Raw genomic sequence first — 144179 nt, forward strand, 5'->3', positions numbered from 1 at the left:
TGTAAGCAGTCATTTAGAAAACACTATTTACGACTACGCCTTGTGAACAATTAATTAATACAATAACAATTAATTATACAATTCACAATATCATTGCTGACTACGATAGAAACGTTGATCAACAACAAAACCTTGGTACCACAGTTCCTGTTCCAGAGATTCAGCTAATTCGACAGCTCTCAGAAGAGGACATTTCCTTGTTTCCCATTCCAGGTGCCTCTATAGATGATGCAATAGGCATTTACTTGGAAACCGTAAGAATACTATCAAGGATAATTTAGAATTGACAAACAAACATTTTGGAGAGACAAATGAATTTATATTTAAATATTACATTTCATTTATAAACAAATAACATATTGTAAATTCATGAAAACACACTGTTGTCATTGTTGTTATTAATATATTTTACATATTGAATTGTTTTTTTTTTAAGTATTAGAGAAGTCGGAATCCTGTACAAGTGCTGCTAATAGCAGCAGCAAGTGCAGTTTGAAAGTCAGTGTAGTGTGTGTATTGTGCGTAGTGTCTCGAAACAGGTAGCGGATGTTATAAATCGTCCTTCTGATAGCTCAACATTAAGTTCAGTGGTGATGGTTTCCCACCCCACCCAAAACTTCAGGATTTGTATGAGTGAATCGGAAGATGCTAACAGATTAAGAAAATAATGAAATAGGGTAAATACATTTGTATAATTTGTCATTTTGCATATATAAGATAAAGTTGGCAGAGTGATCTATACCTGTTTCAATGAATGTCCGCAGGAAACCAGTAATACGACAAATGGTTTCAATGTCGAAATCGTCATCTTCGCTATTGCTGTCCTCTGACGGCCAATTTATTTTGTCAAGGAGCATCTAGCAGGTTTAAAAGATGAGTGATGCATTTGATTTTAGTAAACAAATTCAAGACGGCAAAAACGTACAAATGTGAGATGGACACAAAGTAACTTACCTGTGGTGTGACCAACCACACAGGGCCCACTATGAAGGAAGCTGTGCCCAATCATCCTCCCCACCACTCTAAATGATTCATGTAGACTGTGAATCATTTAGTCTACATGAATCATTTAGTCATTTAGTCATGAATCATTTAGCTCTACTGTGAGCTCCACAAATGCTCTGGAAAATGTAGCTTCCGTAAAAGCTACTGCACTACATGGTCAAAAAACAGCAACGCTATTGAAAAGCTATCTCCTTCAGAAAATAGCTATGCTACCACCAAGCTACAATGTAGTTAAGCTACTAATAGCTTTGCTACAAGTAGTGAAGCTACTGCCCATCACTGTAAATAAACACGTTTCCATCTTAAATAAATACATTGTCATGTATTTATCAATATATTTCAAAATATGAGTAAATTCAATAGCCTACTGGCCACTTTCTTATATTTGCTGCATATAACTAAATATATTAAGCAGACTTATGCATGATATCCAAATATAGCCATACCATTGTAGCCTACTATTTATTAAATATATTGTAGCCATCTATTCAAATATAAGCTGGATGTAGCTACATTATGTATTTCTTTCCCTTTGATTTTTCTGTATGGGCAGCAGTGCATTTTCTTCAGCTAACTTACCAGGAGGACAGCTGAAGACCGGACACTTTGCCTTAATTGGAAAAATAAATAAATAAATACAATTCTAAATGAACATTTCTAAAGACAGTTAATATTTTACATAGAATATCACAAAATATTAACAACTTGTTTTTTCAACATCTCCTTCAGTGAAAGTGCACACAGTGAATGTTTCAATGGCAGGAACAAAAACAATCTGTGAATGTCCTATTACAGGCAGAAAGGTACAAAAAAGATGTGCAATAGCAAGTGCACATGAACTATACACAGTACTAAAAGGGAAGTGTGTTCATTTGTGTATGAGAAGTGTATGATTGTGTATTTTTTTCTTTTTGTGAGAGAAGAGGCATTGACATAGAATGGAAGCATTAGTAAAAAAGATGCGTAATCTAGCAAGTGCAAATATGAACTATAAACAGTACTAAAATGGAAGTGGTGCCATAAGATCTCAGTAATTAATCAGACACCACCATTGCGTGTGCATTTGTGTATGAGAAGTTTTTTAGGTTTTGTTTTTTGAAAGATAGAGAAGACATTGACATAGAATGGAAGTGTTAAACCCTATTTGATATACCCTTTATTTATTGATCTATTTTAATCGTTATATGTTATACTATTTTATTTGACTCTATATTCAATTTATTACTATTGCTACCTATTTGATTTATATACTTATGGCGTTAAATCACTTTTTCTTATACAATAAAAATACAATTCTTAACATATAACTATAATATCAGTTTATCAGAAGTGCCGGCACTTAGGTAACTTTTCAATAAATAATTCCCTTGAGATCTCTGAACTTAAAATAACAAAATAAACATAAACCCCAAAATAAAAGAGAGTGCACTCAAAATAAATAATTAAATAAAAAATAGTGGTGGATGTAATTCCTTAATGTCACAGTCCGTGGGTGTGGGTGTATTTGCCCAGATCCTACCACAGTCACTGGGTGGAAAGTGGATGAAGGTGGGGGTTCAATTTCTGGGAATATTGCAAGGAAGAATGGCGATGAGGATGGTCCAGGGAAGGGTATCACAGCAGGAAATTCGAGGTATCCAAGGCGTAGACACAAATGGTCCAGGGAAGGGTATCACAGCAGGAAATTCGAGGTATCCAAGGCGTAGGTCAAGGAGTGGTTGAAGGGGTAATCAAAAAACCAGTCTGTACAAAATTTTACAGAATACTAATTAATGCAATGGATCTCCTTCTTAATCATTTCTATAATAAAACTATCATAGGTATATCATAACCATAGTACTGAGGTCAACCAAGTTCATAAAATGCTAAAGTTCAGAATATTATTTCCATGAATCCATTTACGTTACCAGTTTGTTTGGTTGCTATGGGTTCACATGGTAACCGCAGAGCGGTTAGCTTGAAGGCTATCTAAGACAGCTAACCAGCTCTTTGGCTTCCCAGAATAACAAACACAGGATACCTTTTTTTTGTTTTAAATCCTAAATTGTTTGTAACGTCATACATTATAAAATCGATCTCATTAAGAGGTTGTCCTGACTGGTTTTTAAAAAGTATATCACTCACGAAAAATACATTAGGGCGTATTTAGGGTCATTAGTCTCCAGTGTAGGTGGCTTAGCTTAGGTTAGCACAACATAGAAAAAATACGATTACAAGATAAACATTAAAAAAATTACTAGCTCACCAGGATTCAAGTGATTAATATGTTTCGATCTGTTACGATGGTCCAATAACGTTGTCTTTGTTAAGTGACTTGGCAACCTACATAATAAATAATTATTTGGGGTTAGCGACTCACCAGGATTGAAGCTTTTCGGTCAAAAGAAATGTGTTTGATTTCTGTTTGGTCAATATTATTCTTGTTTTGATTAATATTCTTCTTCTTTCTTTCTGTATCGTTAGTTATCCGTTCCGACGTCTGTCTCTAATTTGTAGTAGCAGTTGTTTATTATTATTTGATTGTTTGAACCTGTCTCGTGCGCCCTCTAGGGGTCACCAAAGAATTATTGGTACATCACAATGGGCATGTTGCCTATCCATGTGGGTTACACATGCATTACTTGAAAAGAACTAGCTCCAGTTATGTATGAACAGTGAAGGTAACGATCTCTTGTGAAAAACGTGAACTTGAAGAAGTGAAAATTGAACAATATAAACTATGAATAATGAACAACTTGAAGCTAAAGTGTGAACATGCTTAACAAAATATGGGAACTAAATGTGCATTACGAATATAATCAGTGTGAGCCCTGCTTGTTTCCCTGCAACAAGAAGCTTCCATCGGGGGGTGATGGAAGACAGAGACACCCTCAGTGTGTTTGAAATGTCCAGTCGATTGCGCAATTTGGTCTTAGTTGCAGTCATTGCCGAAAACCCGGCCTCGCATAGATACGTGGTGGGACACGTTTTCAGCGCTTTTACGGCTATCTCGGGATATTCTGCTTTGGTTTTGATCCAAAAACCCGCAAGAGAGGTTTCCTTATACACACTCTTAAGACCATCGTCATTTGCAATTTCGATCAACTGCTCTTCCTCCTGCGCTGACAAGTTAGGACTATTCGGGATATTGACAAATGGGTTGCGGACCCACTCATTGGTTTGCCGTGGATCTTTGGATGGGAAGTAACGCTCAAACTCATTTGAAAGCGCAACAAGGTGATCGCGCACCAGCTGCGAGAGAAAGGGCCCTGCCTCAGTCTCTCCCAAAACCCCCACTACTGTTTGGAACATATCAAATACACCCCGGTCCACTCGTGGTCCCCACAAATCAAGCTTGCTTTAAATGCAGCGACTTTATCTGCCAGTTTAAAGACAGTCGTCATTCTCCCCTGGAGTGACAGGTTGAGGTCATTAAGCAACCTGAATATGTCACACAGGGAAGCGAGTTTTGACACCCAGTCCTCATCACTAAAATGTGCAGCTAACGGTGACTTTTTTTCTGTAAGAAATCTCTGCAGCGGCTCTCGCAACTCAAACACTCTGGCCAGTGACCTGCTAAAGATGCTTGTTTTTTGTTGCTCATTCTAGCAGTTTAGCTAACTTCGTGTGACACTACCGTTCGCCAAGAACTGATCAAGTGAAGTGAGCTGACCTGAGGCTGCGCAGCGCTGAAGGCAATATGTAAAAGTGTTGAAGGCGGGACAGACAGACGTAAGAAAATAGACCTTGCAAAATGCAAACATGTATGCAATCAAACAACTGCATATAGACCTATGCCATGTAAAAACGTGACATTATTGCGAATTAAATTTAGTTTAGTTCGCATGCATTTTTTTTAAACTCATGTCGTAGGCTACGGCCCGGTTAGGAATGTCCTGCGGCCCGGTGGTTGGGGACCGCTGGCCTAGGCTATATAAGTGCCCTCCGCTGGCTGGTGTTCACATCATCGCAGTTTAACCGTAAACAGCAATCAGAGGTGTCTAATTTTATTCCATAAATATATTGTTTTTATAGACGTAAGTTGCACGCCCTCTGAAAGAGCTTCCATTTACTGCACCATGTAGGCTACTGTAGTGCGGTTTGTCTGTCAACATAAAAAACTCCGGTACCTACAATTTTAAGCACAACTTGGTGGAAAAGTGTAGCACAGGTTAAAGAAAACCTATTCATGTTTGGACTCAAAAGGAACTTCAAAGTATTTCCCATATAGTAGCCTTTTAGCTCACAACGACAGTGAAAGTGGAACTTGGAAAGTGGAAGTCTCTCCACTGAGTGTTACATTAGATGCACGTAAAAAGTATCAACTGGTAGGTTAGTAACGAAGGTAGCCTAATTTTGCTAAATGTGATGACGGCACACAAACTTGGGCAAAAACGTTTAGTATACACTTGTGGTGATAGCCTACAGTTAATGTGAATCGCTGACTATAACCAATGTAGAAGATTTGCACCAAATAGGCCTAAAGGCTGTGGTTGCACAAATCGTAATTTCTGTCAACTATGACAATCTCCATGCATGTTCAGTAGCCTATATTTTTTATTTAGTCAAGCAGTGACATGTGGTTTAATCAGCAAGTTACTTTAAAATCGTAATATATTATTTATAACTTATTACTGTCATTTCAAAGTAATTCATTACATTATAATATTACTGTCTCTGAATTGTAAGGCATTACACTACTATTGTATTACTTTTAAGTTACTTTTACCAAAATAGGTGCAGTGATGGCTCATTATGCAATACAAGGAACAATCATAGCCAGAATTTTGTTTAAAGAAGACAAAAGGTCAAAGTCTGGTCAATTGTAACAGAAATGCTGTAACTTTAGGCTTAGGCCTACTCATTAAAATCAACAGAGAGCCCACTACCTGTATATTGTAACCTAAAACTTAGACATGTCAAGATAGGCTACACAGTGCAGCTACTGGCCATTTTGGTGCCCTAACTGGTGAAATACAGTATTAACCTAAGTATGTCATCATATGGCCAACTATAAAGATGTAATCTGCCTGTTCCCATGGATGGGTAGTATTTCTGAAACATGTAATATGTGTTAAATGCAAAATAGTATTTTGTCATTTGTATTTTATTGGGTTGAAGGAAATGGCTCTGTATTTTGTATCAAAATACTTTATTGGTGTGTATTTTTGTATTTTAAAAATACTGCAAAATACTAAATGTGAAAAACACAAAAAAAGTAGATACTACACACAGGTGTAATGAATGATTGGTAATTAGGCAACAATGGTTTATGTTTATCGCAATCAGCTAATGTGAGAACAGCTGAGCAAGATGACCTGTGCAAGTTCACATAAGGACACTGACAAAGGCAACCATGTCCCATTGTCTCCATGCCAATCTTTAACAGAAAAATGTCAGATATCTCAACCACAATGACATCAATAGATGGTAAGGTGTTGAGTGTGTTTGAATTCCCTTCCTTGTAGCATCCTTTTCTGCATTCCACAGTGGGGAGAAGTTCACCTTGTTTAATTAAATAACAATTATATTTCCTTATTAGCTGCATACTTGAGGTTGGAGATATTAAGGCACGTCAAGTCTCTCAACACCTTACCATCTATTGATGTCATTGTGGTTGAAATATCTGACATTTTTCTTTTAAAGATTGGCATGGAGACAATGGGACATGGTTGCCTTTGTCAGTGTCCTTATGTGAACTTGCACAGGTCAACTTGCTCATCTTTACTTGCGTACCACTTCACACCAGTGCTTCAGACCAGAGCTGATGCTTCAGCAATTAAGGTTTTGCACCTATGTCATAATGTCATGTGACCGTTTGTTTACAACTAGAGTGGTAGGCAAGGCACTACAGAGAGTGGTAGGCAAGCCTACAACAGTCGGGTTGCATAGGCTACACATAGTTACAAATAGCTTCAAAATTGAAATTTTAATATCAAATATTGACCGGGATGCCGACCACTTGTGTAGGCCCTAACAGTTGGTTTTACAATAAGAAGCAAAAAGGCGACAAACGACCGTTTAGCCAAACCTATCCTCGTGGTTGTGGAGGATGATCGTTAGCAGCTGTGAAGTCTTTTATTCTCAAGATAGCCTAATGGTGTAGCCTACTGTCTACGAAGACGTAGGCTAAAATACAACTATCTACAGTCATCCAAAAATGAATTGCCAGAGACAGGCTATGAAGGGAAAAAGTGCAGCATTTTAAACATGGCAAGATTATTTTTACCGGAACAGTTTGTTCTAATTTGTCTCGTGAAATTCGTGCTTGTGGACATCAATCACCTATCTCCTGCCCTTCTATTTCAAGTTATCATGTGTGTCATTTGATTATATAATCACAACAAATGCTAATAAATGAAAACAGAATAGGCTTTTGTGCTATAGGCTAACGTTACAGGTCACTTAGGCTAACTCCCATATGTCAAAATAAACTGATTTGATCCTAATAGTTTAGCGATCACACACAACAACTTAACACAGCAACCTCAAACACCACTGTTGAACCTAGGCTACTGCTTCAGTCATGTAAGAAATAAGCAGTTTATGAATTATCTTTACCCGTTTAATCAAGTCCACATGACCAAAATAACAACATATTTAAAGGCTGAGCTAGCATAACAGCCTAATATAGGCGATGCTGCAATGGATAACTAATAAAAAGTTTCACACAATTAATGAACTTTATCACTCACATTCTGAGTTTTTCTGGGTGGTTATATATCCATGCAGATCGTCTTGGAATAAACCATCGCTGTTATATGATATAATATGTTACAGGATTCATGACTAACGCCATTAATGTTATGATGCTGACTGGCGCTGGCTATAACAGTAGCTTCTAGGCTACCGTTTTAAAGTCTGCTGAGTCTACTGCCTACCAAAACCTGTCGCTGTTCAGTTGAAGTTAAATGATCAAATATTGTTTGATTTTGTGTCAGCTTTCAGAAGGAAGACATGTTCCTTTCTGGTCAAATTCACAGCTTCTAAGAAGGCTATCGTCTTCGTGTAAACCGAGTTTTGAACAGAGAAAAAAGTTAGGCTACCATTAGGCTACATGCAGGTTCTCCGATACAGATCAATGCACCAAATCAGGGCGATTTTAGCGAAACAACGTTCCTGTGACAGGCTATCAAATATTGAACAATGGGATAACGTTTCATCATCACCTTTATTGATGCCTGAAATGTTGACATTGCTGAAATACAGAGATGTAGCCTACTGAGAGGCAGCTGCAGACAACGATGTTCAATGGGTTCAACTTGTCCTTTGCCTACCAGCTGGATGTAAACAAAGCTATAGAACCTAGAATACCTCACATGAAAAACGTTAATAGACCCTTTCAAGAGAGTTCCATTATCAGCATCATAGTTGGCCCCACAAGACTTCCGTTTTAACATTCCATATGTTATCTTAATGCAGAGGAAGTAGATTGGGGCCCAAATAGAACGTTCAAGCATTGTTTTTGTTTACCTTGTTGAAAGGGTCCATAGCTGTCACTGAAAAGCTGTAAGTGTTGTTGAACACAGCTGTTCTCACATTAGCTGATTGCGATAAACATAAACCATTGTTGCTTAATTACCAATTATTCATTTCACCTGTCTGTAGTATCTACTTTTTTTGTGTTTTTCACATATAGTATTTTGCAGTATTTTTAAAATTACAAAATTACTATTTTGCATTTGAAACACATATTACATGTTTCAGAAATACTACCCATCCCTGGGAACAGGCAGATTACATCTTTATAGTTGGCCATATAATGACATACTTAGGTTAATACTGTATTTCACCAGTTAGGGCACAAAAATGGCCAGTAGCTGCCCTGTGTAGCCTATCTTGACATGTCTTTAAGTTCTGGGTTACAATATACAGGTAGTGGGCTCTCTGTTGATTTTAATGAGTAGTGTTTTAATAGTAGTGTAATGCCTTACAATTCAGAGACAGTAATATTATAATGTAATGAATTACTTTGAAATGACAGGTGGGGGGGTCGTCGGTCCAGTAGTGGGCCGGTCCAGGAGAAAATTGCCAGGGCCGAATTTTGTTCCCAGTCCGACCCTGGGCCCACCTGAAGTTGTCCTGGATCTACTGACTAAGCCTTCAGCACAATCATGTCCAGCCTTTGACCATTATGGAAATGTGTTGGTCTACATCGCTGACAAGGTTCTGGGAAAATTTACTGATCCTGAAGGTCCCTGTAAGGAGTGCACATGTCTTAGCACACATGTTCCTAATAGTAGATACACTTTCCTTAAAGACAAACAGTACACTGACCTCGTCTTAGGAGAGAAGGGCCTGAAAGTGCCCAGCACTGCACTGGTGGACTTACTCACAGCCCTGGAGTCTAACTTCCCGAAACACATCAGCAGTATTATTCAGTGTTGGCCTGGGAAAAAAATATTTACTAGCAGCATGGAGGTTGTCAGTGAGTGCAGGGAAGTAGTGTGTAGCAGGGAAGAGTGCAAGAAATCACTTGTGTACTTGGTGAAATTATTCAACAGGATAAGAATTCATCAAGTATTGCGCACCCAAAATCGGCGCATCTCTCAGCCTAATCAGAAACGTAACAGAGAATTCTTGAAGTTAACTCATCAGTAAATTGTTGGCTCCTCACACACTCTTAATGCCACAATGATTTTCTTCCACGTCCATTCTACTCCTTTTTTGTTACATTAACACTTCCATTCTATGTCAATGTTTTCTCTCTTACAAAAAACAAAACCTAAAAAACTTCTCATACACAAATGCACACGCAATAGATGGTGGTGTCTGATTAATTACTGAGATCTTATGGCACCACTTCCATTTTAATACTGTTAGTTGTGTGCACTTGCTAGATTACATATCTTTTTGACTAACACTTCCTTTCTATTTCAATGCCTCTTCTCTCACAAAAGAAAAAAATACAAACAACTTCTCATACACAAATGCACACACAATTAATGGTGGTGTCTGATTAATTATTGAGAACTGTTTATAGTTCATGTGTGTGTAGCCCTCCTTTGCACAAAAGGGCTGACAAATAGAGGAAGGGTATGTAAGGCTAAAGAATAATTATAAATACTCACTGGGACCAGCAAGATCAGAATTTCTAGGAACACCTTCAGAGCTAGGTGTACCAAACAATATTACCAGATAGGTGGTGGTGTTGTTGTCCTGAAAACACAACACTTCTGCTGCTCTTACATAACTTGCACCACTATGCCACTTTCTTTATTACTTAGGTCAAACAGTATTTTATAGTATTTTACAGTATTTGCACTAGTATTTTATTGACTGTCTATGCACAATTTCAACAAAATTTTGCTGCTCTTATTTTCATTATTATTATATGTGCCCTCTTATTTACTTATTTACTTACTTTTTGTTTACTTGAATGTTATGTTTGTCTGTGGACTTAAAATTGGTCAAATATGTCTTGTCTTCACCCGTGGGATAGTGAGAAAACGTAATTTCGATCTCTTTGTATGTCTGGAACATGTGAAGAAATTGACAATAAAGCTGACTTTGACTTTGACTTTGACTTTGAGATAGAACACTCAACACAGTAGTTTATCTTTGGAATGGCAGTAAACCACTTCCTTTTAAAATAAAAAGATGTATGTAATTAAACTATGAAAATAAATAATTAAAGCAAAAATAAAATAAGTATTACCCAGGGAACAAAATAATAAACAAAATGGTAAAAAGATATCTAAATTCCAAATTTACAGATTGAAGAGTCTAAATCTACAGTTCAAAGGTTCTAATTCTACAGTTCAAGGTTCAAAGGTGTCTTATTCTACAGTACAAGATTCAAAGGTTTCTTATTCTACAGTTCAAAGTTCAAAGGTTACTTATTCTACAGATCAATGTTCAAAGAGTCTTTTTTCTTTGCATGCAATTCACAGGTTCATGGGAGGCTCGCCATCAAACTCAATCAAATCCATGCAAAACATAAAAACCTGACCAATGCGGGTTCAAGCGTCGTATCTATATGGGCGAAGACAGGTCGCCGGGTTGCTCGGACAGAGGTCGAAGTACAAATAGATGCAATTAAAGTTTCTCGTGTTGTTTAAAGTAGTTATTTTCGTAAAGGTGTTAAGTTCATAGATGATCTTGGACTGTTCGATTCAGAGTTATTAAATGTTAAATAATGGCGGTCGAGGTAAATTTCATGGCTTTCACCACCTCGACTGTCTTCTGTAGGCTATCGTTCAAGGAAGTGGGCTCCGGTTCTAACGTCTCGCATAAGGCTAACAGCTCACGCGATAGACTTTTCAAAAGTAAATATTCAGAAATAAATTTCTAAAAAATTTTTAAAATATTAAAACTTATTCTAATATGGATGTTTGTGATTTATACAGTTGCAGATCAATTTTAGAAGTGTTTTTTTTTTTTTGCAGTCCTTCTACCTGCTCCGATGTCATGCCCATTCACTACTGTTTAACAGGCTGACTATGCAGGGCTACATGTGCATTTGCTAGATCCCAAAATCGGCACATCTTTCAGCCTAATCAGAAACTTAACAGAAAATTCTTGAAGTTAACTCATCAGTAAATTGTTGGCTCCTTACACATTCTTAATGCCACAATCATCCTCTTCCACGTCCATTCTAATCATTCTACTCATTTCTTGTTACATTAAATAGACTATAAATAGATTTTAAATAGAATATCAATAATACAGTCAAATGAAATAGTAAATATATATATCACAATAGTTTTTTATATTTCCACTGATACCTTAGAATAGAATAATATATGATTGCATAGAGTGAATTGAATGATATTTGAATGTTAAAATAAATATATTTTGTATTTAAAGAAGAATCTTTGAGAGTGGTGTGTTGTCTTGGGGTGAGTCATTGAACTGTGGTCTAGTAATAACCTAAACCAGTCTCCTTTTGAACCTACAGTTTAGAACTAGACTGTTCCCGCACAAGCACAGGCCTTCCCTCGTCGTGCGGGTTACACATGCACAACACATATGGAACATGGAACCACGGACCCCGCCGGCCCGTGAAAAAAAAATAGGAATCAAACCGGTCCATGGTACATAAAAGGTTGGGGACCCCTGGCCTAGGCTACCATGCATGGACTCGTAGGCTATATTTACCCACAAACCAAGCGGCTGCTTGGACAAATCCACTTGAGGGGTGGGGCAGGGGGGCGCGATCGTAACGCACACTGAACCGGTCATGAAGAGGCCAAAATGATTGACCTGTTACCCCCCAATCTAAATGGATGCAACTGCATTTATAGGCTAAGCCTAGGTCTACATGACGGGCCGCAAATAGGCTAAATAACTTAAAAAAAAAAAAAATCCCGGAGGTCACCGGCCCACATGTGGACCGGCCCACCGGGCATTTGCCCGGTTGTGCAGATTACCAGTCCGAGCCTGCTTACGTCTATAAAAACAATATATTTCTGGAATAAAATTAGACACCTCTGATTGCTGTTTACGGTTAAACTGCGATGATGTGAACACCAGCCAGCGGAGGGCACTTATATAGCCTAGGCTACCATGCATGGACACGTAGGCTATATTTACCCACAAACCAAGCGGCTGCTTGGGCAAATCCACTTGAGGGGTGGGGCAGGGGGGCGCGATCGTAACACACACTGAACCTGTCATGAAGAGGCCAAAATGATTGACCTGTCACCCCCCAATCCAAATGGATGCAACTGCATTTATAGGCTAAGCCTAGGTCTACATGACGGGCCGCAAATAGGCTTAATAACTTTAAAAAAAAAAAATCCCGGAGGTCACCGGCCCACATGTTGTACAGATTACCAGTCCGAGCCTGGGTGGGCCGATGTCACACTTCAGGACAGCATCACTGCTCTAGAAACTAAAACAACAAAATATAACATTACCAAATTCACTGACAAAAAAAAAGGTCAAAAATACAAGTTATGAATAGGTTATTATAACTGTCACAAAATCGTTCAAAGACAATACTGTCAATTATTATGTTGTGTGCTAGATTGAAAATCCTCAGTTCTGTCTTTTGGTCTAGACCTGATGTTCTTGGAGATAGCTGGTCCTGGCTGAGCAGTCTACCTCAGAGTTTCCAGCAGTAGACAGCTGGTCCCTGCTGACTACTCTCCCTGACTTCTCTGACTCACACAAGAGATTCTCTCTCTCCCTGACCTCAGTGCAGTCCATTGGATCTTCTTAATGAAGGATAGATGTTTTCAAAGTAAGGAAATCTGCAAGACTTGGCAATTACTATATATGGATAACATTGAATATCATACGTGATATTCAATGTTATCCATATATAGTAATTGCCAAGTCTTGCAGATTTCCTTCCTCAAGTATCAGAGGTATGTTAAATACACTTTATATTCATAATACATATATGTATTATGAATATAAAGTGTATTTAACATACCTCTGATACTTGAGTAGGCATTTTCCAGGCAGTCTTGATTAAGACGATTTGTTAAGAGGAAGGACACTGACCGAAGGTCAGACCACAGCATTTTCAGACACACGATGTTGTGTTGCCACCCCTCCACACATGGAATCTGCTAGTGATGTAGTACTCGAGTCCGGCCTCGGACCCGAGACCGGTCTCAAGACCGATTTCTGCTTTCTCGGACTCGTCTCGGACTTGTTCCTTCAAAGACTCGGTCTTGACTCGGCCACGGACCACAGTGGGAGGAGAAGGACTCGTAATTTCAGACCGAGTCCTCGAGACCAACGCATTTTTTTATGTACATAAAAAAACACACAACACATAACAACAACTAGATGTACCGCATAGCGGTACAAAATATGACCGCCGCTCAGTCCTGTACATCCGTTCCGCGAAAATAAATCACACTTCAATTTGTCTCCATATTTTACTCCATCCCCCACTCTTGAAACTTTTGTGTATGCTTGTTTGGCATGCCTGAGTGTGTGTGTGCGGCTGCACAGAAAGTAGCCTACTGGTGCTGAAAAGGTGAATAGATTGTAGAATAGCCAAAGAAGATGTAGCATTGTTATAAAACCTTTAAAATCTCTAAACAATCACAAGTAGGGCAGTTCATCACAGTTCATCCATTGCAACTGGATTGATGAAAGGTCACTTACACCTGTAGGCTACATTGTATTTGGGAAAAGCAAAAGGTATCAGCATAATGTTATTTATTTATTTATTTATTATGTATTTATAAACAAAAACATCTCTGTCAGTTCCATGCCGTTTTTCACAGCTATCAAAAACAAAGGTCATTTTGGATGGATGGATTTTTTTGAATGTTTCTTCTTCTACATAAGATTTTAGTCATCTTTAGTTCATGTAATACTTTATTGTCAATGCACAAATTAAGTAACAGTAGTCTGAAACGTTATTGTTAATGCACAAATTAAGTAACAGTAGCCTAGTCTGAAACGAAATGCTGTTTTACATCTAACCAGTGGTGCAAATAACTGACATGTCCAAATGGGCCTTGATGAATGAAATGCGTCGCTAGACTGTTCATACACATTTTAACGGGCCAAAGTTGAAGAGCTTTTGTCCGTTATTGTTCGTGCAAATATAGGCTGATTCATGTTCTCTTGCATTGTTTAACTGAGGTCCATGGCTAGTCTGGCTTTCATCAGACCAAGCTCAATCTTTTAAGAAATCAAAAAATAAATAGCGGGCAGATCAGGCTGGGTTTACCCAGCCTAGTCCATAGGCACCCGATATTGTTTAATTTTCCGATTGAGATATACACGCTCTGGCTATTCTAAATGCAAAAATGCATCAGGGAGTTATGACAAAACGGTAACTAACAAACTAGATCCTAATAGAAAGCTGTTAGCTTCCCTAAGCTACAGGTAGGATTATAAGGTAGGCCTATTTACAACATAAATTGTCAATAGGCTATGCTGGCTTACACAAATAAAATCTCCTTTGAAACCAATGGCTTACGCCTTACAGTATCAAGCCGGACTTAAACTGTCATATCGCGGGCTTAAAGTTGTTATAACATTCACGCAGCTCCATGAGTCAAGGAAAGGGCGAATGAAGTAGCCACTTCTAAATGGGACCCACTACACAGTAGCTTAAGGTGTTTTGCTAAAGCAGCCATAATGAAATGAAGGTGTCATTGTTTGGATACTTCACACACACACGTGCTTTTTAATTTCACAGACTACAACTACCAAGGTGTAATCAAAGCACATCGATTCCCCTCGCGACACCCTGCACGCACTTAAAACAAAATAAACAGGCGCCTCAGTCTCAATGCATGTATAGGCAAAACTGTATCAGACCGTGTAACGTTGGTAAATCTTCCATTGCACAGAATGATTTTGTAGCACGTGCAATAAATGACAGTCGAAAGATACAAACAGTGCTGCTATACATTTGCTTGGTATAACCGCATTTATAGTTTTCTACAAATGCAATCAATCAAATGCCTCCATCACTCAACCAATGCTAACGGTAACATTACCTAGGTCCTTATTGATATTACAAGATTAACGTATTCTGCAGTAAAAACCAAGCATGTCCGATAAACATCCTCAGATTTATTTCGGCTTCAAGAAGAAATGGGAATTACACTTCATGTGAACATCGTCCTATCCTTATTAGATGTTCGCTGCGGTAAATTAGTAAATTAGTAAAGCGTCCATTGTTTTTTCCAACCCACTTTTAACTTCCAACAAAATTACGTCTAACTGCAACGATGCGCCATCTAGTGGACAAACGACTACTTCTTGCCAATACTGAAAATGCAGCCATGATGATGATGATGAATATTTATTTTGGCTTTCTTTTAATCCTACTGAATTTGTAATTATGTATCGGCCGTTCTAATACCAATAGTATGTGGGTGCCTGTGTGTGTGCATGTGTATATGTGTGCACCGCCATTTACAGGCCAATGAGTGTACAGTCACTAAATGTACACATAACCTAATTTTTTTAGACCCCCCCCATGGATGAAATTCTACGAAACTTGGCATACCCCCAGAAAATGCCAGGTCAATCATACACATAAAATTTGGTGCAGTTCTGAACATCTTAACTGAAGATAGGGGCGATTAAAGCAGAATAATATTGCATTTTCATTTTTACCGGGGGGTGGGGGTGCAAATCACAAATGAGTGATTATGAGCCAGGTTGATGTGGGCCCTTGAGACCAACATACCATAAAAGATTCTTCATCCTCAGTGCCACGGTTCAGGTAGTTATTTATGAAAAACTGTTTTTTTTTTGCGGTTCAGGGGGCCCAGCACGCGTAAAAGTCTAGTGGGGCTACAATCCCACCAAATTTCATGTACCCCGGTGGTTCGGTGTCCCGGTATCAATGACCAAAAATTCAGGGAGTAGATGACGGAAAAATTCTTGAATTGTGTGCATGTGTGCGTACAAATTTATGTTTATGTGTGTGTGTGTGTGTGTGTGCGTGCTTGTGTGTTTGCCTCATGTGTGTGTTTTGTGCATGTGCATGCATGCGTACATATGTCTACGCGTGAGTATGTGTCATCACATTATGATTACTGTAAATGTATGTGTGTGCGTGTGTATCTGTTTATGCTATGCACATGTGTGCACATGGAATGGGTTAACATGATCCCTGGAGGCAAACATACGGAAAAAATTGGTCATCCTAGGCCCTACAGTTCTCAAGATATTCACAGAGAACTGTGTCTGCCCTTCCCTCCTTTCGGGGGGTCCAGTCCAGCGGGGGCTACAGATCAAAAACGAAGAATGACGGTTCCATGCTATCCATGTGGGGGTACATGCCCACCAAGTTTTGTGTACCCCGGTCTTTCAGTGTCCTGGGAATCCTTGTTGGTGTACGTCACTAAATGTACACATAAATTATTTTATTGTAAGGCCCCCCATGAACGAAAGTACACAAAACTTGGAATGCATTCGGAGGGTGTCATAATGATCCTACACTTTAATTTCGCAGTTTTGACCTTGTCAGCCAGAGATATTGTGATGAAAACACCTAATTTTTTGCTTTTTAATTTTTAACTAGGTGGCGCTATACATGAAATAAGTGGTAATGGGATGGGTTGACATGCCCCCTTAAGACTGACAGAAAAGTCAGAAAAATCTGACTAAACCTATATGACCGCCGCTTCGCTGCGCGGCGGTCATAATAATAATAAAATGCAATGTTGATTATTTGAAAATGACATCCCATCATGCAATGCAAAGATACGGATATATCATGTTTCATATATATATATGAAACATGATGAATAAATGTTTTCAAGTGTCAAAATTATTTTGAACAAGAAAATTACACTGCAGCACTTTATGCAGAAATGCAGAGGCTATGCAGACTAGTGCATTTGTCTGGTAATTGGTAACACCATTAATGTCCATGCACTTGGTGTGACTGGAGATAATATAATATGAACATTTTGAAAAATTGCATTGATCTCAGACCTATTGTCTCTCTAGTTGTCATTTCCCACAGTAAATTTGATGCTAGTGTTCAAATAGACCTTTACAATTGCTGATAGACCGTGACTGTCAGGCACATCAGTTAAGATCATAGCATTAAATTCTGTTACTCTTAAATCTATTTATGATGCTAACATAAAATGGCATTGCATAGCTATGGCACGCACGAGATAGCAATTGCTATCTGGTTGCAAACACTTTGCCTCAGTCAGTAGGCCTACTATTCATTTCGGTCAGGCATTAAGCAAAATGAAGTAATCACTACTTCTCCTGTCGCATACCATCAATATTGTTATTTCTGTTATTTCATTTTAAGCTGGTGCGGGTTTTTAATCAACTCATGCAAGCAACTAATGCAAGCATCTAGTATTTAGAATTCCCTGCTAAGACATTCCCACCAGGTTGAGCCTGAAAATTGTTACCACGATATTTCATCCACCACACTCAGAACTAAAAAAGCATGTCTATGCTATGGAAAATAAATGTGATGAAATGCCAAATCACTTCTGGTGGACTGATAATTTTTGCAATATACTGCAGAACACTGCTTGCGTTTTGACCACTTGCTCATCTTCTCTCACAGTGTGTGGCGTGCATACAAATTGGCTAGCAATTTCGCCAAGCAAAAACGTGACATTTGCAAAAGTTTATATGTGGACTACACTTGCAAAATCCGCGATGGACTAAGCTTAAATGAATTGCTTCGGTGACTTTTTATAGTACAAAAATCACTGTCAATCAAAACAAAAGGAGACGCATTTTAGACCCTCCAATCATCACGCAGAAACTCGGAATCCGGGCCAGCCGAGGCCAGCCCACTCCTCCATTCACCCCCAGAGACGCTGAGCGTCCGTGGGCGGGAAATACTCGCAACATTTATCCTGAAAAAAATCTGTTCAAAGCAGCGCTGGCTCCGAGGAGTTGGAGGCTACGGCTGTCTCCTCCGCCTTTTTGAAACACTTCTGCTAGTTAGTCTGAGTGACACTGGTTGCATCCCCCTTCAGTTATGCATAAATGAACTCCATGGACGATGGCTTCAACAGGGAAATGCACGTACTGTGATGCTACGGGAATGAAAAGGAAATCGAGTAAGTCGATGTAGCTGATTCTGAACGACGCTAACGCATTTTTAGTTAATAAAATATTACCACAATAGTACATATTTGACCATTAACTTAACATTAGCCCTTGCAGTCTAAAAGAACTCGCCTCTGGTGTTGTCGGTTCATTTAATACCATTTATTTTAAAAGTATGTTGAATTTAATATGTATGTATGTTAATGTCAATGTTTTTTTTTTTTTTTTTTTTGTCTGGCGAAAATGAATTTGAGTAAAGAAGTATTATAACAATCGAAGTCTGCAGTATTGTTTCATGAAGATGAAGTTCCCAGGCGTGATGCGTTGTTCGATGTTCGAAATTGTGTTCCTTGGCATTTAGAATGATACCGATAATGCTTTAGAACGCTAGCCTCGACCCAGAGCTCTGCCCAAAGGTCCCGTTTGACGTTGGATTGTCAATTGCTTTATGACGTCACGGGCGGTTCATTATGACATTGGAGACATATCAAATATAATCCATAGCCTTTCAGAGATTGCTTCATTGTAGCTTTATCGCTTTCATGAGCAAGATTACTCTCATATGCCGAATAAGACTTCTCTTCTAAGGCAAACATGAGTTCTGGGAATCTTGGGGAACGACCCCCAAATAGGTGAGTAGATAATTTAGCCTAGTATGAATATTTGTGGTATGACTTTAATATTCATCTCGCTGAGAATTAAGTTCTAGGTGGATGTCCGTGAAACAGGTCCACGCTCAAATACATTGAAGTATATAAGCCAATGACGTAAATGAATTAGCCTAAATAGTTCATGGTATGGCTATAACCTGGCTGAAATGACGGTCGCCCAAGAAATTAACAATATTTGTTTAATTTTAGACGTAAAACTGCAAGAAAGCCGAAAGAACGAGACAACGGCCTGCCAGTTCTGAGCAAGGTATGTGAATAAAAGCACACTTACCGGTAGTTAAATGGTTGAAATAGGAATGGACTTTCCTGACCAACAATTTGGCGAAATGTAGGCTAATCTAGACTGCTGCACATATTGCAGTGTTTCCCATACATTGACTTATTTGTGGCGGCCCACCACAATATCAACACTGACCACCACACAATGATTTTGCAGGTTGTACTAAATTGTGCTTAAATCTGGTTAGCATCATAATCACGCTGTGCTAATTTGTTTAAAAAACAGTTGCATTCAAGTTAGTTCTGCAAACCAACCACCACAAATGGAATTCAATTCTTTGGGAAACACTGTAATGTCAGTGATTTGAATGTAACTATGAAATAGAATGTGAATATTTTATATGGCTGGGCTAAAAAAATAACCTATCAATAGGCAATAAGGAAAAACTATGATTATAGCTTACATAGTGAACAATATTATTCTAAAGGGGAACAGAGGCTGTGGCTTGGGCCTTTCTGGCCAAACTGTCTTGGGGAACCTCATTTATCTGCTCATTTTTCAAGATAGAAACATCACTTGGAAGGCCAAAAATAATTATATCAGTTTTACTTTCGTTCAGTTGAAGAAAATATCTTGCCATCCAGCGTTTGACGTTACTGAGACAGTTAAAAATATTCTCCAATGAACAAATGCCATCAGTGTTCACAGGCAGGTAAAACTGAGTGTCATCTGCATAGCAGTGATACTGAATGTTATACTTATTAAAAATTTAGCCAAGGGGTAGCATATAACGAGAGAATAAAAGAGGGCCCAAAATGGAACCCTGAGGAACACCACACTTTATAGGGGCAGAGGAAGAGGAGAAATTGCCTAAACTAACTGAAAATGATCTATCACTAAGATAAGGAGAGAACCATTGCAAAACAGTGCAATGTGACCAGTCCCTTATTGGCCAGGGTTGAATATTTAGAGGTGAGGACAGTGCTGAAAGTCTGTGTTTTAGGAAAGTGATGATGTGAAAATCTTTTTTTATAGCCGGATGAGTGTCCCCCGGGTCCCAAACCCCACGGTGGAACTTCAGGGACTGCCTTGCATGTGATATCTGGGGAAGGGCTTCGATCGAGCAAACCCCAGAAATCTGGTATACGCATGGTATCTGGTAGACCCTACCAGCAGGTGAGGCCTTTTCATTCCATCCTCACAGAAAGTGTCCCCTGGGATGCACTCTCCTAGTGTGTGCAGTTGGGGGACGGGCGACCCCTCACAGAGTAGGAATTTACCTGAGAACTGGTGTCTCTGCCCATGACCCAATCAAACCCAGTAATCCACCCCTTACCACCACACACACACACACATACAGAGAACGGCAGTCAGTGCTGTACCTCTATGCCTTTGTCCCTATCCCTTTCTCATTCCAGGTAACCCTACCTGCCTCTCAGGAGGTCTAGTTAGTGCCTGTGGCACACCTGGGTGCAAGTCAGCTGGATGAGCAGACTAGATGCTTTTTAAACCCCCCTTTGTCTTGCCACTATATACACCACAGGAGCATTCACATGCTGCAGGAAAGTTGTCACCCGTTCACATTTCATCTGTATCTCTGTCTCTTCCCCACAGCACCATCTTGGCACATTTCCTCATCTGGAGAATAAGCCAGTGTGTCGTAACCCCCTGAAGACCAGCAGCCATAAGGACATCCTGCCCCGTATTGCTCCTGTTATCCACAATACTCCTCCTGTGATCCCGCCACCCAGCGATGTAAGCATGTCAGGGTAGATACATGTGGAAAACTGTCAGGGTTTTCACTGGGACTGTCCATCACTTAAGTGCTTTCACTATATACAGACAGGTAAACCCAAGTGGAACTGTGTTTGACTGAATCTGAATCTGCCATTAAACAGGACGATAGGCCTCGGACCTCGAAATTCAGGTCCAAAGTGGAGAATCTGCCAGAATGCGTCAACAGTAGGACAAGTGCAGGACACTACAATGGAGCAAAGTCACTGCCCCTAACACCAAGAGGTACAGAGAAATTCAAGTGCATTGGGTGATAAAAGACAGCGGATATCTCTGTAATGACTGAGTCTCTCTGGCGACTGATATTTTATTTGTTAAATGTTTTTTCAGAGGCACTGAAAATATTCAGGGATAAGCTGTCGGAGTTTGAGCAGGAAGAGATCATCAACTTTCCGGAGATCTACTTCCTTGGTCTCGATGCCCAGAAGATCGAAGCAATTAAAGGGGCTCCCCAAAACAATGGCTTTGATGATGAGAATGGCATGTACATCAAGGTATCCTGTCTTTAGAACAGTGCAGATGTCATACTGTAGGCATCATTGTATCATTCCTTATGAGGTGTACACGTATTCGGTTGTCCGACGTCATGGGCCTAACAGCTTTTTCCTCCAAAAACATTTACTAGCGCAGCCAGCCGGTTTTTACTTGTAAACCTTATCACCATCACCTCAGTTTAGTGAGGATTAAACAAAATCGGTTAACTTTAACAGAGTAATTGCTGCAGCTGTGCAGCCAGATGATATAATCAAGGGTGCCGTCCAGGTCCACGAAAAATAGGATTTTATTAGGTTGAGTCAACAAGTGAGTAGTAGGATGACAATTTTCTTAAAGGCTACTCTGATAGTGGAAAAAATAGTTTATTTTACTGTCTATAGAGAAAAACGAGCGGCTCTGAAAGCCGTTGGACCCGGAAAGAGAATTATCAGCCTATTATTGCATAATAACCGAATACTTAGGTGTGCATTGTCATGAAATATTGTTTTTCTTTATGGATGTTCAAGGTTTTGCATGACCACCTTCAATACCGCTATGAAGTTCTGGAGGTAATTGGAAAGGGATCATTTGGTCAAGTCCTGAAATGTATGGATCATAAGACCAAAGAACTGGTTGCTGTTAAGATTCTTCTCAACAAAAGAAGGTAAAAAGACTCCATGAATGTATATACTTTCTATAGTTCAATACATATTTCTATTATGTTATTAATTCATGTGCTTTGGGCACAGATTCAAGCAACAAGGCCTGGTGGAGCTCAAGATCTTGGATCGGTTGCGCAAGAAAGATCGGAACAACCACTTCAATGTCATCCACATGAAGGAGTGCTTTATGTTCCGTGACCACCTATGCATCACCTTTGAGCTCCAGGGGTAAGGCTAGTGGACGGCCGGGAAATTAATCTAAGAAAACTTCTCATTAGTTCACCACATGTGAGAAAGATGGTGACCGAAGATGATTAAGCCTCCAGAATAAGGTCAAAATAATCAACGGCAAAATGTATTCAAGAATTGGCACTTGATTACTGTAATGTAATGTGACATTTAAAAAAAAAAAAATAATTCACTTAGCTTTAGTGGTCTAGAGGAAAACCAAAATACATTGGCTAAATGGATATTGATGATGTGTTATTGTTTTTTTATTAGAGCACTTAGCACATCTGATGTGACTATATACTGTACCTTTAAAGAGCCACTTGTTTTTTTTTCCCATGATTTCAGAGATAACCTCCATGAGACTATGAAGAAGAACCGCTATAAGGGCTTCAGCCAAGCCACAGTGCGTCGCTTCACTCACTCCATCCTTAAGTGCCTGCAGATGCTTCATCATGAGAAGATAATCCACTGTGACCTAAAGCCGGTATGCTATCATTGCTCCCCATCCATCTGCTTGCATGATGCAGAATGTCCTGCCATTACTGTTCATGATCTCAATGCTGAGTTGATGGGCGTTTGTTGCAGGAGAACATCGTTGTTACCCAGAACGGCTCGCAGAACATCAAAGTGATCGATTTTGGATCTAGTTGCTTCGATCATGAGAGAGGTGTGTGAGGCACAGCCCTTCCCTGTTCGTCCTCTTCATCATCCCCACAGTCTAGTCTCCCTCTCATCTCACCACTTACCTCTGGGCCTTCTTGTCCGCAGTGTACTCTTACATCCAGAGCCGCTTCTACCGCTCCCCTGAGATCATCCTGGGCTGCAGCTATGGCATAGAGATTGATATGTGGAGCCTTGGCTGCATCATTGCGGAGCTGTACACCGGCGTGCCACTCTTTCCTGGAGAGAATGAGAAGGACCAGCTTGCCCTCATCATAGAGGTACTGTCTAACAGCAATTGTTCCGTGTATCTAACACAGGTTCTCCATTTTGTGAATGAGTGCTGCAGTTGCATGTCATGATCGTTGAGGTGTGTTTGTGTCTCAGGTGCTGGGAGTGCCTCCGGAGGAGATGCTTCAGACTGCGCCTAGGATGAAAAAGTTTTTTGGTGAGTTCCTGATATCAGGTGCAGTCATGCTACAGGACATGACCTGAGGAGAAGATGGCCCCATGAGAGTTTGTCCCTATGTAAACGATGAGCCTTTTCTCCCCCAGAGCCTAATGGCAAACCAAGGCCCTACACTAATACCAAGGGCAAGACCAGAAAAACTGGATCCAAAGATCTGGCCAGCATTCTGAAGACCTCTGATCCACTCTTTCTGGACTTCATCAGGGGCTGCCTTGCGTATGTATCAGTGCAGTACAAAACATAGAATCCAAAATGAGACATAGGGCAACACAGGGCAGACATAGGGTAGAGTGAGAGGGATATGGTGGCATTTTATCGTTTCTAATTATGCTCACATATAGATTCTTTGACACTTCACTACCTTATGCAGCTGGGACCCAACTAAGCGCATGACTCCGGATGAGGCCCTTCAGCATGATTGGTTTGCTGAGGCCAAAAACAGGTGTCACACAAGGATCCGTACCTCTAGGAAGACAGTTGAGGTCAACACCCCTCCCCAGTCCCCCAAGCAGGCGGCCGAGAAATCCATCCCTCTGGTGGCCGGGAAGTCCATCAAGCAGGTGGCCGAGAGGTCAATCACGGTGGCCGATAAGTTTCACCGACTCTACTCTGCTAAGTCCTACAAGCAGGGCCAAGCAGGAAAGACCGATAGGCAGAGCCCCGGGAGAGACAAGCTGGCTTCTCTGGACCACCAATCTGTACCAGGTGCGACGGCCTGGAAGTATGCAGCGGAGGGAGCAATCAAGGTCCCCAGCAGTGGTGGCAGCAGGTGCAAGGTGGCCAAACCAAAGTCAGCCCAAATTATCATCCCCCATGGATGCCACAACCCTTACTTCAGACCTGGATCTTAAACAGGTCTGGCCCCGCCTCAACTGAGAGGCAACAACTAGGGCTGTTTTGAGGGTGGTTTTAAGGTGGTATTGATTTGCTCATCCTTCTCGTGTGTATCCTTACATTCTTGACGCTAAGGGCCGGATCCACCCAAACTTCAGGAATATTTGGACATACAGGAGGTATTGACAACTTAACAGCTAAGTTACCCCTTGCCCTCAAACTGATGCCCTTCATTAGGCCTACTGGCTATAGGGTCAAGGATGATGCTTGATTTGTGTGTGTCTGTGTGTGTGTGTGGTGAGGAAATGACAGTGCTATCACACCACTGAGGTTGAGTAACCTCCTGGCACACCTCAGCTCCCAAATTAAAAAAGTGCTCACCTTTAAATGTTAAAGACCAAAAACATGTCAATTGGTAAACTGGTGGACCATGCTGAATGACAACTTTGCAATGGTTCGTAGGAAATTAATTGGATATACACTTTGGATATTCGGCCACCCCTTTCTAAATTTCTTACTATGCTCCCAATGTAGCATTTTAGTAGACTAGTCATTGTATTTGACATCTTGAAGATATTATATTGCAAGTATATTGGTGCTCCTAAGATGAAATATTTACTGCAGACACACCTTTGTAAAGTATTTCAGCCTGCATATATTACACAGCCTGAATTAAATCACTGAGCTGTATTTCTAACCTCTACATTTGCATGAATGTACTTGTCCATCTGTTATTAACACCCAAGGGAGCAGATGTCAACCCTTAACTTTCTCACTGTAATTCTGTCATTTGTTGCCACTTTGCAATGATTCTTCTATTGGATAAATAATTTAACCAAACCTTCCTACCATGCACCTAAAGCAGAATTATAACATTGAGTGCGGATCACTTAAAGGGATCTACGCACCTTTGTAACATAATTAAGTCTTCCTTTATCACTCATTCTCTGAATTGACCACTGAACCACTGAGTCCGAATCATTGTTTTTGACGTACGCACCTTTGGTTTATATTATCAAAAATAACATAGAATAATAATTAATCGACCTCTAAAACTGAGCTTTGCATGGATATATTTGAACATCTATTATTTAAACATGGGAGTAGATCTTATCCCTCATATACTCATCTAGTCACAGTAATTCTCTACCAAAGATGCAGAGAGTACTGCCTAAAATTCCAGATTGATCATGATTTGTTTTGAAGTGTGATGGCTCCATCTAGTAGAAATGTTCCTGACCTGAGTGATTGTGACGTGATATGATATCATAAGCAAGCAGCATCATTGACCTTAAGCTTTTACCAAACCATCATTATAGACACAATTGGACCCCCACACACACACACACACACACACACTCCTAAATAAAATTAAAAAAAAAATAGACCAAATTTGACCCTCCACAGCATTGGCATCCCCAAATCAAACTTTGGTTCATCCTCGCCTCTGCCACATATTGTACTTACCCAAACTGCCATCACATTGGGACTTTGCCTACAGCACTGCAGATAATGACACCTAGACTGCGCCTGTTGGGCCCCTCTGCACTTGACCATCATGACAGACTCAATGGGACTTCCCCATTAGTCCCCCACAATACCCCGATCTCTCCCCATGGCACTAGACATATAATTCACTTAACATAACAGTTCCCCATAGCCACCCATATCCCATTCTTCCCTAATAAATGACAAGCATGCAGTTGGTGGCCATGTGTTTTTCTTTTAGGTGACTTTGATCACCTCCTTCCTTCCTGGTTTGATTCCCCCCCCTGTAAAACAATTGTTAAATTGGATATCGGTATTAGCAATGCCTGTGCATATTGTGTGTCATACATATGTAATTATATTGTGTGTGTAGATATTTATTATAGTGGATGGAATCCACTATCTTGAAATCTCCTGGCTTCTTCTTATTATAACCTTTTTTCTTTTTACCTTTTCAAGAATTAATGCGACTCTAACCGCTTAACATACAGACATGTTGAAATAACCGTTCTGAAGGTCTGGAGTGGGGCAAGAGATGTATTTTTTCAGATTTTTAAAAAAGTTTATACTTTTTGAGAAATAGGGGATTAAAAATGTTAAAAAGCTCATTTTCCCCCCATAAACTTCAAAGGCTGTGATGTCATAATGGCCTAAAGGCAGCTGCGCTTGCTTTCGAAGTGGCATAAATAGCATTGAAACTTTCGAAGTGGCATAAATAATAGCATTGAATGTAGACATGTGGCATCATTTCTAGCTAATAAAAATAAATATATCCATCTAAACGTGTTTTACCTGCTAGGCAGCAGCTTAGCCACATAACACGGATTCCATGGCAGGTAATAGAAAGAAAGAAAATTCCAGTGGATATTTCACGTCTTCTCAAAGACTGGCGGCTGTTAAGAGCGACGTTTTTTGCCAAAAAAAATAAAGGTAAAACACGTCCGTGAATTTAAGGATTTTAACCGCATGCTGTGAAGTGACATGCAGATCTCTTTTACGGAGGAAACCCATGCTAAAATAAAACTCTGTAGTCACGAATTTGATCATGTTGGTATGAATATATGTAGTATGTGATTCCTACAGTGTAAAAATATACTAACGTCTTAGAAACGTTGTAAAATTATTGAAATAGATTAAGAAAGCCACCGCTATGGTGATTTCTAATGGTAGTTTGATTTGTTTAGATCCAGTGAAATTGCTGCCTTGGCAACGCTACGTCATGGCTTCGGGACTCTGTTCCATAGCTCTGTTCCCGGGCTAATTATGACCGCCGCTTATAGGTTTAGTCAGATTTTTTTTTTTTTTTCTTTTTTTTCGCATGCCCAAATTTCCGTCAATGATTCCCGGGACACTGAAAGACCGGGGTACACGAAACTTGGTGGACATGTAACCCCACATGGATAGCATGGAACCATCGATTTTCGTTTTGATCTGTAGCCCCCCCGCTGAATTGGACCCCCCCGAAAGGAGGGTAGGGCAGACACAGTTTTCTGTGAATATCTCGAAAACCGTAGGGTTTAGGAGGACCATTTTTTTTGTATGTTGATCTCAAGGGGCCATGTCAACCCATTCCATAACCACTCATTTCATGTATAGCGCCACCTAGTTAAACACAAAAAAGTAAAAAATGAGGTGGTGTAATTGAAGGTATCTGTGACCTAACATAGTCAAAACTGCACGAAATTGGAAGTGTAGGATCATTATGACACCCTCTGTATGCACGCCAAGTTTTGTGGAATTCCGTTCATGGGGGGCCACACAATAAATTAATTTATGTTACTATACACCAACTGGCCTGTAGGTGGCCGGAGACAGTTTTCTGTGAATATCTCGAGAACCGTAGGGCCTAGGAGGGCCACCTTTTTTGTATGTTGGTCTTAAGGGGCATGTCAACCCATCCCATTACCACTTATTTCATGTATAGCGCCACCTAGTTAAAAAATTAAAAAGCAAAACATTAGGTGTTTTCATCTCAATATCTCTGGCTGACAAGGTCAAAACTGCACGAAATTAAAAGTGTAGGATCATTATGACACCCTCTGAATGCATGCCAAGTTTTGTGTACTTTCGATCATGGGGGGCCTTACAATAAAATAATTTATGTGTACATTTAGTGACGTACACCAACAAGGATTCCCGGGACACTGAAAGACCGGGGTACACAAAACTTGGTGAGCATGTACCCCCACATGGATAGCATGGAACCGGCATTTTTTCGTTTTCATCTGCAGCCCCCAGCTGGACTGGACCCCGAAAGGAGGGTAGGGCAGACACAGTTCTCTGTGAATCTTTTATGGTATGTTGGTCTCAAGGGCCCACATCAACCTGGCTCATAATCACTCACTTGTGATTTGCCCCGTAAAAAATGAAAATCAGTAGGATTAAAAGAAAGCCAAAATAAATATTCATCATCATCATCATGGCTGCATTTTCAGTATTGGCGAAGTAGTCGTTTGTCCACTAGATGGCGCATCGTTGCAGTGAGGCGTAATTTTGTTGGAAGTTAAAAGTGGGTTGGAAAAACAATGAACGCTTCATACAAGGACTGTAATTTACGCTTGCGAACATCTAATAAGGATAGGGCGATGTTCACATGAAGTGTAATTCCCATTTCTTCTTGAAGCCGAAATAAATCTGAGGATGTTTATCGGACATGCTTGGTTTTACTGCAGGTACGTTAATCTTGTAATATCAATAAGGACCTAGGTAATGTTACCGTTAAGCGTTGGTTGAGTGATGGAGGCATTTGATTTATTGCATTTGTAGAAAACTATAAATGCGGTTATACCAAACAAATGTATAGCAGCACTGTTTGTATCTTTCGACTGTCATTTATTGCACGTGCTACAAAATCATTCTGTGCAATGGAAGATTTACCAACGTTACACCGGTCTGATACAGTTTTGCCTATACATGCGTGAGACTGAGGCGCCTGTTTATTTTTGTTTTAAGTCGCGTGCAGGGTGTGAGAGGGAATCGATGTGCTTTGATTACAGCTTGGTAGTTGTAGTCTGTGAAATTAAAAAGCACGCGTGTGTGAAGTATCCAAACAATGACACCTTCATTTCATTATGGCTGCTTTAGCAAAACACCTTAAGCTACTGTGTAGTGGGTCCCATTTAGAAGTGGCTACTTCATTCGGCTTTCCTTGACTCATGGAGCTGCGTGAATGTTATTACAACTTTTTCGCCGCGATATGACAGTTTAAGTCCGCTTGATACTGTAAGGCGTAAGCCATTGGTTTCCAAAGGAGATTTTATTTGTGTCGCCAGCATAGCCTATTGACAATTTATGTTGTCAATAGGCCTACCTTATAATCCTACCTGTAGCTTAGGGAAGCTAACAACTTTCTATTAGGATCTAGTTTGTTAGTTACCGTTTTGTCATAACTCCCTGATGCATTTTTGCATTTAGAATAGCCAGAGCGTGTATATCTCAATCGGAAAATTAAACAATATCGGGTGCCTATGGACTAGGCTGGGTGAACCCAGCCTGATCTGCATGGACATGGACCTCAGTTAAACAATGCAAGGGAACATGAATCAGCCTATATTTGCACTAACAATAACGGACAAAAGCTCTTCAACAAGAGCATCATCAAGGCCCATTTGGACATGTCAGTTATTTGCACCACTGGTTAGATGTAAAACAGCATTTCGTTTCAGACTAGGCTACTGTTACTTAATTTGTGCATTAACAATAACGTTTCAGACTACTGTTACTTAATTTGTGCATTGACAATAAAGTATTACATGAACTAAAGATGACTAAAATCTTATGTAGAAGAAGAAACATTCACAAAAAATCCATCCATCCAAAAATGACCTTTGTTTTTGATAGCTGTTGAAAACGGCATGGAACTGACAGAGATGTTTTTGTTTATAAATACATAAAAAATAAATAAATAAATAACATTATGCTGATACCTTTTGCTTTTCCCAAATACAATGTAGCCTACAGGTGTAAGTGACCTTTCATCAATCCAGTTGCAATGGATGAACTGTGATGAACTGCCCTACTTGTGATTGTTTAGAGATTTTAAAGGTTTTATAACAATTCTACATCTTCTTTGGCTATTCTACAATCTATTCACCTTTTCAGCACCAGTAGGGTACTTTCTGTGCAGCCGTTTTTTACACACACTCAGGCATGCCAAACAAGCATACACAAAAGTTTCAAGAGTGGGGGATGGAGTAAAATATGGAGACAAATTGAAGTGTGATTTATTTTCGCGGAACGGAGGTACAGGACTGAGCGGCGGTCATTTTTTGTACCGCTATGCGGTACATCTAGTTAGAACACTGGCACAGGTGTCACCTGTGAATTCAACCGTCTCAGCTTCTAATGCATACAATCTGATGCTCCCTAAAACTACACATCCTGTTTAAGTGTTTCCCCTGTGTCAAAATAAAAGTCACAGCCATATCTCATGCTTTGAGCATTATATCCAAGGGGGCAGGCGAATTCCCGGAAGTAGAAGAATCGACGTAGGCTGGAGGGACCACCTCTCTGCTAACTCCCATAGAAGGCCATTCATTCTAGGATTTTTTTGAAATACCATAACTTCATATAACATATATCCTGTGTCGATATTGTAGCTTCTGTGTAATCCACATAAACACTACAAAGGCAAAACAGACTCCACTATCTCGTCCGTAACGTTGGTTACCCGTAAGAAGAATGGTTAGCTTGTTCGGTTGGAGGGAAGCTAGCTTTGACGTAATCCCTCTTTCGCGCCGTAGGGAGATAACCGTATTGTTTGGATAAGAAGCTCAGTCCACCTTACTGTCTATGACGGTAACTCATAAGCAAAACCTAGCATACACGACCGTATGTTAAGGTAAAGCATTACACAGAGGCAACCTAATAATAATAAAAAAAAGTAAACCTAATTTTTTTAAAAACGGCACTAATCATTTCAGAGGTTTTCGATGGATTGACCGTAGGTCGGGAAAGTGGAAAGATTAGCTTCAAGGCTATAACTTTTTTGTTTTGTTTTAGCATGACTGTTTTTGAAGATGATCATGTATGGTAGCTTCAACATTAACACGACTTGGTGAGGATGATATTAATAATAATACATAAATAAATGTTTAACTTTGATGACTTTGAAGGCGAAGGAAGTGTGAGAAGAATTTCTGTGTATCTATCATATGAGTTACAAGATTCAGTTCGATGGCTAACGTCACGGAGTTAAGTGTGAGTCTGCGCAGTACTGGGGGGACCAACTGAAAAATCGTTCTATTTGACTCTGTGCCCTCCCATTGAAAACGACGGAGTCTGTTCGTCCATTTCTTTTACTGTCTATGATTATATCTCCAGAACGGTTTGACGCATATGCTTCAAATTTGGTACAAGTGTTTGTATGGACTCAAAGATGAAGTGAGTTGATGTTGGAGGTCAAAGGTCAAGTCAATAAACACTCTGAGTGCGATATCTCAAGAATGCCTTGACATACATGCCTGAAATTTGGTATGACTGTTTGTATGGACTCAAAGATGAAGTGAATTGATGTTGGAGGTCAAAGGTCAAATGTCAAGGTCAAAAACACCTTGAGTGTTATATCTCAAGAACGCCTTGACACACAAGGTCTTTTGGTATGAGGGTTTGTATGAACTCAAAGATTAAGTGATTTAATGTTTTTTTTTTTCACGGAATTTCCCCACCAACATTAAAGGAACACGCCACCCAATGTCAGTAGTAATATATGTTCTTACCTTAACTTTCACGAGTTGAGTCATACCTCTCCCGTGTCGGTACGTGCACTCAAACGCTCTGGTGCGCGGCTGGACTGTGTTAGCATGTTGCTATGCTAGCTGGCTTTGCCGTAACTAGCCGTAGAAGTAATCAAAAACATCCATGTTTTCCATTGTTTTGGGTGGCGTGTTCCTTTAAGCCAGCAGCTTTCCATCCACTATTGTAATTCCTCTGGCGTTACATTCTAGTTGATACAGTATAATGCTCATTGTAATCATTGTTAAAGAATAATTCTGGTATTTAGCACTTTGAGTCCCTTTTCTGGTTTGTTTTAAATGAACTAGAGTGGTGGACACCGAAATTTTGACGATGGGTCCTGTCTCGACTTTCTGATTCGTTTTGAATTGAGTGGCTGGCTATGGGCATGCACAAACATGTCCTTAAAACAACCCTTAACATTCGTTTTCAAAACTGTGCAACTCACCAAGTGGTTAGTGGTGTTTGTTGATTATTAAAAACAAACATTTAAACCTTTAAATACTATAGTACTTGGGCCAGTTGTGGCCTACTGGTTAGGGCTTCGGGCTTGTAACCGGAGGGTTGCCGGTTCGATCCCCGACCAGTAGGAATGGCTGAAGTGCCCTTGAGCAAGGAACATAACCCCTCACAGTGTGCTGTATGTTGGGATGTGTGTTGTGTGTTGATGTGTGTTGGAGAAGCTTCCGGATGAAGGGGAGAGGGGGGGCAGTGTACTGCAAGTATGGTGAAGGGACTTACTATTGCAAGCAGAGTACTGTATGTATGGAGTAGATAGAATACATTGGTGATTATTTCAGTCAGCGGTGAGTAGTAGGCTATTGTAGTTAGGGATGTACAGTAATGGTATGAAAATTTAACCTCATGGTTTTCAGTATTATCGCAGTAATTTTAAAAGTGTCTTCAATATGTTTAGAAAGCAGTAATAGGCCTAAACAAGCTGAAATAGTTTCAAAATGTGACAGTGTTTTATTATATTACAAAAATATAGGAAAAACCTATAGGAACCTATAGGAAAAATCAAAAATGCAACTCTTAACCAAGGACACTGGAACTCTACAAAACTTGAACTGATATTGCAATACACAAACTTACCTTTTGTCAGAGGGGGTCAATAAACTTGACACTTTTGCAGCATGTGTTATTTTATTTCATGTTTGATAGACGACACAAATAAATTACATTAAAACAATAGGCATTAATAATTACAAGTAGTTTTAAGTAGTTGTTAAAGTAAGTAGCATAAAGTAATCAAATGTGATTATTTGCGTAACTGCATATAACACTCACAGAGCAACAGGCGACCTTCACTATACTCGTCTGAAACAAAAGGAAGCATGTCTCTGAAATAGAATCCTTAGTCTAGCCACAGTCTTCACACATACAGCCTCATCATAAGGAATGTGAATAATCACCTGTTCTGAATGAGACCAAATCAGTAATTTGCATGCCTTTAACTTTGTACAGAACAAGCTAATTTGAATTTGCATGTAGATTAGGCTGTAACTTGGGAATACCCTCTACAATCTTTACATCATATTTTTGACTCCCCATTAATGCATCCAGTGTTTCATTTGCTTTTAGGAAAGGCCATTTAATTTCTAGCAGCTCCCCTGAACTCAGAACCCCATCAGGGCTGGCAGACAGCCAGGGCTCTCCAGGACACAAAACTGTGCCATGGCGTCTTACCCTGTAGCCACCGTCTTCTAGCCATTTCAGGGCCAACACCTCACCCACCACACCATGTCTGGTAGCAGCATTTCCATGAAAACGCGGAAAGACGTGTTGCTGTAAGAAGACTTGGGGGCTGCTTCTCACCGGCACCTTGCAAAGCTGGCAGTTATTCTCAATCTGCGAGAGTCTTGCCAGAGGTGAGACGCACTCTGCTCCTGAGTCAGTAGCTCCAGTCTCCGAGTCTATTGCCCAAAAGCCTTTTAAAAAGCAGAGCAGCGAGAGCGGATGTTGGAGCCATCGTGCTCTGCGTGGGTTGCTGCTGGAGGCTCCTGAAAGTTCACGGCAGGTGTTTCAGCATTTACACACTTATGTAAGAGACTTGACATGGGCAGCTTCAAATGTTTCAATCCATTACGAAGAGCCTCTTGGGTGTGGAAAAGAGGGGTGTGAGGTAGATGGTGGGGCCCTACATCACATGCTTGATAAAGAATCACTGGCCCTATGGTGGGTAAAGGAAATTTCAGCAGCTTCGGTGTGATGTTCCTTTGGGTCCCGCTATTCCAACGCCGCTGCTCATCAGTACTGGCAACTCCTGTCAGGCCATTGGACACTGCATTTTCCACCTAAAAACATGAATTTGTGTAATTACAATGCATACAATGCACAGATGAACTTGCTCTTGTACAGCAGATTACGATGGGCTAGCCTCAGTTTCAGTGGTGAGATGTAGGGTTTTGTCTTTCTATTCTAACGTCATGGTGTTATATCGCTAAGTTGGACTACTAGACATATTCTAATCGCTTTTGAAGCTTCAAGTGATTTTGCAGATGATTTTTCAAATAAATTGTCTATTTAATGGAAAATATATGTTCATTTTGAATTTGATGCCAGCAACATGTTTCGGAAACACAATGTAAGCACTGAATATAAGTAGTAGGGTGCATCATTTGCCCCACTTTTTTCATTTTTTTTGAAAATCAATCTGTACCTAGAATAGATTTTTTACACTAACTAAATTAAACTTCCATGAGAAATTTTATAAAATTCTATTGATATCTAAGGGGTCCACCGAGCTTCTGAAGTTTCCAACTAACAACGGACATACAAATATAATTTTTTTTCTTAAATAATGGCAAAATAATAGATCTAGCCCTATAATGTCAAAGAAAGTTGAATATAAATATGTACATTAGCATCATTTGGTGCCAGCTGTGTGTCTCTATCTTTATTACTTCCTGAGATATGGCAGTTGTCATTTCACATGGATTTTCCATAATAACAGGATGAAAGTAAGCTATCAATAAAATCTTAAATTATATTCCATTAACTAACATTACCCTATTCTAGAACTATGAACACCTTACATTTCAAAGTGTAAGACAAACTGTAAACCTCCTACAAACATATTATATGACTGAGCAAATGGGTAATCCATGAATAGATAGAACATACATAATTCTTAATAACTAACCACCATATGATGTTGATGTTTTAACATCAAAGAACACACACTCTTTACATGTTTCCCTTCCTCTTCCTCAGGTTTGGTGTTTTCTCTTTGTGCAGAACATTCTGGTAATGTTCTTCGCCTCTTGCAGAGCCTAGTCTGTGCTGAGCTTCACATTACGCGGTCATTGACCACATTCATGGACTCCAAGTGAATCAAGGCCTCCTTGTAGGCTGGGTGAGCAGGCCAGGTTGAGATGTCAGTGGTGAGGAAAGCAGGGTCCAGCTGCAGAAGATGAAAGATATACCACAAATCAGGTCCCAGGTTTGCTAGTGTCGTCTTTTGGGTTATCTTTCCTGGAAATTTGGGCTTGCCGAAACCTGAGCCATATCTATCATTTGGACATGTGGAGGAGGTAGATGGTTTGACAGCAGGCAAGCTGGTGGCCAGGGATTTCTTGTGCTGAAGTACCACTGGTGTCTCTGAAAGGCCTTCATTGCACTCTTGAAGATCACTGCTGAAACATGTGAATACCGAAGCAAATTCTTGAAGAACTGCAGGTCGTTCCATGATGCGTCAACAGCCACTGAACACTGCAACCACCAAGATGAGGCCTTGATTCACTAAGAGTCCATGCATGTGGTCAATGACAGCGCAGAGCGTAATGTGAAGACTACATAGGCTCTGCAAGAGGAGAAGAACTACCAGAATGTTCTGCAGGTGGTGGAAGCAGACAGAAAGAAAACACCAAACCTGAGGAAGAGGAAGGGAAACATGTAAAGAGTGTGTGCTCTTTGTAGCGGTTCGGACTTGTAACCGGAGGGTTGCCGGTTCAAACCCCGACCAGTAGGCACGGCTGAAGTCACCTACTGTAACCCCCTACTGGCACCTACTGTAACCCCTCACTGCTCCCCGAGCGCCGCTGTTGTAGCAGGCAGCTCACTGCGCCGGGATTAGTGTGTGCTTCACCTCACTGTGTGTTCACTGTGTGCTGAGTGTGTTTCACTACTTCACGGATTGGGATAAATGCAGAGACCAAATTTCCCTCACGAGATCAAAAGAGCATATATACTTATAGTTATAAGGATTTTCATATAAGACCATGACTGGACTACCTTCACATCTGCTTTTTATAGATATTGGGACATATCGCTACGCTAAAAATAGGGGGAAAATGCAATATTTTAGAAACAAATGAAGCTAGAGATATCAGACTGGTACCAAAAGATGTGCAATAGCCACGTTTATATTCAACTTTCATTGACACTGTAGGCCTAAATGCATTATTTTGGAAGTTATTTACGAAAAACTGATTTTTCCAGAGCGGGGATACAGGCTCTGCTAAGAAGCAACTTTAGAGGCTTGGTGGACCCCTTAGATACTATTCAATCCAGCTAATATTTTACACATTTTCTTTTCATTAGTATTGTCACATTTTAAAATTGGGTACAAGTTGAATTTCCAAAATTGGGGCAAATGATGCACCCTAATAAGTAGACTACATTTTCTAATTTTCTAGACATTGCCGTTTTGGCTGTACCTTACAGTTTATTGGTGGTGGTGATTAAGGAGCTGGGCTAGAATGCAGTAGCCTGAAAAACTGTTTAATTCCCAGTTTCCACTGTGTGCCCTTGAGCAAGCAACCCCAAGTTGTACCAGGGACAATGTAATATAATTTACATAATGTAAGTCACTTGGATGAAAAGTGTCAGTTAAAAACACTAAATAAATAAATTTTATAGGGGTTTTAATTGTAACATATAGTCAACCTATTTTTTCTGTAGTAGCACTAAAAGAGGTGTTAACTAAGCTGGAGATGGTGCTGGACCAGCAGTCCACCATCCTACGGCTGCTCCAGCATCGGGAGGGGACAGCTGTAGCAGCGCCTGAAGGCCTACCACTCCATAGCCCCGCTCCTGGCCCTGGAACAGAGCCTCCAGGATCAGGATCAAAGAGACAAAATAGTGAGAAATTTAATTTAAACCAAGGAACGATATGCATTCAAACACAAAATGCACAAGAACTGTGCCAGGACAAAAGAATGTCATTTTGTTTATCAGAAACTTGATCGTAAATGGTTGTTTTTTTAGATCAATTACCTGGCCATAATTGGGGGCGCAGATGTGCGTGACTACACTTGGCGGATATTGGGGCGCCTTATATCAAATGGGCTGGCCAAGGGGCTCAACTGGTGGGGGTCAATGGAGAGACCTCCTTGACCAGCCTCCATCTGAAGGAGGTGATTACTGGTAATTATATTTGGGCTCATACAGAATTTTGATATCAGATGTTGAAATAAGCTTAAAGGGGAATATTGGCGATTTTTCACAGATCTCTTAACAGCTAGAGCTGCCAGGCAGCTACAGTGCTACACTCTGGGAGCATGAACATGGGGGCTCATGCACATGCCCCCAGAGTGTAGCACTCTAACTGCCTGGCAGCTCTAACTGAACAGTTCTGTGCATCAACTTGAGTTAGGTAGATCAATTGTTTTTGGGGTTTTTTTTCTTCATACTGACAGTACTCGAGCTCGAGAAAACAGATCTATGTAAAAAAAAAAAATCACGGTAATTCTCCTTTAATACCACATAATGGCAGTATGTATTTATGCATCCATTCCATTTTCCATTTTCATTTATACCAAAGCTGCTGTACGCCAAAACCCGCTGTCCGCTGGTGCATCTGAGGCAGCTGTGGAGACTATAATGAAGAGGTGGCTGCAGCTGGCAGCAGACCGCGAGGAAAAGCGAAAAAGGAGGGTCCTCACCAAAGAAAACGTTTGATTGTGCGTGTGTGTTCAAAGTTTGTAATCAATTTGTAATCAGTTTTTTTTTAATTATTATTGTCTGTCTTAATCTTTTTTTATTATTGTTTCTGTTAAAGGAGAATTCCGGTGTAATATTGATCTAAAGTGTGTTGCAACACGATACCGAGTGTGAACGTATGTCTCATAGCTCATCTCGGCTTGTCCCCTGCACTCAGAAATCTGGCGCTAGTTAGCCGATGCTATACAGACAGTACCTTCAGGAAGTTTACCATTTGCCGCCATCTTGAATTTAGTCACGATAAGTCGAGCGACGAGTACGAATGAACAGGTATGATAAGGAATCAGATTCCAAAAATAATTCAGTGGAAATGCATGGATTCCAGGAAGCAACTGGACGTCTCGAATCAGTGTCGAGGCTTCGAAGCACAAGTGTTTCGAAACACTGCTTCAAAACGTGGTTCAAACAGCCATGTCATGTGACCACTGCTTCGAAACATCGTTCAAAATCCCCATGTCATGCGACCAAAGTTAAGTGGACCTTCGGTGCATTTAACCGGTGTCGGCAGGCGTGCCCGCGCGTTCAATTAACAGTGTAGCTTTCTCTTAAGAAATAACCATGATGGTGTAGTGGTTAGTAAGGGTGTTTTTTTGCACGGTAGCCCAGGCTGCTCAAATGTGGGTCGATCGCAGTTTGATTTGTAAGGTATTGTTTCAGATCGTATCTGTTTAATGTTTTCTTACTTCACCATTAACCACACAGTTTCAACTAAACTCTCAGAATGGTCAAAAAGCAAGAGTTTTTATAAGAAGAAAGTGATTTAGAGAACACATAGTGGCAGCAATAAGATTCTCTTTATTGTGACTTCATGTAGTCTCCCATCCAGTTATTGACCAAGGGCATGCTGCTTAGCTTTTGACAAAGACTGAACACAGGTAACACAGCGAGCCATGAACATTAAAGACTACATCTCCAATACGAAGCATTTGACAGATTTGTTTCACCCTAAATAGCTCTGTGGTGTCGGAATTGTTTCAAAGCTTCGGAACAATTCGGCACAATTGCTTCGAACATTTCAGTGTTTCATAAAGCCTCGCTTTGCCCATCCCTATGGGATAGTAATTCCAGTATTTGGGTCAATGACGTGACGCTCATTTTTTTGTGTACATATGGGTTACATACATTTAAAATTTGAAAATAATTTGACAAATTATATCAAATATCATTTTCATCAAACCCTAATCTTAAAGTTTTGGATTTATTTAATTTTGAAAGAGTATTAACTGAATTTGGGTAAAATCAAACACGGTGTAACCACAAAAACATGAACCAAATAATTACACTTGCTGAAAAAAAGTGAAATTCTCTCCAAAATCCCTTCTAAAATAATCTGGCATGATCTTGCACAAGAACTTTTCTATATTTAATACAAGTAATGAAACCCCATTGTTCTGAATGTTTGAATTAATATGGGGAATCGTGTCTGTCACATCAACCACTTGTCAGGGCCGGTGAAGCCAGGTGAGTTACTGTGGAACCAAAAGCAGACTCAGGAAGCAGAGAGTATAATTAGTGGGTTTTAAATGTCAGAACACAGGAATCGGCAGCCAGGCAAAGTGACTTGACAAAACAGTGCAAACTCAAAAAATCCAAAAAACGGCAGAGGGGCAGGTTTCAGTCAAAATCCAAAGTGGCAAGACAGGCAGAGTTCGGTACACAGGTTGGCAGGCAAAAACACAGGCAGCAGTACAGGCAAGGTTCAATCAAAAATCCAAGGTGGCAAAAACAGGGAGAGTTCGGTACACAGGTAGGCAGGCAGCAACACAGGCAGCAGTACAGGCAAGGTTCAGTCAAAAATCCAAGGTGGCAAAAACAGGCAGAGTTCGGTACACAGGTAGGCAGGCAGAAACACAGGCAGCAGTATCAAAGGGGCTAGACAAGACTCACGTGGCTGAACAGGCATAGGTTGGCAACAAAAGAATGCAAGGTCCAAGCAAAGGTTTCCAAAGGGTTGAGTCAAATTCACAAGTCCAAACAGGCTTAGGTCAAAAAAACAGTAATCCAAAGAGCATGAGCATAAGCGAGAATCCACAATAATAAAGAAATATAGTTAGAACACTGTTAGAAGATTCATGTTAGTAGAGCAATATACTCACATCAATAAGAAAATAGTTAGAACACTGTTAGAAGGTCCATGTATACACCTCAATAGAGCAATGCATCCACATTAATGAAGAACTAGAGAGTAACCTGTTAGAAGTTGATAACTTGTGTAAAACTGAAATAAGTAAATAAAATAAGTAAAGAGAAATAATTGTATGAAGTAATATTTGCCACAGACATTAAGCACACAGGTGGGCCAGACTCAGCAGAAGACCTTGGCTCAACGCCCAGATCTGGGCTCGCTTCCCAGATCTTGGCTCCCTGCCCAGACCTGGCTGACTGCCCAGAAGAGACAAGAGATAAGAAGTCTTACACACACACACACACAGGTAGGCCAGAGCAGCATTCTCACACACACAGGAACAGCTAAAACTAGGATTAAGTGAAATAAGAACAACATTTTTTTCTGTTAATTGTAAATTAGAAAAATAACAAACATCACCAGAGAACAGAGGATCAAGCAACTAACACAGGGTTGAGACAACAGTCAGAGTAGGGTACAGATAGGTTAGGACTACTCATAACACAGGGAAGAGAAAGGAAACAACCACATAGTAATTAAGATAGCAGTGGCCTATAACCGTTTCACATATTAACACACAGAATCAGAAAAAGCCAAACCAACAAGCAAACTACAGGGATATATGGCACAAGGAGGACATGAAGTGATCTGGACCATAAACATTACCCAGCATACAGAAGAGGGGTGTTAAGGGGTATAAACTTTGACACTGGACAACACGTGGAATTCCAAGGCAATAGGTTGCAACTCCCAACATACTGTAGAGAGTGGTGGGGCCTTATCGAAGTAGTAATTGATACACTTGGTGACCTAGACCCTGGCACGCAATTGCAGGAGAATCAGGAGTGGCCACAAACCCGAGCAATAGCTGGTGACGCACATAATAGTGAAAAGTCAGAGGAAGAGTGGGTGGTTAAAATCATCGAACACCCAAAAGGAGGGTGGGGCGTAAGCGCCACAGACAAATAGGGGGCAGCGGTTCCAGGACAGAGAGTGCTGCTTCCGGCTCACTGTGAAACTTGGGGAGATTTGAGGGACGCCATACTATACACAGTCGGTGACCTACACCCATATACACCAGAAGATAACCAGCCAGTGTGCATCATACCTAGCTTCGACTAACAAGAGGCACACCTCCGAGACTGGGAACTGGGTTGGTACCTGGATTGGGAACAATCTAGTAATATAGAAGACCAAAACCAACTCCAGGTGCACAGGGAAGACGGCAAATCGTAAGAGGATCTGATATATATCCACGAGGGGGTTCAGAACATTCACTTAAAGGACCACAACCATTCAAAAGACTAAACCCACAGCAGGGAGAAGGGTTGTGAAGAATGGCAACGGGAGAGATGACACCCTTGGAGGAAGTCTTGAAAGAGAACAGGACTGCCAGAGATAGAATCAAGGAGGTCAGGAAGAAATGGGAAGAAAGGACACGGAAACACCACACCCCATGGACATACAATGGAACATTTTATTTAAGCACAATAGCCCAAATGCAGGAGAAGGTCCTGAATCATAAAAACCATGACAAGAGGCCCGCGAGACAAAAGAAAAGAGAAGAAGAACTACTGACTTGGAAGCTTTCATGAAAATGGCCGAGCGGAAAAGGAAGGAGAAGGCTGACCAGAACAGGGTGTCACCCCTAACACCAACCATACAGGAAAAGCAGGAAGAGGAAAAATGAAACCAAATCAACAAAGACAAGCATCCCCGACCCAGGCTCCAGATCCAAGGGCCCTGCCTATGGAGGAACCACGACCATCTCCATATGCAGAAAAGGACAGACTGTATCCCAAGATAAAAAGCAAAAGAGGATACAAAGGAAATGGGCCAACGGAAAGAAGGACCACCGGGCTCTGCAATCCAAGCGGCCCTAGTGTTGAGAGAAGCCACGATGGGAGGAGATCGCATGGAGTTGTGGGAGGAAATAAAGAAAATAATGGAGAGGCAACACGACTCCCCGTCAGGAGCATCTCCGCGACCAACCCTGAGCTTTCCCTGAGGGGTGGAGAGACCGGAGGGGCATTGAGGGAAATGGAGACAGACCATAGGAGTTCGGGAAAGATACAGAGGACTGAAACAGAAGTGGCCAAAAGGTGGGAAGAAGCACTTCAAAGTGAAGACGAGGTGGCAACAAACCATAGGTATGCTCTGGAAAAGTTGCAGCATGATTGGGGAGAAGGGTTAACCCACACCAGAACTCCCAAAGGACAGGAACAGAACAAAAACACAGGGATAGAAATAAGATATCACGAACAAAACAGATGGATGATCCAGGAGCATCAGAGAATGATGGAGGAAGAGCAGGTTGCAGCCATTCGAAGAGAAGCTGAGATACAACTTGAGCGCTGGAGCGAGAGGAAAGCACTTGAAGCAAAACGACTTATAGATAAACTGACAAAGACAGAAGGCAATGAGCCAGGAAAAGAAGAACTGGTAGCCAGAGCTTGGGAGAAAATTGGAGAGGCTATGAAATGGATAGAAGAAAGAGTAAGCATATGGGAATCTGAAAAGCACCAGAAATACAAGGTCAACTTCTTGAAGTTCATGTAAGAACAGAGGGAGAAATTAGAAGGAGTCATAGAGGAGATGAGCCTTGAGGAGAAGCATGAAGAAGAAAGGGCGAAGGCAGAGCTTCTGGAACAAGAGAAGGAGAAGCATTGGAGGTGGACAAGAAGGGAAGAAATAGAGGAGGAAAGGCTAATTAGCCTAGCAGGTGAAAGGACTAAATTAGAAGAGCTGAAAGGGAGAACTAATGAAACTCTGGAGAAAATATATGAGTGTGTCTAAAAGATGAGAAACAAAAGCAGGGAAGAAGAGTGCTTACTGAAACTCTGCGTGGAAGAGTCTGAGGTGGATCAAAGCACAAACGAAAGCGAAGGGCCCAGCGATGAGGAATGTGGAATACGATTTGGGAATAGATCAGGACATAGCCTATTACCCCGTGGAATCAATCCAGAGGCAACCACGAACGCCGGAGCAGGCCCAGACACAGACAACAGAACTAAATCTACTAGGCCGAGGGGCAATATGTGGAGGGTGCAACGGGCACTTCAAAAGGTGCACAAGCAGTGCAAACCCATCAGGGCAAAAGAAGGCAATGCAGAGGAAAAGGAATGGCGATGCTTTCAGTAATGATCCAACCCAGTATGATCACCACAGGCTAAGGGCTAAGCAGAGTAAACAAAGGAGTCGGGAAAGGCCTGGAGGAAATCCGGAGAGGAATGAAGAAAGGGCTAAATGAGATTGAAGGAGAAGTAAAAAAGAGTTGAAAGAAAACAAGAGAGCTGGAGAAGATAGAGAAAGAAGAGAAAAAGAAAAAAGAACAGATGAGAAAGGAACGAGAGAGAATGCAAATAGAGGGACCATGAAGATTCAGATGAAGAAGAAACACATGTCATGGCACCAATAATAATGAAAGAGAAAAAAATCATACTACCAGCCGTGGACTCACTCGGACGTGAGCGGTCTCTTGGCAAGGCTCCCAGTGTTACACGAGGGAGGAGGTAGATGGATTTCAACGATAGAAAACCAGACACAAGGACGAACCATGGCAGTAGGGGTACTGAGGGGTACATAAAATATGTGCTCAGTTGTTACTGTGAAAATCTGAGACGGAAACGGTGTTAGAAAGGGAAAAATTAGGGTATCTGATGGCAGACAGCAGCCTGGACACAAAGGACTTTGATAGATATCGACCCCGAATATGGAAGGCCTTGAGGGCGGCCTACCCAAACCAGTACAGCCCCACGGCCGTCTACGTAGAGAAGCTTAAAGATGATGACAATCCAGCAGCCTTTGTGGAGAGGCCTGCCCAATACTGGACAGCCAGGATGGAACAGCGACCAGAGGTATCATATGCATCCACAATACAATTCAGACAGGCCGTTATGGACACCCTGCCGAGACCAGTAAAGGCACAGTTAGAAAATGACTGGCACCTGGGTTGCATGACTAAAGATGAGTTCAGACTAACAGTGGCACACTACGTAACACTCCACAGGCAAGGAGAAGATAAAAAGGAACAACAAGAAAAGGAGGTCTTGCGAAAACTCACTCAAATGCAGTTCCAAGAGACAACACCAGTGGTACAGCAGCTGTGGCATCAACAATGGTACAGTAGACTGTGACGGCACCAGTAATACAGCAACAGGGGATGATACAGCCACAACAAATGCCACCAGTGACATTTCAACCAGTGATGTATGGGCCTATACAACAACAGAGACAACAATGGTACCCACAGAACAAAGGCCGAGGTGGGCCCCACCGAGGGGGATTTGGGCCAGGAAGAGGCTATGGAAGAGGACAACAACATACTCAACAAATCAAGGGCCAGGTGGCTTCCAGTGCTCGGTGTGCAGAGGAGTAGGACACATCTCCAGAGACTGACTGACTAGAACTGGTAGACAAGGCAACCAAGGGGGACCAGCACCACCACCACAAGGGCAGATACAACAGAGTGGTCAGGCCCCTCAATATGGAGGAGCTCTGTCACAAGGCCAAGCCCAGTCTGGCAACCAGGTGACCCACTATAGGGGAGGCCCGCCACAGGGGCAGACTCAGTCTGCCCAGGTCTCCCCCTATGAGGGAGCCTACTATTGACGAGGCCCAGAAAACCCAGGGGAGGGTCAGTTCCCCACCCTAACGAGGGGAGCTGACGTAGAACCGATGCTGCAGGTTCTAATACAGGAGGGAGAGGTTAAATGTTTAGTGGACACGGGAGCAACGTACACTTGTCTTCACCCAAAAGATGCCCAACACCTCCCCAGGTCTTCAGAAAAATGTATAGAGACAATGGGTTTCTCAGGAAAAACGCAGCTTATTCCAATGACAGCCCCAGTATCAATTGAAATAGAAGACAAGGAAATTAGGATACCAGTGTTAATAGCGGAACACATGCTGATACCAGTGTTAATAGCGGAACACACATGCAATCTAAAACTCCAAATTGAATGCTCCCCGTCAAGAGTGCAGATAACAGTGTTAGCAACCCTGATGGCTATGATGATACATGGCCCCCACAAAACCACGTCCAGCAAGTTTACTGGATCGGCCAGTTGGAACAAGAGCTGTACAACAAACTTGCAGACCAAGTAAGCAACCTCCATGGCCATCTACGAGAACCAAGATGTCCCTTTCACTGCACAATTAAGTTTGACCAGACGCCAAATGAAGAAAGAGAGGAAAAGTGGAACAGAGAAGTGGAAGGCTGGAAACACATTCCGCTGGACATACACACAGTAACAGTGGCTAAAGAGGGAGTGGCTGCTGACGTAAAGTTCATGGAAGGAGGGAATATGGGAGAATTCTTTGACATGCCTGGAACAATGCCCCACATCACTTTAAGAGTGGTAGAAGGACACAGAACAAGAGAGATGGCTCAGTGATGCTCAAGGCTCGATGTGCCAAATGGAAGGGGACAACAAATGATTGGGTCCAAATAGCCACTGAGACAGAATGAGTCCAATGTACAGAGTAAAGCTAAGCAACCCAATCACCGTATGGGATGTCCCACAAATAATCGAGCTCATGAATGCAGGACTCCAGGAACAGAGGGGCATACCTTATGCCAAAAGGATGCCCCTATGGAAATGCATTCGGTTATACAAGCTGTTCCCAGGAGCAGGACAACGATGCTGGGACAAAACGCGACACAGACCTTTTGACAGCAATGATATGGACTGGGACACATACATGCAGCACCTGTCATGACGTTTTAAAGAGACTGATGCACCGCCGACGACACACGCCTCAGACTTAAACCCAGAAAAGACTGAAGAGAAGCAGAAAAGAGGCCAAAGTCAAGAAACAGCCCTGGAAGAAGCCCTCAATATACCGTATGTCAAACCCTGTCTATATGGCAATCCCTATTGCATGCATGGCCTGATGGCAGGAATAGGGTACCGATGCTGGGACAAAAAGAATCATGTGCCCTTCAGCAGGTTTGACCCAGACGGGGACAGAAATGTGACACAATACATGGATTGTGAAGCAGAAGAGAGGCTTGTGGAGCCAAAACAAGCAGCCTGGAAAATGATGATGCTGCAGGAGGCAACGGAAACGGATGAGAAGCACGTGGAAAGAATATTAGCCATAGTACCATCCGTGGTGTGGTCCCAAGGAGATGGAGACATAGGACTGGTTAAGTCAGCAAGCCCCGTAGAAGTAAAATTGAAACCAGGAGTAACGTTGCCATTCCAGCCACAATACCCACTCTCAGCAGAAGCAGTTGAAGGAATAAGGGAACGATTGAAGATCTTCTGAAAGCAGGAGTCCTAGAAGAAGTCCCAAGTGCAAGGTGCAACACGCCTATTTTCTCTATACGAAAAGCAGATTGAGTGAGATGGAGAATGATCCAAGATCTCAGGCCGGTGTATGCGTGCATTGAGGACTATCTGGCAGACATACCACATGCTAACGTGTTACTGACATACATCCCGTCTGACGCTACCACGTTTTCCGTCATAGATTTAACGCAAGCTTACTTCTCCATTAGAGTGGCGCCAGCGAGCGAGGAACTTTTTGCATTCCAATATTTGGGAAAAACTTATCAATACAATCGTTTGCCTAAGGACCTCAAATTGAAAAGCTAATAACCTAAAGCGCATCACATGTCAGAGCACGATCCTGCAATATTTCGATGACGTTTTGATATGTGCCCTGGACAGAGAAACGTGTGAAAAAGGACACAGTCCATGTGTTAACCGTTCTGGCCGAAGGGGGGTACAAAGTGTCAAGAAAAAAACTGCAATTCGCCCAGCCCAAGGTGATCTATTTAGGTGGACACAAGGGAATGATGATGTCGTTCAGTGGCCTCATAGGATTCAGTAGTAACTGGGTAGAGTGCTATGAACAGAACATAGCCCCACTCCGAGCTATGATCATGAATGCAGAAACCAACAATCTGACAATGGATGGAAATGAAGCATTTGAGCGCATCAAGGGAGAACTGCAGCAAGCACCTGATCTTGCACTGCCGGACTATGGAAAACCATTCCACCTGTATGTGTCAGTGAAGAAAGGGGAGGGAAAGGACGCATACATGACAGCTATTTATCGCAGACACAGTGTCATGGGAGAAGCAAACAAGCAATTGCGTATTATAGCTCTTAACTGGAGGCAATGGCTCAGGGTTATCCACCATGCTTTCAGGGACTTGAGGCAGTGTATTCAACATATGTCAAGGCCTTCAGCATTACCATGGGATGGTCAGTGATCATACACACCAGTCATGCAATAGCCCAGTTAGTTGAACAAGGAAAGTTCTGCCTGACACCCCAGAGACAGCTCAGATATTCGACTATGAGGGTGTATCACACAACTGTGTAGCAGACTCAGTAGCCTTCTGTAAGCTTAGGGAGCATCAAGAGAGTGAGCTACTGGGGGATGGGATAACATACTTTGTAGATGCTGTAGTCATAATTATGACAACAAAAGACACGCAGGGTTCAGTGTAGTGCAAACATTGTCAATAAAAATTTAAAAAATAATAATAATTACAGTCATGTGCGAGCCCGGTACACAACCGTGTTCAGCTCAACTAGCGGAGCTTAAAGCATTAACAGCAGCATGCTCACTAGCGGAAGGACAGGAGGCAGCCATATATTTGACAGTGCATACACATACAAAATTCAGATGTTATTCAGAAATTCAGTTATTATTAGCTGCAATATATGCAAATGCAAAGCACACTGTAAGGGGCATTACCGTAGGTCATGTTAAGGCAGATGAGGTAGCAAAGGAAGCTGCCTTAGAGGCAAGAAGGCTTAATGCAGTCCCAAAACCCCAAAAACCATTCAACAGGTCAAACTCGGATGGTGGCCCCAAATTGGCTCCTCGATCTCCTAATAGATCAGGCACATTGTGTTTCTCACAGTGCAAGGGAGGATGTGAGGCAGCAGATTCTTGACAGAGGATTCTGGGCACCATTGCTTCAGGATCGCATTGCTTATGTGTTGAGGAATGGTCACATTTGTGCAATAAGCAACTCAAGGAAAGGCAAAAAACAGGCATAGGGCCAAGACCCCTGGGACACATTCCACTTCCAGAAGGTCCATTCAAACATCAGGTGATGGATTACATTGACATGGGAAAAACAGTCAATTCATACAAACATGTTCTAGTGATAGTATGTCGATACTCAAGGTGGGTGGAAGCCTGACCAAGCAGGGGACAGGATGAAAAGACTGTGATTCATTTTCTGGCAAGAAGTGATCCCCAGGTTCGGAATTCCAGAAATAATTAGCAGTAATAATGGTAGAGCTTGAGCCAGATCCAAATTTGCCAAATCGAAATTGGGTAGATGCATTGCCAATTGCATTAATGAAAATGTGAAAAAATCGCTCCATGCACCTAACGCCGCATGAAATGGTGACTGGAAGAGTGATTCCTACTCTGTGAATTAGTGACGGAAACCCTTTCTAGAAATATTGGAGCACAAAGTGAGCAGTTATATTAAACAACTTTCCCAAGTTCACAGGGCAATTTTCAATGAGCAGAAGAAGAGAAAGGAGATTGGAGAGGGGGTCCGAAGAAGGGCCCATTCAGGGCGGTGTCACAGAGAAGAACGGAGGAGCCAGACGATGATCAGGGGAACCAAGGACCGCTGGGACCCCCACCAGACTCCCCTGGGGTGGATGATGGTGGTGGGGAATCCGGGGGAGAATCAAGTACGAGTAGGGGTATGGCAAGGAGGATACTGCCAGCTCCTGATACTGGCCCTAGGCGTGATGTGCCTAGGGGGCATGGTGTTTTCTCTCCCCTATCTGTTCCTGCAGGTGCTGTTGATGATGGGGTCGAGCCAGGCCCAAACGGGAGGAGGCGGACACTTCCACCCAGCACTGAGGCCACTTCCGAACCCCAGGTATCTGAGACCATGCCAGCTGCCCCGAGAGACAGCCATCCCTGTAACGAGCCCTCTAGAAGTCACTGCAGCTGGCTGTACAGTAGACTCCAAAACCCCCTACAATGATGGCTACACCAAAGAAGCGACGGGACCAGAAGAAGGAGGGAAAGCGACAACACCGCCGCTGCCGCACCAGTAGAGGGACGCAATCGACTGGGGAATCTGGTACTCTTTTGACCTTCCTAATGACAGACCAGCCGCTACAGAGGACTTCATAGGATGGTAGTAGAGAACAAGACAATGGGGACAGACTCATGTTGTACGTACATCCCTGGAACAGATGAAGACATGGAGGGTGTTGTAAAGGCAATGGATAGACTTAAGATCCTGAACACTGAAGCTCATGAAAGTTCGGGAAAAGAATAGAAGAATATAACATTAGATGTAGGTGATGTGTCAGGTATTTTTTTAGTCCAGTGACTCAGTGGCTGAAAAACAACTTTGGGTCACTGGGAGCACTGATTGTGGCATCTCTTGGTACATTGCTGTTCGGAGCTGCCCTTGTCGTAGGACTGTTTTGTTGCATCACCCAATCCTGTAGGAGGATCTGCTCACAGGCAAACAATTGATGGTTATGGGAGATGATATGTATAGGAGAAAGTGAATATGAGAATATAATGGTGCACGCTCCAGGCTTATCTGGAGCTTCATCCTTCGAAAAAGGATAGAATAGGGTGGGGCTGTGGTGCCCACACCTATCCACAATAATACATAGATGCTATGTCTACGCACACACACACACACACAATACTGATAGGTAACTCACAGGACATGTACCTGCACGCCCAGGTGACAGAGGAAAAGGATAGAAGTCATGGGCTGTGACCTGATACGAATAGTCGCCTCAAAATGATGCGTATTGCTAACAACTACTTATTACGCATAGATGAAACTTAGAATTGTGGAGGATAAGCCCTCACCTGCAAGGCCATCCAGAACAGTTGAATAGTAATGCTTGCTTGAAACCTATATTACATGCTCTCACCCCAGCCTGCCGTATGCTGGCCCCAGCCCGCCGCAAGGCGTGGCGGAGTTTGTGGCTCAGGCAGTGCCCAAGGACGGGTAAGACCCCATTCTGGTCAGCAGGGGCAACCTAAGGCAGGGGGCTGACGGCCCGGCTCCACAGTGTGGCGTACACTTGCGACCGGTGACGTCCACCCAGCCCGGAAGGGGCATGAGTGTTGTGATATCTGGGAGATATCTAAGGGGGGGCGATGCTACGGGAGAACAGTGGGGTGGGACATGTAAGGAAAATAATCAACCTAAATCAATATATAATATATATATATATATATATATATATTATATATATTTATATACAAATATGTGAGGAGAAAATATACTTTTATTGGCAGATTGGGGACAAATTGGCATCATGATGTTGTTATGTAACTCCTAATTGTCAAGATGGCCTTGCATGAAAATTATGTTTATGCTCAAAGTGACTGACATATTGGTCGGCTTTGGGGACAAATCCGTCTCGGGTCCTAGCCATTGTTCATAACAAAAAAATTGGTCTTTCTGTCACCCGTTCTGGGCGTCCAGGTTTGATAATTTAGCAATATTACACATATTTGAGAGTACTAGTGCATAATCATCATTTAAATAGATTAGGTAGTGATACATACATTTTTTTTTACAATTACACATATGATAATGAAAATTGTACAATCATCACTTATGAAGGGTGCTAACCATATACAAGGTTCCATAGTAAATGCTCACGCGTGTCTGGATGAAAATGCCTTGACAATGTATTAGGTCCGCGACATATCATTTATGCTTGCTGTAGAGTGAGGCTAATTTAGCCTCAAAGGAGGGAATATGTGGTGGATTTCTATGACTTAACGGATGCATGTATGGTTTTTATAAACTTTGATATTACTGCAATTATTATGAGACTTCAAGGCCTGTACACATCTTAAACAGACCAGACCAGCAGTCAAGGAGTGGGGTGAAGGGAGTTCACAGTGACACCTGGCTAGATGGTCAGTGAGGCTGAAGGAGTTCACAGTGAACTAGATGGTCGAGAGCGAGAGGATGATGTAATTGGATGATGTAATGGTGGTAACAGCAAGGCCAAGTAACAGGTGGCAAGATAAGAAGCCCTGTTACAACTGGAAAAAAACAGAATCTGGGAAAAAACCCAGAAGGAGACAGTTTTGCATATAATTTATGCATGATGAGACAATGGGTTCCACCAATAGTCGTAACCTTGGTGGATGCTGATAGGCCAACAGGTGTCTTTCGAGGGTGGCGAGAGGGCCCAACCCCAAGGTTAAGGAGTATAAAAGATAGGTTGCAGCCACCTGTTAGTCAGATCTCATCTGGGGCCCAGCTGATGACATCTCACATCACCCTATTGCTTGACACCTGGTCTGGACATCGTTTAGGCTGGACTATCACTGCAATACGGTGAATAAAGATCAACAGTCTTCAGAGATCTCCTGTCTGCATTGTCTCCTTCGGACGCTTTGTTCCAGAGTGCTAATTAGTAAGTAGTTAAGTGATAAATTGTTCAGTGGATTCGGAAGTGGACCGGTTTTTCCACGACAGAAGTCCTGATTTACCTGTTGATCATACATAAGCATATTAAGCCAGGGCTCAGTATTGTTAATGTTGCATTAGGGCTAGGCCTAAGTGATTTTGACCATTTCAAATAAGGGATATATCCACATACATCTTGCGTCTATAATAAAGATGGAAAGTACATCATCCATAACTTCTTAAACTATAGCCAGAACAAGGATATTTGAAAATAGAATACAGTCAGGAGGCTTGTGTGACCAATACTGCATCATTAACATCCAACTGAGCAAAACACTGAAGATTAAAGACTGGAGTTGAAAATAAAAGAAATGTACAACTCACTAGGCCTTTGACATCCAAAAAGTGTGGAAATGTTTTGAAGACATCTGCGGTTCTTTGTGGGTCATACACTAGGTCCTGGCGATGTTGGAATGTCATCTTCATCTTCTGAAGTACACTTGCGTCATCAGGAGTGTGAACAAGAAATGAAATAGCCTCTCTGCAGGCATCTCCATCAAGCTGCTGAGGCAGTGTGTTTGCTGATCTTCAGCGCTTTGGCCCATGTTCTTGAGGCACTGAGGTTTCCTTGGTTGGCCGTTTAACTGTACTCCTGGACATGGTCTTGAGGCACCACGCTAAATATCCACTGCATTTCTCCCCATCATAGAAATGCTCCTGTTAAATTTAAATGAATTAATGAACATCACAAAAGGATCTTACAACAAGTGCAGATGCAGCAAAAGGAAACAAGAAGAACAATCACTTATATTATAGGTTTTCTATTTTCATATTAAGATGCAATATCCTTATAACCTGAGTTCTTTTTGAATCAGGGCCCTACCATTGATTGTGATTTTGCATCTTGAACCAGTTGAACCTCATAACCTACATCAGTTTCAATTGTGGTTCTTTCTATGACACTACATTTTTAGTCATTATCAAAACCAAAATAACACCAAATAGCAGAATTTTTCAATCATTTCACTTTTATTAGCTACAGTAGTTATTCCGAGATGAAAACTAAAACTCTAATCTGTGCAATGTTTTCTTACTATCATTGCAAAACTTACATAGCCCTTTGGAGAAAAGGGATCCTTTAGTGAAGGAAAGAGAGTAATAATTCCCAGGGCATACTTCTCCCTCTGCTGATGGGTAGGAATCCTGCTATAGAGAAAAGACAACAGTCAATCTTGAGTGAGTTTGATTAAATACAGACAGAAGTTACAATATATCATTACAAGAATATATAGTCCTTCTTTGCAGTCCTTTATAATATTAATGTTATTAACTCTTACCCATGTCTCTCAGTCATATCACTTGCCAATATGTTGACGAACTGTCTCCGGGTGCGGTGGCTCAGTGAATTTTCTGACTTGTTCTCTTCAAGAATATCCTCTCCTCCTGGCTTCCTAAGCAAGGCATTTTCAACCATCTGCTTACATAAAAGAAAAAAAAAGTTTTCAGTGTTTAATTCTGTCTATGATATAAAATCATTGGAAGAAACACATAAAACCACATGTTTGTATAAACTTAAGCTGAAAGTTCAGAGAAATGTCAAAAACCCGTAGAGACACAAAATACAAAAACCTAAGGGTAAATTACATACAATAACATCTATTTTCATTAAGGATGAGTTTGGAACCAAATACTTTGATTGGGGAGAATTTCAATTTCGCATGACACTTTATAAATTATGTCAACTCAAAATGACATAAGACATTTCTTTCGTCTCAATTACCTCTTTTGCAGCCTCTGACACCGAAACTTTTCCAGCAGAACTACCCATGCCTTCTTTGCTGGATCTACTGCGGCCTGTGGGAATACCCTGATCCCTTAAGTCACTGTCACTTGAAGAAAGTGATATGGTGTCTGTGAGGGAAGAGTGTGTATCCGAGGAAGATGGTGTTGAATGAGCTAGAGGAGAAAAATCTTTACAAGAGAGTATTTGATTAACTTTATGTTTGTGGCTGTATCCATTTTAGTATAAATTTTTTAGGTAACTTAAACATACTCAGATGACATATTTATTCCAGTTGGTAACATTAATAATAACAATTGCCAATTAATATGTATTGAGTGTCACGACAACATTTCACATAAAAATTGCCCAACCCTGTCCTCTGTCATGTCCATTCCATAAAGAAAGGTCACTATCAGCTGCATCAGGGAGCAAAAACTTGGCTATGTATTGACTGTAGGCTTCATTGACAACGTAAGATTTTATGATAACACTTACCTTCATCTGAAATCCTTTCACGTACTGTCAGGCATAGATCTGGATGAGCCTCCAATAATTCAAGAAGAATGTCTTCGTCAACAGCTGTGTCAGTTTCATCGAAAATGTCAAGTTCAGCAGCATCAGGAAGACCAAACTTATTTTTGACTGTAGAGAGATCGAATGTAACCACTGAAAGTCACCGGAAACAAATCTTGAACTGCACATTGAATAACTGATCATCCTGTTTTTCTCTTTGACGCTGAAATAGTACAGTACTTGTTAACAGTAGTATTTTGACACTGCATCTTGGGTTATTAACTCTACACTTCCTTGTCTGAAAATAGTAGCCTCAACTAAACAGATCTGTAAATATATTGCTCTGTGCTAACCAAGGTTGATGATTCCAACATGAACTGTCACAGTAATAAGAATACGCAACACACCATTCCAATTAAGTATGTTAAATACAGCTTTCGAAAAAAAAGTCTTTACATAGTTGAGCCACATAATATCATGCTTTGATTTGTTGATGCACGGGCACATATTTGGTTAGGCCTCTAATCAGGAGAGGTATCCGTGAGGGCTTTGTGCTTCAGATCCATGAGGAAGGCAGAAAAACCTCATACTCTGAAAGTAGGGTGTCATTGGTAGTATATTGGTTCAAGTTCAAGATGTTCGAGCTCAGCTGTTCAGTTCAGAGAGGTTTGTTTAAACTTGGGCCAAGCTTTGCTTTGGTGTGGCTGAGACTACGCTTAGCCTAGCCTACCTTACATGCTGCTTAAGCTAAATGATACATACATTATTACTTATTTGATTTATAGATGCAATAGTTTACCTTCCTTATCTAAGTTATTGAACTAGCCAAATACAATTTGAAATTGGTTCAATAACCAGTTTACAGAAACACTTCAGTAAGAGCATAGGCATAGTGTAAAGTGTTGCCCAAGTTTGCATTTCCTTGGTGTGGCCGAGTTCTATATGGCCTCGTTGTTGTTTCATTTATTGCATGTGTTATGTGCTACCAAATCAATGTACTAAGTGAAAATGATCTGTCAACAGATCACTCTTAGAGATTCCAAGCCTGTTGTTCTGGTGAGGTGCAGTTGCTCTTGTGTGGCTGGGACTGCCATGTGCAACCATACAGTTTCCCTCCTGTATCAAACAGCCCATTACTCACAGCTCAGTGTGCCAGTAGTACCACCAGTGCACAGTTGCACTGAAGAGGAGCAACAGTGGCACAAACCTCGGACTGCCGTAAATTTCATAATCCCACAAGTTACAGAGATGATTAAGATCAATTTTACAATGAAGACTGGTAGCAATTAATTTGTTATTTATTTCTCAGGGTGTAAAACCAGGACCAATTGGCAAGATGGTTGTAACAAAGCCTGTGCAAGGCCGGATGTGGAAAGGCGGCCTACGGTATATTAATGTTAACATCACATTATACATTTAATTACAGCAGTGTCGTTCACAAAATTTAGTGGGGATTAATGAAGTATCTATCCATCTATACATTACCTATTACCTTTGACTCACCTGTGAAAAGAGAGCGGCATCTCCAGACTTATTGACTTTTGTAGTGCTAACACACACACACACACACACTTACCTGTATACCCTGTATCTGTTATGTACAGCAGTGTCGTTCCCAAACCTTAGTTTTAAAGGATTAAAGGACAGGTTTGATTTTTTTTACACTTAAAGCCTTGTTTTCAGATTGTTTATGATGAAATACAATAGTTAAGATTGATTCAAATTTAAATCTTAACCATTGTATTTCATCAGAAATGCTCTGAAAACAAGGCTTTAAGTGCAAAAAAAACGAGCCTGTCCATTAATGAAGTATCTATCCATCTATACAAGCATTCCTACTTACCTTTTACTCACCTGTGAAAGGAAAGCTGCATCTCCAGACTTATTGGTCTTGCTAATGCCAACACAAGCATGCATACACACACACAGACACACATATACACTTACCTGTATACCTTATGCTTTTTTCAAAGGAGTACCCTGATGAGAGGAGTGCTTAGGCCGCTTCCTGACCTCTCTGTGCTGCGAGTTGCAGAGGCATACTCTGAGCTGGATCCTGAAGATAGGCCACTGGTCACGACTATGGGTATGAGTGCCGATAAACCACTTATAGAGTCAGAGTTTAGACTTGTGCAGAGAGGGAGCATTCTGTCTTATAAACAGGACAAAATTCACTCCAAATATATTGAAACACACCGCAACGCCCCACCCTATTCCAGCCTTCCCCTGGAGGCCCACAACCTCTCACCCACAGAGTGCGTCTGGGTTTGCACAGAGCAGGAACAGTTGCACCTGAAAGGGTTGACCGTGTCCATTGATATGGCATATAAGATTGAGGCCGCCACACGTGACCAACACACAGTGCCAGAATGGCATATGCTACGAAAGACCAGAATAACATCATCAAGGTTCCGTGAAGTGTGCCATGTGCGTGGCCACAGTACCTCAGAGTCTTTGGCTGAAAGAATGATTCGTGGTACCAGGCAGACCGCAGAAATGAAAAGGGGAGCAGAGATGGAATTTGACGCTGCTAAGGAGTATGTCAAATGGACAAATGTAAATTACTCACCTTGTGGACTGGTGATCCATCCGCAAGTACCATGGCTAGGCACTTTGCCAGATGGAATGGTCTATGACCCCAATGTTACGCCATCATTTGGTTTGGTTGAAATTAAGTGTCCCAATGTAAAAAGTTACGTTGAATGTAAATATTTGTCAATGTGTAATGGGAGTTTTCAGCTAAAAAGAAGTCACTCTTACTTCTGGCAGATCCAAGGACAACTTCTCTTGACTGGCCTTACATGGTGCGACTTTTTTGTTTGGGCCGAAGATGATTTTTTTGTGCAGCGTTTACATGTGGACAAAGAAGTTCAAGACTTGATTAGACTTAAATGAGATCAATTCTACTTCCATGTGTTTATGCAGAAGTACCTGTCAATGAAACGAGATGTGTAGACCGGTCACATTTACACATTTTATAAAGATATGGTTATGTATTTATTTCATGTATAACTTGAGCAATTCACTTAACCCATGCCCTGACAAGGGCTTTGTTTTGGTAGTTTACAAGCAGGCAGGCAACAGAGAAAAGTTCATTGATATTGCCACTGATTGATAGTGGGATGATGGAACTAAAAAGCTTGTTCTCCTTCACTCTCCTAATTACTCTTTCGACATGCACTCTGACACGTGCTATCTTTTGTGTCTGGAGGACACTCTGAGCAGGCATCTGTCTTCTTTTTTGTAGAAAGGGGGGGCAATAAACCTTGCACTTCACCACATCTGAGATCAAAAATCCTTTATCGACCATGATGGCCATGTCATCCGTGAGTAGGTCTGGTAAGCCTGAACGCCTGAAGAGATCTTTGTCACTGATAGACCCCTCATACAAGGGAGACACAAAGGTTATTGCACCATGGGGGGGCCATCCCAATTAGTCCCTTCATGGTGCAGTGAGACTTATAATTTGAATACATCTCACTCTGTAGGAGCAGCGACGATGGCGTCTGACATCTCAGCTCAGTGCAATCCACAATGACCTGGGTGTCGGAGAAGTCCTGGAACACTTCGGGTAGATTGGCTTGCACATCCTCCTTTTCCATCCAGATGCCCACAGAGCCCAGGACAGTGTAGAGATAGTTTGTCCATGTAGATATTATTCGGCTAACAGTGGACTGGTGCACTGAAAACCTGTTTGCTAGGTCCCTCTCCTTTAAACCAGCAGCCAGGTACATTAAGAAGAGAAAGAACTCATCTATGGGTTGTAATGACTGTGGAGGGAGATAATGTGTGTTAGAGGAATGCAGAAAGTTGCCTGAGCTTCTAGAGGATCTGCAACAATAACACAAATACAAACTGTGTGTGCAGGACGGACCACAGAGATGGTTTCCTTTTTCCTTTCAACAGCTTTGGCTCTTGATGTCCGAATCATGAGGGGCACTGATGGCTCGATGAGACTCCAAAAAAACATTAAATGACGATAACTGGCAAATCTATAACAACACAGAAGATACAAAATTATTTAAAAGAGAAGACAATTACAAAAAACATTACTGTACATAACATTTACATAGATACCGGACATCCATGTCTGCTTTTCTTTGGCCTAAGTTGTACCTCTCTATTGGTGTTTGTCTTTCTGTGTCTCACTATCACTAGACGTAACTGCAGCTTTTCTTCACAGGTGAGTCAAAGGCAAGGTGTGTGTGTGTGTGTGTGTGTATGTGTGTATGTGTGTGTGGAGTGAAATCATTAAGCTGGGGAACAATACTGCTGGACATGACGGGTAAGATATAGGTAGCTCTTTGTAGGTGAGGAAAGGTAAGTTGTGTGTATGTGTGTGTGTGGAGTGAAATCACTAAGCTGGGGAACAATACTGATGTAGATGACAGGTAAGCAGTGTATATAGTTAATAGTACAAGTATAACTTGTTTACAATGAAAATATGAGTATCTAAATTACAGATGGCTTAGGCCTACTGCTAGCCTATGTTAAAATCAAGTTTTGTAACATTTGTACTTACCTTGTGTAGAAACGGATGTCGTCGTGAGATCCCGCGAATCTATGTAATCCAAAAGTGGCCTGGATTTTCAGTTCCCCTATTTCTACACTCATCAGCCTAATTTGTTCTTTTAGCTGCAGGTTTTCAGTTGCTGTCATGTCCAAAGCCATAGGGTCTGGGACAGAAGAATCGTGGTCCACCACTGCAGTGCACTCCATAGGTTGTTCATCAGAGCAAATTTCTTGGCCTGCGGTCCCATCATTATTTCGCCTGTCTGCCAGAGTCCGCCATTGTAAACAGAACGTACCGGAAGCTGGCGGAAGTAGCGTACCCGGACATTTGACATCGCAACGAACATTCTACTGACGTGCATAGAGCCTATTAAACTGTTCAGCCATTCAAACTGTCAGTCGTCATCAACTATGACTCCTGCCAACTGTTTCTACTGTCCTCAACTGTTTCAAAATAAAAGTCCTCACTAATTCTACATTAAATAATTTAACCATTTTAACTATCCAACTATGTAACTGTTCCGTCATTCCAACCGTCAGTTGACATCAACTATGACTCCCGCCAACTGTTTCCTCTTTCCACAGCTGTTTCAAAATAAACGTCCCCACTACAATAATTCCCTATTAAATAATGTAACCATTTAAACTACTCAACTATTAAACTGTTCAGCCATTCAAACTATCAGTTGTCATCAACTATGACTCCTGCCAACTGTTTCCACTGCCCACAACTGTTTCAAAATAAAAGCCCTCATTACAATAATTCACTATTAAATGGTTGAACTTTTTAAACTATCCAACTATTTAAAAAGTTCAGTCATTCCAACTGTCAGATAACATTAACTATGACTCCTGCCGACTTTTTTCTCTATCTGACCTCCATCTTTTTACTTGGATTATATTTTAAACAATATTTAACAATATTTTATTCAGCAGGCGTTTTTGCATTTTCATGCACTCGTAATTCCCTGGAATTACATTTTCTAGTTTTGATTGTCTTTCAGACCGTCTCTGCCATAAAAAACAGTTCCAACTAGAGCTGACAATGTTGCGTTGCCAGGGAATTAACATTCCACATTGTAGGCTACTTGTTATGGTTATGGTTACGCTTTTGTCCCAATTGCGACATACAAATACAAAACAATATAATACTTAAAATTTAAAGGTCTCATTCACCGAGAAACCGTTTAATACTTGTTCCTTTCGAAATACTATAGCTCACTCCAAGTTGCATATGCATGCTGCAAGTGAAAATGATCTTCTACCCCCATTGCCCGCATTAGCCAATGAAAGAAAATACACGGAAAAACAAGCGAATCAGAAAAGGCCCTTCCCTGTGACGCCGCAGGGAAAACAATTATTCATGGCCTCGCCCACCTTGGCTTGTGACCGCCCACAGGAAGACAGGAAGATTTTGGCCAGGAGATTGTCTCTCTGCAGCTAGTAGGAGCTAACAGCAAGTTGCTAACATGGCGGAGCAAATTCGTGCCTGTGTTATTTGTGGCAATAACACATCAATGTTGCATGTCTTGCCTTAGAAAGAAGAGTTGAGGAAGAAATGGTTGGAATTTATCGTTGGAACACCACCACCGAAGTATAGTGCAACATTAGTTCTGTGTTCCAATCATTTCGACCACATTCACTGTGCCTACAGTTAGAAAGTGGTTTTGCATCGATGTTCTGAAAACCTGGACCTGTACGTCACGACGATCGACCACCAGCTCACAGGCTGTAAGTACAAACAAACTTTTCCACCTAACGACTGTTACAAAATAGCATGTTCATATTCTTCACGTTAGCATGCATGAAAAGGGCATAAGCTAGGCTTAGGCTAGCCTATATTACAGGAAGCTACATCAGGCATGTAACTGAAGTGTTCTGTTCGCGATGTGTAAAATCAGAGAATGGTCTATTTTTTTTAACATAGCCTACAGGCCACACGCCAGCTACTTCCATTGATTAGACCTATTGGAAGCTAATTGTTGCAGAAGACGCAACGCGAACGGAATGCTTCAGTTACGTGCCTGGTGTAGCTACACTCATAAGAACCTAAGCGTTAAACCACAAATAACTAGATGTACCGCATAGCGGTACAAAATATGACCGCCGCTCAGTCCTGTACATCCATTCAGCGAAAATAAATCATATTAATGAATTTGTCTCCATCTTCTCTCCATCTTCTACTCCATCCCCCACTCTTGAAACTTTTGTGTATGCTTGATTGGAATGTGTGTTTGCGGGCCGCACACAAAGTAGCCTACTGGCGCTGCAAAGGTGAATAGATTTGTAGCACTTGCCACAATCACAAGTAGGGCAGTTCATCACAGTCCATCCATTGCAACTGGACTGATGAAAGGTACACCTGTAGGCTACATTGTATTTGGGAAAAGCAGAAGGTAGCAGCATAATGTATTTATTTATTTATTATTATTAAACAAAACAATCCCTGTCAGTTCCATGCAGTTTTCAACAGCTATCAAGAAGAGAGGTCATGTCATGGATTTTTGTGAATGTTTCTTCTTCTACATATGCATAAGTTTAGTCATCTAGTTCATATGATATTCAGCTTTATTGTCAATGCACAAATTAAATACCAGTAGTCTAAAACAAAATGCCATTTTACCCAGTGGTGCAAATAACTGACATGTCCAAAAGGGCCTTCATGAAATGCGTTGCTAGACTGTTCATTCACATTTTAACAGGCCAAGTTGAAGAGCTACTGTTCGTTATTGTTTGTGCAAATAATATGCTGATTCATGTTCCCTTGCATTTTGCAACTATGAGGTCCATGGTTAGTCTGGCTTTCGCCAGACCAAGCTCAATCTTTTAAGAAATCGAAAAGGAATCGCCGGCAGATCAGGCTGAGTTCACCCAGCCTAGTCCATGGTAGGCGCCGGATAGAAATATTGTTTAATTTTGCGATTGAGATATCCACGCACTGGCGCCCCCCCTGCAACGTGTTCGCCCCCGGTTTCAGAGCTATTCTAAATGCAAAAATGCATAGAGGGAGTTATGACAAAACCGTGACTGTTAACAAACTATAAGCTATATAAAGTAGGCCCTATGCTAGGCCTATTACACAACATAAATTGTCACTAGGCTATGCTGGCGACCCAAATAAAATCTCCTTTGGGAACCAATGGCTTACAGTATCAAGCGGACTTAGCTGCCATCTCTTGGCGAAAAGTTAATAGTTTTGCTTATCAGTAGTAATACGCTTCACGCAGCTGTGTGAAACAAGAAAAGCGACACTTCTAAATGGAACCCAACCCACTGTACAGTAGCTCAAGGTCTGTGGCTAAAGCAGCCATAATGAAAGCGTTATCATTGTTTGGATACTAAACACACACGTGTTTTTTAATCGCATAGACTACTACTACCAAGCTGGAATCAAAGCACATCGACTCCCCTCACACACCTAAACCGCGCCGAACAAACAAAAACGTCTCAGTCTCGCGGTATAGCCATAGGCAAAACTGTATTGGACCGGTGTAACGTTGGTACTAAATCATCCATCGCAAATAATGATTTTTGTAGCACGTGCAACAAATATGTGTAGGTACAGCCCTGCCCTGGATACATCTCTCAACGTGCGCTCTAAAACATTCTAGATGTAGATCACTCGGATCACGGGTGCGTTAATAAATCTACATTGCGGCGAGTTGACACAAATTATTCACTTTGACGAATTTATGTAGTTTCAGTCCTAGTTACTTTACTTTGAGCCATGCTCTTCCCTACTTTAATCACCTTTGAAAATAGAGGATTGAAGAAGCCTATATGGGTGTTTGGGAATGAACGTTGACTCAGATGCTTTTTGAGACTTGAGGTAAATGTCCCAGCCCGGTGTTTAGGATGCATCATAGACAGGTTATCTTTCAGGTAGCCTATATTTTCCATTAGAAAACCATCACGTCAGCGAACGTGTTGTGGCTAACTCACTTAGCTCCTGTTAGTAGCCTAGGTTATGGTCATAAGCAAATGAGATGACAGTCGAAAGATGCAATTAGTGCTGTTATCAATTTTCTAGCCTATAACCGCATTTATGGTTTTCTACAAATACATCAATAATCAAATTGGCCTCGATCACTCAACCAATGCTAACGGTAACATTATTTTACCTACTCTAGGCTATTGATATAACTTAAGATTAACGTAGCCTACCTGCAGTAAAAACCAAGCATGTCCGATAAACATTCTCAGATTTATTTCGGCTTCAAGAAGAAATGGGAATTACATGTCATGCAGAAATCATCCTACCCTTATTAGACATTCTCTGCGGTAAACTACAGTCTTGTCCTTGTAGGAAGTGTAGTGTCTTTTCAACCCACTTTAGATTAACTTCCAACAAAATTACGTCTCACTGCAACGATGCGCCATCTGGTGGACAAACGACTACGTGACGCCAATACTGGAAATGCAGCCAAATTATTATGATGAATATTTTTGGTTTTCCTTTAATCCTACTGAATTTGTAATTATGTATTGGCCGTTGTAATTGCTGATACTGATGGTATGTGCGTACCTGTGTGTGTGTGTGTGTTTGTGTGTGTGTGTATATGTGTGCACCACCATCTGAGTGTACAGTAATTTTTTTAGGCCCCCCCATGGATGAAATTCTACGAAACTTGGCATACCCCCAGAGAATGTCAGGTTAATCATACACATATAATTTGGTGCAGTTCTGAACATCTTAACTGAAGAGAGGGGCGATTAAAGCAGAATGATATCGCATTTTAATTTTTTACCGGGGGGGGGGGCAAATCACAAATGAGTGATTATGGGCTAGGTTGATGTGGGCCCTTGAGACCAACATACCATAAAAATTTCTTCATCCTCGGTGCCACGGTTCAGGTAGTTATTTAGGAAAAACTGCATTTTTTGGGTTTCGGGGGGCCCAGCGCGGAGGGGGAGTGGCCCCCGGGGACCAAACGAAATTTTTCTGTAAAAGTCTAGTGGGGCTTGTGATGTCACGAGAGGCTGCGTTCTGGAGGGCCGCTACGTTCCCCTGAGATGGCTGCAGTCACGGACAGCTTTGGCTCCATCTGCTGGGGGAGTTGGAAACTCCACCCCTCAAACACACGATATCCCAACACACCTGAGACCGATCAGGGCCTGATGAGCTGAAGGGCTTTTTAAGGCCCAGAGACACAGTTGGTGTTAGAGTGGGATTTGAGAGACAAGCTCAAGTTGTGCTCTCAGAGGAGCTACAGACGGTCGAAGTGGCACTTTCTACCTGAAGACTGGAATACTTACCTGAAGACTGGAATACTTACCTGAAGACTGGAATACTTACCTGAAGACTGGAATACTTACCACCGGATTGGCCACGGGCTGCGGTGCTGTCTAAAGTAAGGCTGAAGACTAGTTTTCACAAAGAGATTTACCTGAGGGAATCGGGACTATGACTTTTCGTTTGAAGAGACCTTGTTTAAGTTTTGACGGTTGAACAATCAACCTTATCCTTAGTTACCTTTTTGTTAATTCCCCAGAACTTGATTAAAAACCTTCGTTATACCCTAAATTTGTGTCCTTGCACTGCTGAACTGTCCTGCCGAGAGCCGTGTAGCCTCTCATGATATCACAGGCTACATACCCACCAAATTTCATGTGCTCCGGTGGTTCGGTGTCCCGGGTATCGTTGACCAAACATTCAGGAAGTAGATGACGGGGTTGGGGGGGGACAATCCCTATATCCAATCCATAATAATATTGGCAACAATATCTTACGCTCAATAGTACACAATACCCGTGCACTATTAGGCTAAGTTGCTATCACTAGAGCCCAGGTATTTACACTTCAGTCTAATTTATGTCTTCTTGCCATTATTATGACCGCCGCGCATATAGGTTTAGTCAGAGTTTTTTTTTTTTTTTTTTTTTTTCTTTTTTGCATGCCCAAATTTCCGTCAATGATTCCCGGGACACTGAAAGACCGGGGTACACGAAACTTGGTGGACATGTAACCCCATATGGATAGCATGGAACCATCGTTTTTCGTTTTGATCTGTAGCCCCCCCGCTGAACTGGACCCCCCGAAAGGAGGGTAGGGCAGACACAGTTTTATTACATTGGCCTTTGTAGGCCTACAATGATGTTTTGTTTGATTACTTGCTGTTTACTTAGAGTTTTTCTATGTCTTCCAGAGCACATCCTCATGTCGGGCTACACAGCTTTCTAGCCTACATGTACATTAGGTCATCACGTTAGAAGCAAAGGTTTGTGATCTAACTTTTATTGTTGTGCTAGTTAGTTTCTAGAAGTCTTTTTCTAGTAGGCTAATACAGGTTCTTATGTGCTCGTCAATGTTTGGGAAAGTCAATTCATGGGTTTCATCAGGTCACTTTCCACAGGTGTATAAAATCAAGTACCTCGATTATGAATGCAGACTGCGTGGTGCTTGATTAATACACCTGTGTAAATGGACCTGATGAAACCCATGAATTGCATAACAGAAATAATTGATATTACTTAATGTCTTCTTGTGCTTCTTTGGATGTTCTTTTTTTGTGTTTGCATTATTTTAATAGACTGCAAAATTACGTGTTTCTCAAACTTTTTCAGATCAAGGACCACTTAAACAATAACAATTTAAACCAAAAAAAAATATCACTGACCACCTAGCAAAGAAAAAAACAGTAGACCTACTTCAACAGTATATTACACAATAGGCCTTCTCACTAAACCACCTTGCTAATTGTCTTTGCACCTTGCTTATGCTGTCAGAGGATTCATATGATTTAAGCTGGCATACTGTAGGATACATCAGTGTTGCAGAACTGTTTGGATTTACATACAAGTTTGCTCAATATTGCAAACAACTCATCTAATATATTTTACCACATCTACTTGTGGAACACTTGAGAGAGCTTGTGGACCACACTTTGAGTACCATTGCTGTATGTAAATATAATAAAGCTATTTATTGAAAATTGATTGTTTTGTATATTCGTTTTAGGAGTTGCATCAGTTTTTGTCCCTTTTAGGCTAAAGGTTTATCTTACCTTTCATATCTTCTGTCTCACAGGGGGCCATAGTCGTCATAGTCGAATGTTTAGTGCATTTTGAAGGGAGTACATTATGTTAAGGCAGACTGGTTCTAATCCTGGGCACAGGGTCATACAGACAACAGGGGTACTGGTGTTGCCCATTTTTCTAACCACATGAGCAATCTCCTTATGAAAAAGTAGTATAGGAATCTTATAGTATTTTGGGACAAAATATTATAGTAATCTTATAGGAATACGTATTTTGGGACATACTGTAGAAGTACTACTAATAACTCTATAATATCCTATAACTGCTATAGTTTTTCTATAGTAGTCTTATACTATAAGATTCCTATAGTACTTTTTCCTAAGGGTCATACGTGACAGAAAACAACTTGAGTAGGCTAACCTCTGCCAATGTAGGCTATCAAAGCCTACAGTCTTGCAGCACACGTTCTCTGCTTCTGTAGGCATTCTGGTGCAATTCCAGCGAAATATAGCTAGGAGTAGGTAAGTGTGTTTGCATTTAGATCTTTATATAAATTGAGCTATGACCAAGTGGTCTTTCAATGATAGTATCATGGAATTCAAACCATAACTATCTATTCCGATAGCATTTAGGGTGCTTATAACCTGTATTGTGAAGTAAAATATCTACTAGGAAGATTGCAAAGACTTTTGACTGTGTAAATAAATAGGTCTTTATTTTAAAACATTTCCAACTGTTTATTACTTGAATGCAAGATGACGATTGCCACAAACGTTTACCTCTTTTAGGAGAAATGTTAAGCTGACATGCTTACCATTCTATTAAACCAACGTTCACCGACAAACGATCAGGAAGCGGTTCTTCTTCCTACTCGGATACTAGGATCAAACACATGAAGTTGTATCTCCGAAGACATTTTGTGCAACGGTTTTTACTCGAGTTTTAGCCAGGTTTTAGCACTGTAAAGTTGAATATGGAGCATAGCACAGGCAGAATCGGATGAGGACGCACTGGAGGGAGCGTCACAGTACTGTTAGCCAATCAGAGGCGAGGTCATTAACATGTCATGAATATTCATGAGCAAGAGGCAAATCCTGTCGTTCCTCCCCTCCCACCAAACTAGAAAAGCATGAAATAGACACAGGAGAGCATTTTTTTCACCAAAACCGGCTCACAGGGCATTCATTAATACTAGAGACCATGGCAAAATTAATGAAAAAACGATGAGATGAGACCTTTAAAAAGGCCAGACGCGATGGATGATGATAAATTGGTAACGTCTGAAGCCTCAGATGTCCGGTCAACTCCACCACCACCAGATAAAAAGCAGAAGTGTCGGGCGTATCTGTCGGAATCAGTGACATTGGAAGTGGAGTTGTGGGGGTGCGGCCGCTCAAAGACACCGTCATTCTCCGTGTACACTGGACAGGCAAAGTGTTCTTTACCCAAAGCATACAGTAGGTCTATGCGTTCTGTATGATCTGCAGGGTTAGGGCCTCCTTGACGATTACTGGTCCGCGGATAATTTCTGGCACAATTAAACGGTATCATTGAACCGCGGCCGAAAGAAAAAGAAACTAAACATTTCCCAGAATAGGAAACATTTCTTAATTTATTGTTATCAAATAAAGAGGCATAGCATTAGGGGGTAGTGGTGTGAGCGACTGAGCGCTCATTCTTGTGTGTGTGCATCTGTGTAAGGTAAACAGTCACCACTGGAGATAACGTGGGTAGCAGCAACAAACAATGTACAGTAGCCTAGTCTTTTTAAAACAACCAACGAAGCGGACTCTTGCTGTCCATGAAGAGATACTGGCTAGATCTTGTTAAGCATGTTTAAGTTAGGCTAATAAACATGTTGCATTCTATACAGCCTGATTATGTCATTCTTTAAGCTACATAGCCTGTCTCCAGTTTTCCTCAATTTGACTAATTAAGAAGGGATAATAGGATATTTGACCGGCATATCATCAAAATGTCCGGAAAAGGAAACCTCTGCACCATTTTTTTTCTAGCGGAAACTCTGATCTACCCCTGTAAATCTGCTTCAAGTATGTTTATTCTTGGACCTTGCTTCACAACTTGAGCAAATTTCATGAAAATTAACCAGATCTTTGAAAGAGCTCTTACCAGATACACATGAGAAGTTCCATTATACCACTTGTTCGGCCAATGTGCATCAACAGGTTTTAAACCATGACATGAATGAAAATAAAAGTTTCATGTGCCCACATGAAAAGGTTTTGTGTGAGCACCTGAAACTAAACTTTATTTGTTTCTACTTATGTCCCCTTAAGGGCTTATTACCACTCCAAGATATTATATCAATACAATTTGACTGTGGGCAGAAAATTAGAAAAGATATTCTGAAATATGTTGTCAAATGTAATGGAAATGGCTGTTATTTAAAGATATTGTCCCATTTTTTGTCAAATATAACTGCAGAAATAGAGCTGGAATGCACCACAACACTACATTTCCTTCTATCCGATGTTGGCTGGGCTATTGGTACATCTTCATTAGCATACAGAAATATAAGTGACAGCCTGAAACTAACTTCATTTGAAAAGGTAACATGAAGTCATGCAAAAAGAAAGAGAAGTGGGCTAAGAAACTATATTTAAGGGAATGCCACATAGGCTATTTTTTACTAAAGGCATACTGTACATTAGCTAGATATCGAGTCGAGTTATTCACTGTGTGTATGCACTTTCAATTCTCAATTCAAGAAATCTCACCCCAAGCTTAACTAAAAAGTTGTCTGAGGTGAACAATATGAAGCGAAGGCTGTGGTAGTAGGCCTAGTACTGGCAAACTACTTTCACCCCTGGGTGTAGAATGGAACAATAATATGGTAATTTCAGAGTTTGAACATTTAACAGCATATTCAACTGTACACGGTATCGCAACCTGGTCTTTGTTCACAGTCCTTGCTCCATGAACTGGAAACAAATAAAGTGGAGCAAGCCTTTTCCCCAAACAAAATAAAACTGTTCCAGCCAATCACTGGAAGGGTAGGGCGGGAGTTGGTGAGTTTTTTTTCTCTGGAGTTTTGTTGATGTTTGGTTTAAATACTGTATCAATCGATGTGACGACATGAAGTAGGCCTATTATTGTACAGTAGCCTATTGCATAGCCTAGTTGGTATGGTACATTTAATTTTCCTTAATTAATTACTGATTTTGCTGGTAGTCTTATGATGACACTGAGATACTGTTTATGAAACTTTTTTCTATGCAGATTTTATTTTTAATGAAGTATTTTATTCCATTTAGTCATGGTTTTTATCAGTTCAGCAACTTGTTCAATATAATAGGCTACACACAGACACCTGAGTCATACATATGAGAGGACAAAGAAACATTGCCCTTGTGGGAGGACATCATTAAGACAATACAGTTGTTACTAAAGTAAAATCACATGGCAAAAATTAAATGAAAGGATGGCTGAATATTTTAAATCGCTAAAACTGTCTTGTTTGTAGAACTACTTTCTTCCGACACATATCAACTAATTTCTCAACTTGCAGGACAAACTGCCGTTACAAGTTCTAAATGGATGGTTGCTACGGCCAAAGGCCAGTCGTTAGTTCTATCTCTCCCGTTGTCAAGCGGGCGTATCCCAAAATTCTGATGAACTTTAGCTTTGAAACATCGCTATTTTACCTAGCCTGCTGTCATCCATCTAGCTAAAAGCCACCTCCGTCATATGCTACAATCTTACTGTAACGATCCTGTGTTCCCTGTCCCTCCTTTGTTTACCTCCTGTGCCATGTGCTCCTGTGTTTACTTCCTGTCCCTGTGTTTTAGTTCCTGTCAGCCATGTGCTCCTTTGTTTGTCTTGCCATGTCTTAGTTCCCTGTGTCTCCGCCCCTCACCTGTTCCTCATTATTAGTCTGCTAGTTTAATTATGATTTCCAGCCCTGTGTTCACCTGTCTCTTGTTTCTTGTCCACTTGTGCCTTGTTTAACCCGTGTATTTAAACCCTCTGTCTCCCTCAGTCCCCTGTCGGTCATTGATGTTGTTTCGTGGTTGTAGTGTGCATTTGCATTAAAGATTCCTGGTTTCAAGTTTAAGTGTGCCTCGTTCTTGACTTGCCCTGCGCCTCGGTCCAGCTCTCCATACTGCAACCCTGACAGAATGACAGAACCAAACAAGGACCCAGCAGGCAAGTACATTGCTCATTTTTCTGGTGATTTTGGGAAGTCGGCCTTTTGGGGAACCCGGCTTGCCATCAGACGGTTCTCCAGTGCCTTGGAGGACGACTGGGCCTCCGATGAGGACGTCTGGGCCTCTGGGGAGGAATGGCCGGGTCCCTCTCCCATTCCAGCTCCAATCCCATCTCCTCGATAACGATCCTGTGGTCCCTGTCCCTCCTTTGTTGGAGGGACAGGTTTTTTGGAGGGACAGGTTTGTTGTCCCTCCTTAAGTGTGCCTCGTTCTCGACTTGCCCTGCACCTCGGTCCAGCTCTCCATACTGCAACTCTGACAGTTACTTTGTTCTGACCGTCTGCATTTTACAGCTCGGATGCAACGTGACGGTTCATTTAAACTTCACAACGAGTTCGGCGAATTAATATACAAGTGTGATACGGCCAAAAAATGGATCTACTTCATAGGTGTGCAAATAACATACGGTTAATGGTCGTTCTAAATTACGTAGGACAATGGGAAATTCAACCAAGTAGTGGAATAAATTATAATAGAGTGCTACTGTTCACTGGCTGTTTGACTAGGATCACTATCACTAAGTTGTTGGCTGTGTTCCTGTAATTTGTTTTGTCTTTTGTCATTTAATCATTCTGTTTTTTATGTCTCTTAATTATTACTTATTACTTAAGCCTTGACCCTGAGTTGCTTTAGGGAGACTGGCCCTTGTAATAAAGGGACATATGTAAGTTGCTTTGGATAAAAGCATCAGGCAAATAAATTAAGCATCGGTATACTGCTGCTTGCATAGGCAGCTCCACCATCAGCTTCCTGTGCCCCTAAGCCGGTCAGATAGCTTCTTTTGCCAGAGGAGTCGTGCAATATGGATATCACTGCGATACCCAATGGAGGTATCCCAGCAGTACTCGGGAGACAGCACCTTGCTGGGCTTGTGCTTCCAGAAGTACTTGTTCAGGTGGCTCTCATCGTGCCACAGAGCCTCCACCGGATTCTTTTTGTCCTCCATGATTGTGCGATAGCATGTGTCTGTAATCTGCTTCACGCTCTGCCAGGACCCACCGAACACTGCTGCGTGGTAGTAGAAGTCGCCCTGAGAGTCCGCCATGTAGGCCTGGGACTTGGGGTTTCGGTCGTAGGTCCACATTCTCCTGAAGCGATGGTAGTAGTGCGCGTGGAGGAGGGCCACAGAGTCCCCCAAAGCCTCGGTGCCAAAGCGGCCCCTGAAGACCTGGTCCACGTCCATGCAGAAGACATACTGATGATTATGCTGGATATAGCTGTCGATGGCGTCCCTGATGGATTTCATGCGCATCATTGAGATGTCCTGCCACCGAGAGTGGCGTTTCACAGGCATAAATTTCAGCTCTCGCCCTGATGCCAGTTTTAGGGCCGGAATCTTTTCTGGGACATCTGTAAAGACATAGTAAGTCACAGGAAAACCCACCATAAAGTGGAGCTCCGCCGAGATCAAGAAGTCCTTCAAGTACACATCAAGGTACCTGCCATTTGTCAAAAAGAAAATGATGCAGTTACAAATCAGGATTAAATTAATATATGAGTAGCCTACACGCTCACAACTTCTGTTGTTTTTAACACATCTCTTTGTCCAGATAGGGACAACAGTCGTGGGTTACGGGTGGGTCGGGTCAAATTCGCTATAGCAAATATTCGCTATAGAGGGGGTGTTAGGTTACTTTGTTTTAGACAAGGCTACATTGTCTGCATTTATTTATTTTTTTAGCCTACATGCATGTCTTGTAAAATAAACTAACATTATCATATGATATTGATGCAACCACGTTACTTATCGTTAAAATTATGAATATGCGGGTCGGGTCAGGTTCGGGTAGATTTTAAACGCATATATTGTCGGGTCGGGTCTGGCGGGCCAGATTGGACCTCCAAAATGGGTCGAGCAGGCGCGGGTTATAAAAAAAGCCCTAACCCGCGCATCACTACTATGTACACTCTTAATATGAATGTGATGAAAATAACACAACTTGTTTTCTTGTTTTTTTTTTTTAACATATCTCTATGTCCAGATTTTTAACACATTAATTTAAATAGTGTACTAAATTTAACTACACCCTGTTTACACATCCTGTGAACTCTGCGCATGTTATAGTGTGTTCAGGATGCATTGCACATTTGTTTTGTTAGCATATTATTTACCAACATTGTCATGTCAAACAAACAGGGTGAATTTATAAGAACAACCCACCCCATATGATAAAAAAAAACAAATGAAGAAGTAGCAAAAATACACGCACAGCTTAAATTGTATAATTTACCTGCCCACAGCAAATACAGTCAAGGCCACCGATGTATGGTCTTTTGTATGGGTCCGATCATAAACATCTGGGTTGAACATCCCATCCCAGATGATGGGTGCACCCCAGTATGTGCAGGTCTGAACGTCAGTTCTAGACCTAGGAAAAGACAGATGTCTTTTGAGGCAGGGTTTTCTAGAAGAGTTTGTCTTACACACATTGTGTTTATCAAAGAATTAGAAAGATTAGAATGACTTATTTGGCTTATTTGATTTACACACAGAGAAATGTCACCCTGTCTCTGAGCAGTAGCACTAGGCTATGACCAGTGAGCAAGGAGAACACACACACACACACACACACACACACACACACTATGAACATTGAGCACGCACACACACAGACACACACTACGAACAGTAAGCAGGCGCACACACACAGACAGACAACCACCACAAACAGTGCCAGGTTAGTGGTTGAGTGCAATGTTTCATTTTGCAGGGCATTTTTGCATTTTTTTGGTGTGGTGAATTTTGTGTGTGCATGATTGTGAACTGTGTTTTGAGTTGTAAAAAAAATGAGACCTACTTTCAGATAGTGTGTTCTTGTAAAAAAAACTAATGTTAACAATGCACAATAAAATGTTTAAGAGGTAATCTGTACTCTGCTGTGCAAAGGCACTTCCACAAAATTATGTTTAAAGAGGCCTTTTGAATTCTGCTCATTTTCACTATTCATATTCTACTGAAATACATGTATGTGCTTAAAAGTTCCAAACACACAAGAACAGTAAGAGCGGCAGAAGTATCATCAAACAATTTGAGTGTTGAACTTGGTTTAACTTTGAAAGCGTTATGTGAGTGAGTGTAGACCGTTCGTGTTACTTGGGAGTGAGATATAACTTCTTTTGAATTATTATGAGCGTTGTGTTACGCTGTACCACTGCTGCTTCATTATTTCCAATGTGATCCTCCTCTCACTCGCTCAGGCTTATCCCTGTGAGCTTTGTAACTCTGCAGACCATTTACATCAATAAACAGGAGTAAGATAATATAAGATAGACTTTGACCCGGGGAAATTATCTTGGAATGGGAAAACTAAAAAATTATATGGCCTGAAAAAATGTAACTTTCCATGGCCCAGCTTCAGAGAGTAAAGGTCATACGTACCACATATTTGTTCCAACCATTCAGTTAAGCAGCTGATTCTAACTAGAATTGCGGTTCCGAGGAACTGCAAGAGTGGGTTTGATCAGGGGCATGGAACTCGGCCTCATCCAAGGATTCCAACGGTACCTCGTTTATGAAAATCGGACATACGGGTCAAAAGTTACATGCACACACCTTCATATACACAGACAGCCCAGCCCAGCCCAGCCCATTAGAGCTCTGCCAGATGGCTTAGAACTCTGCCAGGTGCAAGCTTAAACCATAGACTGTATATATAGAACAGTCTATGGCTTAAACAATTAGAGCTGTGATATCACAATCGGAATTAGAATCCTTGAACATTTCGCCATTCATTTCAATAGGCCCAAAAAACGCCGAAAAACGGGAATAACGCGAAAACGACAAGGACCAGCGACACGAAAGTAACACGCGCACTACACCGGTTCGGGTCTGAATTTTTGGAGTTTGAACCGCATCGATAGCTCAAACGGTCTAGGAGCAGTAGTTAGTACAAAAAGTGGGTGAACAGGAATAATAAATAAACTAGAATTGCGGTTCCGAGGAACTGCAAGAGTGGGTTTGATCAGGGGCATGGAACGCGGCCTCATCCAAGGATTCCAACGGTACCTCATTTATGAAAATCGGACATACGGGTCAAAAGTTACATGCACACACCTTCATATACAGACAGCCCAGCCCAGCCCATTAGAGCTCTGCCAGATGGCTTAGAACTCTGCCAGGTGCAAGCTTAAACAATTAGAGCTGTGATGTCATAATCGAAATTAGAATCCTGAAACATTCCGCCATTCATTTCAATGGAATGGAAAAATTGAAAAACGGGAATAACGTGAAAACGACAAGGACCAGCAACACGAAAGTAACAAGCACCCTACACCGGTTCGGGCCTGAATTTTGGAGTTTGAACCGCATCGATAGGAGCAGTAAGTACAAAAAGTGGGTGAACAGGAATAATAAATAAACTAGGAATTGCGGTTCCAGGAACTGCAAGAGTGGGTTTGATCAGGGCATGGAACTCATCCAAGGATTCCAACGGTACCTCATTTATGAAAATCGGGCACACGGATCAAAAAGTTATCTGCATTAACGCAACATCCAATAAGCTAAAAACGCATAAATAACGTGGTTGCTATGCTGGTTGCTAGGGCAATCATGCTGGTTGCTAAGGTGGTCGCTAGGTTAGAAGGCCAGCGCCTCCTGAGAGGCCTGAAGGGTCAGTTCTGAGGTTGTTGGCTGCTGAAACCGAAAAATGGACTGCATTTTCTTAAAAGACAATGTGACTGAATGTGACTGAAGTGCGGGCAAAGTTTGCACAGAAATGTACGATTTTTCCCACCCTCATCGACCTTGTCCTAAAACTTGTTTAAATGATCACACGACGCCTCCTTGCTGCTTTGTCGTCTACATCAGCCTTTCTCAAACTTCTGTGACCTGAGGCCCAGTCAAGGTATACTTTGGGGTCATAGGGCCCACCTACATGAACCCACCCCCTCCTCCCACCCCCCATCAAATTGTAATGATATCACAATTATTATTATTTTTATACTATATTGCTATACATGCACTTCAAAACAGTCAATGTTTAAAGTGCCAAGATTGTTCACAAAAGTTTGTGAAAGCATGCACATCAGAGTACTGCTTTACTAATGTAAAATATAATTAGGCCTACAATAGTTTCATTGTTTTCGCATTGTTGCATGATGCTTGCATGAGAAATACTTCTCAAAACAACAGCAATTATATGGGTGCCGTTGTTTTGGGATGTTTCCCTCATGCAAGCATCATACACTGATAGAGTATATACTGTATATATGCTATTTAATTACATTTCATTTGAATGCCTGAATGTAAGAATTCAGGAAATACCAGCTTTTAACATTTCTGTTGTTTACTAGTTTATGTAAATCACATAACACATTAACTGTTTACATACTAACTACTGATAGCCCATTACTGTACACAATAATACTGTGCCCATTCATTAACATATTTTAAACATCAGGCGTCTTGTTCACACATTTAAACCATATTTGCACTTCGAATTTTGACTCTAAATTGTAGTAACTACATCTACGAAGTCTAAGGAAGATAACCAGGTAGTCTTTTCAAAGATTACATCGATTTTATGAGAACGCCAGCCCTCAGAAAAGCAGTAACTATTCATTCATTCAAATACTTTTTTCTAGCTCGCAAAATCGCGGTTGTTCTGTTTACAAATTAAAACCATATTTACACTTCGAATTTCGCCTCCATATTGTAGTAACTACATCTACGAAGTCTAAGGAAGATAACCATGTAGTCTGTTCGAAGATAAGATACATTTTGACAGAACTACAGACCTCGTGAAAGTAGTACCTAAAATGACTCCATTCACTTCATTGCAAAATTGCGGTTGGTCTACATTAAAACCATAACGTTACCAACAATTTACATTTCGACTCCACATCGTTGTAACACCATACCAAGGGTCTTAAGAAGTGAGTCAATTTGGCTGATTACGTTTTTAACGCATTTCCACGCATTTTAACGCTTGTCAGCTCAAAAAAAGCAGTGGCTATTGCTAACGCATTCATTTTCAATGCTTAGCATGTTAGCTAACATTAATGGTTTGTATATGTGCTAACGCTTACTTGAACGTTCCCTATTGTGGCTTGTGGGATAGAATCTAACTTGTTGACACGTTTAACATCACTGTTGTTTACTACTTTATGTAAATCACATTACTATAATAAACTGTAACTTACTGAGAGCTAAGGTAATTCTGATTCAGACTGCCAAGTAATATCCAAACACAGTTCTCAATGCTTCGGTTTACATGTAGATACCCTCATGCACCCAGAATGCATTGCAACACACCGTCATGAAGGGACTCATTGTTAGGTCGGCTTTAAATAGCATACAGAACCAATAATAAGTTAACGTTTGTAAGCTCTACAGATCTTGCCAAGACAATTGAAATGTTTGTGGACTTCTTGCCGGGCAATGACGAGTATCTTAACTTGAATGTTGCGTGGATGTGCATAATATCTGTATGAATGTGTGTTTCTCAATATTGTAATATGTACATGACTAGGTTTGAAACGAGCTGAATGGATTGAGAAAATCCTTTTTTTTTCTTTTTTTTTATGATCTATATAAACATGGTTTGGCTTTAAAAAAAAAGATGAGACAGCGCTTCGCGCATGTCTTTTTTTACATGACCTTTAGTGGGCGCTGTGGTCTTGCTGGATCAAACCCACTAATAAATAAAGTAAACTTAAGAAGAATAGTGGGCTTGCTCCAACCCACTAACAAATAAAGTAAACTTAAGAAGAACAATAGTGGCCCATGCTGTGGTCTTGCTGGATCAAACCCACTAATTAATTAGCACAACTCCTAAGCCAGATAAGTAATTAGTGAAATCACCTGTGTTAAGTGCACAGGTAGAAGAACCAATGCATGGTAGAACTTTTATTTCTGTCAGACTTTTACACCTCTGCTTCATTGCACATGTAATCCTAATAAGTGCTTTAGTGTATCTCTGTTTAACATGTACAGTGTCTGATTCACGTAAAATGTACATTTTCGTATACACAGGAACAGTGTTAACTTCCTTGTGCTGTAGTTAAGGGATTTTACTCTGGCCAATCAGCAACCAAACCTATTTAACATTACACAACATGATGTAGGACACAACATGTTTATGATATCTCATGTAATGGCTGAACCATCATCCACCTACCCAAAGTTAAGACCTTTGTCCCCAGCATTGTCTAGCTTCATGTCTGCATGGGATAACTCACATTTACCCATAGGAATCAAGCCCTCAAGGAACCTAAATCCAAACACAGATTATCATAAAAAGCAAATTAAACATGCTGGTAAAATATGGCATATCAAAGTGAGACACAAGATCCAGTCATGGAGAAGTACAATCAAGATGCAGAGTTTAATTTGGCTGTAGGAGAAAGGCACACACACAATGCACTCCAGAATATGTGTATCTGACTTGACACAGAATTATCCAGGGTTTAAGTAACAGCAAAGAATATATAATCATAATAGTAGTAACAGTGGCAGAGTCTGTAGACATTCAGGCTACCCTAATCATTGATGCCAAAGACATTTGACGCAAACCAAATAACAAGAAGTGATGTCAACCCTTGCGTCTTACATTATGGTTGGGACAGACAGGGTCATAAAGTATAGGAGTTTAATGTCAAAGTGACTTACTAATGAGAAATGCAGAACATTAAACCACATATTGGAATATTGGACCTAATGAATATGGAAGTTTTTGTCTGAACTCACAAAGGAAACACATTTCATTGTTTTATCACTAAATATTTTCAATAAGTAATTTTATTTGTATAGCAGGTGTAAACTTAGAAACATGCCATTTCCTGTAGACCCACCAAAAGAAAGCCAAACCTTTGCATGTGCAATAAGTTAATAATATAATATAAATAATATAAGATAATAAGTGAAATAATATTTTTGCTGTTTATAACATGTTGTTTTCATTTAAGGCTATGGACTGGATTATCTTGTTTGTGACTAATTCGGTCTATATCTCTATTGCTCCCTGTAATATACATCTAAAAACACAGTCATTATGAAACTGAGAGTGAGACATAGGGTGTTTCAGCTGATAGAAAATTGACAGCTTACCTTATAGAGTATGGTATGTGGTAGACAAAGAAAAGTGTAGGTAGGCTTAGCACCAAGACTTTTTTTATGAGAGCAGATGTTCCTGAGGGGTATAAAAAGGAGTGATGAAGAAATGCATCTTACTGTATTGCCTACACAAAATGTAAAAAATAATTAATCAAAATCCTTTTACTGTATGTGAGAGAATAAAGTATTGTACACTGAGTTTCTCAGTCCCTTCTTTGGTCAATTTTGTAAATTATCCTTATTAATTCTTAAAAAAGGATGCAAAGGAAAACAAAAAAGAGCTAGTTATTAGACCAGCCAAAATGATACACTTGCTTTAGAGTCTGACTGGGTCTACTATAAGTTTGACAATCCAAAAAATCTTGGAGCGGTCGATGAAAAAACAAAAGAACTTTTGAATGAAAAATGAATAGCCTTTATAAAATTCTGGATACAACTAAGTTGAAACACGTAGGCACGTAATCAGTATTTAATAAAGGCTCTTCATTTTTTTTATAACTGGAGTGCCTCAGTTCTTTAGTGTTTTCATTGATGACCTAGATGGCCATTTTGATAAGCACCCTGTAGATCTACTAGCCTTGAGACCATCCTGATCTCGCAAGCTCCATTTTTCCACTCGCAGATCAGTGTGGCTTCCTGCGATGGAGAAAATTTGGGAATGGCCAGTCAGCATTGGTTTTTAGACGGGCTTGTGGTTATATTTTCGTCAACGCTCTGTTAGTACGTCATAAGCAGAACTGTGCTTTGTGCACCTATATTAATATTAATTTGTTTTTATTAATTAATTCATATTAATTAATATAACGATTTGATCTTGTTTAAGTAATTTATAAATGGTGCACTGCCACTTTAAGAGCATTGTCTACATGGTATTCATAATATTTTGCCAGCTCCATTCAAACTATGGCTATAGTCCACAACTCTAACATTGTTTGTGCCACATTTATAGCACAATATTAAAAGAGAATTCCGGTGTGATATTGACCTAAAGTGTGTTGAAACATGATACCGAGTGTGAACGTATATCTCATAGCCCATCTCGGCTTGTCCCCTGCACTCCAAAATCTGGCGCTAGTTAGCCGATGCTACCAACAGCTTTTTCAATGGTGGTGCTAGTGTTAATTTTGTCACCCATTTTTAATTTAGTCTTAGTCTTAGTCTTGTGACAACCCAGAGGAAACTTTTGCTTCTCATTTGTATCCCTTCTGTTGCTAAGGAGGCAAAATGGTGATTCTCTTTTAAGGATCATTTAAGTATTACTTTTGTCACAATTATTTCTCCTAATTTTGCCTTAGGAGAAATAAAACAAGCAAAAGATGAGACACATAGCAATAAGACAAGTAGGAGTCACATAAGAGATATTAGTTTGAGAAGCAGGAGAAGTACAGGAGATCTCTTACTGTATATGTTTGAGTGTAGTCTCATTTACAACTTGTTTCTCCTTAGGAGAAATAATAGAGCAGATGGAGTCACATAAGATATATTAGTTTGAGAAGCAGGAGAAATACGGGGGATCTCTTATATGAGTGTAGTCTCATTTACAACTTGTTTCTCCTTAGGAGAAATAATAGAGCAAATGAGGAGACATTGCAATGAGAAACTCTTGAGAAGTAGGAGTTACAATTGAGATATCAGTTTGAGGGTCAAAAAATAGGGCACTCCATAGCATTTCAAACTTTTATTTTATAAAACAAAAAGCAAAACAGTTGTACTTTTTTAAAATGGACTTTAAGCAATGGGAGCTTGCACAGTTGCACTTTAAAATGGACTTCAAGCAATGGAAGCATGTTAATGCCTTGATATGTTCTTTTTAAAAATTGTGTATTCTTATTTTTATTTTTTTTTGTGTGTGTGAGTGTGTATGTGAGTATTATTTTTAAAAGCTGCACAAGCAAATTGCATTGTACAGACCAACTGCACAATGACAATTTAAGTCTATCTATAAATCATACAACATAGAGAAATGAACTAATAAACAATAACATAAACAAACTGAACTTGTGCCAAAGCGTGCCATACTGTGTACAATGGTGGATGAAAGCGTGGGCTGGTCAATCTCATCTTTTTATCCTGGTGGTGGAACCAACCAAAGGGAGGAGGGAGAGAAGAGCAGAAAATAGAACATTGTTAGTTTGTGAGCCACTCAAAAATACAAAGTAAGACATTTGTTTGACCGTCTGCTTTCATAACTGTGGGAATTTTGATACAGATCAGACACACCTTATTAATCACTTAAACACAGAATGGGGGATGTGATAGCTACCACTCACATTTGCTATATGTTGCCCAATTGAAAAACAGATTGTATTGATATATTTGTCAAGCTTAAACAAGTTTGTTGAATTCCCTCACCTCATCTAGTGAGTAAACTGTATTGTCAGACTAGGATTAACCCCTATCCAGCTTGCCACTAGGCAAAACCTTGTTTTGGTTGGACTAAGAAAAAAAAAAAATGGCATCTGAAAATAGTTTAGTTCAGAGTCCTGATGTCAAAAAAGTAATTTGGGCAATTTTTTTTTGTCATCTGGGAGCTGGCTCCATAGTCAGAACGCGATAACAACTAAATGCAGCGTTGCCTTGTTTAGTTCTGATAGTGGGTTTCAACAGGAACATTTCTCCTGTGATCAGTGAGGTTTAAGTGATGAGTATTGCTGGAACATGTCACACAGTCTCATTGAAGGGCAAATCTGGTGTAAACTGATTCAAAGCCTTGTTGTTCGAGCTCACCAGGCACTGTCCAAAGGACAAAGAACAATAAAATGTGTCATAACCTAGACAAGTTATGGACAAGAAAGTAAAGCTGACTCAATATGGCAAAAAAGCCTTCGGTATCTTCTTTCCATTACAGGGTTTCCCCAGGTTTGACCACCCCAAATAAGACTTTTTTTAAGACCACTTACATGAAAATTAAGACCTACATCACACCCATTATGCAGTTGTAAAACACCAGATCAAATCCATAATGACAATTAAAACAACACTTCCCCATGATGTGCTGTCCTCTCCTTTCGACTGATTATGTTGATTCATTGCTGCGGTCGCGAAAACCCAAAGTATTGTTTTTATGATATCCTAAGAAATTAGACTAGTGTAGTGGCCACGATACCAAAATTATTGTTTCGATACCGATACCACATCAAGAATTGCGATTTCGATACTTCTTCGATAATTCTTAAAAAATGTATTTGATTTGGGGGCCTAGACCACCTTGACATCATCAGTAATATTGAATATAGTGTTATCATTCACACCAGTGGGCATCCTAGATTCTGCTTGACTCTTTCCACACACACGGAAAATTATGGCTTATTTCATATGTTTCTTTTTCATATACCTTCGAATTCATATAAAGTGTACAGTTAATGTATAGTATTTTTTAATCTGCATAATTACTATTAATCTGCTTAATTGCTAAACATATTTAGTCATTTGAATACTTAATATTTATTTTTAAACTATTACACCTAGGCAAATTTTAATGTGGTGTGTAGGCCTAGGTGTAATTGAGTGTTTGTCACTTTAAGAAATACGTGAGTAATTACTGTAGCCTTCAGTCTCACGGTTTTAGGCTAGTGAATAATAGTTGCACATAATGCATAAGGATATGTGGATGCAATTCATTGTTGTCTGTCATTAGATAAAATAAATGTAAATAAAAAAACTATCAAGTTCATAGAAGGGATCATGTTCAATAATGATTTTAGCACTAATTACGAATGACATACATGACCTGAGCTAGCAGAATTAGTTAGCAAGGAGCTCTCTCCAGATGTAAAAGTTTGCAAAGGTTGCGCTGCCTATTTCTAAATGACATTAAACCCAATAGTAGACCTACGTACATCTCATAGCCTAGGTAGGTTAGCAACACAAAGTTGAGAGGTGCAAGTGAGCAAATCAACTTGATATTAGCCTATTATTATGTGTTACCACAGAATCACTTAAGCTAAACTAGCAGCCATGTCTCGCTGTTTATGGCACGACAGCCAGCTAGCATATGTGTGTGAGGAGAAAAGACGACAGCCACAGGCTTGGGAGGAGGCACTAGAAGCATGCCTTGTGCACACAAACAAGAACACGGTCATTCTTAAAAGTATTGATACTAATAAAATTAGGTATTGTGACAACTGCTAATAGCTATTGCAACACTTTTGTAGTATCGGTGCACGCGTGCAACACTAAATTAGACGATCTCTGGCGTTAATCAACCCACTGTTGAATTTTCACATTGTTGTTGTTTTTCCTAGCCTAGAAATCTAGATCGCACCCTAAGCGGCGGCAAATTAATTTGCTCAGCCTGTACGCCTAGTATCAAACCATAGGGATTTCTATTGGCTGACGCCGTGGACGCCATCCAATCACAGTGCTCTATTTTGTTAGAGAGTCTTAAAGGCGGGCTTAACAGGATGGCGACAGTCCCGCGACAGTGAACAACAAGGAAGGTGGCTATGGCAAACGAAGAGCGGTTGTTTGAATCGGGCGTTGGCGTCAACTTTGGAGGAGTTGGACTTGTGCTTTTCTTTGAAAGTTGAGCAACACAATGCACTTAAGTCATTCCTTTTCAAGAAGGATGTATTTGCCGTTTTGCCGACCGGATACGGATATGGTCGTAGCGCTGGCCTATTGCATGCCTAGGCAGTTTGAAAGACAATTCTCTGCCCGCCCCTTGGATTAAGCGAGGTGAATGGCTTGATTCCAGACTATACATTTCAATGATATAGGATGGCCCGCCAGGCTAGTTTTTCCCCCCATTTCACCTTGCTTGCAGGCTAGTATAATTAAAATTGAAGACCTTCGTTTAAAAAATTAAGACTTTGGCAACGGAATTTAAGACTTTTTCAGACCTTAATTAAGGAACATGACATTTAAGACCGTTTAAAGACTTTTAAGACCCCGCGGCTACCCTGCATTATGTCAGGAATACCAAAAGTACTTCTATACGGCTCTGGGCTATACTTCCCTGTCCATAACTCAGAATTGGCTGTGCCACATTTTCTTTTTCCTATGAACAGCACACAGTGATTTCCAACAAGAGCTATGGATCAATTCATACCGGATTTGTCCTTTAAGTGATTTGTAAACAAGGAGTGCTTTAGGGTCAATCCGGTAAATCAAAGACAATGACTCAATATTACATCTAAATTAGCCCAAAACATTTAGCTCTGATCACTCAAGAGACACTGACAATTGTCAAGAACAAAAACAAAATACAGAAAATACAGTATACACCAGGGGTATTCAATTAATCTTCAGCGAGGTCGTTACGGAAAATTTCCTCAAGCAAAGGTCCGGAGCATCATAATGTTTAGGCTATGTATATGTATGTATGTATAATATATATACAGGGGCGGAGCCAGAGGGGTGGCTCCGGGTGGCACAGGCCACCCTTGAGATTTGATTGGCCACCCCAGGTGCCACCCCAAATCCTAGTCTACGATTGGCCATTAACATGGTGTAAGGCGGGACCTTTCTTGATGCACTTGCAGCAGTGTGAAGTGTCAGACGTCAGAAATGTAAGTGGCAAACACACTTGCCTTTATTGGCCCTGCGGCACAATTGAACTCTCTTGAACGAAAGGTTTCCCGATCAGGAAATACTCCTTATACGCAACTTTGTGTAGGCTTAACAGAGGTAGCCTAAATATCGTGCCCTATGACGATGACAGCTTTAAAAAAAAAAAAACATTTATTTCACTTGTCTCGCTGGATTGAAGGCAGAATGTGGGCTGTTAGCAAATAGATGAATGAGGGTCGGAGATTCCGTTAACAAAACCTAAAGTTTTGCTAACATTTTCTCCATTATTATCGTAAAATATGTCTCCATGCAGGGCAGGGCTGGTTCTAACCTAGGCTAGGCTACTATATTTGGGTGGGCTGGTAGAAATTTTGGGTGGGCAACATAGCAAAGCTGTCAAATTGGATCAAAACTAACATAAACACAAAACAAACACAAAACAATCAGTACTACCTAGCTTGAGTTGCTGCAGCCAACAGCCAGGGATAGGCAGTATGTCTGATACATGTATGTAAAATACAAAATAGTATGTTGTCATTTTTATTTTATTTAGTTGGAAAAAAAATGGCATCATATTTTGTATCAAAATACTTTATAGGTTTGTAGTTTAAAAAAAATTATTTTGGTAAAACCAATAACCTACTTTTGGTGATGTGATTATAAAAGTGCCAATGAATGCAGCACTGGTGCTGACTTGTAATTTGCCCAGAGTTGTTGTGATCAGAATATTGAGATTCAGGTAGATAAGTTTCTTGAGAACTTTAGTCATCCAATTCAAACACATGGAAGTTCAAAACACATGGAACCCGGTTATGTGGTTGCCCTGCAAGAAGTTGCACCATGTGCAACGTGCACAATGTTTGCACACATCCACAATACACTCCTTCATACCAACCTCAAGTTTCTTGAGAACTTTAAAGTTCTCAAGAAACTGATGATTAATCATCTAATCGGAAGACATGGAACCGGTTATGGTTGCCCTGCAACAAGTTACCCCATGTGAAAATGTAATTAATAATTTGCCCAGACTTGTTATCATAATATTGAGATTCAGGAAGATGAAATTGCTCACATACACAATACACTCCTTCATACCAACCTCAAGTTTCTTGAGAAAATAAACAAATAGACAAAAAAAGCAGGTCAAATTATTGTAACAGCTACAAAAATAGATGGCCATAGAATGGGGAAATGTCTTGGATGAGTATATTTTGTATATCTTCATTTACAGTAATATAATAAAATTGATTATATTTTAATGTCCCCATGATGGAATTTGTTTTAGAACAGCATAACCCAGTGACAACTTAGATAATTAACTTTAATATGTTTGTATTAAATTTTATTCAAATACAAAGACATTTTATGTGAGAGTAAGGTATTTGTGTTTTTTGTCCTTCAATTTATGAGTATGGTGTTTGCATCTGGTTTCCCTAATGTATTTGTGCTAATTTCACATCTTGAGCCTGTTTCTGTTTATCTGGATGTTTTGCCTCATGCCACCCTTGAATCAGTGCCTCACCTAGTGCCACCCTTGTTAAAAATGTCTAGAATCGCCACTGTGTATATATAATATTAGGATGGATGGATGGAGCCTAGTTGTAGATAGATAGATAGATAGATAGATAGATAGATAGATAGATACTTTATTGATCCCCAAGGGGAAATTCCTAAATGTTTAATGAAATTAAGTAGCCTAAAAGGCAACATTCAAATGAGGAGAAATAAGGCCTGAGTAGCCTTGGCTTTTTAAAGATCTTAACGTGAACTCAAAATAAAATTTGAAATAAAAACCCATTAATCAACAAGTTTAATTTAATTTTTTTTAGTTTTTTTTTTGTTGACCTCCTGGAAACCCAGGAACATCACGGCAAATGCATGTCGGCTTAACTAAATTGTGGTGGATCAATCATATTGCCTTCTTAAATCGAAAATATTCTGTGGTCTCAGTTCACTGTTGAATGGGCCTATATCCTATGCTTGCTCAATATGCTTTGTCTAGTAGGGTGCTTCAAATTGGCTTTTTAAAAACTGTCTCAGAATAGAAGAGAGGTCCTTCTGTGCAAAACTGTCACATTTATTTAAAGATCTTCTAACGTGAACAGTTAAAAGAATGGTAAAAAATGAAGTTATTACAAGCTGTGGCCAATGTTCCACTTACCATTGTGTGACAGTCTACATGAACTATTTATTGGTGTAGGGGTGTCTTTATAAAACCATCAACTGTGCATAAGTTAAGACAACCAGAGGAATACAATAAATCATCTGTTGGAAATTGATCTTAATGCCTCAATTAAAAAATGAGGAAAAACTCCAACCTTTAAACACACCAATATTCTTTGTGAATGAACCAGGTATCGTAAATTAATAAATGTTATTCCTTAAAATACAGGGGGCATAAGTAAGGAACCCCTATGTTAAAAAATCCCATAGAGGCAGGCAGATTTTTATTTTTAAAGGCCAGTTATTGAATGGACTCAGGATACTATGCATCCTGATAAAGTTCCCTTGGCTTTTGTAATTAAAAGATAGATAGATAACCCCACATCACATACCCTTCACCATACCTAGATATATCATGGTTTTATATTAGGCTAATAGCTGGTTTGATTTGCATGCTACAGATTCTATTAATTGCAAAAGAATTGTTGACTGGTAAGTTATTCATGACTGCAGATGCTGACTTGCCTATTTCACGATCCCTTGACCGCAACATTGCTACTTCCTAGTTTACCTGGGTTACAAGAATGCCCTTTCACTCCTGTTACAAAATGCTGTAATTTATAGCAGGTTAAACAAAAGTGAGAACATATTGTGGGGAAAAATATACTTACCATTTTGGTACGCTGTTTGTTCAGCAATTTGATCTGATGGTCTAGCGTAGTCTTCCAGAGCTGCCGGCCTCTTTTCAGTGGAATTGAGCTGGAACCAGTTTAAACCAGTGGCAATAACGTTAGCTTCGACATCTTGACTGACATCCCAAAGACATTTTAAAATTCCGTGCATTTTGGCTACAGCGTGGCTTAACACCATTCAAAACATACAGACTAAAGCTGTATAAGGCAAAGTAAGCTAGCAACGTTAAATTGTCTAACGTTAGCTTTATATACAAGCGGCACAGCCAGTGATGTAACTTACAAGTAGCTAACATTAACTAGCTAGCTAACTTTCTGTGCTGCTTCGTCAGGTTGTTCAATGATATATTGAGTCTAAAAATATGCAAGAACGTTAGCAAATTACCAAAATGTTAATGTACCTTCTCTGAGTTTTAAAATGGTGGCAAGTTCTGCACAATCCTTCATACCCACACACCGTTTCACTTGGTTTCACTGGGCGCCAAATCTAGACTTTTTTGGTAGGAGTCTTCTGCACGTGAGTTTGTCACGTCCGACCATCATAGACCTCTGGAGTCTAACTTGATTTCTCTAACTTGCTAACAAGTCGCAAGTTAGCTCTGGGGTAGCAAAAATCTAATTGTGCCGCCTTCACATACCATTGATTATAATATCTACTCAAAGGTTGAAGACAAAAGTGTGTTCAGGAAAACGTCTGCATCTCCGATTTCGTCGTCCCCCTGCGCCAGAATTTAACAGGTGATCTCCTTATATGGGCATAGACGGTAGCTTTTTTGCAGGCGAACTTCAGAGGTCTGTCAGAGCATCGTCATGTGTGGTGGTCACATCACATGGTTAGGCCTACTGTTTGCAAATGTGAACTTGACAATATGTGCAATTAAAACAAATAAGCCAATGAAAATCATTTGAGAATTGTTGTACAACAGCTAGAGCTCTTACAGATCAGACTAATTTATAAAACAAATAGTTCTGGATGAGCATTACATTAGTTCACTTAGAGAGCTTTCTGATGGATAAGCCTGAGTAAAATGTGAGATATATAAATTGAGCAAGTCTGAGTATTGTATAAGCCTTTGCTGAGATCTCTTTTGTAAATCAAAAAAGGACTAAACTGAGATGACTAGAATGAGAACGGTTCAAGCTTGTGAAGAGATCTCTTTTACAGAACTGATGGAGCCTAATCTGAGATTTACCAAAAAGATCTGAAATGAGAATTGCATGAGTTTACAGAGAGAGCTCTCTGGTGGATCAGCCTGAGTAAAATATGAGATGTATAAATTAGACAACACTGAGCATTATTTAAAATATTGATGAGATCTCATTTGTATATTAAAGGGAGTCTACACTGAGATAACTTAACTCTTTTGCTCCAGAGACAAAAGCAATAATCTCATTTTTATATCACTGTGATCTCATTATTGTCTAGGAGAAACAACTGAGAAAGAGAGGAGCTCTCATTTTAACATTTTCTTTTCTCTGGGAAAATGTCCTTTTTAGTCTTTGTCATATTTAGTCATTCAAATATCATTTTTGTTGTTAGTCAAGTTTTAGTCGACTAAAAGTCTCATCATTTTAGTCTAGTTTTAGTCAAAAGAAAACTAAAGGTATCTTAGTCTTAGTCAGTTTTAGTCAACACATTTTAGTCTTTTTTTTTATAACAAATTATTTCTGATTACCATTTGAGTCAAATAGTGTTTCACACATCTCAATTTTCCAACAATATTGTGTGTCCACAGGGCTACTCGTCTGTTATAATTACTCATTCTGATTTTTTGTCAGTCAGTATGTTTACATGCACAGGCAAGTCGAGCTACAGTTATAGCTCGGCTGGGATTTGACCATAGACAGTAAAAGATTTGATGGGACCACTGTCATATTCGTAGACCAGTGTTTCTCAAAGTGTGGTCCGGTATCACTGGTGGTCCGCAAGCTATCCCAAGTAGTCCATGAAAGCAGACGTGGTAAAATATAATATAGATGAGTTGTTTGCAATATTGAACCAACTTGTATGTAAAAACAGTTCTGCAACACTGTCTATGTAAGATATGCCAGTTTAAATCATACAGTATGAATCCACACAATAAGCAAAGTGCAAAGACAATAAGCAAGGTGGTTCAGCGAGTAGGCCTATTGTGTAGACTGTGTTGTGAATCAGCCTCATTTCTGTAAATGTACATACTGCGTACTTCTTATGGTCATCTGTGATTTTTGTACCCATGTGTACCCTGTGTGTGTCTTTGGTCTGTATGCAAGCATCCTTTGTTTATCCTTGAATTCAATGAAAGCCTGTCTTTTGCCTGTCTATAGCCTTTTGCCTATCACCAGGTGTGAAATGTTAGTGTTTGTAGAACAGCATATGTCCAGGCCTCTGAAGGACTTCCCAGGAAAGGGGGTAGTTTTTAATTAAAAGACAATAGAAGCTGGCCAGACTTGACGTCACCCAAAAGGCCACATCCCCCACACACCAACTTTAAATATGGTAGACTGTTTCTGTATAGTCAGAGAAGTCAGAGAATACTGAAAATCTGGTGAAATCCATGATGGGGTGAAACAAACATGTACTTCTCTCCCTTGAGGGCCACTGGCCCCTCATTGAAAAGAATAAAGCCTGGATCCTGATCTTGCATCGTCCTGATTGAGTCTTAAGAGAAATATGGTAGTAAAAATATACTATCAAGACTAATTATAGGCTACTGTTGAAGTAGGTCTAATCTTTTTTTTTTTTTTAGCTAGGGTTAGTTAAGTGGTCCTGAAACTGAAAAAGTCTGAGAAACACTGTCATAGGCCAAAGTATTAATGTTTTACTCCGCCTCACTAGATGGCGATATGCGCCCAAACACAACACATTCCCCAAACAGACTCTCCATCTTAGCCATAGCTAACTTGCTAGCAAACTTTGCATCATCAGTCTAACTAGTTAAACAGTTGACATTACATGATGAACATTTTCGTATGGACATTCTGGGGGATGTTAATTTGTATGAGAGAAGCTTCAACTTCTGGGTATGTAGCATGGCATAAAGCTTAGGTAGTTAGCTTGCTAACTCTGGCAGAAATCTCCAGTGTTCTTGTTCCATGTAGTTTCGTGTTGCAGCCACAGGGTTGCAGCAACAGCACGTAGACTAGCCTACAGGAAAGCTGTTGCGTATGAACTCATTCGGAATATTTTGAAAACATAACAGCTAGATATTCTGTCTTCTCATTTTGTAGACGAAAATGAAGAGAGATTTTATCTTAGTTTTTATTTCATGCAAAACATTTTAGTCTTTTTTCGTCAACAATAATGCATCTTAAGATAGTCTTAGTCAGTGTTTCAGGACATTACTGCCGTCTCGTCGTCGTCTCATCTTAGTCATGAAAAAAAAGGTAGTTGACGAACATATTTCCTCTCGTCTCGTCTGACGAAATTAACACTAGGTGGTGCTTTGGCATCGGGGTAGCCATGCAAATAAATCACTGTTTTACACCATTTACGAGGCTCAATGTATCTCCACACTTCATTGGTAGACTTCTGAGGGCCCTGACATTTAAAACGAGACATTGAGAACTTTGAAAAAGCACTGGTAATTTACTTACAAGACGATTTATGCAGACGGTATCTTCAATGAAGTTTAGCGTTTGCAGCCATCTTGAATTTAGTCCGCGATAAGTCGAAATGGACAAGAATGAACAGGTATGATAAGGGATCAGATTCCAAAAATAATTCAGTGGAAATGCATGGATTCCAGTTGCTGCTACTGGAAGAAACTGGAATCCATGCATTTCCACTGAATTATTTTGTGATGGTGAGGGGTGTAAGGGGAGAGGAGGGGGAGGGGTGCATCTGGGATCTGTGTGTCTGATGGCTGTTGACTGAAGTCATTGTCACCTCATTGTTCGTGATCGACATGTGGGGGAGGGGTGCAAAATCCAGTGATGTGGGGTACGATAGCCTGTGATGATGGAGGTGAGTGTTGCACTGGTATTGAGCGGGTGTGGGGGCTGGGGGATGGTGCACAGACCACCACCATTGGAGCTGGAGCAGGGCAGTCAAACCTGTTGTAGAAGTGGTTCAACTGGTTCACCCTGTCCAGGTCCCCCTCCACAGAGCTGCTGTTCTTCTTCAGGCCAGTGATAACCTTCATGCAGTGTGTCCTGTGTTCATATGACCCACCACTAGCCGGAGGCCTTTTATAGCTGTGGATCTCTAGTGCCAGAGCCATCAAGGTCCCTGGCCAGTATTGTATTTTGTGTTAACCTGTTTAGTTGTGTGTGTGTGTGTGTGTGTGTGTGTGTGTGTGTGTGTGTGTGTGTGTGTACGTGTGTGCTCCCCTTAACCCTGTGTACCTTTCCTCTATTTTCCAGGAGCTGAGGCCCAAGGTGGAGGTGTAGCGTCCCTTTTGGTGGCATGAGTTGCCCGTGTCTTTGTGTGCCGTGCCTTCTTTTCACTTGTTGTGACCACAACTCTCATGCCCCTCCCCCACTACCACCAAGCACCCTCTCATCAAGTTTGTGCTCGTCAGTGCGCACCATACTGCACCAGACTGTGATTGACAGTCAGATCTCACACAGCCCAGCTCTGATTGGACCAGAAGAGTCGGGAGCTGTGGATTTTTGCAAAACAAATAACAAGCTCTAGGTGGAGGTAGAAGTGCGGGTTTTTTTCTAAAACCGGCTGATTTATGTTCTGTTGGAGCATAGTGTCAGTTTTAGTGAATATGATCAAAACAATCTTGCCAACTGCAAGGTTACTGATGTGTGAATTATATCTTTGGGTGCAAGTCCCATTGTGGCGTAGTCAGCAAATACATCCGGGCCCAAAGCCCCTAACAACTATACCACTTGCCACACTTAGTTGGCTGATGCTCAAAGTTTTTCTGTCTGCAGAAAGCGAAAGCTGTACCTCGTCATAGGCTACCGGGACTTTACTACGTTTTCACTTCACCAGGTAAACAACCTGTGACAACATTAATATGAACTAGATGTACCGCCGCCCAGTCCAGCACATTTTTTCCACAAAAAGAAATCACACTGAAAGGCCTATATGATTCTAACTGTCTCACTAAATTGCATTATCCACACTCAATTCTCACTGGTATCTGCTAGACAACAAGTACCAAAACATGATTAGTTCTTAGATTTCACATGTAAAATTCATTTTATACAACCCCACCTCCATCTTGCCTGTTCATAATTCTGAGAAATTCTTGATTGTTTGTGTTATGTTTATGTTATGTTATGTGTGTGGGTGTGTGTGTGAGTGTGTGTGTGAGTGTGTGTGTGAGTGTGAGTGTGAGTGTGTGGTGTGTGTGTGTGGTGTGTGTGTGTGCGTGCTTGTGTGTGTGCCTGCGTATTGCGTATGTGCCTGTGCATGCACGCGTACATATGTCTACTGTGTGAGTATGTGTCATACGTATGATTACTGTGAATGTATGTGTGTGTGTGTGTATGTGTACGTGCACATGTGTGCACATGAAATGGGTTAACATGACCCCTGGAGGCAAACATACAGAAAAAAATGGTCAACCTAGGCCCTACAGTTCTCAAGATATTCACAGAGAACTGTGTCTGCCCTACCTTCCTTTCGGGGGGTCCAGTCCGGGGGCTACAGATCAAAACGAAGAATGACGGTTCCATGCTATCCATGTGGGGGTACATGCCCACCAAGTTTTGTGTACCCCGGTCTTTCAGTGTCCCGGGAATCCTTGTTGGTGTCACTAAATGTACACATAAATTATTTTATTGTAAGGCCCCCCATGAACGAAAGTACACAAAACTTGGCATGCATTCGGAGGGTGTCATAATGATCCTACACTTTTAATTTCGCAGTTTTGACCTTGTCAGCCAGAGATATTGTGATGACTGTTGCTTTTTAATTTTTAACTAGGTGGCGCTATACATGAAATAAGTGGTAATGGGATGGGTTGACATGCCCCCTTAAGACCAACATACAAAAAAAAGGTGGACCTCCTAGGCCCTACGATTCTCGAGATATTCACAGAAAACTGTCTCCGGCCACCTACAGGCCAGTTGGTGTATAATAACATAAATTAATTTATTGTGTGGCCCCCCATGAACGGAATTCCACAAAACTTGACGTGCATACAGAGGGCGTCATAATGATCCTACACTTCCGATTTCGTGCAGTTTTGACTATGTTAGGTCACAGATACCTTCAATTACACCACCTCATTTTTACTTTTTTGTGTTTAACTAGGTGGCGCTATACATGAAATGAGTGGTTATGGAATGGGTTGACATGGCCCCTTGAGATCAACATACAAAAAAAAAAAGGTCCTCCTAAACCCTACGGTTTTGAGATATTCACAGAAAACTGTGTCTGCCCTACCCTCCTTTAGGGGTCCAATTCAGCTGGGGGCTACAGATCAAAGCGAAAAACGATGGTTCCATGCTATCCATGTGGGGTTACATGTCCACCAAGTTTAGTGTACCCCGGGTCTTTCAGTGTCCCGGAATCATTGACGGAAATTTGGGCATCTTGAAAAAAAAAAAAAAAAAAAATCTGACTAAACCTATATTTTTAGTCGACTTAAATTCTTGGGCGGTCATAATAAGATGGATGTTGCTGCTGGCGAACAGTGTGACCCGAGTTAAGCTTTTATTAAGTAGGCAAACGTTTGAACTAGCCAACTAGCTCCGCTGGTGGGAAACGCATGGGACTCATAGCGCTGCCGCTGTCCTATTGCGTGCAGTGGGAATTTGAAAGACAACTAATTATCCCGCCCCTCGGACTGAGCACTGCGAACGGTGAGTGACCAGACCCTACATTTTAATGTGGGTCTGGCTCGTCAGGCTAGTGTTCGGGGTCAAATGTGACCGATTGACAATTATTTTCTCTAAAAAATATTGTTAACTTATTTTGACTACAACGAGGCTCTATGACTTTGTTAACACAGGGCATCTGAGGGAAAAACTGGTTATAGGCTATTTAATAGAACACAAGTTGATACAAAGGTCTACCACAACATTAGAGGATAATGTGTTACTATGGATGTCTAACAAGTTACAATGCAGAAGGAACACAAAACTAGTAGGCTAAACATAAAAGGGCCGGATTATCCATAAGGGCCAGTGCCCAGGGGCACCAACCATTCACAGCCAGTGGGGTGGCACCACATGACACAAGCTTTACAAATATTTTTCGTAAATTGTTATATTATTCACTTGAAGTTGTTGAAAGACCATACATTACTCGTTTATGAACATATGTGTATATATGTATATGTTTATTTCACAGTAATATTAATAACCATAAATTATAAACAAATCAAATTACGTGACCATCACTCCCCCTCCTCAATCTGTCAGAGTTGAGTTGGTCCACAAGTAGGCTAAGCACAAATGTATCTTTAAATGTATCTTTTTTTTACGATACAAAATGAATCCAAAATGGACAGAGTCTAGATTTAGCGACAGAAAAATGTCATCTCGCGACTAGCGACAAATTTGGCGACTTCTTGCAACGATGGCAAAGTCTTGTTGTTGAAACCTCTGAAATCTCCCCTCTCATGCCTGTTTCGTTAATGAATTACATCGCGAAGCGTTGACCCATGACCATGAAAGTAGCCTAATGACTGGCCTATGTAATTAGCCCATGTCACTTCAAGGAAGTAGATGTTTTAACAGCTTTAACAACGTCATTGGAAGGTGCAGCAGCAACATCGGGTGAGATTACAACCAGAGAGTCAACGAGAGAGCAATGACATGGTGACAGGGACACGCATGCCAGCATCGTTTAACAAGCATTGAACAAAGGAAAGTAGGCTACAACTTCATTCACAAGCAAAGCAGATAGTTCAAAATCGAGCATAGGCTACAAGTTAGAAAAACCTATATTACCATTCGTTTAGGCTAGCTTTGTAGCAATGTAAATAAACCAGGGCTCGAATTATCTTTTTGTCTTTAAGGGGGTCTCTCTCTCATAAAATGTTGGCACATCCCGCGCATAGCCTAAAGCCGATACAATTAAATACCCTAGGCATGAGTGGCGCTTTTGCGCAGTATGCGCACGGTAGGCCTAAGCTATAACTTGACACACGCACACAACAGACAAAGATTTTTCATAGAAATTGATTCCTTTTAATTAATCTCAACATATTATTGATTGCAATAGTCCATATTTCATTTCAATTTCACAATACAAAGAAATAGACTAAACGATTTAGTCTGAGTGCCACTCTCAATTTCACAACATAACTCATTTAAACCAGACCACCGTCTCAGATAAGCTATCCTCACTGTTAAACACCATTGAATATTCCGCCATCAGAGTTTGCTAACGGGTGTTTCAAAATATCTGGAAACTTTCCGGAGATCTGAATGGCAGAGGATAGCTATACAGATCAATTCACACAATCATTGAAGTAGGCTGTATTATGGGCCATACTTTATGGCTTTGTCAATAAACATAGAAGAGCCAAAGCGCAAGTTCAATAGCAAACAGGACTTTTTCAGCACTTATCAAACCATGTAGGCTAGCCCAATGAACGCTTATGTAAATAGACAAAACACTCGCATCAAAGCAGGGTGACTTCTTCGGACTTGCGAGTGCTCTCAAATCGATCGTATGCGGTTTGCGTAGCCTATTTTAATTTAACGTCTTTAATAGTAAGACATCACACATGGATGGATAATGAGCGTTGTTTAAGATTAAATTACAATGGCAGACACCTTCAGATATGAGAGACCCCCTCAGATTTTTGACTTTGTTGTTTTCATGGGAGCCAGTCCTCACTCTAACGGCTCCTAGGCTACACACAGTTGCGTTCCATCAACGCATGCCAGTGGGTGTTCCCGACGATAGCTATGCAAATGACTTGAAGTAGGCTAAAACCGTAATGTGATTGGTTGGTGCCGTCTGTAGATTGGCTTGATTGGCCGGTGCCGTCTGTCGGTGCAGCAACAGCTGAACTTCTCAACGCGAGCGACGGGAGAAACGCGATGCGACGGACCCACAATTCAGTTTGGCAACAGATGAAGTGAGCCCATGTAAAGTGAATGGGATGCGTCTCCAGCAACACAACGCACGCAGCTGTGTGTAGGAGCCGTAACGGCTCCCAAACACAGCTGCGTGCATCGCGTTGCTGGAGTAGCGTCGCTGGAGTCGCGTCGCGTTTCTCCCGCTGCTCGCGTTGAGGAGTTCAGCTGTTGCTGCACCGACAGACGGCACCGGCCAATCAAGCCAATCGACGGACGGCACCAACCAATCACATTACGGTTTTACTTCAAGTCATTTGCATAGCTACTGTCGGGAACACCCACTGGAATGCGTTGACGGAACGCAGCTGTGTGTGGGAGCCGTAACGGGGTCCATTGTGTCGTTTCTCGCGCCGCTTGCGTTGAGAAGTTCAGCTGTTGCTGCACCGACAGACGGCACCGGCCAATCAAGCAATCTACAGACGGCACCAACCAATCACATTACGGTTTTACTTCAAATCATTTGCATAGCTACCGTCGGGAACACCCACTGGCATGCGTTGATGGAACGCAGCTGCGTGTAGGAGCCGTCGGCTCCCTCTGGCTCCCACGTAATTCGAGCACTGAAATAAACTTTTTTTTTGGGGGGGGCACCACATTCTTGTCTTAATATGGGCCTGAACAGAAGAGTTAAAAGGCGGAACAGTTTCACCGTAAACTCCACAAAAAAAAACACTCTGCGTCTTTTGATGTGCGCATCCACATTAAATCCACCCCACTCATTTGGATCCTATACTGTAGGCCTATAACAGAAATACCAAACTCCAATTCATGGTAGGGTAAATTAAGCTATAATAAGCTCATAGCCAATTCAATATTGAACATGACCAAGGAAAAAGTGGACGGGACAGTCACCACCCCCCCATACAAAATTCTAGGTTACAGTAGCCTGGTTGCTACTTTTATAACGTTTATAACGTTGAGAGAGTCTTCTGCCCAGAGCTGCTCAACTAGGTTTGTTGTTGGTAAACGGGAAATCCGTCTATATAGGCTTTCCAACAACTTTATTTGGAACAATTTTTTTTTTAACTAATAACTCTACAACTCTCATTAACATAATAATAGGTAGCTGGTGGAACGCGCCAAAGACTTTCCTATTGATTTTATGGGTGACAAAATTTCTGGTTTGGGCTAAGCCCCCGATGTTGAGACATTCTAACGAAGCCCCTGCCGCTACAATCCAACTGCATTGGCCCGACTTTAATTTCTACAAAGCACTCAACAATGTTCGCGCTCAGGAAAAATGACACCCCGTCTTCTATTTTCGACAAAGCAGCACACCATTCTTAAAACTTTCACTGTCCAGGTGTCTCTCATTTAATCAACCACTCAATCAATACCTCACCACATTAACAGGTAGGCACTTACGTAGAATCAGTTGTCCAAATCATCACATTCTGTTGACAAAATCGTGTTCGACCTGCCCCTCCGAAGGTCTCTACGCGGCCCATATGATATGAATTGTTAATAACAATGATTCACAAATGGGTGGCTAGAATAAATCTCGTTAACGTTGACCCCATTTTGTAGACTTAAAAAAATCTAGGCTACCTTCAATAGGCTATACACGTGTGTACACGGCATTGCGGGAACTTTCGTTGCAAATCACTCTCATTTGACTGGCAAAATAGAAGACACCGACTTTTTTCTCAAACGCGTCGTTCGTTTGTTGTTTTTTTCATCATGTAAGTAATGTTCACATGGTTTTACATATCCAATTTACATTCAATCTTCCATGGTTCGGAATATCATATGACCTCTAGCTTCATCAGTACATTTATGGTAGGCTAGCCTATTTGGCAGACGCTTTTGTCCAAAAAGACTTCCAGTAGGCTATATTATACCCTAGGCTATAGTAGCCTACAAGCGCAACTAAGTTTGTTCTCGGATGATCCAAGGCATAGACTAACCTACCTCATTATGAAATAAGGTCTAAAGGTGTTTTTTCCCCAGGATTGCGTTGAAAATGCGTGGATGATGCCTATAATCACAATTGGGGAAAAAATTAAGGAGACCTTTAAGCAAACAAATTTCTGAAAATGCATTAAAATTCATTAGAATTTCGGAAAATTCATTAAATTAAGTTTGGATAGCAGCTTCAAGATTATTAGATCAGGATAATAAGAAATAACCTACCTTATACTACACTTCGCCGGCCTTACATTGTACTACGATATTGGTGTGATTTCACAGTCGATGACTACATTTCCAAAATGGGACAGAAAGCATGTGAGTTGACAGGGTAGGTTCTCCCTATACGCACACTACGCAAGTTAATAAAGGCCCCCTCCCCCGTCTCCCTTTGAGTCAAGCTAGCGACATACAGGTGTACAGTTATAGCAAGTGTCTCATACATTAAGAAGAGGAACATGAAACCAATTTACCATTCAGTTCAAGAAAAACAGAAGAAACTTCACGAGAATGAACAGCAGGTTGGGTAAACTTGTTAGTTCCATGGTTTGATGTCAACATGCATCTCTTAAATGTGATGCTGCCTATATGAATGCGCAGCCTGATCTCAAAACAAGTGTAGGCTAGTACATATGTGTACGATATGTCAGTGCACGTTAATAGGCCTATATCACGGCAGCCCACGGGCAGGTGAAGTAGGGCTGTTCAATTTCCTGTTGGCAGGCAAACCACAGGTGTTCCTAAAAACATTAACGAGGCCTCTGGTTGAAGTAACTGTGGCCGAATCTGACACTTAATTTTGGACAAAGGCGTCTGCTAAATCCATAACCATAATTAAACACCTGTGTTCGCACAGGAACAGGACTGTTCACTTCCTACTTTGGCTGCCGTGATAAAGGCCTATTCATAAAACCTTGTACTAGTCTAAATAGCGGTCGGTTTTGAGGGGGGAGGAGCGTTCTGGTCATCTTTAATTTCCCGGCCCCAATCCCAGCCCTATAAACGGGCGATTTATTTAGAAAATTGCATTAATTTCAGTCTGGGATTTACATGATGCGCTATAGGCTATATTCTTCTATTATTACAGTGCATGAAAATGCACTGTTCTGTTATCCGAAGTCTTATTATTATTATTATTACAGTGCATGAAATGCACTGTTCTGTTATCCGAAGTCGTCTTCTTATTACAGTGCATGGAAATGCACTGTACTGTTCTTCCTAGGCATTTATTATTCTTTTTCTAACGCATTTAATGCAGCTTTAACCATTTAACGTAGAAACTTCATTCAAACTGCGTTGTGTAGGTTTTACTTAGGACATGGGGGCTATGCATTTTTCAGCTTTGTAACTTTTATACTTTTTAAACTATTAATTAAAAACTGTTAAATTTCCCCATAGACTTAACATGGGCTGATGACATCACAATAGAGCCGTTAAGCAATTAGAATCCTATGCCAGGTGGTCAGGCCACCTGGATCAACTGCCAGTCTCAGGCTTTAAGCATACAAACTGGCTCTATTAAGACTACACACCCTTTTCAACTGCTTCCTCTGCCAAAAACTGTTTCAAAATAAAAGTCCTCACTACTAATATTTCACTGTTAAACAATTTAACCCTTTAAACTACTGAACTTTTTAACTGTTCAGCCATTGTAACTGTTACTTGTCATCAACTATAACTCCTACCCACTGTAGCTAGTTAGCATTGCTAACATTTTTAGCAAAACTGCTAAAAATGATTAGCTAAGTTAGCTAAGTCACATGGTTAACATAGTTAGCATGTTAGCATTGTTAGCATACTAATTAGCATAGTTAGCATAACTACTAAAATGATAAGCTAAGTTAGCTAAGTCACATAGTTAGCATAGTTAACATGTTAGTTAGCATTGTTAGCATTGTTATCATTTTTGACAAAACTATTAAAAAACATTAGCTAAGTTAGCTAAGTAACATGGTTAGCATGTTAGCATAATTAGCATAACTGCTAAAAATGAATAGCTAAGTTAGCTAAGTCACATGGTTAGCATTCTTAATATTTTAGCATAACTGCTATAAATTATTAGCTAAGTTAGCTAAGTCACATAGTTAGCATTATTAACATTTAAAAAACTGCTAGAAAACATTAGCTAAATTAACTAAGTTAAGTAACTTGGTTAGCATTATTATCTTTGTTAACATAGTTAGCATAACTGCTAGCAAACATTAGAGCCATTCCAACTGTCAGTTATCGTCAACTATCTACCGAAATAATTTAACCATTTAAACTATCCACCTATTTAACTGTTCAGTCATTCCAACTATATCAAACCTCATACCTAGCAACCAATATAGTTTGTTTTTACCCTGTATGATATTTGACATCATATTTTAGCATTTTCATGATATTTCCTTCAGGAAATGCTTTTCTAGTTATTATTTGTTCTGCTACATGTGTTTTTACTTTGTGTTCAATGACTGTAACTCCGTGTTTTAAGATTTAGTAATGGTCCACTTCTGCCATCTAATGGTGAAAGCTGGTAGTTCAAATACAAATGCGTACACTTGTCGTTGTCTGATGATGTCATATGCCTTGGACTTTTTCGTTTATTTCACACTGGTAGGAAAAGCGTGGTGCTCCGCACTCTACTTGTTTAAGTCTTCTAAGCTTCAAGTTGGCCTCTGAAAGCATCGTTGGTATGTGTAAATTAATTGTTTGTGAGATAATGTTAATTCAAGCAAACTGGCAAACGAATTAGCATAACTTCTAGGCTATGTTCACGTTAGTCTTCTGGTGTAGCTGAAAGCAGCTAGGCAATTTTCTATGACTTGTTATTCCCTATTCTGAAATGTTGTACTTTCATTTCTCAGTTTCCCTACTTCAAGAACTCCATAAAGAGTGACCTGGAATACGTCGTCTGCGTGGTTTGTTCCTGGAGAGGAGTTAACAATCTGTCGACCCTGGCAAGGCGTTGGGAGTAGAGGGCAGAACAGTAAAACAACGACTTCTGGCGGGCTCTTCTTCACGCCTGGAGGAAGAACAACGTTGGACGGGAGCTAGGCTACGCATCCTACATAACCAACTGACTGGTTTATCTCGTCAAGTAAGGAAATTAAATTCAAAGTCAATATGTCAGAAAGAGACTCAACTATGAGAACAGTTAAAATCAGATCGACTGCATCTTGTTCTTCGAAAAGGTCAGCGAGCTCAATAGCTAGCAAAGTAGCCGCTGCTAAAGCGTGCACTGAAGCCGAGGCGGCAAGGATTGAAGCAGCTTTTGCTACACAGGAGAACGAACTCACGCTAAAGCAAGCAGAATTGGAGGCATCCACTCAGTTACAGCGGACACATTTAGAAATGTCACTGAATGTAGTACACCTCGAGAAAAGGGCTGCAGCTGCAGCGGCTAAAGCAGAGGTCTTAGAAGCAACAGCACAACTGGAGGACTCTGAGGAGGACTTTAGCCACATCGACATGCCAACGGACGACTCAGAGACGCGCACAAAGAACTATGTTGAATGAGTCGCTCAGTACGCTCCGACCATGAACTCTGTAGGCGCCCTTGTTTGCTTTCCGGAGAGACAGACCTCTGAATATGCCCACACCGTGGCCTCCTACCATACAAGCTACATGCCTGGTAGTGAACCCCCTCAACAGAACTTTAGACCCCCCTATGTACAGCACGTCCCAACCCAAAATCAGGCTGTGGAGGGAGGTTTTAATGTGCCACGACCGCAGCACACTAACTATGTGATTAAAACCTCACACTGCATTTGTACAACGTTTAGGAAATGGCTGCAACACTGCATACAACAGACTTTCTGACAATCCCCATGTGCCACCTGATGCTGCATACAAGCAAAATGGCCCTGTGCACAGCCACACGGACGACAATAATAACACCGACATGTCAAACATTGTCAGATTCATGGCTCGACGTGAGCTAATCTCCATTGGACTTATGCAGTTCAATGACCGTCCTGAATGCTTTAGGGCTTGGAGAGCATCTTTCATGAACTCTATCAGAGACCTTAACCTGTCAGCTAGCAAACAGCTCGACCTCCTAACGAAATGGTTAGGCAAAGACTCAGCTGAACACGCCAGGCGAATAAGGACTGTGCATGTGAACTATCCGGAACAAGGACTCCGAGCAGTAGCGGAGATTTGGGGGGGGCTGCGGCGCGAACAACCCGGGGCCTCACCGCTAGGGGGGGCCCCCCCACTGGTACTGGTAGGATTTATTTTTATTTTTTTTAAATACAGTTTATTGACCACATATCCATTCGGAATTGTTTACTACTTAAATGTTCAATAAAAATATATGTAGGTTGGGTTAGGCATAGTTTTTGTCTGTTTAACACAGCCAGAGAGCTGGCTATACTGTGTGAGGGAACTACCGATTTTGATAGGGGAAGAGTTCAAGAAGAAAAGCGTTTGTGTTCAGATGAACACGCAGATGAGATTTTAGAAGACAGCAGGGACAGATTCAGAGTCGATGTGTTTTACTACATACTTGACGTCTTTGTTTCTCAGTTTGAACATCGATTTGCAGATTTCAAGAGAGCGGCTGGAAAATTTGCTGCTCTGAACCCGAAACATTTTACTCTGATGCGCCTGAAAAAGTTAGAGCGCTTGCGGACTTTTATTCACAGGATCTATCCAATGCCGACGAAGTGGTTAATGAATTTGTTACATTTTGTGCAATGTACAGTGAGCTGTGCATGCATTTAAACACCCACAGAATCCTCCCATTTCTCATCATAAAATCCACATGGATCGGGCTTTTCCTAATCTTGCTATTCTTTATCGTATTTACTTGACGATTCCAATTAGCAGTGCGAAGGCAGAGAGAAGTTTTAGCCGACTGAAACTCATCTTGCGCTCCACCATGGGTGAGTCGCGGCTGTCAGACTTAGTGCTCCTCTGTATCGAGAGAGACATTGAGGTCAATAAGGATAAAGTTATTGACATATTTGCAAACATGAAGGAGAGAATGCTGAAACTCAAAATAGATTAAATGTTTTTTGCAGTGTGCACAGAGAGGGTTAAAGCGGAGCTAGTAATCAAGGATCTTTGGTGTGCATGTCCTTTTAGGCCTGTAAAGCTACGTGTCTGTTTTTTCCTTTGTTGAGAAATTCTTAAAAGTGGGCCAACTTTTAACGTTCTTGAGTTCACAGTCGCTCATTTTCTGTTAGGCAAGGGCTATGGGATATTGTTTTCATTTACGTTTATTTTCTTTAAAAAGGATGGGATAGTTGTTGTCCCTTTAACATGCTAAATGAGTTGAAGTTGTTGAGCAAAGTTGTTGTTTGTATGACCGGAATAGGGAGCTATGATCAAAGGCTTTATTTTTTATTTTTCCTGGAATAAACATATATTAAATATTTTGGTTGGTTGGCTACTGCATATTACATGTGTGAATGGAAAGGTTGGTGAAATTACGCTAGTGCAAGCCAACGCGACAGTGCGGGACAACAATCTGCAACAATCAGTGAGGGGGGGCAAACATCTCCCGCCCCCCCTCACACAATACCCGAGCTCTGCCCCTGACTCCGAGCTATATGGGACCGGCTCAACGAGTGCTACGGTGCACCAGAGGTCATCGACAGCTCCTTGTTCAGGAGATTGGAGAACTTCCCTAAGATCCAGAACAAAGATGGCCGCAAATTAAGAGAACTAGGGGACTTGCTTATGGAAATACAAGCGGCTAAGGATGATGGGGACCTGCTTGGGCTTAGCTACTTAGACACGCCCCGTGGGGTCAACCCTATTGTGCAGAAATTACCATTTTATTTGCAGTAAAAGTGGCTTACATTAGGCTTTAACTTTAAAGAACAACATAGGGCGCCTATCCCCCATTCAGTTTCTTTGTGAACTTTGTATGTCAGCAAGCAAAAATGCGAAATGACCCAGGTTTTATGCTGTCAGCGCCAAGCAACGAACCTTCTGGTCATAACAAGCCAACGTTTAAACCTGACAGTCAGGTAAGTCCATCAGCAGAGAGGACCCAGCGAAACATTGTCTGCTGCACAACAAAGCTCACCCTCTCCACAAATGCCGTGGATTTAGAGAAAAACCCATAGAGGAAAGAAAGGAACTCGGAGAAACTCGAAGAAACACGGAGTGTGCTACAAATGCTGCAAGGCCATACACCTAGCAAAGAACTGTGATGAGGAGGTAAGCTGCACAGAATGTGGAAGCAAAACACACATCGCTACACTGCATCCCGGCCCGGTCCAGAGGTCCAACAGCTCAGGTCCTGCATCAGAGAACGGCGGGGAGACTGCAGTCTCGACCACATGCACCAAGGTGTGTGGAAAGGACATCTCAGGACGCTCCTGTTCCAAAATATGCCTTGTGAGGGTACACCCAGCCGACCACCCTGACTCTGCTCTCTGTGTGTATGCCATACTAGACGACCAAAGTAATAGATCTCTTGCACGGTCGGAGTTTTTCAGTCTGTTCAACATCTCAGGACGCCCCTCACCATACTCTCTGAAAACGTGCGCTGGCACAATAGAGACTGCAGGCAGACAGGCGCGTGGCTTCATGGTGGAGCCCATTGATGGCAGTATCACACTCACACTGCCACCACTGATTGAATGCAACTAAATTCCAAACAACCGAACAGAAATCCCCACACCTGAGGTTGCCTTAAGCCACACACACTTAAAACATCTCGCAAAGCACTTCCCTGAGCTGGATCCTCAAGCTCCTATTGTACTGTTGTTAGGCAGAGATATGATCAGAGTTCATAAGGTTAGAAGGCAGATGAACGGCCCACACAACGCACCCTACGCCCAAAAGCTGGATCTGGGCTGGGTGATCGTGGGTGATGTGTGCATTGGAGATATGCATAAACCAACCCTGGTCAGCGCCTACTACACCAGCGTGCTGAGAAACGGACGCCCCTCTCTCTTTCCGCCATGCCCAAACAGCTACACGGTGAAGGAGAGATACTGTAATGCTGAGTCCCCCTCACACGCCATCCTACACAGAGACAGTCATGCAAAGGTACAGAATATTCAGACAACAAAGGACGATGACACAGAGGCTCCTTCCATCGAGGACATGCAGTTTATGAGCATCATGGACCGTGGAGTCTACAAGGACAAAGGAAACAGCTGGGTGGCTCCCCTGCCCTTCAGAGCTCACCGGCCACGGCTGTGTGACAATCGCGCACAAGCACTGGAACGCCTCAACTCGCTGCAACGCTCTTTCAAGAGAAAGCCTGAAATTAAAGAGCAGTTCATCACATTCATGGAAAAGATCTTTCAGAGTGGACACGCTGAGGAAGCCCCCCCACTGAAACCTGGTGAGGAGCACTGGTACTAACCATGCTTTGGTGTGTATCACCCAAAAAAACCCTCTCAGATAAGAGTCGTTTTTGACTCCAGTGCACAACACAAAGGACTGTCTCTGAACCAAGTGCTGTTAACTGGACCGGACCTCAACAACAGCCTCGTGGGGGTCCTCCTCCGCTTCAGAAAATAACTTTTCGCCTTCTCTGTGGACATACAACAAATGTTCCACTGCTTCAAGGTCAAGCCAGAGGACCGCAACTTCCTCATGTTCCTTTGGTTCAAAGATAATGACCCAGAGAAAGAGATTGCAGAATGTTGCATGAATTTCCACGTCTTTGGAAATAGCCCTTCCCCGGCAGTGGCCATTTACTGTCTCAGGCGTGCAGCCCAAGATCAACAGAGTGAGTATGGAGAGGACGCGCGGCAGTTTGTAGCCCGTGATTTTTATGTGGACGATGGGCTGAAATCCCTCCCAACAGCAGAGCAGGTGATCAGTCTACTTAAAAGGACTGAAAGTATGCTGGCGTGTTCCAACCTCAGACTGCATAAGCTGGCCTCCAACAGCAAGGAAGTTATGGAGGCCTTTCTCTGTGAGGACCACGCCACAGACCTAAAAGACCTGGACCTGGCAGCTGACAGTCTACCAGTGCAGCGGAGCCTGGGGCTACACTGGGACCTGGACTCTGACTGTTTCACTTACCGTGTGCAGGATGAGAGGAAGCCGTTCACGCGAAGAGGAGTCCTTTCCACAGTGAACAGCTTGTATGATCCGCTCGGATTCGTCTCTCCCGTGACTATTCAAGGTAAAGCGCTCCTCCGAGAACTCACCTCTGACTCTCCTGAATGGGACGCCCCACTGCCTGCAGAAAAGGAGAAGTTGTGGGACAGCTGGAGAGATTCTCTTCAGGAGCTACAACACCTAAAAAGATCCCCAGAGCTTACACAGGTGCGTCATTGTCTGCAGCCGAACAAACTGAATTATGTGTCTTCTCAGACGCATCAGAGAGGGCAGTTGCTGCGGTTGCCTATTTAAAGACTGTACATGCAGATGGGACATCCCACACAGGACTGATTTCAAGCAAAGCCAGACTCGCGCCATGTCCAGAACACACCATACCCCGTGTGGAGCTGTGTGGAGCAGTCATGGCAGTGAATCTGGCAGAGGCCATCATGTCTGAAATTGACATCATATTTGATGCGGTCACATTCTACACGGACAGTAAGATTGTACTCGGGTACATTTTCAATGAGAAAAGAAGATTCTACGTATATGTGAGCAATCTTGTTCAAAGAATCAGACGAAGCACACTGCCACAACAGTGGAGGTACGTTCACACACAGCACAATCCCGCAGATATCCCAACACGGTCTATCCCAACTGACCACTTAATAAACACGATATGGTTCACCGGACCTGCATTCTTGTCTCAGCCTGTGGACATGTCACTTCCTGAACAGACATTTGAACTTTTACAGCCAGAACAAGACTGAAATCTGACCGCAGGTGACCACACTCTCCACTACAGTGTTAACCCTTAAAGGAGTACCGTCACACTGGTGTGACAGGAATGTTGAGAAATGAACGTTCTAAAGAATATCTGGGTTCATTGAATTCAACATAGAATTTTAGAACCTTCAATTGTTGCGGAACTTAGAACGTTCAAAAACCTACACCTTTAAGGGTTAAAACATCTAGGCTCACAGCGCTTCAGCCTCTTCTCACGCTGGAGCTCCCTCATAAGGTCTGTTGGAGCTCTGATTCACATCATCCAGAGCTTCAGAAAAAAGAATGGAAAGTGTCAGGGATGGAACCATTGTCACATGCCTTTAACGCCATGGATATGTCTCGTCAAAGCGCAGCAGTCATCATTAGAACAGTCCAGCACGAAGTCTTTGAGAGAGAGCTGGAGTACCTCACATCCAGCATGAACATTCCAAAGACCAGCCCACTCTGGTCATTTGATCCTTTCATCGACCAGGACAGCCTGCTGCGAGTAAGGGAACGTCTCGCTGCAGCAGACCAAGGTCCCGAAGAGAAAAGGCCACTCATCATACCTTGACGCCACCATGTAGCCACCCTCATTGTGCATCACTTTCATGGACAGACACTTCACCAGGGAAGGCACTTCACCAAGGGGGCTGTCCAATCTGCTGGCTACTGGATAGTAGGTAGCAAGAGATGCGTCAGCAGAGTGATTTTCGAATGCACTGTGTGCCGTAAACTCAGAGGAAAGTGTGAAGTTCAAAAAATGGCTGGCCTGCCACCGGACAGACTCAGCACAGAGCCTTCACTAATGTTGGCATGGACGTTTTCGGGCCCTGGGCTGACGCCGCACGCCGCACGAGGGGAGGTCACGCTGAGAGTAAGAGGTGGGCAATTCTCTTTACTTGCTTGTCTGTTAGAGCCATTCACATTGAAGTGATAGAGTCCTTGGACTCTTCCAGCTTTGTTAATGCATTCAGAAGGTTCCAGTCTATCCGAGGGCCTGTGAAACACCTGCACTCTGATAGGGGCACAAATTTCATCTCAGGCTCCAAAGACCTTGAAATCCCCTCCAATGCCGATGAGAAAACAATGGAGAGATTTTTCTCAGAACATGGCTGCACATGGACTTTCAACACCCCACACTCTTCTCACATGGGAGGAGTCTGGGAAAGGATGATTGGCATCACACGCCGTATCCTGGACTCAGTGCTCATGCAAATAGGATCCTCTAAACTCACACACGAGGTGCTCACGACTTTCTTGGTGGAGGTCGCTGCCATTGTGAACAACCGTCCACTTGTACTGTACCTGTGTCCACGGACCCCTCAGATCCCTTCATCCTCACACCAGCGTCACTGCTGACTCAAAAAGTAGGCCCATGTCCACCTCCAGCTGGAGAATTTGAGCACAAAGACTTATTCAAACAACAGTGGCGCAGAGTGCAAAGCCTGTCCAACACATTCTGGGACAGGTGGCGGAAACAGTACCTGGCGACACTGCAACCTCGAAGGAAGTGGCTCTCTGACCAGCCCAATCTCAAGGAAGGAAGCGTGGTGCTTCTCAGGGACATTCAGTGCAAAAGGAACGACTGGCCTCTTGGTATCATCACAGATGTGTACCCCAGCAAAGATGGACGGGTGCGCAAAGTTCAACTGAGAATTTCCAGAAAGGATGGACCAAAACTGCTCCTCAGGCCTGTGAATGAACTGGTGTTGCTCATTTCCCCAGATAAATGAGACTGTGACGTTCTGAATGTATTGACAAGAGTAAATACATGTAGGCGTTCAGAAAATATATGGTTTAGGTGGTCAGTTCAGCTGTCCCTTAATAGTATAGGCCCAAATGTATCAGCTGAACAATTTGTTTCTCGCTCTACAATATGGGCCTATGTATGCCTTATGATATGTCAAAGTCAGTAGGAAGGTAGGACATGTCTTAATTTATACTAATTGATATCTAGAGGCTATTGGATTTCAGAAAATATATGGTTTAGGTGGTCAATTCAGCTGTCCCTTAATAGTATAGGCCAAAATGTATGAGTTGTACAATCTACAATATGGGCCTATATTTAGCACAGCAACAACCATATCTACCATAGCAAAATCGCAGTTAAAGTAATGTAAAAATGACGTAAAATACCTGCCAATTGTCCTCTGTTTCCACCACTGCAGTAGATCATGATGTGAGGATGCGCTCTGTAACACACCTGTTAATGGAAGCAAGGACTGAGGTGTCAAGGCCAGCATGCTTCAGCCTCTTCAGGAAATAAACAAATGAGTAGCCAAACAAGGACAAACAAGGCCTTGTTTACATGCTGGCTGTCTTGTAGTTTGACACCATTCTCCTTTCTGTGAGTGTTCTGTTGGAGTCATATAATGAAATGCAACCCATACATCAGGATATCAGGAGCAAGGATCTGTGAAAACATAGTAGAGGGGAGAAAAAAAAAACATAAAGATATGTCAAGAAAACATTACATGACCATCCCTAAACAACAGCGTTGGGCAAGTTACTTCAAAAGCGTAATGCATTATTTATTACTTGTTACTGTCAGTAATTTGTTACATTACAATATTACTGTCAAGTCAAGTCAAGTCGGCTTTATTGTCAATTTCTTTACATGCACTGGTCATACAAAGAGTTGAAATTTTGTTTCTTACTTTCCCATGCAGACATAGACATACTTTAAATACAGACATAGACATACTTTAAATACAGACATAGACATATTTTAGACATAGACATAGCCATAGACAATAAAAAATAAAAAATATACAGACATACCACATACAGACATTAAAGTGCGAGACTGAAATATAGAACATATATTAGAATATAGAAAATATAGAATATATATAAAAAAATAGAGGTAGTTGTGTTGTATATTTACATAGCAGCATTGTGGCAGAGTTTAAACTTGTGCTTGTGTGTACTGTATATTTACATTGATATGCAGTCATTTCAAGTATATCAGGCTTGATATGAAGCAGCAACATGTTAGGCTTGATCACAGTGCAGTTCCACAGGGCGGTCCTGGGGAGGTGTTGGGGGTTAGGGTAGACAGGTTCCTCCACAGGGGTGGGTGGGGGCTGTCAGTGATGGGAGAGTGAGTAGAGTGTTCAGCATCCTGATTGCTTGGTGGATGAAGCTTGCAAGTCTGGTGGTGCGGGAGCGGAGGCTCCTGTACCTCTTTCCAGAGGGCAGCGGGCTAAACAGTTCGTGTGCAGGGTGGGTTGTGTCCTTGACAATCATTAGTGCTTTGCGGGTGAGGCGGGTGGTGTAAATGTCCTGCAGGGAGGGGAGTGGTGCTCCAATGATCCTCTTAGCTGTGTTAACAATGCGCTGGAGGGTCTTCCTGTTCTGATCTGTGCAGCTTCCGCCCCACACTGTGATGCAGCTGGACACGATGCTCTCGATGGTCCCTCTGTAGAATGTGGTCATGACGGGAGGCGTGGCACTTGCCTTCTTCAATTTGCGTAAGAAGTAGAGGCGCTGCTGGGCTTTCTTCGCCAGTAATGCTGTCTTGGTGGTCCAGGAGAGGTCGTCGCTGATGTGCACCCCCAGGAATTTTGTGCTGCTCACTCTCTCCACAGCATCTCTGTCGATGGACAGTGGTGGCAGTTGTTTGTGGCCTCTCTGAAAGTTGACAACAATCTCCTTGGTCTTGCTGACATTCAGCAGGAGGTTGTTGTCTTTGCACCATTTGGCCAGCAGGTCTACTTCTTCTCTGTAGTGAGCCTCATCGCCCTTTGTGATGAGGCCCACCAGTGTTGTGTCTTCCACAAACTTCACCAGATGGTTGGAGCTGTGAGTGGTTGTACAGTCATGTTTTAGCAGTGTGAAGAGCAGGGGGCTGAGCACACACCCTTGCGGGGCCCCTGTGCTCAGGGTCAGAGTGCTTGAGGTGTTGTTCCCGACACGTACTGCTTGTGGTTGTGCTTGTTCTGCAACAGGAAGTCCAGCAGCCAGTTGCAGAGGGAGGTGCTGAATCCTAGCTTGTCCAGTTTGCTGATGAGTTGTTGTGGTATTATGGTATTGAATGCTGAACTGAAGTCTATGAACAGCATTCTCACATGAGTCTTTATTGTCCAAGTGGGTGAGGGCTGGATGGAGGGCAGAGCAGATTGCATCCTCCGTGGATCGTTTGGCTCGGTATGCAAACTGGAAGGGGTCCAGGGTGGCTTTGATGTGTGACATGACTAGCCGTTCGAAGCACTTCATGATTATGGGCGTGAGTGCTACAGGACGGTAGTCATTGAAGCATGATGGTGATGATTTCTTTGGCACGGGTATGATGGTGGCAGCTTTGAAAAGTGATGGGATGACTGCTTGCTCCAGAGAGGTGTTGAAAATGTCTGTAAAAACATCCTTCAGCCTTCTGCACAATCCTTCAACACTCACACAGCAAGGTACACAGCAAATTCTGGCCTTTGGAATAAACTCTCTGGGAATTTATATCAACTACATTTTTGAGTGTACATGTGAGATTATCGAATGAACTCCAGGGGAAAGTTAAAGTAACTCTTTTCCGGGAGTTGATTTTAAACTCTTTTCTGGAGTTAAAACTGAACACTTGTGGGAGTTAAAATACTAATCCCATGTGGGGTAAAATACAACTCTCACCTGGAGTTAATTTTAATGTGAACTCTTTCATGGTGGTAACTGTTAACACTTAAAAATGTGTTTTATTTAAATTCATGTTTGACATTTTGAATGACAAACTGTTTAAACATGTTACAGCCAACCAACCAAATTTCATATTTAAAACTGCTTTAACAGCAGCTAAACATTGGACAAGCAGTTGGATATTTCAAAAAACATGTCAGTATCACATCTCTCTGTGCAAAAAGTGCAAACATTGTATAAAAGCACTGCTGACTAGATAAAATTACGTTTCTGTAATGCAGTAATGTATTAACATGAGGTAGACTTTAAACCTGTAATATAAGTAAATAAACATGTACATAAAAACAAGGGTGAATTCCATATAGCTTACATTAAGGCAACAATGTTGATACATTACAAAATACAACCCTCTGATACAACATACAAATGTGAATCACACCCATAGGACATTTGAGCATCAAAAGATTTGAAATGTCTTAATCTATCCATTTCTAGAACCAGTATCTTTCTTGGGATGTTTTCACTTATTTGGAACGCATGGAAATGATCATGGAAACAAGTTTCATGCTCAACCAAAACAAAAACAACTTTACCATCATGCAAAATGATGGAGATTATTTTGCTGAACACCGGCATGTTTTCATCAGTGCTTGTGCAAACGAAGAGGCCAACACGATATTCAACTCCACACTTTACCCAGTTTGTGAGTCTGACAGTGGCTTGTGAATCAATGTGAAGATATTCAGCTATATATTCTATATCTTCTTCTTCTATATATTCCAGTGTTTCAAGTAAGCACAATTTGACTGGACCAGATTCAACTGCTTTTGAAGAAAAGCATTCCCAATGATAAGCTACAGCAAACTGGTGTTTCTTTGCAAGTGATACTGTCAAATTCTTAAAGTTCTTCACACAGTCTTTGAAAAATTTGTGTTTAGCTTCGAATCTCATGGTCCAGATATGAATGAGTGGTCCAATTTTTCGAATGCACCTCGCATAAAATGATGTTTTGGAATCAAGTTTTTTGATGGGTACAGTTCTTTGAAGAGTTGGTGATGTTCAATAATGAGGTGCTTCAAATACACAGTCATCCCTTCTGTGATGGAGTATGAAAACACAATGTTTATAATGTTTAGCAACAAGAGCAACAAGTGCCAGTGCAAATCATCCTCTGGTACCAGGTCACCAAATATCAAAGGTATGTTTGTGACCAAACACAGTGTTTGTGATGCATTTAACCCTAATCCATTTCCTGCACAGTCAAGGTTAATATGTGTTGGTTTGTTTTTCTTTTCCAAATAGCCATAATCAAAAGCATACAGCCTATTTAACAAGCTTTCTTTTGGGATGAAATGTTCAATCAAATACAGAAATAGTAATCTGACCTCATATTGACCAACCCCTTCCAAAATATCATGCATGATGTCAACAGCATAATCGGCAACATTGAAATATTGCAATGTATTAAGTATGCTCTTTCTCTTGATGCCAAATGAAGAGGTTAATGTAGGGTCATCTACCAAACTAGTATAAAGTTGATCATTCAGAGCTGGTGATCTTAAAGTCACATGTGGGTCATCTTCTGAGAAAACTGACTGAGCTGAAGATTTATCAGTTAAGCAAAATCTACAGAAATAATTTGCACTAAATGACTCCACGAACCCAAGAATGCCATGTATACCCAAGTTATCACCAGTAATTTGTGCAAGTGTACCACGTACAGAAACCTCAGAAAATGGAGCAGCAACCCCAGAAGTCTCTAATATTTTCAAGTCCTTTACTAAGGGTTGCAGTATTGCATCAATCCTGTATTTCTTAGCATCTTGTGCATGAAACAATGACACCAGATGAATATTCATTAAGGCCGAATTAACCCTGGGGGGAAGATTTCGAAGGATGAAGTAAAGGCAGCCAACTTTATGTATACCTTTTTTTGAACCAAGAGGATTTGCACACTCAAAATCATCATAATATAACTGGATTTGAAGGGCAAATTTACTACTTGAAAACAAAGAGTGATTTTTGAAGTAGCTTCCATCACAGAAGTCCTCATATGTGTCACTCTGTGCACATGTTTTTTTTGGCCTTTTATGCTTTTAATTGACAGGATAGTAGAGAATGACAGGAAGTGAGTGGGAGAGAGAGTCGGGGTGGGATACGGAAAGGCCCACGGGGCGGAAATCGAACCCGGGTCGCCGGCTTACGGTCCAGGTGCCCCAGCCAGTTGCGCCATGGCTGGGGCCACTCTGCACATGTTTGTATCATCTCACAAATATTTTCATTCTTGAAAATGAACTGGAGTGTTTTCAATATTGGAATGCATATGAACTTGTCATTAATTGGAACTTGCTCATAGTTTCCTGTTTTGTTATTCCTTCTGGAATCATACCTTACTCCTAGGCGCAGTTCAACAGGCTGTACTATATCCCATTTTTCCCTGAAATATTTCTTCCACTTGCTATCAGAATTCAGTTGGCTAAAAGGGTTGTCCATACTTTTAAATAACTCTTCTATGGCTGATCTGGAGGGGTTGTCAGCTGGGAGTAAGTTCAACACTTGGTCCTGAATATTAGACTGCAAATCTCCTACAAATTCCTCTAAATTCTCAATGGTAGAAAGAACTACAGTATTTGGTACTCCAGTTCCCAAAAGTTTGGCTATAACGGAGGCACACATATCTTTGCTGTGAGTTGACACTGAAGGGCCTGCCTCAATAATTTGGGATTAAGTAGAGGGTGTTTCATCATTTAAGCACTGAGAACTATTGTGCTGTTGGATGTCATGGCTAGAAGAGGTCTCAGGGGGCACACAAGTGTTAGAAGCATGTATGTTAATCAAGTGTCTTCTAAATCCAGAATAACTTGAAAATTGCAAGCAACATCCTACTTGACCACATTTTAGTCTCAAATTTTTCCCAGGGTACATCCCATGAATTAGTTTGAGGTGCCTGAACAAAAGTAAAGCTGTACCAAAGGTTGAAGCACAAAGGAAACATCTGAGCATTCTTGCTGGCTAAGTTAAAATTACTGCTTGTTCAACAGCTTTGCTCTGAGCTCTTTGACTCTTGGAGTTTCTTCTGTTGTACCTCTATCAATGTTGTACAGAGTAGTTTGCAAAAATGTGTACAGACTCAACAGAGCATCATCATATTTCACAACATATTTCAAATGCACCCAAGGATGTGCATGACTGACATGGAAGAAGCTTTCTGTCCAAGACTATGTAGAAGCTGGAAACCTGTGCTTTTGAAGTTCCTGAGGCCAGAAGATATGGCTGAGGGTTTCCTTCAGTGGTCCTGAGGTGATCCTCCAGGCTCTGGCAGGACTGAAACACAAAGACAAACATCTACATATAAGTCATTAGTTTAAAATGACTTGAAATGTTGCATGAACCCTATTTGGAATTAGATCGTACTGTCTTCACAAACCTTTTGGAATTTTACCAGATGATCTGTTGCCTCTCTGACACTGATCTTCTTTGGCCTCTTCCTTCCAGCTGGTTGTGGAGTGAGAAGATGCAGGAAGACAAGAAGAGAAGCCATGTTGCTGTCCCACTCTGCAGACAGTGTAAATAACATGATTAACTCAAGAATATTTGCCTTCACATTTTTCCCTTGTGGAGGACAAGGTTACCTGCTATTCATCTAAACTCTTAAACCTCACTGATCAGAGCGGACCTGTCATTACAAACTTGTGCAAAATGATACATTTAGTCATACCTTGTTGTAAAATGTTAATGTGTTATTTATATGTATACTGTTAATAGTTGTTTATTATTAAAAAGGCAGAACAAAGGTGCAAGCTGTTGAGATTTTTTGACTGTTACAATACTACCTGGCTCATCTGCAGTGTCAGGTTTTTCATTCAGGGCAGATGTCAGCAGTTTTTTCAGGAGAGGTGTCTCTCTGAGGGCCCTGGCCTCTTGGATGACCTTGTCTTTAAAACCGGTCTCCCACTTTCCCAGGAACCTGGAAGCAGTCTCTGCTCCAAACATCAACAAGAAGTCTTGCAAAATCTATTACAAAACAATAAGGACTACCATTACAATCACTGGAAGTAAATCACGTACTTTCACAAATGTTTGTTAAAATTCACATTTTTTGCCTACCAGTCCCTTCATGTCCAAGAAACGAGGAAATGTTTGAAGTATATCTGCTGATTGCTGTGGGTCATGGAGCATCTGTTAACGATATTGGAATGTCTCTTTCATCTTCTGGAAGACTAAGTCACGGTCAGTGGTGTGGTGAAGAGACATGGCCTCCATACATTCATCTCCTGTTTGCTGGTCATCTATGGCAGTGTTTCTCAAAGTGTGGTCCGGGGACCACTGGTGGTCCTCAAGCTATCCCAAGTGGTCCGCGAGCAGACGTGGTAAAATATAATATAGAGGAGTTGTTTGCAATATTGAACCAACTTGTATGTAAATCCAAACAGTTCTGCAACACTGTCTATGTAAGATATGCCAGTTTAAATCATATGAATCTGTCAGACACCAAACAGGACGAGGACCACAAAAGCGTCACGTTCAAAAGTTTATTTAAGGGTTGGGGGTTATGGGGGTTTCAGGGGGGTACGGGAGTTCCAAGAGTCTGCGTGTGTGTGTTCCCCCAGTAGCCGAACAGCGATGGCAGGAGCTGGATGATCCGGGAAGTCCTGGGGGAAACACACACAACAGCAATTGAAACGAAGCAGCAGTACAGTCAAGGACTAGGCGGTATTCGTAGAAGAGGGACGGAAGGCAGGTCAAGATTACCGGGGCTGGAGAACACAGAAGTAGTCGAGCGGGTCCGGGATCACAGGCAAAGAGTCAGAGGCGTTTTCCAAAACAGGCAGGTAACTGGTGCTGGTTGCAGACGATCTGACAAGTGTGGACTGAAAAGCAAGGCTTTATATACAGGGCATGATGAGTGGTGAATGCAGTGCAGCTGGTAGGTAACGAGGGTGAGGCAGAGCAGAGCAGAGCAGGAACAGGTGGAGGTCATCAGACTTCAATCAGCGTGTGTTACCAGGCAGAGAGAGCTCATGACAGAATCCTCTGACACAATAAGCAAAGTGCAAAGACAATAAGCAAGGTGGTTCAGTGAGTAGAAGTTTAGGCCTATTGTGTAGGCTAATATACTGTTGAAGTAGGTCTAATCTTTTTTTTAGCTAGGTGGTCCGTGTGTTTTTTTTATTGGTTAAGTGGTCCTTCGTCTGAAAAAGTTTGAGAAACACTGATCTATGGAGCAGAGAGTTCTTGATGATGTGGGACCTCCTTTTAGCTCCACTCTGTTATGGGATGTAGATGTGGTTCTGGACTGACGTTGCACAGTTTTGACACGCCACTCAAGAAAGCCTTTGTTGCTCTGAATGTCATAGAAATGTTCCTGAAAGTAAAAGAGTACTTCTGGTTGGAGTGCAGACAATATAACGGCCCTGGTGCATTTATGCTGCTTAGACACAAAAGATCAACGAACCAAAATGTAACCGTCATCCTTATTTCAGACCATGATTACAATGCAAACTCACATATCCCTTTTTTGAGTATGGGTCCTTCAAAGATGGGAAGAGCGACACAATCCCAAGGGCATGAAACTCCTTTGTCGTCTTACTTACAAATCTCCTGCAAAAAGCAAAAGTATTGTTTGTGATAAGATTATTGTCTTGTCTACAAATGTGAATTTTATGTCATTAACATCAAGAGTTTTACCCTTCCTTTTCACGCATGTGAGCCACAATGATGTTCACCATTAAAACGGCGAGTGGAATCTTTCAAACTCCCGGTCTCTTCATACTGTTTGATCACCGTCATCCCTGCAGGCTTAGAAGTGAGAATTTGCTCCACAGCCTAGATACAAATGATATAAAATACAAAACAACAATTAACAACAAAATTAAGACATTAATTAAACTGGGCTTTGAAGACAGGCCAACAAGAACAAAGAATAGAGGTTATAAGATTACATTTTTTGCGCGGGTGCTGTCCATGCTGTCCATGACAGGCTGAATCATTTGAGATCCAGCATCACTTTGTGGACTGCTTAGACTGCTTGAGAGGGACAACGTATCTGTAAGACTTGGGCAGGAAGACCCTTCACCATCTTGCTGCAGTAGTGTAAAATCTGAGGACCACAAATAACAACATTAGGTTACAGGGCACATACAATCATAAATTAACAAACACAAAACTGCCATATACAGTAGGGTGCAAAGGAAGATCAAGCATGTTTTCATTCCAAAGGATCTCTTGACACCAAAGAACACTAAGGCTTAGTTTACTTAAATCACAACTTGCCCCATTAGATGAGAGAGCCATTTTGTATTTCATAATAAACTTTTACTATAAGCCTGCCTACCACAAGGTGTGAGTGTCACAAATTCCGTCAGGTTGGAGTAGTCTGCAAACTCTGTTGAGAGTGAGCAGTCAGCTATGTTCTTGGATGATTCTGCATAGGAAATGTTCAATACCCTTACCATCATCAGTAGAGATGACGAAACACATTGCTTCTGTTGCAAGTTCTGGAAAGACATCCTCATCCACCTCTATGCCCTGCTCATCTGCGACTTTCAGCACTTTATCTTCTGGTATGAGAAACTTCTGCTTCACTATAGCACAACATTCAACACGTTATTAAATTATTATTTCCCCTTTAATGACATCAGACAACACATAGGTACATCACCTACCTGCATTGATAAAGTCTGAGAAGCTGACCTCTTCCAGTTTCACATATTTCTTTGTCCTTTCATGTTGTACCTTCAACAACATCTTGACCACTGGAGGGAAAAATAATAATTTTACCACTAATAAAAGCAACATGTGGACTGTCACTCTAACAAAAGAGTCTTTGTTGTAGCTGTTATTCAATCTATAGCATGTTTAGCATAATATTCAGTGGTCATAGTCATGTCTTTACAATAAAAATGATTGACAGACAGCCTCTAAGCTATAAGAGTCGCCGTCAAACTCTAACACGTTCACTGGCATTCAGAAAGACTCAGTTTCACTCAGTGTGAGATAACATCACAATACGTGACAGTAAAGAACAGTTTCAAACAACACTAACGTTACTTGTTAGCGAGGGAAAGTTAGGTTAGTTAGGTTTAGCAACTAAGGCGACTGTGTGTGTGTGTGCGTTAAATGGATACAGCCTCTCAAGTGAGACAGACAGTCAGTGCAAGCTGTCCGACTGTTCTCTTAAGCAAAATGCTAGATAAATAAAGCCTTACCGTGTCGTAATTCCCTCACAGGTCCCCTTCTCGCGTCCGTTACGGTCCTAGCCGTGCCGGGTAAACTAAGGAAACAACAACGTTAGCATTACCGTTCAGTAGAATTCTATATGTTGATACGACAACAAACAGAGTAGGCTAATGTTAACTTAGATACACAAAGACATATCAGTAATGACGATATGATGTTAATTCCATGCGCGCGAAGTGCAAAGCATGGTATGACAAGTTTGGGGCTAACTAAAAAAAAAGTTCGGGATAACTTCAGCAGCTAGCTAGCCAGCTAGCGAGTTTGGCCTCGCAAAATTCAGTCTTCAACAAAACATAAAAATGTGCCGTTATATGCTGATAGAAGTCTAATATAACGTTAGTTTGAGGAGTAAAATGGCACTTTTACCTGCCTCACGAGTCCCAACTGGTTCGGGGCAAACTTCAGCAGCTAGCTGCTAGCAAGTTTGGCCATCACTGTCTGACAAAATATACAAAAGTACCGTTATTATACGTCCTATTGACGTCTTAAAGTCCTGAACAGCCTAATATAACATTAGAAGTAAAAGTATAGTAAAGTAAGTATAGTAACATTAGAAGTAGAAGTAAGAAGTAAAATCACACTTTTACCTGGCTCGAGGGAGAAGTCCAAGTGAAAACTGCTGAGAGGAGCGCGGTGACAAAGCTGTTAACTCAGGTGTAGTGTTCAATCAGGCTCCTCGACACCCAATAAATGAACACCGAAATATTACACCACCAAAGAGTTACCCTGAATACAAGCTGTAGTTAAATGTAGAGAATAAACTCCCAAAATCTAACACTTTAATACTTTTTTGTTTGACTCCAGATTTTCGAACTCCAGAAATTTGCTGTGTATGTTGTCTGGGCCTGCTGCTTTGCGTGGGTTAATGGTGGCTAGTGTCCTCTTCACGCTGGCAGAGGACAGGTACAGGGGTTGGTCGTGGGGGGGAGGTGGGGTTTTCTGTGGGTGAGTGTCATTTTGTGCTTCAAAACGGGCGAAAAAACGGTTCAGGTCATTTAGCAGAGAGGTGTTGTTCTCACAGCTCTGTGGCGCAGGCTTGTAGTCAGTGATGGCCTGTATGCCCTGCCACAGGCTCTGTGCGTCTCTGCTGTCTTTGAAGTGTGTTGTTATTTTGTCTGTGTAATCCTTTTTTGCCTTCCTGATGCCCTGGGACAGGTTAGCCCTCGCTGTTCTTAGGCCAGCTACATCTCCAGCTTTAAAGGCTTTGTCTCTGGCCCTCAGCAGTCTGTGGACGTCTCCTGTCAGCCATGGCTTCTGGTTGGCCCGAGTGGTGATGTGTTTTATTTCTGTAACAACATTGATGCATTTGGTGATGTAGGAGGTCACAGTGTCTGTGTATTCCTCAATGTCAATGTGGTTGTTGTGGGTGGCAGCTGTTTTGAAAATATCCCAGTCTGTTGTTTCAAAGCAGTCCTGAAGTTGTGAGACGGCCCCCTCCGGCCACACTCTCACCTCTTTCAGAACTGGTTTGGTGACTTTTGCTCTTTGTCTGTATCGGGGCAGCAGCAGGATGCTAATGTGGTCTGACTGTCCGATGTGGGGGAGGGGTTTGGCTTTGTAGGCTTCTTTCTGTGGGGTGTAAACAAGGTCCAGGGTGTTTTGTCCTCTTGTTGGGAAGGTTACATGTTCAGGGCTCTCAAGTGTCACGCATTGAGCGTGACAGTCACTCATTTCAGTCTTTTGTCACGCTCTCCCGCCACACATTGTATTTCTCACGCAGAAAAACTATTTATATATTTAATATGCTGCGGCAGCGCCCAAAATGTCTGGCCGCGCCGCTCTCACTATGGAACCGGCAGGAATCAACCGCGTCTCCCCTGGAGTTGAGCCTGCCACTTATCAGCCAATCAAAAATAACGAGAGGGGCTACACAATAGCCAATCAGAAAATAACTGTATTGTATCTGGGTAAGATTTAACGCAACAACCAATGACAAACGCGTATCCTGGAATTGTTGAACGTGAATTACTGAACGTGAACCTGTTACCTACTTCTTCCAAGTAAATTATATTGATGTGACAAGTTGCCCTCAGTTGACCTAAGGACCTTTCACAGTATTACCAGACACCACTAGTACAATTTAATTCTAAGCACAGCAGCAGCTACAGGCCAAAAGGCATGTTTGTGAATTACAGCGCCCCCTAGAGGTCAAAGGTCACCAAATTTCTTGAGGGTCCTCCTGATGGGGTCATGAGTCAAAGTACCAAGTTTGGTTGCTGAGATATGAGCTCACTACCTGTTTGGCGGCTTCGCCGCAAATTTTGATTGGCTTTTACGGGCGAACGGTAATACTTCCGAAGACAAAAGTGATAACTTTTGTGAGGCTTGGTCTGAAGATGATCTGTGTCAAATTTGGTGGGAATTAGAGAAAGTATGTGACCCCTGATATATTTTAAGTGTTTTTGATGAAATCCAAAATGGCGGAAAATCCATCATGGCGGAAAATGACGTCATAGGGTGCGTTGAACTCGGCTTGGTCCAAGGATTCCAACAATACCTGACTTTTGAAAATCGGACCAACAGGTCAAAAGTTACGTGCATGAACGCACATCCAACTTTGGCCTGTTGGTGGCGCTAGAGGGTTCGAGTTGCCGACATGAAACTTGGTGACATGAATCATGGGACCGTCCCCAATCAGTGTGCCATTTCCCAACTTTTTACCATACGGTTCTATGGGCTGCCATAGACTCCCATTGCATATAATAATAATAATAGGAAAACGTAAAAACACAATGAGGTCCTCGCAGCTTCGCTGCTTGGCCCCCAATGACAACATGAGTACTTTAGACCATTATTTGCCAAGGTATGCTCATGCACTTGGTAAAATGCCCTATGAAAACTCCCCATAGGACTTTGGGTTATCCAAAATGCATACTGGCAATCAAATGCTTACTGCATATGAAGCATATTATGCATATAAGCATATAAGCATAATCTTGGCCTCAAATGAAAGGTAATACTCTGAAGTTTCATGCTTGCATTTGGATTGTAGGCTACTTCCGGTTCTGATATAACTACACTAAATATGGAATAATTACAAAAAATACAAATCTTTACAATTTCTATTTCAATTCAATTGGTGTGTATAAGACGGGCTATATTTCTGCACAACTAATATTGGATCAACTGGTAACTGACCTGGGGCTGGTGTATGCTAGCTGGTGATGCTAGTTGCGCGTGTAAATCCTCACACCCCTAACCTTAAGAGCGCTTCTAACCGCTGAGTTGGAAGCCTGGGCTTTTAGCTCAGTGGTTAGAGCGCTCGACTCCCATGCCAGTGTGTGTTGACGTGGCGGGGGGCGGGGGGGTGATTGTCGACGGGGAATGTCACTCTTGCCTGTCCTCAAAACTTGAGAGCCCTGTGCTTATGATCTCACAAATGTATTCTTCCTGGTCCTCTTCAGTCAGGCCAGACAGAAGCAGAGATGCATTTCCTGAAGTACTTGCATTGAATATCTGCACTCTACCACTGTACCACTACTTCTCAGTGTCACCCCAGTTACCAATTACCTCTAAATACCACTTATTAGTGGTAAAACCAATGTAAGTCCATTGAAACTCATCAGGTTTGGTTTGTGGGTCGGTACAGGAACAGGGCAGGAGCACAGTGCCTCGCAAAGATAGATATTAATTTTAGTTAAAAACAATCCTCTTTCTCCGTCTGTTTTAGTATTGCAGTGATTAACACTGAACACTGTTTTTTCTTTTTTTTTTTCTTTTGAAAAAACGCAAATCCTTGCGTGCTGGGCAGCTTCCTTTAAGGCAGGTAGCCTACATTTGTGATAGTTCTTTGCTGCTATCTTCTGGATATATGGTTGTATTATAAAAAACATTGTTCATTTGAATGCTTTTAAGTGAATAGGCAGTTGATAAACAGCCAGTTGTAAATTCTATCTCACTAAGAAATCTGTATTTATGATTAATAGAAGTTCTTTTTTTTACTTTATTGCAATTGTTTATCTACATCCATGTAAGGTACCCACTTGACTTATTTCACATGCTACATTGCCTTTTTTGTTTTTTGTTATTTTATGAGAAACAGAAAAAAATAAAATACATGACAAAACCCAAAAAAAAACATGATAGAAAATGTAAGTTACGCATGTAACTATGGATCTGTGAGACCGAGGGATGACCGTCACTACAGTCTAAAAAAGGAATGATCACCTTCGTTCTGCCTATCACCGAGACCATATGTCAACAAAGTCATGCCCATGACCTCCGGAAGCAGAACGACTCAAGCTTGTAAATAGCGGAGATTGCTCCCGGTTCAGTCTCCTACCTTGAGTGCCTCAGGATGGTCCGGCGACAAGGATAGTGATCGTCATCCCTCGGTCTCACAGATCCATAGTTACATCGTAACTACGATCTGTTTGACCTCACTCTGACCGTCACTCACGGTCTAAAAAGGGATGACACATACCAAAAAAAAAGTCGCGAGGAGCTCTAAGCTAACCATTAAAACCTCGCCGGTCCGCGGACATGAGGGGCTGCGCGCCAACCGGAGCTGGGTGAGTGACGTCCACCCTATAAAACCTGGTAAAAGTGCAAGGCGTCGCCCATTAAGCCGCTGCACAGATATCGCTCGCTGGTACCCCCTTAAGGGCAGCCCAAGACGTAACCATACTCCTGGTATGCAATCGACGGGCCCCGAGCCTGGTAGGCAAGGGAAATAACCTCAACCAGCCAATGTGACAGCCGCTGTTTGGAAAGCGGTAGCCCCTGCTTCGCCGCTCCATAACAGACAAAAAGTTGAGTGTGTTCCCTCCTCAACGACCAACGGGCCAGATAAGCTCTCAAAGCCCTGACTGGGCACAGAGTGAGCAACTTGTCGCGCTCTGCCTGTTAGGCAGCAGATGGCTGGAATTGGGTCAGCTCCAGAACCTGGTTGATAGACTGCTGATTTAGAACCTTAGGCAGGAAGGCTGGATTAGGCCAAAGTGACACGCCAGTGTCCCCTTAGGCAGTCTTCGCTGATGGAGAGGGCGCACAGCTCCCCGATGCGCTTGGCCGAATAAAGAGCCAGGAGAAAGCAAGTTTTAAGAGACAAAGATCGCAGATCTGCATCTAAAATAGGCTCATCACGGGCCTTCAGTAAGTGACATTAAAACAGTGGGCAAATCCCAGTTTGGTGCCCGCAAAGTCTTGAACTGGGCGAACCGGGCGGGCCTTTTAAAAACTGACCAATCAGTGGATGCCTACCCAAGGGTCTGTTATCCGCACCCTGGTGAAAGGCTGAAATGGCGAGGCATAAACCTTCACAGTACTGACCGCCTTGCCTTGATCCAAATAGGACTGCAAGAAGCGCGAAAACTTGTGGCAGGGCAAACCGCTGGCTCAAACCCAAAGCTGGCTCAAGACCCAAGCTGGCACACCAATCCGAAAAAATCCTCCACCTGAGTGCATAGCAAGCTCTAGTAGAAGGAGCCCTGGCGTTGTTCAGAGTCTCCTGCACAGACTCAGCTAGCTGTTCAATGACGGACTCTGCAGGGGCCAAACCCACAGGCACAGGGCACCTGGGTTCGGATGCCAGATCTGCCCGTCTGCTTGGGACAGAAGATCCGCCCGGCAGGGTAACTGCCATGGCTGACCCTGCAGGAGCCGGAGAAGGTCTGGGAACCAAGGCCTCGCCGGCTATCGTGGAGCAACCAGCAGAACTGTGTGTTGGCCCTCCCTGATCCTCCTCAGGACCTGAGGTACAAGAGGGGATGGAGGAAAAGCTTACAACAAGCCTGTCGGCCAGTCTTGTGACAGAGCATCCAGGCCCAAACTGCCTCCCTGTCCCACGAGAGAGTACCACTCTGGGCAGTGAGTCGTTTCCGCCGACGCAAACAGGTTCACTTGTGCAGTCCCATACTGAGCCCAGACCTGGCTGACCACCTCTGGGTTCAATCTCCATTCCCCCGGGAGTGGCCCGGTCCTGGAGAGAATGTCGGCCGCCCTGTTCTCCACGCTTGGAATGTGTACTGCCCTCACTGAAGCCAGGCCGCCCATGCCCATGACAGCAACTCCTCCGCCACCTGGAGGCACCGCCGGGACCTCGTGCCGCCTTGGTGATTGACATGATACACCGCCGAGGTGCTGTCTGTCCTCACCAGAACATGTTGGCTTTGCAACCCTGGCAGGAACCTCTGCAGGGCGAGATGGATGGCCTTCAGCTCGAGGACGTTGATGTGCTCTGACGTCCAGGAGGGAGGCCACACACCCCTCGCTGACAGCCCTTCCCAGACAGCTCCCCAGCCTATCAGAGAAGCGTCTGTCGAGATGACTTGCCTCTTGTGAGGAAGGCCCCCCAGTGGAACACCCTGGAGCAAGAACCTCCTGTCCCTTCAAGGACGCAGGGCTCAGATGCAAGCAGGAGACACCCGCAACTTCACATGCCTGTCGTCTCTCGGGTGGAGCTGAAAGGCATTGAACCAACACTGCAGGGGGCGTGCTTTCAGCAGGCCCAATGGCAGTACCGCAGCTGCCGCGGCTATTAAGCCCAACAGCCTCTGGACTTTGTGGGCGGTGACCAGTCTGCCCAGCCGAAAGCCTGTCAGAGCCTCGGTCAAGCTGTCTGCCCTCTGTGGAGTGAGAGACGCCGTCATGCTGACCGACCATGCTTTTTTTCCAGTTGACCGTGAAACCCAGGGCCTGAATATGGGTCAGAACTGCTTCGGTGTCGTGCACCACCTGCACCTGAGATGGGGCACAAATTAGCCAGTCGTCCAGGTACGGTAGGATCTTTAGGCCCGGGCCTGGAGGGGGCTAGTCTTGGCTGCCACCACGAGTAAAAATTCTGGGGGCCAGTGAAAGGCCAAATGGGAGGACCTGAAACTGGAACACCCTGCCTTGGAAGGCGGCGGAGGAAGGACCTGTGTGCTGGGCAGATAGGGGCGTGGAAGTACGCGTCTTTTAGATCCAGAGATCGTAAACCACTCCCCTTCCTGGATGGACCGAATCACTATTCCAGTGTGGACCATTTTGAATGGCAGCACCTTGAGGTACTGGTTCAAGGGCCTGAGGTCGAGGACTGGCCAGTAACCTCCGTCTTTTGGGCACAATAAAATATTTGGAATAAAACCCAGTGTGCTGTGCGTCTTGGCGGTACTTCTGAGATGGCCCCTTTCAGAAGCAACTCCTGGACCTCCTTGACAAGCACGGAATTTAAAGGGGTCTTTCACAGACGTCATCTTGACCCTGAAAACGTAGGGGGCCATACCATCGAAACTGTGGCGCGTAACCGTGAGTCACCGTAGCCACAACCCAAGAGTCTGGCACAATCCCTTCCCAGGAGGTCCTGGACAGCTGGGAAGGGCAATCGACGGGCAGCCCGGATCCCTAGGCAGGACCGCCACCGCGGCCTGCACCACTGCCTGCGCCCCGTCGAGGTCTTCGCTGTCCTCTGGGCCAGGGAGTTGGGGCTGAGCTCTGGTCTGGTGCACTGAAAGCCCGGTCAGCGGGGGCAGCATAATTGATACTACCTGTGGTGTTCGGGCGGGCTGCCACGCCCATACTTACCTGATGCTGCCCTGTGGGGAACCGGAGCCCGCCTGTGGCACACACGCTGACCAGTTTCTCTAGAAGCACCAGCCTGTTCCACTCTGTCCAGCACCCCCTGGGAGTCTGGATGGAACACGTGCCCAGGCACCACAGGGAGACCTAACAGGTCTGTCCTAATGACATCAGGGAGAGAGGTTTGGGCAAGCCACACCTGTCCACGGCACAGCACGGCAGAGGCCATAGCACTCCCCACATCACGCGTCAGCTGGGAGTGGGCTGACAGTGCGGCATCCACCAGGGCCCTTGCATCATGGTCCTCCGGGCTCATCGTTTTTCGCAGAGCCGCCATATAATAGCCAGGGCGTTGCCCATACGGGCTGCCCGTGCTGATGCGTCAAAGCAGTGAGTGATGAGACGGTCCGTCTTGGCACACTCCTTACGCGGGCAGCGTGGATTGGGAGATGCATTGACAGGCCCCAGGGAAGTCCAGGCGGCGATGGACTGCTCGACCGGTGGCATATCCCCCAGCCCTGAGTCGGCCGGATAGGCAGCCTTTGCCAGCTGACGGCAACCTGGATTGAATTGGGGGCGCTGTAGCGACTTACCCCATGCCGTCCACAGCACCTTCGTGTAATCCTCTGCCACGGGTATACAGGGTGGTGGGCTATTGTGCGAGACACCTTCCCAGACGCCCCCAAGGAAAGCCATGTTTGGCATAGGGGCCTGAAGACCCAGGATCTTGGAGGCACTCAACACCCGTGACATCAAGGAGCCGACAGGGACCTCCCCCGGCACCGTGGATTCATCAGTTGGCTCCACCATGTCTGAATGTAGCTCATCCAGGAGGCCGTCCCCGCTTACGTCATCAATCGTAGAGCAAGGGGCATGGAGCGACAGCACATCCACATCACCCAGATCAACATCCGCACCATGGCTCTCAGGCCTGGATGAGGAGAGACCTGGAGACCCTCCAGCCAGTCCATCCTCCTAGCCAGAGCCTGGAAAGCTGAGAGAATCTGAAGCGACTCCGTGCCACCACTCTCGGTCACAGCAGCTGGAGCCGGGCGTTTAGCAGGTCCAGGGACCTCCACCTGACCATACCTGGAAGGGGACTCATGTTGCTGGTCCCATTTACGCCAGGTCGCATGCTTACGGCTATGCCTATGAGAGTGGGACGGTCGGTCGGGTGAGCGCCGCCTGTCCCGTCTGCCCTCACGCCGCGTGTCCACATGCCTGGTCAGCCCGGCGGAGCCGTTCCTCCCTAGGAAGGTCACAGGCTGCGCTGCAGGGGCTGTCGACATCCTCCAGGAGGTGGGCGGCCCCAAGGCAAGCGGGACACTCTCTATGCCCGTCATTGGGGCCATCGTGGCCCTGCAGACTCTGCAGTAGTGTGCCGCCATAGCCTACCACAGAAAAACACAATGCAATACAATGCAATACAATACAATAAGGCACTTACCTTGGCCGTTCAACGCACCGGGTCTGCAAGCAGCAGCCCGTAAAAGAGATACAGCAGTGGTGCAATACCAGTACATGGGTGGCCTGAAGCAGCGTGCGGACGCGCTTAGCAGGCTCACACTGGCCCAGCTAGCTGCGGACAGCGGAGACGGGGTATAAAACAGATGTACAAAGAAGGCGGTCACCAGTGCGTGAACGCACGCGCCGACGTACACTAGTGGACAGCTGGCAAAGAGACACACAGCGGCCCGCACCTCGTGCAAGACTGCACCTAGCAGGCACAAACAGCTAAACTTACCTTTTCAAGTAGCCTAGCACACAACAACAAAACTATCAAGAACAAGTCAACAAGTTAAACAAAGTTAAACGAAGTTTCCCGAAAAAAACACAGGTTACTGCCACATGCAGACTAACGAACACAGTCAAAAGCAAGAAAGCAGTGAAAGTACATACTCACGTCTCACAGTTCTCAGATGAGGCGATCAAGGTGAGAGACTGAACCGGGAGCAATCTCCGCTATTTACAAGCTCGAGTCGTTCTGCTTCCGGAGGTCATGGGCATGACTTTGTTGACATATGGTCTCGGTGATAGGCAGAATGAAGGTGATCATTCCTTTTTTAGACCGTAGTGACGGTCAGAGTGAGGTCGAAACAGATCCTATACAAGACATGACACACAGAAAAGAGGGGGGAGGGAAAGAGTGGGAAGGAAGGGAAGGTGGTATTTGAGCCTACTTGTGTATTTTATCCTACAGTATGTGCAATTGTACTTGTTTTTAGGTATTTATAGGTGCGTTTTTGGGTATTTATAGGGGGTGTTTAAGCCTACATGTGTGTCTTGTCCTGTGTGGAGTTATACATGTTGTTGACCAATGTGTGCATATCATTTCTATTATTGAAATAAATAATTATTTTATGTAGTATTTTCATGTACTTATGTAGTACATTCTCTTCTGAGATTTCCCGCATTTGTCAGGTGTAATAAAAAAATTCTGTTGTAATTTCCACGCAAATTCATTCCAATATTTTGTTTGTGTTATTGCAATATTTCCTTTTAGTGAATCTGTCCAATTTTCCATTGTAATATCAATTTCTTTCAAACTCTTTTCCTCATTTTTTCTTTAACTTCAACCTTTACCAAGGTGAGTTTTTGGAGTATTTTGAAAGACTCCCCCTACCTGTTTTCCTATTCTCAATTAAATATTGTACTAAATCATTTTCTGGTTGCTCTACTAAGTTTTCCTTAACTTCTGACCTGTACTTGAAGAAGTGTTTTTTTATCTAAGTCATATCTCAAAGCTATATTTTCATATCCACCATGTGTTTGTTCAAGTTTGGTAGGAAGTCTGGGTCATGCGCCATCTCTCTATACATAATATACATAACTCTATACAAATACATAATCAGTCTTTATTTTTTACAAATTTGTTTCCAAATTCTTATTGTGTTCAAAATGCAAAAATTTTGACCTGTGTGAAGGTTTTGAGTCTTTTCCTAGAAAAGGTAAAGTTGCCAATTCTCTTCTAATCCACTTAGTTTCTACTTCATTGTTCATCCATATCATTGTTTGAATTTGTGTTGCGTAATAGTAGTTTTGTAAGCTTAGCACACCTTACCCCCCCTTCTTACCTTTGTTGAGTTAAAGATTTTAATTTAATTCTATGTCTTCAGGGGCGGAGCTACGTGGTGGCAAGGGGGGGCCACGGCCACCACTGGTCAAAGCTTGGCCACCCTGCTGCCCCCCCAGCTCCGTTTAGTGAAAAAAAACAAAAAAAATGCTGCCGTTTTCGACGGCACTTTGCCAACACTTTGCAAAGCAGGGACTGAAGCAATTAGGCTACTGCACTCTATCTACGAGCATTGGCCCAGTCAGGAAGTGTAGCCCACTGTTGTGATCAAATCGTGAGTAGGCTAGGCCTAGTGCAGCAGCAGCAGCAGCAGCAGCGGGACAATTCAAGTCATCTGTTAAAAACACTTGACAGTAGACTAGCCTACTACTTAACCTCAGTAACAACAGGTGAGTTGATGATGAGTTGGAAAATTAATGCTAATAAGATGTTAGAATGTTTCACGAATCATAGCCAAGTGAGCTGCGTTGGGCTGTCCTTAGGTAGGCTCTGACATTGATGTGTGGGGCTGATCAGAAATAATCAGATGCCCAGCTAACGAACGTTACAAAAATATTTCAAAAAAATTCGGGTGAAATGCTAGCATATTAGGCACATATCTCCGGATGGCTCCAAGAAAAGTAGGCTAATAGGGCCTAGCCTAGGCTGCTTTATAAAAAACATAAATGGCTGACTGCTTGTGGTTCTTGCCATAGCTGGTCAGGCAAAGGCAGGCTGCTTTGCCTGAGTTCTTTGTTACATTGCTCCAGAACTGTTCATCACAGCGAGATGAAACCTTATTTTTGTGACAGAGCAGAAGTGGGGCTTTCCAACGAGACTAAACACTTGCCTGTGCGATCAAGTATGAAAAAAAAAAATCATGAAAATAAATCAAATTGATTCATATTTACAGTTCACCTAAGCACCGATATCGATGCATCTGGGCTATAAAAACAGACAACGTGACTGCAAAATAACATCATGGACAAAAACACACCCATGCACACCCATTATTCTCGTTTGAATTAGGCCCTACTCACGAACCTGTGATCAGATAGATATGGCCTATCTCACGCCTGTCAGATGAAAGAGGAGACACAGCGCTATCATTTGATACCAAGTACATCCTTCTGGGTTATAAAACAGACGAAATGACATCAAAATAATAACTTCATATAGCTCGACTTACCCCACGTTTTTGTGTGTTGTGGTGGCAAGGCATGTTCATAATCCAACGCTATCATGTGTTTCTCTATGGCAAAGTATGTTCATAATGCGGTTTGAGATCCCAGCAAATTCCTGCATGCCATCCATCTCACATTGCATCCCAATTTATACGACAAAGAAACACCTTTTTTGCCTTCACTTTGTTCATGACAATGCAGTAAAATGTTGTTTTAGAATCATCATGAGTGTACACACAGAACCCTCAGGTTCAGTCAGGTCAGATCCGTGTCACAGATATGGAGCACAGAAAGGGCATTTTTCATTACTAAATAAAAAAATGGCATTCATTTCTGTAAAGGCGACACCAAATTTCTAAATTGCTCAGCCCCAAAGCCCCTTCACCATGGTTCTTATATTGCCAGATTGAGGGGCAGTCTGCCCTACACATACATGAAAGTCATGTCCAGCTGACAGAGATACATTTCAAAATAAGAATGGTATAATACGCTTTTTTGATCTTTGTGTTTAAAAATGAAAATTAAATCAATGCAAGTATTAATATGAATTGGCTGCAGATATGGGTAGCCTAGACTGTTCTGAAAAATATATAGCATGTGTAAAATGGCACTTACAATGACTATAATAAATGCTTATAACTAAAGGTAGTGAAAAGCCCTTAAAACAGTCTAGGGTTCTAAGGGTTCTTAATTCAGAGCCATGTTACTTACAGCCGGGTACTTGGAGTGGATATCAGAAAGAAATATCTGCATACAATATTTGTAGTATTTATAATTGTTCTTTAATTTGAATAAGACTGATTAAGTAAGGTTCATTATCATAATGTATTTTTGCATTGGCCTATTTATAGAAAATGTGTTGGAGTGGACAACAAACTGACCTGTGTATCAGTGTTGGCTTTACACAATTTATTGCCATTATTAAAATAGGCTATCCTAATCTTTAAAACTTTTTGAGTAGTGTTGGATTCTCTGGTTGTTGCGCTGTGTTTTAGTTCTAATGTCTGTATTGAAGATGGTCAATAAAGCTTGACTGCGGGATCAGAATCAGTGATTAGATGATGATTTATAGATGGTACAATAATGAATAACAGCACACAGGTTAAGTCTCAAACAGTAAAACTGTGCAGAGTCTAACAATTGTGGTTGTTATTAGAAGCGGCTGCTGAGCCTTCCGACAGAAGATGCTCCTCCTGGATCGCTTCCTCGATCCGTCTCTGTCAAAAAAACCAAAGACAAAGCCTGTTATACTAAAACATACAAACGTCAATCATGCCAACGTGGCAGGTGCCAACCAGTGTACACAACCGGCCCTGGCCAGATGGAGATACTAGCCCGAATAGGCAGACATGCTGCCTGTATGTTATCACTTCCTCGGATGTTCCAAACATCGGGTATGACCTTCCTGCTGGTAACAGGCCTAAGGCACAAATTATGTACAATAATATGGACCTCTCCCTGTTGTATACTACACACAGAAGTAACATATGAATACAGTAAGAATACCCCAGAATTCTACAGTAGTTAGTAGTTTTGATTCCCAAGTGCCACCCCAATAAAAAGTCTGGACCCAGCTGGCCCCTATAAAATAATCCTGGCTATGCCCCTGTATGTCTTCTATTATTCCAAATAAAATTAGAAATCAATTTGTTCCATACATTAAACAGGGATTCTAAGAGTGCCTGAAACAAAAATAAAAATCTTGGGAGGACCATCATAGTTAGTTAGTTTCCACCCTTCCAAACATTCCTTCTGGTATTATTCTCCATCTATTCAAACCCTGCCTTACATTATGCTCCAGCACACCATAGTTGTTCTCATACAAATCATTCAGCAGTTTATTACTTATGTAGATACCTAGATATTTTATCTTCTGCACATATTTAAAGTTATAGCAATCTTTGACCTCTTGTGTAATTTCTTTCCAATTATAGGCTTCGCATTTATGTTAATTTATCTTATATCCTGAATATTTACTATATTCTTAGATTATTTTCTTTAACTCCGCCACTGATTCTTCTGGGTTTGCTAAATAAACTATTGTCTGTATACAATGCTAATTTATGTATGTCTTATCCTATGTATCCCTTTTATAAACTAAAAACAAAACATGATAAATTAATTATTGACAAAGAACAGATTGCAGAAGAATTTGCCAATCACTATGAAGATTTATATAGAGAGGAGGTAAGTGAAAATACAGAATTAATTCAGAATTATTTGAGTTAGCTAGAAATGCCAAAGTTAACAGAAGAGAATAACATGGAATTAATAAAAGACATCACAGTGGAGGAAGTAAAAAAACAAATTCGAGACATGAAAATAGGAAAAGCTCCAGGGGATGATGGTTTCACAAACAAACTTCATAAAGCATTTAAAAATGAATTAACTCCCATACTGGTTGAAGCATATAATCATAAACTACACACAGGAAGATGGGCACAGACTTGGACATCATCTATAATAACCCTTATACACAAAGAGGGGAAGGATGCCACAAGGTGTCCTTCTTATAGGCCCATATCACTACTCAATACAGACCACAAAATAATATCAGCCATATTAGCAAACCGGTTAAAAAAAATATTGCACATATAGTAAACTCTGAAGTCTTGATAGATTATATTCAATGTACTTTAAAATCAAGTTTACAGTAGACTGCCATATTTTTCATATTCATTACAATTTACAAAGACAATTAGATTACCAGAGGGTAGATTTAGACAAAGCAAAAGAAACACAATAAACCAATAAGAAAGGCTTAAATACCTTAGTTAATCTAACAAATCACCACAGTTACTTCCTGAGTGGACATTGCTGTCACTGTGAAAGTATCTACAAGACGGACACTATGTGTACCTGCAGACACATTTATGTAGGAAGACAAAGGAGATTCAAAGACTTGAATAACACAAGGGACATTCTACCAGAAATGTACATTTCCTGTCCTGGGATTGTTTCAATGAAAGAAACTTGTATAATCCAAAAAACTTGTAAACTGACTAGATTATTGATTTCTAGGAGTTGTTCTGTAAAAGGATATGTAATGTAATTCTTTAGGCTCTCAAATGTTTTATTAAAAACACTTTTGAAAATGACAAATCCTGAAAAATTGGCTGTCCCCAGAAAAATCTGAGTTACGTCTTTTACAGCTTTGTTGAGATAAAGACTTTAACCAAAAAAAAACTTACTTGAAAAAATACAAATTTAAGTTTCACACCAATATATTAAAACATGAGGGTAAACATAAATTCTAGAAATAAATGGAAATTTACAACTGTCCCCAGTTCTGTCATATTCACATTTACATAAAACAGCCTTAATCCATAACGTGTTTCAGGTTGGAAAAAATACACCAAGAGTGTAGAAAGTTTTAACGCGAGAGTGAGTAAAAGACAGAGCCGGTGAGCGGCCCGATGCAAACATTATTTCTGTGCTCTCAATCATAATTAGAGGGGATGCATCCCCTCTATTAAAATCAAGATCTAAGACTTCTTCTTATTATTATTTTTTCTTTTACCTTTTTGTGCACGCTTATTCAGCCCAAACCGCTTAACGCATAAATTTGGTTCAAACACCGTTCGTAGATATTCCAAGGCTTTACCATCCTATCCGTTTTTCATTTTTGAGAAGTTTATACTTTTTGAGATATTTGTAATTAAAAGTGTATTTTTCCCCCATAGACTTGAATGGGGGCTGTGATGTCATAATAGAGCCAGCTGCGCTCGTTAAGTAGTTCTCAGAGCAGTTCCCAGGCTAATCAGAACACTGGCACAGGTGTCACCTGTGAGAAATCCAACTGTCTCAGGTTCTAAGCATACAATCTAGCTCTACCTGAACTACACATCCTGTTAAAGTGTTTCCTGTGTGTCAAAATAAAAGTCCCAGCCATATCTCATGCATTCAGCATTATATCTCCAGAACGGCTTGACGTACATGCTTCAAATTTGGTACGAGTGTTTTTATGGACTCAAAGGTGAAGTGAGTTGATGTTGGAGGTTGAAGGTCAAATGTCAAGGTCAAAAACACCTTGAGTATGATATCTCAAGAATGCCATTTCACACAAGATTAAAATTTGGTTACTCCAAAAGCACCTTTGCAGGTATCACAATTACCCTACCAACCAGCTAGCAGCAAGCTCAACAGCCCCACCAACACCCTAACCAGCAGATTGCATCCCCTCGTGTAATTCCTCGGAATTGCATTTCTAGTTGTTACAGTTATTCCTGAATCTGTGCTCGATTTCATCATTTATGCACAATCGCATAATTAAGGCAGCTAAATGACACCATAGACAGGTGTTCCATTGACCAATTAGCCACAGGTAGTGACATCACTGAAGCCCCGCCTATAAGTCAGTGCTATCCCTACCATGTGACCCTAGCCTATTCTTACAATAATCACACAAATAGACCATACTAACCTTGTGTATCGTTACTTCCATACTGCTTGACTCATTCCCTTTGATATTTATTTGTCCTTGCTGTGGAGAGAAAGACAGATAGAGCAACACTGAGATTGGGGTTTAATACCCACAAACCCACATCCTGAGAAAATGCATATCTGATCTAATTAATGTGTGTGTGTGTGTGTGTGTGTGTGAAGCTTATGTTTGTTTACCTCTGCATGAAGAATAGATGACTGCAGTTGCTCCCACCATCACAAACAGCACAGAAAGAGCCAAGCGGATGAAGAAAGGTATGCTGGGAAGTGTAATGGTGTTGGAATGTTCTGCATGGTGGAAAATTACAAAGAAAACCTCAGCAATGATTACAAAATGAATACTTAACATTAAAATGTTATGTACACACACACACACACTGTTTTTTACCTTTCACAATGAGTGTGATGAGTCTATCAGAGGTACTTTGTTTGGTGAAGATGTAACAAATGTATTCTCCCTGGTCCTCTTCAGTCAGGTTAGACAGAAGCAGAGATGCGTTTCCTGGAGCACTTGCATTGAATATCTGCACTCTACCACTGTACCACTCAGCTTCACTCCTGTTACCAAGTACCTCTAAATACCACTTATCATTAGTAAAACTCCACAGAAACTCCTCAGGTTTGGTGTGTAGGTCAGTAAAATAACAAGGCAGAAGCACAGCGCCTTCTGTTTAGCCGGTGAGTGTCTCATTTGCAGGGCAAGATATTATACAGCCTTGAAAACGACATTATTTACTGATTTATAGATTTGAAGTTTTTTAGTGTAGGACAAACCTTTGTTCCATGCCTGACCTAGTTTTACATTAGCTACTTAAAAAAAATAATTGTGAAAATGCTTTTTCATCTTTATTACAATTTACACATAACTCAACTTGGGGTCTCATATGGATCCATGTAACACCCCTGTACATACAACATATCTTCATACTGCACATGACCATGTATATCATATGACACTTTCATGCACTACAATATACTCCTTTAACTACAGTATCAGTGTACTCTACAGTATGATATGAAATATTGGCACTCACCAACAGTGATGTGCAGAGCTGTGCAAAGCACACATACATGTAGGCTGAGCTTCATCCTCAGAGAAATTTGTGATACGAAAGTCACAATTTGACAGACTCTTTACATCAGATGTGTTTGCTGCACCCTCTTGAAATGTGGCCAGTTCCCTCTGCTCACACTTCTGGGATTCAGATCAGATGTGTTTGCTGCACCCTCTTGAAATGTGGCCAGTTCCCTCTGCTCACACTTCTGGGATTATAGCTTCAGATGTGTTTGCTATTTGCAATTTGACAGACTCTTTACATCAGATGTGTTTGCTGCACCCTCTTGAAATGTGGCCAGTTCCCTCTGCTCACACTTCTGGGATTATAGCTTCAGATGTGTTTGCTATTTGCAATTTGACAGACTCTTTACATCAGATGTGTTTGCTGCACCCTCTTGAAATGTGGCCAGTTCCCTCTGCTCACACTTCTGGGATTCAGATCAGATGTGTTTGCTGCACCCTCTTGAAATGTGGCCAGTTCCCTCTGCTCACACTTCTGGGATTATAGCTTCTTTGTTATTGGCTGACTGCATTCATTATTCAAGCAGATAGCTCAATACAAAACAACTCAAAGGCCTATGGAGAAGCCTATATATAGAAGGCAGACATAGCGCTTGGCTGCTGTGCTCTCTCTACATGGGGAAGTGTGAAATTATGTCACTTCCTCTTTTATACGTTCAGTTGCACTCACTGTTTCCTCTCTTCATCTGGCCTTGCTATCGCCTGGCATGTGGGAGCATTGAGCTGACTTATCAGTATTTGGGCTTCAATGTCTTAACCACTGTGTTAAATTAAAACATTGATTTGGCCTACTTATTAATAAGCTTCAGTTACACTTAAAACTTTGCACTTTGCCCATCATTCATATCAGGACCCCAGATCCTCTTTTTAGCACTAACTTGATTGTTGATAAATGTTACTGCATGCTGTGGCTGTTTTATTGTCAGGTTTGGGTCAGTGTGGTAGCCACACTGATCACATCCTGTAGGATCTCTGTAGGAGATTTGGTGGATGAAAGAATGAGGAGCATGATGAAATCCATCCTCAGTAACAGGAACCACCCGTTGCATGACACTGTGGTTGCCCAACAAAGAAGCCGCAGTGACCGACTCCTCTCCATGAGCTGCAGGACTGAGAGGTTCAGGAGGTCATTTGTTCCGGCCGCCATAAGACTACATAACGGACCTGTTTGAAGTGCATTAATTATTTACTACTAATGCTAGTAGCTTGTTTTGGGACTCTTTTTTTTTTATTTGATTAGCTGTTTTAAATTATTTAGCTAATTTAGTTTTTTTATTTTCAAAGATTTGATTATACATAGCTTACAGACCCATTTTTATCCCCAAGATGTATTTCTCTACCCTAATTTAGTTTAATTTGAGGTCAATGAGATCCTGCGTCTTTCAATTAGAACTAGAGTAGTGATTAGAAACAACTTCCCTAATCTACTTGTCTTTCTTCTCATCGCTCCATCTATCCAACTCTTTGCATACTCTGATATTTTGGGGTATCCGGTTTGGGTATAAGTAAAATAATGCACATTCGAGGTGGACTTTACCTTTGTAATAACACATCTCTTCCTTCCCAAGATGACCAGTGTGATAAAACACACATTTCATCTCAAAAGTACAACAAAACTGTGTAATAAACAAAAAACAAACAAACAAACACATTCTGGAGTCATAGTAAAACAATGTCACCTTTATTACCAGATTCTTTAATAATCCAACCGATCATTATAGGAACAAATAAATAAATAAATAAATATATAAATGAAAAATAAGCAAATAATATGTTTCACAGTTTTCACATACAGTTTTTCACACTCCATTTACAGAATCAAGTAGCCAGACAAAAAACGATAACTTACAACTGTACACCAGAGGCACACAAGAGAAAGAGAGAGAGATAGAGAGAGAGAGAGAGAGAAGAGAGGTGAGAGAGGGAGAGAAAAAGAGAGGGGGAGAGATTACCATCATGCCACAGAAATAAAACAAGACTGATGTGTTCAATGTCACTTAGGAGAAGATTCTGTATGGCTCATTCACCTTGTATGATGTTTTTCTTCAACAAGAAAAAAATGAAACAGTTCACAATGGAGTAATATGTTCTCGTTATCTAACTGGTGTCATGATTTGCTCCAGCTTGAGTGTGAGCTGGCTGTCACCTGTATGTTCCAGATGTTCAACATCCCATTCACTGTTAATATTATTGCATTTGTATACTGTAAGTGGAGAATCTCAGAAAACAAAAGCTTACAGACACACAATTGTACTTGCATCCATCTGCACTGTTGCAAATGTGTTATTGGCTTAAAGTACTTGAAGCGCTGAGAGATGATTTTGCGCACCATGCAGAACGTTGCCCTTTTTTATATGCTGATTAAACACATAACAGACTCCATTGGCTGACGGATGCCAGCTGAGGATAGAAATAGCAATTTGCAACAGTTGCTATACACAGAATGTACATGAAAACTAAGAGAGAAATGTAGTCGAACTGACTGAATGCAATACAGTAGCATAACAATATAAACACACTTTACAAAGTAAACATTAAGATTTTGTACATATTTTTATGGCTTTTCAGAGCACTGTATTGAACGTGCGGATTTTGCAATGATGACACGTTTATACAGAAAGTAAGCATTCTCTTAATCTAACAATGCAACAACTGGTAGCTTTGACATTACTTACATATAATTTGGTCCATTTGACAGATTCAACATGTTAACGTCAAATTTGCACTTCAGATACAACACATAAGCATTCTCAAAGAATTTAATGAGTTAGATATGATTTAAAGAAAAAAATAAACATTAAAGACCAAACTCTTCAGAAAAGATACATTTGTATTATTGAAATATTATTTTTGTAGTCTTTGGAAGTTTTTTCCCTTATATTTAGATTTGGGGGTCTAATAATTAGCCAAAGCTATGCATTGTAATATCTGCAAAATGAACTGATATAAGGCAATGAAACCTAGACTGAAACCTTGGAAGAGGTTTTGCTAGGCTTGATATTTAATTAGAACAAGGAATTTAACATATTTTCCTATGTATGATTGAAAAAAATTAACATATAATCAGGTAAATGCTGCTTAAAAAACACAAACTATATTCCACACTTCATGATGTGCAATCAAATTTTGCATGGGACTGGCTTTGATTATAAAGTATATCATTTAAACCTTCACATAAGATGGCAGCTGTGAAATAACACCTAAACAGTACTGTTTGATTGTGTGATATGTTTATCAAGTACTTTACAATGTAAAATAAAGTAAAGTACTCTCAAAGTAACAGTAGCCAGCTGTACGTTGTGTAAACCTCTCTCCTGACGCCTTAAGAGACATGCTAGTGAGAGAGCTGGCAGCCTGGGCTTTTAGCTCAATTGCTAGAGTTCGACTCCCGATCTTCAGTGCTTCAGTTTGCGGGTTTGAGTCTGGGCGAGTGCAGGGCTAAGCCATGCAGTTCAAAACAACACAAATTACATCAGGACTCAGCACAGGGTGTGTTGCATTAGTAGAAAATCTATTTTAGCATTTATAATAGGGATTCTATAATTGTTCTAAGACATATCACGTCTCAATTGATGGACCAGTATGTCAACTTTACATGCTCTACAATCTGGGACCATTGATACATACAGTAGTCTGTCACAACTGATGCTTTAAGAACATTGACCACAAGATGGTCATAGACTGGTTTAGATTATCAAGTTCCAACTCCAAAACCTCCTTGTGATATGGGCACTTTACTAGCATTTACATAGTTTATTTTTCATTAATTGTTCAACTTTTTGTTAGTGTGAACTACAGCGTGCCATCATTGGCCACTGGATAAAATAGACACGTTAAGACATTTGGCCAGTTAGAACACTAATTTGCACCAGTAATTTAAGCAATGATTTATCAGTTAGGCTTTGGCACTCTTTCGCAATCTCCCCTTTGTTTTCAAGTAACATTCAAGTGGTCCCACACTGTATTTAATGTTACTGACCTTAACCCTTAGCCTTATAAGTAGCCTCCAAGTGCATCTCATATAACAACATGTGGCTATACGAAAAGCACACTGTACTAAACTGCACTCAATTAATTACACATTAAAGGCACAGTCTGTAACTCTGGCAAAAGTTTGCTGATGTTTCACAAGCAAGTTACATTCTTACCTCTACGCACCTGAAGCAACGCGCTGATTGGCTGGAATAGTATGTGAATGTACTGTATGTATTGCTTGCTTTCCACTAAAAGTGTGTTGGATTTGAATTACAGACTGCTCCTGTAAGTACATAGTAACCTAAGGAGACTTAACATAGAATGTGTCCCTTGAAAGTCCACCACTGCAGAAGAGAAAATCTTGACTAAGACTAATATTAGCACTGTTAGCACTGCATTACACATGAGTATGCAAACATGGTGTCACACAAACCCTGACAAGTACAGCAGGTTACAGTTTCACTAGCCATCTTCCTGATAGAGATGCAGGTCTACTGGAGGAAGGTGACAGCAGTGTTTAAACTTTACAGCCCTAGCTAACATGGCAGCTGTTGTAGTTGTTGTTCAACAGTATTTTTCCTTTAGCGTAATTTAGCATAATTAGCAAAGCACAGTTGATGTGGTGACATCCATGAAGGACTTAGTACCAAGTGCTGCCCCGTGTACTGTATATTAACTTGAGCTGGTTAAAATGCTGATGTCTCAAACTGCTCATACAGTAAGCAAATTGATCACGACTGAATAGTTTTTTTTTTCAATTGTATTTGTATGATTTGCTGCACAGTTAAAGATGTGGAACTTCAAGCTGTATGTAACAGGTAAGGTTTAACATTGATGTCTCTTTGTCTAACATTAGTAATGTTAAATACTGACTTTGACAACTCAGTTAACATAAACACACATATTCTAGCACTAACAAACATTACATTACATGCTACAATTAATGCTTTGTTAATGCCATTGATTGCAATGCCATTGATGTTAGCTAATGTGACTTCAATGTAAAACTTTTTTGACATTTCCCTATATTCATCAAGGGTGTGGACCTACCAGACATCGAGGCACAATAACTACCAGTGCCCTACTAAGACATACTTAATAGCTATGTACAAGATATCTCAAGTAATTATGTTGTATTGGCTTCATAAAGGGAAGATTCATTGTTGATGGAAGACTGATCAATTAAAAAACTTAAAAAATAAAGTGGGCAACTAATTATTTAAATTAATTATTACAGCAACACATTTCTGGGTTTAATGGTTTTCATATAGTGTTAGCTCGATACACATTTTTCATTTATATATTGAGGAGAAAAAAAGTGCATGCCTTCCACATAGACATTAACCTTCTCAGAAATCAGGTTTGTATTTAAATGAGTGATCCCATTTTCCAAGAAAGTCAAAGCCTGTATAATTTTTCCATTAGATGTCCATTTCATTATTAGTATTCTGAAAACGTGGTCTTTCAGTCATATTGTGTTCTTTTGAGAGTACACACAGAAATTAAAGGATATGAATCCTACCGACACGCTGAACACCAAAACTACATCTACTGTACTGACACCGTATTACACTACTGAACAACATACTGGACTACAAACCAAAACTGAAACAAACAGACATGTACATAACCTAAGCATACTGTAACAAGAACCAATCAACGGACAACTGCTCCATCCACTGACCAACCAGAGGGCTCTTCTCCTCCCTTTGGAATCCCAAAACAGGAAGTCACGGGGGGGAAGAGTCTTCAGCTCTGACAACTCGAGCACACCTGGTGAAAATGTCCCTCTGGGTGCTTATTATCTTGAACTCGCCTCTGCCCCCCCTGGACTGGAGGGGATGTCTTGGAGAGTGTGGGTGGGGGTTAGAAGAGAGGGAGTGGTGGTGGGAGTGGAGGTGGTGGTGGGGCGTCGATGGAACAGGCCGCTAGTCTGAGAAGAGGCTGGCGAAGGACTGCCTGAGGCTACGGATGGTTTCGGCCTTTGCCTCGTCATCGGTGGTGTAGCCGCGCAGTGTCTCGGTGAACGTGTTGGTCAGGGACTGCGACTTACTGCGGAAAGGGGGGAGGGGGTGTGTGAGATTAAACATCAGAATGCAGCAACTGTCTACATGAGCTCAGTGGTAGGCTTATAGGCATGCTCAAGGTAGCTCTGGGCTGAACAGCAAAGAGAAAACAAAACTGAAAAATGAAACCAAAACAAACAGAACCAAACCAAATCAAATCAAACAAACAAAACAAGTACATTCATGATGGGTCCTGATCTTACCTGATCGACATCACATAATCTAAAATCAAGCGTTCCGGGCACGCATTAGCAATATCAGAGACTTTGTAAGTCGTAGCATCATAATTGTAGCATCACAATGAGTTTGAACGTAAATCCTTTATTTTAAGGTAAAAAACTGCATTGTGTTGCTTTAAGATTCACTGAGATTCTGACAGGTCAAAGACAGAGGCTTGGATAGGAATAAGAAATATTATGACATTTCTGAAACATTCATCTGCTCAACGTATATGGTTTACAGAGGCCTAGAGGGACGTGGATATAAATACTTTAAGGTCCGCCTTTGTGTCAATTTCAAACAAAACCTAATGAAGTCCTTCAGGGGTTTCTGAGTATTTGATGTGAGCTCACTGAGAATGAACAACACTTCTGTGCCAGAGCCTACTTTAGGAAAACAGTGTCTAAAATCCCACAACCTACTACTGTAGATACAATGTTTATGTTAATGGTATTTGGCAGATGCTTTTGTCCAAAGTGACAGTATAAACACTAAACAGTATAAACAATGTGATATATAGTATATTGCTAATGCTAATCATTAATAAGACTGACAAAATTTCCCTCACTGTATAAGTTCCTGAAAGAATGACAACAAAGGAGTAAGTGACAATGAAAAATAACAAACTTAGTATTACTGTACATGAAAAATGAGGTAAAATAAACAGATTTAAGAAACATTTAGAACTTAATGTAACACCAATGAATACATAAAGAGAGTATAAACGAATGAAATCAATAAACGAAAATGAACGGGGAACTAGAAGCACAGTGATTAACATGAAAGAAAACAGTGCCCTAAATCCAACAACCTACATCCTAGATACAATGTTGAGGTTTGCTGGCAGACACTTTTGTCCAAAACGACTTATCCCTTCTTTTTTAACATCGACCTGCCAGGTAGGCTACTAAACATAAAAATTAGCTTGAATGGCTAAATCTGGTGCATTAACATGTCTTGTAAATAAATAAATAAACAAAGTATACAGTAAACATTATATAAACTTACAGTATATAAATAAAGTGATATATAATGTATTGTTATTTGAAAAGGTCAACATAATTGTTAGGATTTTACCTCAGTGTGCACATTCCTGAAAGCATGACAACACAGCAGTAAGTGACAATGGAAAAAAAAGAGGTAAAATAGAAATGGATAAAAACAATTAAGAAAGAATATGATATATCAATGATCAATGATCAATATGATATATCAAATAAGGACAATATAAAAGAGTGTAATCAATAAACTGAAATGAACAGGAAAATACTAGCATAGTTGACAAAAAAGACATAATAATAGTGTATTGTAAGACACTGATAATTCATTTGTGTGCTTGACAGTGACAGTCCTAACATAGTAATAAAATACAATGAGAGTGTGAAACAAAGTAAGTAAATTACAGCAAATTAATTTGTGAGGAGCAAACAAAAATAGCATGATATATTATGGACATTAAAAGATAATGATGAAAGTGTTTGTATTTCACAGAGTTGTATCTGTGAACAGATGAAATGCACTCAGTAGCAAATAATGACAAAAATAAATTAACAATGGAAGTGGAGAGAGAGTAGATGGGGAAAAAAGTCAAAAGAGAGAGATAGAGAGAGAGAGAGAGGGATAGAGAGAGAGGGATAGAGAGAGAGAGAGGTGGCGTACTTGAGCTGTGGGGGCTGTTTCTGGGAGGCGGCTCCAGGGCCGGAGGCAGGGATGGGCCCAGGCTGGAAGGCCTGGCTGGGGGACGTGGATGCTGACCGGGCTCGCTGCGGAGATGCCTGGGCAGACTGGCACGGGGAACCTGCAGCAGACCGGGGCCCTCCTGCAAAGAGGACGAACATAACATGCAGTATTCTTTGACTCTGAGGAAGACGCAGTGCGTTGAAACGTCAGTCAATGCACCACAATGAAAAGGTTTTCAGAGTGCTCCAGTCATCCCTGGGTTTAGTCTCCTAGAAGTAGCCCAGCCTGTCTTTCTGATAACATGCAGTATGTTTAGATCAGGGGTGCCCAATTTGGAGCCTTTTCTTGGCCCCTCTTGTTAGTCCTAAACACATGTCAGCCCTAGAATTTCTGTCCCAATGGTCTTTTAAGTAGACATTTTTTTTATGCTGTCAGTAGTTTGATTTAATGTATTTTGCATCTAAAACCTCAAACTCAATAATCCATTAACCTACCTTGGACACGCCTGGGTTGGGTTGTCTGAGGCTGTGACTGTCGAAAACACAACAGGCACACAGTGTTATGAAGATGTATTAATATTGCTTTGACAGACATGAATATAATTAAATTTAAGATTAATTACAGGTAATTATGCTTTAGTAAATGAATTACAGAGAAAGAGAGAGGACGGAGGATTTGATCATGTATTAAAAATGACTGAGTTAATTATTTAATATTAATTAAGCTCCAGTGCGGCACACTCAGAGGAAGACAGTAAAGATGCACCTTAGCCGAGGTAGTCTGGGGGGAGGTGATTCCGAGCAGCACACTGGTCATCTTGTTGACCACCAGATCTGTGATCAGCTGTTTGTCCTCCTCCACGTGTTCACCAATCAGAGGCATGGAGCTGTCCATTACCTGCGCACAGGTACAGTAAGACCCAGTGGAATGTTACATCATCATATTTCTGTGTTGGTCAACAACAATAAAACTGATAATAATACAGATAATTAAAATAACAATACTGTCAACAACAATAACAAGAATGGCATACATTTGCTTTGGTACTTCTAAAATGGCAAGGTACTTCTAATCTAATCTAATCTTACAGTGTTTATAGTTTAGTAATTAGATTTGACTTGAAAGATTCAGTCTCAAACATCATTTCATGAAAAGACATTTATTCCTATGGATATGACGGATTCTGTAACATTACATATTAGTTGGTATATAATTGACTTTAATTTATAGACTATAAAAGTGACCTACACCCAATCAAAGTACCCAGCCAACTCAGCTGTGTTTAGTGGTGGGCTGTACTGTTGCTTGCTGTACACTAGATGGCAGTGCTGGACATGTCTAAGAAACTCCTGTCTTGTCAGTTCTAAGCAGCTGAGAGTAATTCTGAGCCAAAGCATCTTACAGTAGTGTCACAGGCAGTATTAAACATCTGTTGTTTCTGATGGCAATGAAACAACATTTGTTTCTGTTGCTAGGCATTTTTAGGGGAAAACTTATAGGAACTAGGTATGGTGGCACAAACTTCTAGTCATGGCGCAGAAGGTCAAGACACCCAATGTAAGGCCAACATCAACAAACATTTCTTGTGTTTGTTTGGTGAGTTAGTTTTTGTTTTGTTTGTTTTGCCCAATATTCCCTGCACTTGGACACAGACAGTCAAAGGAGCCAAATGACTTAACCACATCCAGGGACAACCAAATGTGGTGAATGCTGACATTTTTAATGGATTCAACTACCACAATCTCTCACTCCACATTCAACCTGTTACAGTAACACTTTGTAGGAATCCCCATTTTCGTCCTTTTACAATGTCCGAGACCGGCACCTGCACTGGCAATGTCCGAGAGTCTATTGTCCATAGTCTAAGTCACT

At 41.5% G+C, this 144179-nt stretch overlaps 3 protein-coding genes and 3 long non-coding RNA genes across 12 annotated transcripts in view; 1 reads left to right on the plus strand and 5 right to left on the minus strand.

Annotated features, from left to right (window-relative positions):
• Nucleotides 1-328: 328 nt before the first annotated feature.
• Nucleotides 329-11186, minus strand: LOC125311067. 2 transcript variants are annotated; one of them, XR_007196408.1, is made up of 4 exons: nt 10932-11186; nt 1585-1615; nt 743-857; nt 329-648 (listed from the first exon to the last, which is right to left on the minus strand). It is a non-coding gene; the product is annotated as an uncharacterized LOC125311067 (long non-coding RNA). The 2 variants fall into 2 exon arrangements; XR_007196407.1 differs by having other exon boundaries at nt 330-648; nt 10937-11186.
• Nucleotides 11187-18976: 7790 nt separating this feature from the next.
• On the plus strand, nt 18977-25797 carry LOC125311062 (dual specificity tyrosine-phosphorylation-regulated kinase 4-like). The gene is made up of 14 exons (XM_048268875.1): nt 18977-19085; nt 19314-19371; nt 20380-20520; nt 20959-21099; nt 21243-21363; nt 21469-21632; nt 22140-22276; nt 22362-22502; nt 22851-22989; nt 23091-23172; nt 23274-23446; nt 23553-23613; nt 23721-23850; nt 24005-25797. Exons 1-14 carry the CDS (start codon nt 19048-19050, stop codon nt 24483-24485), a joined length of 2007 nt encoding a protein of 668 aa, XP_048124832.1. The 5' UTR covers nt 18977-19047; the 3' UTR covers nt 24486-25797.
• A 7776-nt stretch (nt 25798-33573) lies between these two features.
• On the minus strand, nt 33574-52587 carry LOC125311063. Its single transcript, XR_007196403.1, has 4 exons — nt 52499-52587; nt 52274-52367; nt 51546-51878; nt 33574-33986 (listed from the first exon to the last, which is right to left on the minus strand). It is a non-coding gene; the product is annotated as an uncharacterized LOC125311063 (long non-coding RNA).
• Nucleotides 52588-68565: 15978 nt separating this feature from the next.
• LOC125310148 (alpha-1,3-galactosyltransferase 2-like) lies at nt 68566-114194 on the minus strand. Of its 2 annotated transcripts, XM_048267322.1 has the most exons (9): nt 113982-114194; nt 113708-113888; nt 113302-113429; nt 113048-113198; nt 107388-107664; nt 77224-77305; nt 76295-76387; nt 71408-71545; nt 68566-70615 (listed from the first exon to the last, which is right to left on the minus strand). In XM_048267322.1, the coding sequence occupies exons 5-9, from the start codon at nt 107425-107427 to the stop codon at nt 69919-69921; spliced, it is 1050 nt and encodes a 349-aa protein (XP_048123279.1). In that variant the 5' UTR covers nt 107428-107664; nt 113048-113198; nt 113302-113429; nt 113708-113888; nt 113982-114194; the 3' UTR covers nt 68566-69918. The 2 variants fall into 2 exon arrangements, with proteins under 2 accessions (XP_048123279.1, XP_048123280.1); XM_048267323.1 differs by lacking the exons at nt 107388-107664; nt 113048-113198; nt 113302-113429; nt 113708-113888; nt 113982-114194 and adding an exon at nt 96486-96542.
• Nucleotides 114195-115026: 832 nt separating this feature from the next.
• Nucleotides 115027-117947, minus strand: LOC125310149. 5 transcript variants are annotated; one of them, XR_007196250.1, is made up of 8 exons: nt 117701-117947; nt 117480-117551; nt 117083-117147; nt 116540-116629; nt 116327-116458; nt 115563-115700; nt 115382-115475; nt 115027-115239 (listed from the first exon to the last, which is right to left on the minus strand). It is a non-coding gene; the product is annotated as an uncharacterized LOC125310149 (long non-coding RNA). The 5 variants fall into 5 exon arrangements; XR_007196247.1 differs by having other exon boundaries at nt 115563-115974; XR_007196248.1 differs by having other exon boundaries at nt 115563-116458; nt 117480-117547.
• Nucleotides 117948-140209: 22262 nt separating this feature from the next.
• The window catches only part of LOC125310210 (synapsin-3-like), a 131469-nt gene continuing 127499 nt past the window's right edge, over nt 140210-144179 (minus strand). Inside the window, exons 11-14 of the mRNA XM_048267398.1 lie at nt 143073-143204; nt 142802-142838; nt 142287-142446; nt 140210-140394 (exon numbers count right to left, since the gene is read on the minus strand). Of these exons, the coding sequence (XP_048123355.1) occupies nt 140271-140394; nt 142287-142446; nt 142802-142838; nt 143073-143204 (453 nt within the window). The 3' untranslated portion in view covers nt 140210-140270. The remainder of the gene's footprint in view (nt 140395-142286; nt 142447-142801; nt 142839-143072; nt 143205-144179) is intronic.

Source organism: Alosa alosa, chromosome 17 (genome assembly GCF_017589495.1).
Source record: "Alosa alosa isolate M-15738 ecotype Scorff River chromosome 17, AALO_Geno_1.1, whole genome shotgun sequence".
Lineage (NCBI taxonomy): Eukaryota > Metazoa > Chordata > Actinopteri > Clupeiformes > Clupeidae > Alosa > Alosa alosa.

Excerpts from the sequence above, each read along its gene's own strand:
- LOC125311062 (XM_048268875.1), top strand. The coding sequence starts at position 19,048 with ATGAGTTCTGGGAATCTTGGGGAACGACCCCCAAATAG. Across the intron at positions 20,521-20,958 it reads CTGGTAGACCCTACCAGCAG|CACCATCTTGGCACATTTCC; the intron begins GTGAGGCCTTTT and ends TCTTCCCCACAG. Across the intron at positions 22,277-22,361 it reads ATTCTTCTCAACAAAAGAAG|ATTCAAGCAACAAGGCCTGG; the intron begins GTAAAAAGACTC and ends CTTTGGGCACAG.
- LOC125310148 (XM_048267322.1), bottom strand. The coding sequence starts at position 107,427 with ATGATCTACTGCAGTGGTGGAAACAGAGGACAATTGGCAG. Across the intron at positions 71,546-76,294 it reads GACAAAGGTCTTAACTTTGG|GTCTAGAACTGACGTTCAGA; the intron begins GTAGGTGGATGA and ends GTCTTTTCCTAG. Across the intron at positions 70,616-71,407 it reads ACTGTATTTGCTGTGGGCAG|GTACCTTGATGTGTACTTGA; the intron begins GTAAATTATACA and ends GACAAATGGCAG.